Source organism: Pleurodeles waltl, chromosome 6, assembly GCF_031143425.1.
Source record: "Pleurodeles waltl isolate 20211129_DDA chromosome 6, aPleWal1.hap1.20221129, whole genome shotgun sequence".
Lineage (NCBI taxonomy): Eukaryota > Metazoa > Chordata > Amphibia > Caudata > Salamandridae > Pleurodeles > Pleurodeles waltl.
In genome coordinates, this window is record NC_090445.1 from 626,757,940 (window position 1) to 626,902,118 (window position 144,179).

A 144,179-nucleotide genomic window follows, 5' to 3' on the forward strand; every position below is an offset into this window, starting at 1 on the left:
TGTGTGTTATGCATGTGCTGGGTGTATGTGTGCCTGTGAAGGGTACAAAACACAGATGGTACAGAACTGTGCAGTGCATGTATAGTATATACATGTGGTGTTTTTATGTGTGCCTGTAGATACATGGAAGATTATGGGTTAAATTTCAGGAGACCCAGAATTATCTGTAGGAACATGAGGAGGTAGAGGTATTCCCTCAGACATATTTGTGTATTGCTGCAGTCCTGTGAACTGGGTGGGATTCACTGGAGAAAGGGAGAGTCAGCTTCTTCAGTACACTTAAAAGGGTACTCTTTGATTCAGAAAGGGCCTGGGCCCATCTCAGGAAGGAGATGTGGCTGATAAGAGAATCAACAAGAGGAGGGCTGAAGCCCTGGGATAACCTTTTGATACAAATATCAGGCGGCTGACATCTGAGTGTGAACCTCTAGTCACTCCCAAGGCCTGTGCTGTGGGGTGTAAGATGTGGAGTCATTCCTGCTGTGACAGACTGTTTCCAGAGGAAAAGCAGGGCAGAGGAGAGGGTAGTTCAAAGGGACGCAGACCTGCGACATAAACATCAAAGAATCAGACTCACATTCACATTTAGTGTCTGGAAATGGACTATAAGAAGGATAGCTCGATGCTACCAAAATGCCAAGCAGCTAGTCAGGCTGTGTGAAGAGTAGAAGCTCTACAAAGTGCCTGTGACCAGGACTGGGAGCCAATGCCTTCTAGTTTCCCAGCTGGGTGAGGGGACAACAGGCAGGGAACTTCAAGATCACCTGCTCATGGAGTCTGGAGCACCAGTGCTTGCCGGCTTGCCAAGTCCAGTGTGCTCTATGAGGAAGAGGAAAGTTTTGGGGGAGTGAGGTCCAATTGGGGATCCTTTCTATTGGATCCCTTTAGTGAGGTATGCAGAGATAGCTTCTGCACTGATTGAGTCGTTGCCCATGTGCTGGGGAAAGTCGTGACCCCTGTATGACTGAAGAGGGCCACCATGAATAGAGACATGTCCGTTGCTGCACCAATTGGGTTATCAACTGTGTGCAGGTTAGGTTGGCAAACTTGTATGCAAAGCTGGGCCACAGTGAATAGTGCTGCGGTGACAATTGGGCCGTAACCTGGGTGCAGAGCTAAGTTGGTAACCCTGTATGCAAGGGATGCTGCCGTGGCAGTTGCTGCTGTGTCGATCAGACTTGAAATGTGAACAAAGTGGAGTAAGTGATCTTAAATGCCAGAGAAGGCCACTGGAGCAAAGTAAGAAGCATGACCTTTATTGAGAGGAGAAGGCCATCAACGGGCTCAATCCCTGACTGAAGACCAGAACCAGGAGCGTAGCACTTAGCAAACATCTGAGGGGCATCAAGTACACCTGACCGCTGTTCGTCCCGGGCTGTGTGTGAGGAACTTACTGGAGACAGCCACAACAGCTTCAGTGCCTGCAAAGAGGGTGCACTTGTAAACTCAGATCACTCATATCCTGCTGGTGTGGGTAAGATCGATTCACGAGCCAGAGGAACTTACATGACATATAGCGCTTCAGTGATGGAACGTGTTTATCTTTAATAAAAAGTCAGAGTAGGTTTTCTGAGACTCGAACTACCAGTGGGTCTTAACTTAAATGTTGCCTATAGTGGATGGGGAATAACCACTACCGATATGGCAAAGGAGAGTGGTATTCAAGGACCCACCTATAAATCACTAGAGCCCTGACTTCAGGGGCCTGTGATTATTATTAACTAATGCTATATTTTGCACTGTGTTTGTATATAAATACTCTTTTTTTTAAAAGCAAGTATTTGACTGAACAAGCATTTATTGTGTGCCTGTGTTCACCCTCCTGTATCTATCGCCCCCCCCACCCCAAGAAGCTTTGGACTGCACGACTCATGCTACCACTCTGAGTAAAGTGTTAAAAGGATACTTGGCCTAGTTGCTCAGGATCCTTAATAGGTCGGGAACCTTGAAATCAAGAGTAAAAGGCTTTAACTGCCACGACAGAGACCAGTAGCTTCTGCTTGCCCCATGGCCCTCTGACACCCCGTGTCTGAGTTCTTGCATATCAACACTTTCTGATACCCACCAAACTGCCCCACCTGTGCATCACGTTCTGCTGCCTCAACCCACCCTGAGATGCTAAGTGAAGAAATCAATTCCTCCAGTGGTTCAGCCACAAGATTTAGGGCCTGATTACAACTTTGGAGGAGGGTGTTAATCCGTCCCAAATGTGACGGATATCCTACCCACCGCATTACGAGTTCCATAGGATATAATGGACTCGTAATACGGCGGGTGGTATATCCGTCACATTTGGGACAGATTAAAACCCTCCTCCAAAGTTGTAATCAGGCCCTTAGTCATCACTTCTCACTGTCTAGGTGATTGACTGACACCATCCTACTAAGTCCCTTTGCGGATTGAACTGTCCGCCTTTGTTGCGAGCCTTGCACACTGGATCTCTGTGGATCTTTATCAAGATTATAATTTGTGCCCATTACCCACCCCAATCTATAACATTTGGAAGGTTACCAAATTCTTTTGAACCTCTCTTTTTGCTGAATTTGCACTCATGGATTCACACAGGGAATTGCCAATGATTTCAGGGTCCTTTAAAAAAGGAAAAAAACCTGTTTAGATCTGTATGTCCACGGACACTGCGTTGAGGACTGCCTTCCTTTCCCCAAGCATTTCTCTCTAAAATATCTAAAATATCTTGATCTTCACAATCCTGATGAGTTCCTCAAGACTTTACTGATCCCCATTGCTTATTCTGTCTGTGGAATGTTTTGAAAAAAGACTAAATGGTAGTATCTTTGGAAGGCAAAACAAGTGTGACACTCTCCACAAATTGATTTCTGACTATGTTGCTCAATTCAGCTTTTGAGAGCGCAAAGGAGTTTTCTAAATGTTCCCATGGTCCAGATGCTTCACAATGAGGTGTACTTTGTGTTTGTCAATAAGCAGACATAAGACGACCCATTGCTACTTGGCCTGCACCTGTTACAATGCTTATATGGTTCCTGCAATTCATTGTACCCTTAAAAGACTTTCCTTTCCTATTTAGAGAGCGTTCCATGAGCTATATCTGAGACACATCATGTTTTCTCTATCCATATATAGGGTGGAATAGGCTATCCCTGAAGCTTAGATAAGTGCCCAAGTGATGGAATAAGTGGTAAATATCTCAGAGGTTGCATTACAACTGGTCTCTGATCAATTAGAGGCTCATAGAACAGGCATCTTACAAAATAGAATGGCTTAGGATGTGATCCTAACAGCAAAGGGCGGTGCTTGTCACATAGCAGGATCTACATTTTTTTACATATACACCCAATACATGGGTAGATAGATACGATTAGGGGCAGCGCACAAGGGTTGAATGCAATTCACAACACATTTAGCCTTCATGCAGGAGGAATTTGACCTTGGTTCAAATGCATTTTTGGTCAAAAGGATGGGGAATGAAGAGCTTTTAAATAGTATTTGCAGTACTGATTCTTCTGATGGTTGTTGAAGTTCTTGTACAGCTATGCATGTGCAGCATTAATCATTTTTCAGGTAATCAAGGAGTTGCCCTTGCTTATCATTCAACAAGTGCCGAAGATTATACTAGTGATGTAAGCTATAGTTAATGTGATCTTGGGATACACCATGACGGAGAATGTGATATTGAAATAAGTGAAATTATTCTGATAAACACCCTCTAGTTTGTACCTGGATGATACAAAAAGGATGGTATTGTGAATTTGTTTTGTTTGTTTGCCTTTAATTCATGCCAATGTATGTTGCATCCATTTTGTATCCTGATATTAAACTAAGCCCGACCATACTCATGTTTGTCTTGTATTCACCCTCTCTTTCGGATCACTACCTGTAAGTGAGAATTCATAAATAGAAAACTCACTATATGAGAAAATGTACATTACCGGTATCTTTTCAAGATCTTCTCAGTCTCTTTCATGAGAAAGGCCGACACTTACTGAAACTCCCTCTGTCAGGAGTTTTGGTGACTACCAAACATGTCTTTCTCACTGTCTTTATGAACTAAAAATGTATAAAAATGGGGGTTGTGGGAAGAGTTAGCACTGAATACTCATTATCTTGAGAGGTGAAGCACTATTTCACTGAGAGCTTGCTTTTTAAACTTTTCTTAATAAACATATTCAGATGTCAGATAGACATGAAGACTTTGAGCTATCTTCCACATTTGCAACACGTTTCATCTTTCAAAAATCCTTCCCTCTTTCTAGGATGGACTGTTCTATGTAAAAACAGAAATATCTGATCTGGCTCTCTGTGAGATTGTAAGAATAGGGCATTGTTTCTGCCTAATGTGATGACCATATGTGTTTTCAGCAAGCACCAAACCATGGAAGTCGTCTGTAGACTGAAGAGTGAATGACATACATTTTAAGTCAAATGTGTTAGAAATGGGGTCTTTGGTTGACAGTCAGGTTACCCCATGTTCAAGCCAGGACCCTCACTCTAGTCAGGGTAAAAGAGAATCACCCTCAGCTAACCCCTGCTTAACCCCTTGGTAGCTTGGCAGAGCAGTAGGCTTAACTTCAGAATGCTTGGTGTAAAGTATTTGTACCAACACACACAGTAACTTAATTAAAACACTACAAAATGAGACAACACCAGTTTAGAAATATAGGAAATATTTATCTAAACAAAACAAGACCAAAACGACAAATATCAGACATACACAAGTCAAGTTCTGAATTTTTAAAGATTAAACTAAAAAATAGTGCTTAGAAACACAAAATACTTCGATGAGGTGTTAACACTGCGTCGTTACGGAGTCGTTCCCAACAAGCCGACACCAGCAGCACCAGATACGGAGTCGCGTAAACCCCTGAGTACAGTACCTTTGGTGAAGAGTGAAAACAAGTCGGTGCGCGAAGTCGGGGATTGCTGCGTCTGTGCGAAAAGTTGAATCTGCGCACTTCGAGCGGCGTCGGTCCCGACGTGGTACGACGACTTCCACGGAGTCGCAGACTTCAGCGGGGCTGCAGCGGCATCAGGCCTGAGAAGGTCATTGCGTTGCAGTGAAGATCACGGAGTGGGATGCAGGCGGCGTCACCGGATTCAGCAGCGGCATCGGTCCGAAGTCGTCCGGAGTCGATTTCCTTGGACTCCTACCCGCTTTCCTTTCAAGGGCCCGGGGACTAGATAGGGCACGACTTGTCAGAGATGGAGTCTCTCCAGAGACTCCAGGTGCTGACAGAGAGAAGTCTTTGATGTCCCTGAGACTTCAAACAACAGGAGGCAAGCTCTAAATCAAGCCCTTGGAGATTTCTTCACAAGATTGAACGCACACAAAGCCCAGTCTTAGCCCTCTTACTCTGGCAGAAGCAGCAACAGCAGGATAGCTCCACAAAGCACAGTCACAGGCAGGGCAACTCTTCTTCCTTAGCTCATCAGCTCTTCTCCAGGCAGAGATTCCTCTTGTTTTCAGAAGTGTTCTAAAGTCTGTGGTTTTGGGTGCCCTTCTCATACCCAATTTCTCTGTTGAAGTAGGCCTACTTCAAAGTAAAGTCTCTTTTGAAAGTGAAATCCTGCCTTGCCCAGGCCAGGCCCCAGACACTCACCAGGGGGTCGGAGACGGCATTGTGTGCGGACAGGCACAGCCCTTTCAGGTGTAAGTTACCACCCCTCCCCTCCCTCCTAGCACAGATGGCTCATCAGGAAATGCAGACTATACCCTAGCTCCCTTTGTGTCACTGTCTAGTGTGAGGTGCAACCAGCCCAACTGTCAAACTGACCCAGACAGGGAATCCACAAACAGGCAGAGTCACAGAAATGGTATAAGCAAGAAAATGCTCACTTTCTAAAAGTGGCATTTTCAAACACACAATCTTAAAATCAACTTTACTAAAAGACGTATTTTTAAATTTTGAGCTCAGAGACCCCAAACTCCACATGTCCATCTGCTCCCAAAGGGAATCTACACTTTCATCAGATTTTAAGGTAGCCCCGACGTCAACCTATGAGAGGGACAGGCCTTGCAACAGTGAAAAACGAATTTAGCAATATTTCACTGTCATGACATATAAAACACTACTAGATGTCCTACCTACACCATACACTGCACCCTGCCCTTGGGGCTACCTAGGGCCTACCTTATGGGTGTATTACATGTAAGAAAAGGGAAGGTTTAGTCCTGGCAAGTGGGTACACTTACCAAGCCGAATTTACAGTTAAAACTGCACACACAGACACTGCAATGGCAGGTCTGAGACATGATTACAGAGCTACTTATGTGGGGGGCACAACCAGTGCTGCAAGCCCGCTAGTAGCATTTGATTTACAGGCCCTGGCACCTATAGTGCACTTTACTAAGGACTTACTGGTAAATCAAATATGGCAATCATGGATAAGCCAATCACATACAATTTGCACAGAGAGCATATGCACTTTAGCACTGGTTAGCAGTGGTAAAGTGCTCAGAGTTCAAAAGCCAACAGCAACAGGTCAGAAGAAATTAGGAGGCAGGAGGAAAAAAGATTGGGGATGACCCTGCATAAGCAAAAAAGTCCAACAAAATGTCTAAAATTTATTCAAAGGCAAACATTCCTGTTTGAATGACAGTACAATTGTGGCCAGCCATTCTGAGAACTCAGTTATGATGATCTCTTTTATACATGTCTTCCAAGAAGAAACTCTTATTTTTTCTTGTACGGTAAGAGTACAATTCTCAGCTAGAAGGCCTCATTCATAGATAGGTACAATTTGAAGAAGACTGGAGGGTGTAAATCCAACTCAAGAAACACCCCAAATCCTTGTAAGGGTGAACCACAAACGTCACTAAATTAATCTAGGCTGGAGGTATTCAGTTTTAAAGTTTTAGGTAGATATAGCACCTAAAAACACAAAGCGTCACTTGTGGTCATCTGGTAATGCAAGACCGCAATGCAGTTTGGGTCGGATATAGGGACCAAGTTAGTTCTGCTGAGAATGTTACCTTCTCAAACTCTATTGCAAAGATTTCCATTTGCGGTGGAGGGGGCCATGAGGATAAAGGAGAGTGATACAGATGTTCAACGTTGTAACTTGAAGAATGGGAAACGGCGGTGTGTGCTGTCATTGCTGCAGAGCGAAGAGCTGGTTGTTACTGCAGCTGAGCATTGATGGTCGCCACAAGCTGTTGGTGCTGTAGTTTGATGTGCAGATCTTGCATTACAAGTCATCCCTGTCACTTGCTGTAGTCAGGTTCACCATATCTTTCTAATGGTAGTCATGTCAGGGAGCAGAGTATCATCCCAAACAGGCCCACTTGCGCTCACACAGAGACTAAAAATTCAGGATTTCATCTGTCTTCATAGGAGCAGCTCTACTGATGCCAGCCAAGGGTCCAGGACCTGGGAACTCACTCCAACAGATGCCAGCAGGGCTCAAGCAGGTCCAGTTGCAGGTCCAGTGTGCAGCATGTCATCTGCCCAGTTATCAGGAGGCTTCTGCACCTTGTTGAGTACCTGTAGCTCAGACAAAAGAACAGCCAACTGACCCTTGGAGTCACTCAGGTAAGAGAGATGAGGGGAGCAGGTCCAATCTTCCTTCTCAGAAAGCAATGCAGTCCACAAGCAGTAGAGCAGTCCAATGGCAGCAGCAGGGCAGTTCTCTTGGGGCAGGGCAATCTTTAGTCTGTAATGTCTACAGGTCCAGACTTGTTCTGATTAGTGGCTCTAGAGTTCCTATATTTATACCTGGTGCAAGCCTTTCAATTGAAGGGACTTGCTATACTCACTTCCACAAGAGGGTCCCTGACCCAATATGGTGACCCAACCAAGGACAAACTCAATATCCTTAAAACAATAGGCCACCCTCGTAGACTAGAAAAAACCTTAAATTAGTGACATATTATATTATAAACCTCTCCAGCCCATATGTAAAGATTCCATAGATCCATCCTCAGAGTCATTCAGATGCTAACGGTTCTGTATCCATTGTCTTCTCAGTGAGATCTACAGATGTCATCTCCTTTTGTGTTGTACAGTGAAATGAAATCATATCGTGGATGAAAGAGAACAGTTAAAGTCCTCTAGTGGTAACTATACCACAAAAATGTATTGATTGAATCCTACTCACCTCCATGTACCCCTATTATTCTTTCTCTTTTGGAGTAGCAAGACTCCCTTAAGGGCTGCTGAGAAAGACATTGTATACCTGCATAACAGACTGTGAAGAATCTTCTTTATCTAAAGTCATTTAAACAATTGTCTCCCCCTGACATTTGGGGATATGGATTTGCCTTGATTAAGGTGGTTCCCTAGGAGGAGTGACACCAAAATGCATGTTGGAACCACAATCTTCTGGGATTAAAGCCCAAAGCTATTCTGTGTGATCTCCTACTCAGGCTAACAAACCATCCCTAGGACTAATTGGACTATGAAGTAGTGGCATTTTTATCTTTTTTTTATCATCACAAGAATTTTGCCTATGGGGTGAACTGCAGACCATAACTCAACAAAACATATATAGAACCAAATGAATTATGAATGTATGTAATATTTTATTGTGTTTGTAATATTGTTTACACTTTGGAACTTTAATAAGGAGTGAGGGATTATGGGGATGTTGCTGTATGTTGAATTTATGTGAATGTCTGAGTTTGGATGGGTAGTGAAGATTGTTTGATGTGATCCACAAGTGGTCATTGTCTCGAGGTTTTTTTTTTGTTAAGTTTGTTGCTTATGTATTATCCTGGCAGTTTATATATAATCATATTATATATATTACATCGAGTAAATTAAGTGATGGGTCTAAATAAATAGCAAATTATTTCATTTGCATATGAGCTCGAGAGGTTTATAATATAATATGTTATCAATGTAAGTTTTTTTCTAGTCCAACAGAGTGGCCTATTGTTTTAAGAATAATGGGACTTGCTATACTACCATCACATCTATTTCTAGAACATTCGTCTCTTCCACTGTCAAAGCTCCAAGAAGTCTGGGGTACAAAAGACGCAGTAGGCTTGCTGTCACTTTCCTTTGTGTGAGGCAGAGTCCTTTGAAGTGCAAGTGGAGCTGGGTGCAGGTTCTTCCAGTCATCCTGCCAGATTGGCCCATTCTTTCAAATCCTAAGTCCCCTTTATGTCACTGTCTGGAAGGAATACCCAAACCCTAACAGCCATTAACAGTCATATGGCCCAGCAGACTGGCAGAAGGCACAAATGGTTAGGACAAGGAAATGCCAACTTTCTAAAAGTGGCATTTTCAGGATTATGACAAATTTTGACTTTACCATTAAAGAGAGCTTTACAATGCAATTCATCTCAATTTAAACAATATACTTATATATGATTTTCATCCAAACTTATCACTTATGATATGTAATAAGGTAACACAATGTTCGGCAATGGGAGAGACTGACCTAACAACAGTAAAAAAAATTACTTTAGGAGTTTTTCACTGCCAGGACATGTAAAACTGAAGTACATGTGTCCTATGTTTTAAATACAATTTACCTTGCCATATGAGCCTTCAAGGCCCACTTTAGGGGTTGACGTATAAGTCTTGATAAAATGGAAGATTTAGGCCTAGTAAAACGTTTGTTTTGTCAGGTTGAAATGGCAGCTCAAAACTACACTACAGACTGCTGTACATGTACATGCAGACATGTTTTAAAAGGCCACTTTAGTGAGTGGCATAATGAGTGTTGCACCTCACTATTAGCATTTAATTTAGAGGCCCCGTGTACATGTAGTACCATTAACCAGGGACTTACTAGTGAATTTAATATGTCAATTAGGCGTAAGCCAATGTTACTATGTTTGAAGGAGAGAGCACCAGCACTTCAGCACTGGTAGCAGTAGGAAAGAGTCCTAATGCCATCAACAACAAATTCAGCACAACAGGGTGAGTAAAGGCAAGATGTGGGGGGGAAACCACACCAAGGATATCTAATCTAACAATAAGTTGATCAAATGAGTCCAAAATCTGCAAGAAGGATTTCTCCCACAAGAAAGATTTGAAAAATGAGGGACAAGTAGTACATTCTGCAGCTGAGCAAAATGCTAGAGCTTTTTCAAGGAAAGTCTGAAAGAACAAACATTGAATATTCCAAGCATAGTGCAGCAAGCAAGCCGAACTGTCCGCATGGGTTTTTGGGCTGACTGCACACACTCACTATCAGAGATATTTAAATTTAAGGAAACTAATACAAGGAATATCAGGGCAGCACAGTTCCTCTAACCGAGTGAAAAAAATCCACAGGTAATGCAATTTAAATAATCAAAGCAATGTAGTTCACGTGAAACCTTACATTTGTGAAAATAAAAAAGGCACCTGCCTTTGTTTTCCTTTTTCTCTTTGTTCCAAATAGGTTATCAGTCACATAACATGACTGAGAAATAGTTTGGTAGGCAAAGAAGGAAAAATAGAAGTTGCATAGATTCCACAAGCTCAGGACTTAGACAGCAGAGCTATACCAGAAGAGAAACCACTCAGGGTACAGAGACAAATCATGATTAGACCTTGGACAACAATTATACATACTGACAGCTCTCTATAAAGATTTTGAAGCAGTAGTCATGAAACAACAGAATCATCAGCAATTTCCATTATGTTACAAATGAATCTATTACTTTTTCAGTAACTACACCCATTTCGTCCACAAATGACAGCTTTTCACTTCCAATAACTCCACAAACAGTTGTCTAAAAAGGCAGCCTGAGAGATCAAGTATCACTGTGAAATACTGTGGAAGTTAACAAATTTTCCCTCAAATATATTTTTGGGACAGGAGAAGTGTAAGCTTTTCTAATCACAAACGAATACACCTCAGGGCAATAGCAAAATGGCGTTCAGCAAAGGCAGAAGGCGGGCAAGTTGCAACAATGTATTAGCAGATAAAGCTTCTTGGTGCACCTATTAAGGAATAAAGGTTCAGGGGAAGCACATCTTTCCTCATCTCTCACACAGAAGTAGAGTGCAAATGAGAACAGTTTTTGCTAAATGCAAAACATTTGAAGACATGCAATAACAGTATAAGTTGCTGCACTCACAAGAAAAAGCACAGTGCAAGCAGGAACAAAGCAAGTTAGCCAGTCAAAAAGTTATGTTTAAGACCTCAGGGCAAGATTTAATAGAAAATGATGCTGCATGGCGCTGCTCCAAATTTGGCAGTGTCGCATACCATCATTTTCAAAATGCAGGGATGTGCCGTATTTACTAGAAAACAGCGCACCCCTGTGTTGCCACCCTTCTGCCATAGTGCGAGGATTGCTGCATTGAGGAGACATTGTTTTTGTGCAGGAAGGAATACCTTCCTGCACAAAAACAATCTTAAAAGGCGATTTCTGTGTGTGCTACAGAAAGCAGCAGACATGGAAAGAGCAGAAAACGAGGAGAGATTAAAGCATTTCTCCTCATTGTGCCACTCTAATGCCACCCCTGGGGTGGTGTCAGATTTTGGCGCTGTCTCTGGTTTATGAAAACTCTTAAATCTGAGTCAGTGTCAAAATGCAATGGGTGTTGCTGTGGCATGCCCACAGAAATACCCATTGCACTCCCCTTCCATGCAAAGTGCTGCATGTGAAGGAGCCGTATTTACAAGGTGCTGTTAAGCCACAAAATGTGGCTTAAGGTCACCTTGTAAATACTGCGCAGGGCGTTGCACCACTGGAGCATCACAAAGTGATGCTCCGGTGGCGATAGCACCTTTTAAATCTGGCCCTTAGTCTTAAAAGCAATGCTACATAGCATCCGTCTAGGAACTACATATAATAAATAAACATAACCATTACCTTAATATTCATTAAAAATGCAGATACAGCTTCACAGCATTATTTTTCTCAATAAATTTACCCTTTATAATTACAACACAAATATAGTATCATAATACAACATGCTTCTTTATTCATCTTAAAATTAATTGGATACTACGTTTATGATTCCTTTTATGCTATTGAAAACCTTCCAGTTGCACAAGTAAGATACAGATATTTCACACCTATCAGAAGATGATTCGCTTGTTTACATTGTTGTTTACAATCCAAAGTTCCATACTTGAAAACAATTGGTTTAAAAAACATTTCATGTGCCAGTAAAAAGCTCCCATGTGCATTTTCTATGATCTTCTATGTTTACTGATTGTGCAGCCTTGTTTTTAGGGCATGGATTTACTCTAAATCCAAATTTCAGTACTGCTTGTCTGAGTGAGGGGTTTGACAGTGCATCCACATATGGGAGCCTATCCTTTCTTGTCTATGGCTTTCTCAAAAAATGTACAGACGTGTTTCCACTTAGATACCACATATCCTTTTCCTTAGGACAATATTTAGTCAACATACGCAGCCCAGTCTTGGAGATATTGATTTCTAAGTTCCTGTCCCCTAGCTTTATTGTTACTCTTTTGGGTATTTCCCCAAATGTCTTTCTAACATCTTTTGACTTTCTCAACTTACTGTATACAACATCGTTTTAGCATAGGTTGGAGATTGTTTGACATTCTTCCCTCATCAATCAGAATAACATCTTATCTCCCCAGCATAAGCTAAATAACTCCATGCTGTAAGCTGTGTTTCAGTTCTTATGGCCTGTATCATGGTTGACGGGTGGAAGGATACCAATTCTTTGCACTTTTTCCCTCCTCATAATTCCAGTCTAATTTACCACTTGGGTTTAACAATTCTACTCCATCCTGGAATTGTATGCAAGCCACAGCGCTGTCGGCTGGTAGATTTGGGCATAAGGAGGGACCACCATATTCTCTATTAAACATTTGAACATTCCTACTGAGGCCAGTGATGAAGCTTTTAGAAGTTCAACATGATCATTCCAAGTCAATTTCTAATCAGACCACATCCCTAACTATTTTTACTTTTGGACCATTTCTACTTTACTTTTTCTCACAAACCAATTATAGTTTGTATTAACTCTTACCAGTAACAGACCTTTTGTTTTATCCATATTTCCTGACAGCTTCTTCCTAATACAGTGTTTATAAAACACCTTCAATTTCCTTTGCAAACCTATTTTTACCCTGTGAATTGTAACCAAATTTTCAGCATATAAAAGACATGGTACATGTATGCCATTCATGTTTGGGCTTCTGTTAAGGTTGTGTATTTTTAACCACTTCGACCTTACTTTCTCCCAGAAACCAATTATAGTTTGTATTACCTCTTCCCAGTACCAGAATGTTTGTTTTATTCAAATTTCATGATAGCTTCTTCCTAATACAGTATTCATGAAACATCTTTAATTTCCTTTGCAAACCTATTATTGTCATGTCAATTCTAACCAAATCATCTACATATAAAAGACATGGTACATGTACACCATTCATGTTTGGGCCTAAGCTCCTGGCTTCTTTATAAGTTGTGGGTAAGTCTGATAAAAATATGGAAAAATCAGAGGAGCTAAGACACAACCCTAGCGCAGATGATTTCAAATGTTTATTTTCGGAGAAAGCATACCTTCAGTGTCTACTATCACCACACTCAGTTCTACCTATGCATTTACTGGATAATTAAAAGTAGATTCTTTGGGATTTCAAACTTAGTTAGGATTTCCCATAAAAAATAATGGCACACCAAATCAAATGCAGAACGAAAGTCTTGAAAGCAGCAAATCAGTTTCCCCCTTTGAACTAAAGACTTCCTTGCCATCACCCACAGACTAAAAACAACAATTTAGGGCCTGATTACGAGTCTGGCTGTCCTAGGACCACCAGACTTGCTGTGGCGGTTAGACGGCCGCAGTCCTTGTGGTCCAACTGCCAGATTGCGACCCTGGCAGTCGGACCGCCAAGAAACCACAGTCACCGCTGGGAACAAGGTTCCGGACGAGGTGATGGCAGTCGGAGTTGTACCCTGCCAGGGCGGAGTTGAAACCAGACCAACTTTCGGCCAGCCTTTCATTGGTTGGAACCCTGCTATGAAAAGTCTGGTTGAAAGCTAGTGGGATTGGCCACAGGGGGCCCCTGCTCTGCTCATGCAGTGGCATGGGCAGTGCAGGTCCCCCTGCCCAGCACCATCAGAATGTGCACTGTCTACTTTGCAGACAGTACACATTCCGAGGGTGTTAGTCAGCCCCCTCAGTGCTAGAGTATAGGGGGTCAGTTCCCTTAAGGGAGCTGAGTCCTATATCGTAGCACTGTTCCCACCGGACTGACCAGCTGGAATTCTCGATTACAATGTTCCACCCAGTCAGCCCGGGAGAAACTTTGTAATAGGGTGGGGGATGCCACCGGTATGATGGTGGCATCCTCCCCGCGGCATTGGCGGTCAGCTGGTCCAACCGCTAATGTTGTCAGAAGCCATTAATGTTGAATGGTCCCCTTTAAAGCCTCCTTGTTCTACTGAGATTATATTATTTAAATTAACCCATTCTTTCAACAATTGCAACAGAATATATGAAAATATTTTCCCTTTCTCTAATAAGCTAATCAATTGGTAATTTTGGGGGATTGTAGCACACTCTTTTTTGTTAACTGGGTTTAAAATAGACCACACCAACTATCTGGGAATAGGCTGAATGCTACAAATCATTGGTATATCAAATGATAGAAATCTGTCCACCAGTCTATGTTTATTTAAATTAAAACTGCTAGTAGGTTATATGAACCAACCGTTTTTGTTAGCTTTAAAGCCTTTATGGTTTCCTTAATCCTCTTGACCGATTAATATGATACAATCTATACTCCTATCATAAAGCTTCCTACACAAGGTGCTTCCTCACTTCTATCACCATATATTTTTTCAATGTACCCTGGCCATTCATCTTCGCCCACCAAGCATCTTATTTTCCCAGCGTCCTTTCTAATTCATCCTGAACTAGCTGACAACATTTCCTAAAAAGTTTTTGTTTCAATTACCTTGCGCATGTTTTCCTCGCAATGTCTCATAGTGATCCCTTTTCTTACCGTTCAGTTTGTTCTTATATCCTCTTTTTGCCCTGCGTAGGATATTTACTACCTCATGGTTGTATTTTCACTTATATTTCCTCTCCTATTTCCTTATCTTTGGTTTTAAACATCCACCTTCCCTATCCAGCTACAATTGTCTCTTTTTATGCTTATTTGTTCTCTTTTCTCCTCTTGCATATTAGATTCAATTCAACCTTTAGACACTCAACAACTTGATTTATTATACTGTCATGCCAATTAAAACAAATGTCAAGTACCTTGTTCCTCTGAGTTTCTTCTTGCTGCTGCCGGAAATTCAAATGACTTAAATGTTTATCTGTGATTCCAATAGTACGTTGCCTGGGGAATTCTAGTTGTAGGGGTATAGCCTTTTCCCTGTGTTATCTTTCCCCCATCCTTAACTCTAGATGCAATACCAAGTGGTAACTTCAGTCTATTTTTAAAGCCTTAAAGTTTTCCTCTCCACAAAAATGCCATGCAATGCAAATGTAATATTTTGGCATGCCTAATTTCCATATCTAAAGGTTTGTCTTGTTCGGAAATCACAATTAATACATCTGTTTACACTGAGGGAGATCAAATGTTATTAATAAATTAATGGCATAGAAGTAGCAAGTGGCAGCTAATAAATCTGCAGTTTTTGAAGGCCTAACAGAGAAAATAACATGAGTTGTGAAATGTGCATGTTTGAATTTTGTGAGTCATGTGGCCCTCATTTGTATTGTGCACCACATTTTGAGAGTTTTGCATTTATTTTAAATTATATTACTAAAATGTACTAAGGTAAAGAATGTTTTTTTTAAATGTAGATTAATAATTACAAATCGTACTTATATTTGAATAAATTGATTTTATTATAAATTATGCATATGCAGAAAAATAAATGCATGTTTAAATTAGTTCTAACATGTTATGAATAATGTTTGTAATTAAATCATTTGCTTTGCATACATGAATTACAAGGTGCCCAATAGGTTTATTAATGTATTAAATGTATTCATGTGTATTTAGGCTTCCTTGGCTTGATTAGTCCTGAAGAAAATTTATTTTGCTGCAGTTATGGAAAATTACTCGTTTATTCGATTCCCTCTGACCTGAATTCTTTCCCCAGGCTGCTAATGTGAATGTTGAATGCCCTATTGTGTTGTAGGCAAGAAACATGTTTTAGATGTAAAACTGTAATACTATTTGTTCTAGCTGTCAAACCGCAAAGGAAATTCACAGACCTAATGTGAAAAAATATTAGTTTAGTTTATTGTAGTTCATGAGAAAGGAACTGCAAGTAAGAAATAACTAGAGAATACAATATTTTGTTAGTCACATGTAAAGTAACCCAATGGCAATGCAGTTTTGTTGAACAGATTCTTAAAACTTACAGAATTTGGTTATGCCATCTGCACTGAAATTGACGCCCGAAATACACCCACCTGAAGGACCAATGAATGAATTGTGCATACTTCTAATTAGTGAAGAACTTTTGCTTTGTATGGTTTAGAACGCTGTTGGAGTTTGTCTATTCTTTTTTAAGCCTGCTGTCACATTCTCTTCTCTGAGTTTCCTGATGAGTTTCCTCATCTTAGTTTTAACTGCCCTACTCTGTAATGCGGTTTCAGTGCTAATAAGGCCAACTAATTCTGATCTGCTGATCTGTCCTATGTGCAGCTCGTAGTCTGCACCATCCTGATGCTGCTGTCAAATGACTTTGGAAGAAGGTAACCGTTCCTGTGGAATCATCCTGTCTGCTGGTTTATGAGGAGAGGTATAACTAAGGCCCTCATTACAACCCTGGCGGTTGGAGATAAAGTGGCGGTAATACCGCCAACAGGCTGGCGGTAAATACCGCCAAATTATGACCATGGCAGAAATAGCTCAGACAGACAGCCACTTTAACACATCGACCGCCAGGGAGGAATCAACAGGCACCATGGTGGTAACCGCCTACAGCCAGACGGAAGCCAATGTTCAGCCCACTGTATTATGACAGTCCAATCTGCCACCTTCTCTGGGGCGGTACCAACAACATCAAAAGCCTGGCGGAAACAGATCTCAGAAGTCAAAGGACTCACCTGTGGAGACTCAGGGAAGAACCACAACGCCATGGAGCCCGAGCTGCATGTCTTCCCCGTGATCTTCTACGTCCTGCTCCACCACAAACACCAACGACGGCGAAGACAACAACGGTGAGTACAGCCGCCTAGCACACAGAGGAGGGAGGGAGGAAAAGGAGCGTGACACACACACGCAACACACAACATCCCCACCCCCAACACCATACACACAAGCACTTGCAGTAACATAACATATTTACCCGGTACCCTTCAGGAATATTGGAAGGACAACTCTAATAGATCAAAGTGAGTTTAATAAGATAAATATAGTAGCAATACATGCATACAAATCAAAAAGTATATACATATTTACAAATGAAGGTACACTGCCCAGTCCTCATTGTTCGTGGGTCACAGTGCCATATTACAAAGTCCAAGGCCCCACTTGACTCCTGCAACAACACGGAGAGAACACTGCAGGGGCATCAGTTCAAAAATAGGCAGGCACCTCAGGCAGACGGGGAACGGGGGCACCTCAGCTGGCAGATGAAACAACGCCACTGGTTCTGGAAGGGGCAACTTGCCCATTACTCTGTCCTGGGGAGTGCAAGGCCACCGTCTCTCAAGTGGATGGCTTCTCCACTGGTTCTGAGGGAGCATTGTGCCCAGCAATCTTCATCCCGGGAAGGATAGGGTGAGTGGATGGCTTCTCCACTGGTTCTGGAGGGGGCATCGTGCCCAGTGATGCAGATCTTGGGGAGTACAGTGTCACAGTCTCCCAGGTGGGTGTCAATCCCACAGGATTTGCAGGGAGCAGGCCAGACAATAGCCCATGGAGGCAGGACTACAAAGTGTCCGCCAGAGGTGACGGCTGTTCAGTGGTGGTGCTGCTGCTGGTAGTTGTGGAGGGAGGCTCCAGCCCATCCCCTGTAGCCTTGGATGGCTGCCCACTGGTGCTACTGCTGGTGGTGGGGGGAAAAACCAGCCCATCCCCTGCAGCCTCAGATGGCTGCCCACTGGTGCTGCTACTACTGGTGGTGGTGCTGGTGGCGGTGCTGGTGGGGGTGCTGCTAGCGGAGCTGGTGGTGGTGGTGGGGGGAAGCTCCTGCCCATCCCCTGCAGCTTTGGACAGCTGCCCACTGGTGCTGCTGGTGGTGGTGGGCGGAAGCTCCAGCCCATGCCCTGCAGCCTCGTACGACTGACCACTGGTGCTGCTGCTGGTGCTGGTGGCGGTGCTGCTGGTGGAGCTGGTGGTGGTGGGACGCTCCTGCCCATCCCCTGAAGACTTGGACAGCTGCACCACCATGGTTGGTGGTGTGGGCTCTGACAGAGTCCCAGCACGAGGCCCCTGGTCCTTACTGCCTGCTGGTGCAGGCCCCTTGCCCTTCCTGCCAGCAGCTGTGGGTGGCTCCTTGTTCCTTTTGGCAGCAGCTGGGCATGGCTCCTTGCTCTTTGTGGCAGCAGCTGGGGATGGCTCCCTGCTCCTTTTGGCATCAGCTGGGGATGGCTCCTTGCTCCCTTTGGCAGCAGCTGGGGGTGGCTCCTTGCCCTTCCTTGAAGCACTTGGGGCAGGCACCCTTTCCATCTGGCTGCCTGGTGCCCGGGATCCTTTCCCACCTGGAGTTGCTGGGGACACTACTGTGCCCATGGACTGGGTGGCTAAGGTGCTTGCCTGGGTCTTGACTACCAAGCCTAATGTGAAGGACGGGGGAGGGGTAGGGAAGAGGTCAATGGTGGAGAAGAAAAGCTTCTTAGGGACATTGGGGCAGGGAGAGGGAGAAGGTTTGGGAATGGAGGAAGAGGGAATGGTTGTAGAAGGTGTCTGCTGTGCTTGGGTGCAGGTGCTGGTGCATGGGCTGGATGCTGTTGTGAGGTGGATGGCTGTTGTGTGTCTGAGTGCTTGCGTTTGTGTACTTTGGGTGGAGGTGCACAGACACAGTTGTAGAGGACACAGGGGATGTATGAATGGCTGTTGGGGTGGTGACTGACTGCCAGAGAGGTGTGTGTTCTGATAGGTGTGCTGGTGATGGACGTAGTGGTTTAGGATGTTGTGCATGCAAGCGTGAGTGTAGACGCAACTGGGAGGGAGGTGGAGGACGAGGAAGAGAGGGACACAGTGGAGGCAGTGGATGTTGGTAAGTCTGCATCTGTATGGTGTTTGAGTGAGTGCCTGTGGGATGAAGTGTGGTGCTTGTGTTTACCTGTGCCACTCTTGTGTGTTGTCCTGTGTGCATGTTCGTCTGCCTGTGTGCTTGGGATAGTTTGGGGTTGAGGGGAATGGGATTGGGTAGAGGAAGTTGGAGGGGGAAGGGTGGAAACAGGGCCAATGGCTGCCATCAGAGAGAAGGCCAGAGCCTGGATTGATCTCTGTTTGGCCGCCAAGCCAGTGTGAATGCCCTCCAGAAATGCATTGGACTGTTGCATTTGGGCTGCCAGCCCCTGGATGGCATTCGCAATGGTTGACTGCCCAACAGAGATGTATCGCTGGAGGTCAATAGCCTCCTCACTCAGGGCAGCAGGGCTAACTGGGGCAGGGCTTGAGGTGCCTGAGGTGAAGGAGATGCCCACCTCCCTGGGTGAGCGGGCACGGGAAACACGCTGAGGGGCTGCTGGTAGGGCGGTGCTGGTGGGGGGGTGGTGGCTGTACCTGTTGTTAGGGTAGGCACAGAGGTGTCCACCACCATCAGGTAGCTTCAATCGGAGGAGATATCTGTGTCTGAACTGTCCCCTCCAGTCTCTGCCGTGTTCCTCCCCTCCTTCCCACTGGTGCCCTCACCGACGGTGGATTCGGCCTCCAGGCCCATGTGGGATGCAGCTCTCTCCGTCGCTGGTGCCTCTGTTCCTCGTCTTCTTTGTCCAGCGGCGCAGGTCCTCCCACTGTTTGCGGCAGTGGGTGCCCCACCTGTCAAAGACCCCAGGGTCCGCACCTCCTTGGCGGTGGCACGCCAAATACTCTTTTTCTGGTGGGCGCTGACCTGGATGGAAAAGACAGTAGAAAAGGGAATTAGTCAACCGTCCGGACCGTCACACTCATGGCCTACCAGATCCCTCCCATCCCCTGACACACATACACTGACCACCATACATGCAGCACTCTGGCTAGGACACCTCTGCTCCCTCCTACATGTGGCTTACACACACAGCAATCCATACATTCATGGCCCACGCATCATGCTCATAGTGTACTTACCTATTTGTCTGGAGGACTGTAGAGTAACATGTACTGGGGTAGGACCCCATCCACCAGTTTTTCCAACTCCTCTGCAGTGAAGGCAGGGGCCCTTTCCCCAGATACATGAGCCATTGTCGCTTCCAGACACAGGTCACAGCAGCACTTGCAGTGTAGGTCCTCTACTGTTGAAGGTCAGGTAGCAAGTGAGTGAACAGCTTGAAAATGGTGGTCACATCTGCGGTGGTGCGTACCGTCACCACCAGCGAACATCGCCGTTGGCTCCTGGAACCCATAGGCCCCAATGATAACCAATGTGAAGTTGCGCAGCGGTCTTCGATGGCCCACCGCAATTGTGCACAACGCCAGCGGAATTACCTCATTTCCACTTGTCCCTCCTCACAAGTCAGGCAGCTGCCATTTCAGGGGGGCACAAGACAAGAGATTGGGACGGCAACTGATTTTCGGATTCACATACTAGTTCTGTAAAGGAAAAAATGCATCATTAGTGCAATAGATGTGTGAATATGACCCTCTGATTACCGTTTTCTTCATTGGCTTGAACCGTTGAGGCTGAATATAAGATGGCAACATACTCCGGTGTACAGACCCCTGGTGGACCTTGCGACAATGGAGGACAGACACATTATCATAACATGCAGACTTAATCGGGCCACAATCCTAGAACTGTGTGCCCAATTGGAGCCAGACATTATGTCAGCTAGCCACCAGCCCACAGGTATCCCCCCTCTACAGCAGGTCCTGTCAGTGCTCCATTTCCTGGCAAGTGGTTCCTTCCAAACTACAGTGGTCATGGCATCAGGGATGTCTCAGCTAATGTTCTCCAACGTGTTGAGCAGAGTGTTGTCTGCCCTGCTGAAACACATGTGTAGCTACATCGTATTCCCCAGGAGAAGGATTTGGCCATAGTGAAAGCTGACTTTTATGCTATGGAACATATCCCTAACATCATTGGTGCCATTGATGGTACACATGTGGCATTTGTCTCCCCACCCCCAGAGAAATGAACTCGTTTTCAGGAATAAAAAAAGCTATCACTCTATGAATGTGCAGATGGTGTGTTTGGCAGACGAGTATATCTCCCATGAGAATGGCAAGTATCCTGGCGCTGTGCATGACGTTTTTATCTTGAGTAATAGCAGCATCCCATATGTGATGGGCCAACTACAGAGGCACCGGGTGTGGCTAATAGGTGAGCCCATGGTTCCCACCCAGTATAAGTAGGTGTCTGGGTATTGGGTTTTCCCTAAGGGTCAGTGTGTGTCTAACAGTTGTCCCTAAATATTTGCAGGTAACTCTGGTTACCCCAACCTCTCATGGCTACTGAGCCCAGTGAGGAATGCTGGGACAAGGGCAGAGGAACGTTACAATGAGGCACATGGGTGAACAAGGCAGATAATTCAAAGAACCTTCGGCCTCCTGAAGGCCAGGTTCAGGTGCCTCCATCTGACTGGTGGATCCCTGTACTACTCACCCAAGAAGGTGTGCCAGATCATTGTTGCATGTTGCACAACCTAGCCTTGAGACGCCAGGTGCCTTTTCTGCAGGGTGATGAGCCTGGAGATGGTCTTGTGGCAGCGGTGGAGCCTGTGGACAGTGAGGAAGCGGAGGGAGAGGAAGAAGATGTGGACAACAGAAGTAATACAATACAGCAGTAATTCCACTGACATACAGGTAAGACACGGTAACTTCACTTTACTTTTCATTTTTCTATTGGACATTGTACATGGCAGCCTGATTTCCCTATGTCTAAGGCCACTTACTGTACCCTTTGGCATCTCTATTTTCAGATCTCTGTGGCCCACTCTGGCTCCTGGTGTGTTTACTACTGCCCACTAAAGATCATTCCAATGTAAATGTAACTGTACATATGACTTGCTATGCTTTGATAATGTTGATCTAATACATATTTGAATCACTTGACAGACTCCAGATTTGTATTTGTTTGGGGAGGTGCAATGGGCTGGGGTGATGGTGGAGAAAGTCCAGGGTACAGTCCAGTCTCTTGGTACCACATGTGCAGTGTCCAAGGGGGCATAGGAAGTGGAGTAATGGCAGTTCAAGGTGGACAGAGTGACAGAGTAGGACAGAAGGGTGACAATCAGGAGAGTCTTATTTCCTGGCAGGGGTCTTGGCAGTGTTCTCTGGCTTCTGCCTGGATCGCAGGGACCGTTTGTGGGGTGGTTCTCCTTCTGCAGGGGTTAGGGTGCTGGTGGCCTGTTGTTCCAGTGGCGAGGCCTACTGTCCACTAGCGGCAGCGGAGGTGAAGGGCTGTTCTCTGGTGTGGCTAGTGTCAGGGGCCCATTGTTGTGCCACTGCCTCCCTCATGGTGTTGGCCATGTCACCCAGCACCCCTGCAATGGTGACCAGGATGGTGTAGATGAGTTTGAGATCCTCACTGGTCCCCAGGTACTGTCCCTCCTGCAGCCGCTGGCTCTCCTGCAACTTGGCCAGTATCTGGCCTATGGTCTCTTGGGAATGGTGGTATGCTCTAGGATGTTTGTGAGTGCCTCCTGGCAAGTCGGTTCCCTCAGTCTGCCCCCCCCCCTGTCGCACAGCAGTCCTCCCAGCTTCCCTGTTGTCCTGTGTCTCTGTCCCCTGAACCGTGTGCCCACTGCCACTGACCCCAGGTCCCTGATCATCCTGTGTTTGTGGGGTTGCCTGGGGTCCCTGTAGCGGTGGACACACTGCTGATTGACGTGTCCTGGGGACAGTGGCATGGGCCCGTTGGGTGGGTGCTGTGCTGGTGTTTCCTGTGGAGGGAGGCTGTGTGGTGGTATGGGACTGTGGCAGGGTAACCGACTGTCCGGAGGTCCCTGATGGGCCAGGTTGGTCATCCTGATCCAGGCGTGCAGAGCTGCAGTCATCACTGTGGGCCTCTTCTGTGGGGGTACTGGATGTTGCTGGCAACTCCTCTCCGGTGACGTTCAGTAGGGGTCCTGTGGGATGCCAATGCAGTGTTATTTTTTCTGTGTGTGCCATCTTGTGCATGGGTATGTTCCCCACTATGGTTGTTATTCCCAAGGCAGCTTTGGCTTGTGTGAGTTGTGCTTGGTTTGGCTAAGTGATTGTCACTAGTGTGGATGCTGTGGTGATGCGTGTCCATACAGGTCTGTGATGGCTGTCCATGCATTGGTGTTGCAGGCAGGGCTTGGTATTTGGATGGGTGGGTTGTGATAGTGGGGTATATGTGAGGTGGTGGAGTGATGGGTGTGAGGGTAGGGGTGGGAGTTTGTGATGGAATACAGGTAGGGTGGGGGGATATAGTAGTAAAGATTTGACTTACCAGAGTCCAGTCCTCCTGCTACTCCTGCGAGGCCCTCAGGATTCTCCTTTCAGTGGACCTTTTGTCAATGCTCTTTTCAGTGTTGGACTTGGAACTTTTCTTTGTTCTGCAGGATTTTCTCTTGATGTACCTGCAACAGGTTCAGGAGGTATCAAATCATTTTGGCTCTGATCTGCCTCAACTCCTTCCACCTCTGGTCTGTAGTTTGCTTTGTTTGCCTTTCAGGGTCGTCTGCTTCCGGGAGAGACCTTCTCTGACCAGACTCTCCTGCTACCTCAGTTGAGGTTGTTTCACTGTCAGTCTCCTGTATGTCTCTCACAGGAGTGTTTACACTGGTTTTGTTCTGCTCAGATTCAGTCTCTGGTTCTCCTCTTCCCTTTTCTGATCGTGGAGTTTGTCCTGAAGTTGTTGGTACTCTCAACAACTCTTCTTCATTGTCCAAAGGACAGAGTACTTTCCGAGTATGGCTGGCATGAATCCAGTTTAGAACTCCAGCGCACTTCACAGTTGTAGTAGTAACCAGTACTACTTGGTACAACCCTTTCCAACTTGGCTCCAGGCAAGATTTCCTGACGTGTTTTCTGATCACAACCCAAGCTCCGGCTCTCAGGTTGTGGCTTTGATCTTGAGAGGGTTGCAGTGTGGTGGCAAACCACTTAAATGTTCAAATCATGGCATCTCTTCCCACATGTGCTTGTCCATGATAATATCTAGCCATTTGAGCCAATAAATTGTTTGGTAAAACCACTTGTCCCTCCCCGGACACCCAAATGTCGTCCTCACACTGAACAAATTTTAATTTTAGCCAAGTTTTCTTTTCCTCCTTGCCAACGTTTTTTTGGATCACTTTTAATTCTTTCCAAGTGTCATTTATATTTAGAGTAAAACTGGCACCTATTTCCTCCTCAGATAACAATTCCCATTTGTTGTTGAACGATATACAGTTCAATGCACAAAACCTTGCGACTTGATCCGCATATCCATTTCCCATTGACACAAAGGCCCTCATTACAACATTGTAGCTGCCGGGCGGCCGCCAATGCAGCCGCACTCCCGTGGAGGCCATTTGGAGATCCCCGCCGGCCCAGCGGGGATCTCGGCCTCAACACGGGAGCCGACTCCAAATGGAGCCGGCGGTGTTGCGGCTGTGCGACGGGTGCAGTTGCACCCGTAACGCTTTTCACTGTCTGCTATGCAGACAGTGAAAAGCCCCATGGGGCATGGCAGGGGGCCCATGCACTGCCAATGCCAGTGGCAGGGCCCCCCAGGGACACCGCGACTCCTCTTTCCGCCAGCCTTTTCATGGCAGTTCATACCGCCATGAAAAGGCTGGCGGGGGGGACTCATAATCCCCTGGATTACAACCGCTGAGAAAAAAAGTGTCGGGAAACCACCGGTCCCGGCGGTGCGACTGCGGCGCTTCCGCCGTGTTCGTAAGGCCTGAGTTTGTACCGCCAGCCTGTTGGCGGTACAAACTCCAAAACAGCCCTGGCGGTCTTTGACCGCCAGGGTTGTAATGAGGGCCAAAATCTTGTGACTTCTGGTGTGTACTGCATTTCACCTCAGCAATCTTTTCAGGCATTTGTAAAGTTTGTAACAGATCATGAATTCTGTCATCATTTCTAAATGGTGACCCCGAAGAGGTCAGGAAACCTCTCTGTGACCATAGCTGGCCAAAATCGCGGACTATTCCAAGTCCATAGTGGCTGTCTGCGTAAATGGTGACTTTAAGCTTTGCAGAGACATGGTGTGCTCTTGTTAGGGCTACCAACCCAGCCACTTGTGCAGAATACACTCCTCGGAAGACAGGACTCTTCGAGTATTCCAGAAATTGTGCACACAGCACATCCTGCTCTCAAGGTTTCCTTCTTATCTCTTAAACCGGATCCATTGACAAAAATAATTTGGTCATTTTCTTCCAATCGAGTATCTTGAATATCAGGTCTCGGTTTTGTGCACAAGTTGGTAACCTCCAGCCAGTCATGTTCAACTTCCTTCAATTTGTTAACCTCAATATTCTTTTTTGGAAGAAAAGTTGCTGGGTTAAGCACTGTACACCTTTTCAGCGTTACATTGGGTGACCTTAGAATAATGGTCCCGTATTGTGTCAGTCTGGCATTGGTCAGGTGTTGGGTCTTGGTTCTGGTAAGTAAAACTTCAATGGAGTGAGGGATCATAACAGTTAAAGGATGTCCCATTATAATGCTCCCACTCAGAGTGAGGTGCAATCCAACCACAGCTACTGTGCTTAAATAGCCAGGTAAAGCTGCTGCAACTGGGTTTTAAGAAGGTGAAAAATATGCTACTGACGGTTTATACCACCATGGACTTGAGTCAGAACAGACAAGGAACATGCATGAATAGTTTTGTGTAGTCAGACATTCCCAAAGACGGGGCTTTGTACGTTTTCTCTCTCAATTCACTAAAGGCTTTCATACAGGCTCGGTCTAACATTAAAGGATTGGTAACTTCTTTGTGAGTCAGCTTCTGCAATGGCCTTGAAATAATTAAAAAGCTGGGAATCCACTGATGACAATAGCTCACCATTCAAAAAAACATCCTGACATTTCTCTGTGTCACTGAGGGATTAATCTATAATATGGCAGTGACCCTTTCTCTGGAAATTTTCCTAGTTCCCTTCTTAATTAGGTGTCTCAAATACTTTACTTCTTTGTGACAGAACTGTAATTTTGCAGGGGACACTTTATGGCAATTTTTCCCAAATGATTCAACAAAGCAATAGTATCATACATGCATGCTTCTCTTGTCTTTGCAGCGACTAACAAATCATCAATGTACCTGACTAATGTTGATTGGAAACGCATTTCCAATGACTTCAGGTTCTATTTTTTCAGGATATGGTTGAAAATGGACAGTGACTCTAAAAACCCTTGAGGAATTCTACACCAACAATAAACAGAAAAGAAACTGGCTATCCTCAAGAGGAGGTACAGAAAAGTATGCTTAAGACAGGTCCACTACTGTGAACCATTCAGCATCGCAAGGGATCTGAAACAATATCACTGCTGGATTTGGCACTACGGACAACATTTAATCACAATATCATTTACTTTCCCATCATTGGTGACTTACATGGGCTGCTCAATACTTCTTTTAAGCCACCTTAGTAAAAATCACATTTGGCTTGACTGGAACCTTAACTGGCTCAACTCTTTTAATTAGACCAATGTCTTTTCCTGTAAAATCCCACACTTTCATTTTAACTGTTCCGTGTAAATCTAAAGGAAGATCTTGCATTGTGAAAACTGGAAAGAAACTGATCAAAGGGTACTCCTCATTCACTGTTCCCGTGGACAAGTCATCTTCATCATTACTGTTTGTCTGAATGGCAATTCCATAATTTGAGCAAGTAATAGAACATCTTGTTTTGCATAGCAAGATCCTCCCCAGTAAGGATACTGGACTTGAATCACAAACTAAGAATTAGTGTAATCACTTAAATTGCCAATTTTGACATGAACTGGTTCTGTAATCGAGTTTGTCAAATTGATTTGCAACTCCTAAAATCTCTACTGTTTTCCCTGAAGGAGGCAGGTTTAGAATTTTTTCTGTCCTCACTGTAGAGCGTGTAGCTCCTGTGTCAACTAAAATTGAGACTTTGTGACCCATCACCTTTCCCCTTCACATATGGACCTTTTTACTCTACTTCTAATGAAGCTGCTAACATGCACTCTTCTTCATCTGAACTATCACTCACCCAATCATCATTTATTCCATTCTTGCTGTGTGTAATGGGTATTGGTGTATTGGGTTATCACTTTGGTTAAACCTTTGACCTGTGACCTGCAGAGGAAGCATCACCTGCTGCTGCTCCACTGGGGCTTGAGGTATTTGAATTCGCTGCCTAGGTACCATTTGAACTTGTTGTAACATTTGCTTCGACTGGGGCATCTGCAAGCATGGCATTTGCAGTTGTTGCATAGGCTGAAAACCTTGTACCTGATTCACATTACTTTGGAAATTTGGATTTTGACCTCTCTTTCTCGTTCCTTTCTCATTTGAGAAAGAATTGATTTCATTTGTCTGCTGAACAACACCTTCCTGTTCTAACATCGGACAATCACGTTTCCAATGTCCGAGTCTTCAGCAAGCGTGACATGGTAACATTCTTTTCTTCCCTTGCTCATCATTCTGAACATCCACAGTATTCCAATCAGGACCACGGTCCACCACAACCTCTACTTTTCACCTAGGTCTATATCCACATGTGTCCATGCTGCTGCTGTGGAAAATATCCTTGCATTCCTGTTTTTTGCTCCTTTAATCTGCATCATCATTGCCTTTTCTTTCAACTTTCTCTGTTTCAGCTTAATCTCATCACTACAGTACTTTGCATACTGAAATAAATACTTCATCAATCGGCTTTGCTTGCTAACAAATCAAATGACTCTTAATGATCTGGCTAATTTCAGGTCTCAATCCTTCAACAAATTTAAACACAAAATGAATCATGTCTTTCGGCTCAATTGTTTCTGTGCCACTGTATTGTTTAAATACCTGCAACAATCTCTCATACTATGCATGTATTGACTCCTTCCGTTCGTGAGCTGTCCTCTCTATACTTTGCCAATCAATATTCTTGGGTGAAATTCTCATTTTCAGAAATTCAATCATCTTATAGTAATATTTCATTACGTCAGTAGACGGTGCACCTGTTGCTGGCTCTCTCTAAGGTTCTCTTGTCGGTCAATCTACACTTCTCTTGCACTTGACCCATAACTCTGCTGAAATTACCATTTCTAACAGGGTGTTCGAATCCTCCCACAGAGAGTTTCACAAACCTATCTGTTTGCAGGTACCATTCCTCTGGCTTTTCTCACAACCTGGGATAATCAGTTGTAAATGGCAAAATGTCACTTCTGCTCCAGGGACATGGACAAATTCCATCCAGGAATCTCTCTCATTGGTAAGATTTTCACTGGATCCTCAACCTGCCTTCTTGTCTCTTTTCTTCACCCATCTGCCTTTCCGCTCATCTAATACTCCCCATGTTTGACTGATGTGTATTAATTCCCTAATGTGAATTTTCATTCTCTGTACTCTCATGTTCTCAAAGTCCTTTGAGACAAATTCTAATCTGTAACTCCTCTTTAAATGTTTGTTTTTCTCAATTTCTATTTCATATTTTTTTGCCAGCTCTGCTAATTTCTGAGGTACTATTCCTGCTTTGTTGGTAGTCAGTTTGCACAAATAATGTAACTCGTCTTCTCAGAATGAGTCAATTCTGTCCAACCCCGTCATTCCCTCAATTAGGTCTTCTGCCTCTAGTCTAAGCCTAGTTAAATTTAGGTAAATTTAATGCACTTCCTCCGCTGGGATCTCCTTGGGTGCTACTCAATTTCTCCAACCATTCGGTTACCTGCTGAGATGTCAAACCTTGTAATGAAAAGGTTGTTATTACTCACATCGGGCATTTGCTGTAATGTTAAACTCTGGGTCTCTGTTGTCATTGTAAATGGGTCTGTAAATGGGCTAGGACCAAATTCCTGTCTTCCCAAATCATTTGGTAGCTCAAATCAATTAACTGACCTGTTGTTCTTAGTGAATCTCTCCCTCTCTACGTTTGGATTCTGGATTTTCTGTTCACTGCTCTTCTTATTTCCCTGGGTAAACAATGGTATGACTGGACATAAGGCAACTGGTACAGACACTGCATCTGGGCTTGGTCGGACATTTGGGTCTCTAGGGTACATTATTCCTGTACTTTGACTTGTCAAGGCGGACATTTCTGTCTGTGATCCTGTTATGGGGATGTATCTCTGGATCAGCTGTGTCTGTATTGGGGACATCAAATTCGGGGGAGACTCTATCTGGATCAACGTTGGTTTCTGATAGACGTGTCTCATGTGAGGAGCTTGTCTTGTTGGCACTAGTAAGTGTGTTTCAGTATCTATAATAGGTACATCTGGATACATTCTCAGTATATCAATCTGTGGCATAGGCCTTTGAATAGCAGAAGTAGTAGAAATACCATGGCTAACCTGTATCTGGCTCTGTGTAGATTAAATTGGTATAGGAACTGTACAGTCTATACTAGTACTTGAACCTCTCTCATGTGCTGCATATGGATGGTGCGGGACCATTTCTTAGTAACTGCAAAATAAATTCATCATCATCTGAGTCTTCATCGTAAGTTAAGACTGTTAAGTCTGTAGATCTCTGCTCTCCGTCATTCAAAGGATAGGAATCTTTCTTCTTAGTACTCTTTTTCGCCTCGTTCCCCTTCTCTTGTGTAATTGCCGGAAACAACTTAATTCCACGTAAAGTCTTAGGCCCTCATTATGACATTGGTGGTAAATCCCACTGACCGCCACCCTAACGGCCGCCAACTTATCGCCGTGGCGGCAGAAATCCGTTCACCATACTATGACACACAAACACCAATCCAACAGAATTAAGCCACACACACAAATCGGCCAGCCCAAAGGTCAGTAATAAAATGGCGGTATCAAAACCCACACCGTTACGACAACAGAACAACGCTCACCACATTATGACCCACGAGTCAACACGTGTAGGAAAGTACCATCTTGCCTGGCATGTGACCCCCATTTTTATTTGTGTGTCAGTTCGATTTTGCCTGTGTCACTGGGATCCTGCTAGCCAGGACCCCAGTGCTCATAGTTTGTGGCCTACATGTGTTCCCTGTGTGGTGCCTAACTGTATCACTGAGACACTGCTAACCAGAATCTCAGTGTTTATGCTCTCTCTGCTTTTAAAACTGTCACTGCAGGCTAGTGACTATTTTCACCAATTCTAATTGGCACACTGGAACACCCTTATAATTCCCAGTATATGGTACCTAGGTACCCAGGGTACTGGGGTTCCAGGAGATCCCTATGGGATGCAGCAGTTCTTTTGCCACCCATAGGGAGCTCAGACAATTCTTACACAGGACTGCCACTGCAGCCTGAGTGAAATAATGTCCACGTTATTTCACAGCCATTTTACACTGCACTTAAGTAACTTATAAGTCACCTATATGTCTAACCCTCACTTAGTGAAGGTTAGGTGCAAAGGTACTAAGTGTGAGGGCACCCTGGCAGTAGCACATTGTTCAGGGCCATTTCCCTGGACTTTGTGAGTGCGGGGACACCATTACACATGTGCACTACATACAGGTCAACACCTATATGTAGCTTCACTGTGGTAACTCCGAATATGGCCATGTAACATGTCTAAGATCATGGAATTGTACTCCCATGCTAAATGTGGTATTGGGGTGCCAATCCCATGCATCCCCGGGGTTCCAGCATGGACCCCGGGTACTGTCAAACTAGCTCTCTGGGCTTTTCTCTGCAGCTACCGCTGCTGCCAACCCTCAGACTGGTTTCTGCCCTCCTGGGGTCTGGGCAGCCCAGTCCCAGGAAGGCAGAACAAAGGATTTCCTCTGAGAGACGGGTGTTACCCCCTCTCCCTTTGGAAATAGGTGTTAAGGGCCTGAGAGGAGTAGCCTCTCCTGGCCCCTAGGAATGCTTTAAAGGGCACAGATGGTGCCCTCCTTGCATAAACCAGTCTGGACCAGTTCAGGGATCCCCCAGCCCCTGCTCTGGCATGAAATTGGACAAAGAAAAAGGAAGTGACCACTCCCTTGTCCATCACCACCTCAGAGGTGGTGTCCAGAGCTCATGCAGTGTGTCCCAGACCTCTGCCATCTTGAATGCAGAGGTGTGAGGGCACAATGGAGACCTCTGAGTGGCCAGTGCCAGCAGGTGATGTCAGAGACCCCTCCTGATAGGCTCTTACCTGGTTAGGTAGCCAATCCTCCTCTGAGGGCTATTTAGGGTCTCTCCTGTGGGTTCCTCCTCAGACAACGAATGCAAGAGCTCACCAGAGTTCCTCTGCACTTCCATCTTTGACTTCTGCCAAGGATCGATCACTGACTGCTCCAGGACGCCTGCAAAACCACAACAAAGTAGTAAGAAGATAACAAGCAACATTGTAGTGCCTAATCCTGCCGGCTTTCTCAACTTTTTCCTGGTGGTTAATGCTCTGAGGGCTGTCTGCTTTCACCCTGCACTGGAAGCCAAGAAGAAATCTCCTGTAGGTCAATGGAATCTTCCCGCTGCTACAGCAGGTACCAAATTTCTTCATCACTGGTCCTTTGGGTCCCCTCTCATCTTGATGAGCGTGGTCCCTGGAACACAGGAGCTGGATCCAAGTGACCCCGACAGTCCAGTGGTCCTTCTGTCCAAATTTGGTTCAGGTAAGTCCTTGCCTCCCCACGCCAGACAGTAATCCTGTGTACTGCGTGATCTGCAGCTGCTAGGGAGTCTGTGCACTTTTGCAATACTTCCTTCGTGCACAGCACAGCCAAGGTCCCCAGCACTCCGTCCTGCATTGCCCAACTCGCTGAGTTGACCTCCGGCTTCGTGGGACCCTCTTTTGTTGTGTTGAAATGACCGCCATGCTCCAATTTCTTGAACGCCTGTTCAAGTGCTTCTGCAGGTGTTGCCTGCTTCTGCATGGGCTTTCTCAGTTGCTGAGCACCCCCTCTGTCTCCTCCTCCAAGGAGCGACCTCCTGGTCCTTCCTGGGCCCTGGCAGCACCCATAATCTTCAACTGTGACTCTTGCAGCTAGCAAGGCTTGTTTGAGGTCTTTCTGCGTGAAAACAACTCTGCATCTTCCAGCACGCCGTGGGACATCTTCTTACCTAAGGAGAAGTTCCTGGCATCTTCCGTTGTTGCAGAATCTTCTGCTTCTTCCACCCAGAGGCAGCCCTTTTGCACCTTCAACCAGGGTTTAGTGGGCTCCTGCCCCCACCCTGGACACTTGCGTGACTCTTGGACTTGGTCCCCTTCCTTTGCAGGTCCTCAGGTCCAGGAATCCGTCTTCAGTGCTTTGCAGTCAGTTGTGGTCTTTGCAGAATCCCCTATCTTGACTTTACTGTCTTTCTGGGGTAGTTGGGTAACTTTACCCCTACTTTTCAGGGTCTTGGGGTGGGGTATCTTGGACACCCTTAGTGTTTTCTTACACTCCCAGTGACTCTCTACACACTACACTAGGCCTGGGGTCCATTTGTGGTTTGCATTCCACTTTTGGAGTATATGGTTTGTGTTACCCCTAGGCCTATTGTCTCCAATTGCATTCTATTGTATTCTACAGTGTTTACACTACTATTCTAAGTGTTTTATTTACCTGATTTTGGTTTGTGTGTATATTTTGTGTATATTACTTACCTCCTAAGGGAGTATATCCTCTGAGATACTTTTGGCATATTGTCACTGAAATAAAGTACCTTTATTTTTAGTAACTCTGAGTATTGTGTTTTCGTATGCTATAGTGCTATATGACATATGTGGTATAGAAGAAGCTTTGCATGTCTTCTAGTCCAGCCTAAGCTGCTCTGCTATAGCTACCTCTATCAGCCTAAGCTGCTAGAACACTACTAATCTACTAATAAGGGATAACTGGACCTGGCACAAGGTGTAAGTACCATCAGGTACCCACTATAAGCCAGGCCAGCCTCCTACACCACGGCGGACATTCAACAGCAGTAAACCATTGGCGGTACATACCACCGTGCTCACAATGGACACCCACATAGAAAACAACACCACATTGGACAATTCAAATAACACACACCTGACACCCATAGACACACCACACCCACACCACTAAAAAGCACACACCCACAGTACCCACAACCCTTTATAACTACAAAGCATTGCCACCAGAGAGACACCAAGACCACTAAGACAAATAGAGCCACACGCTACTCACACCTATACACCACTCACACACTCCACATCACACACCCCAACACATTACCCAACACACCCACCCCAACACACCTCACATAACACCCATGGCATCACAAAGACACCCCCGTTTCACAGAGGAGGAGCTAAGGGTCATGGTGGAGGAAATCGTCAGGGTTGAACCACAGCTATTTGGAGCACAGGTGCAGCAGATATCTATAGCAAGGGAGATGGAGCTATGGCAGAGAATCGTGGTCAGGGTCAACGCCGTGGGACAGCACCCAAGAACTAGGGATGACATTAGGCAGAGGTGGAATGACCTACGTGGAAGGTAAGTTGCACAGCAGCAAGACACCAGCTTGCTGTACAGAGGACTGGAGGTGGCACCTCCTCCCCCACAACTCAGCATGGGAGGCGCAAGTCTTGGTAATACTGCATCCCGAGGGCCTGGCCGGAGTCGGAGGAGGACTGGACTCTGGTAAGTCAACTCTCTACTATTTTCACCCCCCTACCTGCATGCCATCACGTACCCTCACCCTCACTCCCATCACTCCACTACATCCCACACACCCCACCATCACATCTCAATCATCCCAATGCCAAGCCTGCATAATATACCAATGCATGGACACCCCTCACATCCCTGCACGGACAATCATCACCAAAGCATGCATAGCAGAGAGAACTACCAATCCCACCATATATTAAAATACACCAGTGAAAGCTGGCAGGGTAAATCCAACCATAGTGGGGAAGCCACGGATGTACAGTATGTCAGACACAGTAACCATAACACATCATTTACACCCCCACAGGTACCCCAGCCAATGTCACCGAAAAGGAGGTGCCAGCACTATCCAGTCCCCCAACTGAAGAGGCCCACAGTGATGACAGCATCTCTGGTCATCAGGAACTGGATGACCAACCTGGCCCATCAGGGACCACTGGACAGCCGGTTAACCAGGCCCAGACACACCCCACTTCAGAGCCTCCCCCATTGGGAAAGACCACCACCGCTCCCACCCAGGCAACCCACACCTCTCTCCCCAGGACACATCAATCAGTAGTGTGTCCACCTCTACAGGGACCCCAGGCCACACCTCACACACAATACAATCAAGGACCTGGGGTCAGAGGTAGTGGGCACACTGTTCAGGGGACAGAGGTACAGGCCAATAGGGACACTGGGAGGACTTCTGTGTGCCAGGGGGAGGACAGGCCCAGGGAACCGACTCTCCAGGAAGCACCCTCCAAGATCCTGGGAGCTTATCAACATTCCCAGGACACGATGGGACAGATCCTGGACAACGTGCAGGAGAACAGGCAGCTGCAGAAAGGACAGTACCAGAGGATCAGGGAGAACTTGCAGGCCATCAACAACACGCTGATCTCCATAGCAGGGGTGCTGGCAGAGATGGCCAACATTATGAGGGAGTCAGTCTCACACCAGCGGGCCCCTGCCACTAACCAGACATCTGAACAGCCATCTACCTCCGCTGCCGCTAGTGGCCAGGAGGCCCCGCCACAGGACTCACAGGCCACCAGCACCCTTCCCCCTGCAGAAGGTAAACCACCCCGCAAACGTTCCCTGCGATCCAGGCAGCAGCCAGAGACACTTGCCAAGACCCCCGCCAGGCAATGAGACTCTCCTAATGGTCACCCTTGTGTCCCACTCTGTCACCCTCTCCACCTTGAACTGCCATTGCTCCTCTTCCTATGTTCCCATGGACACTGCACCTGTGCTACAAACAGACTGGAACAATACCCTGGGCTTTCCTCCATCATCACCCTATCCCATTGCACGTTCCCCCTATATGTTAGCACTTTAATAAACACCCTTGGATCAAAATCTATTTTGAGTATGTCATGCATTTCAAATATGTATTGCTTGAAACAGGTACAACCATTACAAATGAACTGTACATAGAAGTAGCATAGATTAATGACCTGTAGCTGGCTGTAGTGATCACACCAGCCGTATATGTCAGGTCACCAACATCTGCAAAATGAATTGCCAGAGGGAACAGTAAGTGGGCATAGAAGTGGGAAATATCAGCATGCCATTGCCACACAGATTAGAACCAAGTCATTGAAATGCAAAGTTACACTGCCCTCCGCCAGATGATGCTAATGCACATAAGGACAGGGTGACAAAACTAAAAGGGGGAGAGAGAGACAAAGGATACACATGGTCAATGGCGGCACCAACACCACCGTTGGCGTACACAACACACTCACACACAGGGAACAGCCCTACGCATTAGGCAATGCACTACCGTCACAATGCTACTCCCCAGCCCATGGATAGGGACACCTAACGCCAATTGCAGCTTACCTGAGACCCACAGAGCCCTGCTTAGCAGTGGGTGTCTACTAGCTTGGTTGGAGGACTTTCACATCAGAACCCTGCCCAACATGGGACCTACTATGCAATGTCAGGCCTGGCCTAGGGGCATCCACAGGCCCACATCCCCCACCCGGATACCACCCCACCAGGCGTAAGTATTAATGAACGGCACTGTACTCACCCCCTTGTTGCTGTTGTGATGCCCCCAAGTGCCCATCCAGCTCTGGATAGGCCACTGCCAGTATGCAGGCCATCAAGGGGGTCAGAGTTCGACGGGCACCCCTTCCTCATTGGGAGGCCATCTGCAGCTGGACCTCCGCCGTCTTCCATTCCCAGTATCTCAGGTCCTCCCACCATTTCCGACAGTGGGTGTTCCGCCAGCAGTAGACCCCCAGCGTCTGCACGTCCTTTGCGATGGCACGCCATATACCCTTCTTTTGATGGGGCTGACATGCAGGGGAAATATACACAGGGAAAGGTATTAGTCCGACCGTCCTGCCTGTTACACTTATGCCCCACCATGCCCTATCCCATCCCTATTATTACAGACATGGCCCAGCATACATGCTGCATGCTGCCCAGGGCCCATCCACTCACCCTCCCCACATGAGGCTTCACACACAGCAATCCATGCATTCACACCCCATGCATCGTACTCACAGTGTACTCACCTGTTGGTCTGGAGGCCCATACAATAGTCGGTACTGGGGTAGGACCCTATCCACCAGTCGCTTCAACCCGGCTGAGGTGAAGGCAGGGGCCCTTTCCCCAGTGACACGAGCCATGGTAGGTTCCAGACACAGGTCACAGCAGCAAATGCAGTGTAGGTCCTCTCCTGTTGAAGGTCAGGTAGCAAGTATGTGCACAGATAGAAAATGACGGTCACGTCCGCTGCAGTGCGTACCGTCATCGCTGGCGTACATCACCATTTGCCAGTGTAACCCATAAGGCCCAATATAAACCAATGAGGAATCACCCCATTTCCACTTGTCCCTCCATACAGGACAGGTGGACACCATTTCAGGGGTGGGGGTTAGGCCATAGATCCTAACTGCGTCACAGTACACAAATACACATTATGGACATATCCCACCACAATATTGTAACAATCGCAAAATGCATTGCACTGTAGTTGTTAGAATGTACAAATAATGACCAACTACTCACTCTTTTGCTCCATTGATTGCAACCTCTGCGGATGAATAGGAGATGGCGACATCCCCCAGTGTACAGACCCCAGGGTGGACTTGGCAACAATGGAGGACAGGCACATAATCATCACCTATAGACTTGACAGGGCCACCGTCACAGAGCTGTGTGCCCAATCGGAGCCTGACCTGATATCTGCTATCTGTCACCCCACTGGGATCACCCCTCTTGTGCAAATGCTATCTGTGCTCCTTTTCCTGGCAACTGGTTCTTTCCAAGTGACAGTGAGCTTGGCAGCAGGAATGTCACAGCCAGTGTTCTCAATAGTGTTGACCAGAGTGTTGTCTGCCTTGATTAAACACACGTGCAGCTACATTGTATTACCCCAGGTGGAGGAATTGGCCACAGTGAAATCTGATTTCTATGCAATGGGACATATCCCCAACATCATGAACAGGTCTTCAGAAATCAAAATCAGAAATGGTGTGCCTGGTGGACCAGTACATCTCCCATGTCAATGCTAAATATCCTGGGTCTGTACATGATGCTTTTATCCTGTGGAATAGCAGTATCCCAAATGTGATGGCCCAACTCCGGAGGCACCGGGTGTGGCTATTAGGTGAGCCCTGATTCCCACCAAGTGGATGTTGGTGAATGGGTATGTTGTGGGCCCTAAGGGTGAGTGTGTGGCTAACAGTTGTCCCTCAATATTTGCAGGTGACTCTGGTTACCCCAACCTCTCATGACTACTGACCCCTGTGAGGAATCACAGGCAAGGGCAGAGGAACGTTACAATGAGGCACATGGGTGAACAAGACAGATTACAGAAAGGACCTTCGGCCTCCTGAAGGCCAGGTTTTGTTGCCTCCATCTAACAGGCGAATACCTGTGCTACTCACCCAAGAAGGTCTGCCAGATCCTCGTGGCATGTTGTATGTTGCACAACCTTGCCTTACGCCGCCATGTGCCTATTCTGCAGGAGGAGGAGGATAGAGATGGCCGTGTGGCAGCAGTGGACCCTGTTGACAGTGAAATTGAGGAGGCAGAGGATGAGGAAAACAGAAGTGCAATTATTCGTCAATACTTCCAATGGCAGATTCCTTCCTGGCAGCTTTGCCTTGTATGAGGTGTTATTTGGTGGGCTAGGTGATTATCTCTAGTGTGCATGCTTTAGTGACAGTTGTCCATGCAGGGCTGTGAGTGGTGTCCATGCATAGGTGGTGCATGCAGAGCTTGGCTTTGGTATGAGTGGGTTGTGATGGTGGGGTGTGTGGGAGGTGGTGGAGTAATGGGAGTGAGAGTAAGGGTGGGGTATGTGGTGTCATGCAGGTAGGGGGGGTGATAGTAATAGAGAGTTGACTTACCAGAGTCAAGTCCTCCTCCTACTCCTGCCAGGCCCTCAGGATGCATGATTGCCAAGACTTGCTCCTCCCATGTTGTTAGTTGTGGGGGAGGAGGTGGGGGTCCACCGCCAGTCCTCTGTACAGCCAGTTGATGTCTTGCTGCAATGGAACACACCTTCCCCCGTAGGTCGTTCTACCTCTTTCTGATGTCATCCCTTGTTCTGGGGTGCTGTCCCATGGTGCTGGCCCTGTCTACGATCTTCCGCCATAGCTCCATCTTCCTAGCAATGGTTATTTGCTGCACCTGTGCTCCGTATAGCTGTGGCTCTACCTGAATGATTTCCTCCACCATGACCCTTAGCTCCTCTTCAGAGAACCTGGGGTGTCGTTGTGGTGCCATGGGTGAAGTGTGAGTGGTGTGGGTGAGGGTGTGTAGGATGCTGTGTTGGGGTGTGTAGTGTGGGGTGCGTGGGTGGTGTATAGGTGATGCTGGTGTGTGGCTGAGGTCTTGTCTGTGGTCTTGCTAACTCTCTTGTGGCAATTGTTTTTATTCGTAAAGGGTTGTGGGTAATTTGGGTGTGTGTTTTATAGTGGTGTGGGTATGTGGATATGGTGTGTGTATGGGTGTCAGGTTTGTGTAGTTTAAATTGAGCAATGTGGTGTAGTTTTGTTTGAGTGTGTGCATTTTGAGTGCGGCGGTATGTACCGCCAATGGTTTACCGCCAAAGAATGTCCGCCGTGGTGATTCGTGGGTCATAATGTTGTGAGCATTGTTCTGTTGGCATAACGGTGTGGGTTTTGATAGCGCCAGTTTATCACTGACCTTTGGTGTGGCAGACTTTTATGTGTGGCTGAATATTGACGGATTGCCATTTGTGTGTCATAATATGGGTAGCGGATATCCGTGGCGGTATGTTGGCGCCAGTCGGCATGGCGGTAAGTGGGATTTACCACCAATGTCATAATGAGGGCCTATCTCTTGTCAAAAAATGTCTCCACAAATTTGGCATAATACTCGAGGAGACCTAAGAAAGATCTCAATATATCCTTGTCTGTAGGAGCTGGAACCAATTTGATTGCTTGCAATACATTTTTAGGTTTGACTCTGTCTGCCATGATGCTATATTCCAAATAACCCACCTGTTGTACCAAAGTTTTGCATTATTCTCAACATAAATTCAACCTAGCCTCCGTCACTCTGTGCAACGCTTGACTGAGAATCATTTTGTGTTGCTCAACAGTAATGCCAAAAGTCAAAATGTAGTTTTGAAAGTACAAGATATTTCTCATGTCTTTGAGGACTTCATCCATTATTCTCTGGAATACACTAACTGCTGAGCAAAGGTCAAAGGGCATGCAAGTGAAATGAAACGTGCCTTGCATGGTAATAAAAGATGTGAGAGATTTGGAATCTCCATGTAACTTGATTTGGTGGTAGACATTTGTCCAGTCAAGCTTTGAAATTACCTACCATCACCAAGAATTATTTCACTGATATTGCTTAATGGTTAGGTGTCTACCACAACATTTTGATTGAGCGACCTCAAATTCATACAGAATCTGTAGCGACCATCTGATTTCTCTGTAATGACCACTAGAGACACCCAGCTGGATGGCTCCACCGGTTCAATTACTCCTCTCAATGCCATCTCATCCAACAACTCTTTCACAGCAGTACGAGTAACCAAGAGTATTCTTCTTACTTTGTGATGAATAGGCAATGCATAAGTCTTCAACACAATTTTATGGATGCACCCCTTGAGAAGACCTAATTCATCTTTAAACAATTCCCATGCTTCATCCAAAAATATCCTTAAGTAATATTTCTTCAACCACCAATACTTGTGGGGCCCCTGTCAGGTTGATAATAATATTAGGATCATATTGGTGTAGCCAACCTAATATGGGTGGCCCAGCTTCTGCCACATACACCTTTCCATTTGTCCTGCCCTCTAAACTGCGTTTATGCTTCCAAATATGCCACCAAATTGATTTTCTCCCCTTCCTGTTTGCTACCTTGCATACATACTGAGGCAAAGTGACCCTTTTGACCACATTTCCTGCAGTCCTCATTCACTGCCCCACATTTCTTATACTCTGTGGTCTGAAAATTGCTTCCACACCAATACATGTTCTGTTGTATTGTTTAGATTCCCCTAAGGAACTACCAGACCTGACCACTGCACCCACATCTGATGCACCCGTAGACACATTTGACACATCACCAGTACACCTTTCTTTCTTCTCCATTTCTCTCATGCACAACTGGGACTATTGTACTATTTTAGCCATGTCTATAGCATCCTTCAGGGATGGGTTCTTGGCAGCCTATAGTCGTTCCTGAATTGTCTTATTCTTGCCTTGAACAATTAATTGATCCCATACAAGTTTATCCGTCATCGCCCCAAACCTACATTTCATGGATAACTGTCTCAGCTTTCCTACTAAGTCATCAATTGTTTCGTTTTCTGCTTGAGGGCATATACAAAATATATATCTATTCAACACTACATTAATTTCCTTCGCAAACCCACATTCCAAGCTTTTTTTGCTTCAATATAGACATCTTCAAAAGGGTCCCCATTTGGTTCTGTGCACACAGGAAGATACTTTGACCCGCCTTACAATGTGTGTTCAACGATAAAGCTTTCTTTCTAGTAGCACTACATTTTTGCCTAACCAAAGCCTCTAAGTACATTTCAGACATCTCTATCCAGTTTTCCCACACCACATTTAATGGACCTGACTGAGATAGAAAGAGAGTTGGGGTAACAATTACACTCTGACTGCATGGTGAATTCCTTAAACTAAAATGAGTAATGACAGGTCAGAAGAACTTCCGCTACAAATTTCACCCCAAAAAAATATTAACGAGTTAAATGTAGCAGAGATCTAGTTGGTGCTATTCTGCAGAAGGTGTGTATCACCAATACACAGATGTGCACTGCTAAAAAGTCACCGCCTGAAGTGTACTGCAAGCACACAAAGCGCTGTAAGTGTAAAGTGCGCACAGAAATTAAATCAGCGTGTGCATCGCTGTTATCAAACTGAAGAATGCTTTCAGCTGTATGTATTTTATAGAAGCGTGTGAATCGCGCTGTGAATCAGTGATGCACGTCAATGTTAATGAACTAGAGAAAGTTTGCAATTGCTCGTATTTTAAAGAAGTGTGTGCACCGCTGCTGCAAATCAATGTGCACTACTTGTTAAAACTTCCCAAACCAAAATGGTGGAGATGTTTGTGACATGGGTGCATCGAGTCCTCACTCTGTGCATATGTCTCTGTCTTCTCTAGCTCCACGCCGACTCGCGTTGAGGTCCACTCAACAGACTCCTCACTTCTGCTCATGTCGTAGTGTATTTTGGACCCCAAAATGGTGGTAGACCACCAAGTAGTGCTGCTCTGCAATGCAGGACTGACTCTGCTGTGTCCGCTGTCTGTGTGTCTGCCATCCGTTCATCTCTGAAGACACCAATGCCACTAATTGTGGTGCAGTATACCGCCGGGTCCAGAGCCACCTACACCATTTCAGGGATAAGTTGGCCTTCTTGTCGCCAATTCTTCCACCATTCCAAAGTAACTGTAAGTCATACAAGGTATGTAAAACGGGGTTTATTTAGTATGTTGGGTACATCTACAACAAGAGCATAGCTATCTCTCGACCAGCTCCAGGTTAACTGATTTCGCTGGAATACTAGCTGAATAATCAAATCTAGGATGCAGGTTGCCCAACACTCTACATTCCTATACTAATTACATCATAAGACTCTTAGCCCAGCATAAGCAGAACAGTGTGGCTGTCTAGGAGCAATACACAAAGGCCAGATGCCAAATACAGCCAGTCACATGACCAGAGCCAGGTGGCAGGAACCAAGGGGCATATTTATGAGCCCCTAGCGCCATCTTGCGCCACATTTGCGGAATTTATTTAGACACAAATGTGGCTTTAAGGTGGCATTTAGCATGCAGCCCGTTTACAAAGTGCCACAATGCTTGCATTGTACCACTTTGAAACCCCTTGTGCCCCATTATGCCCGTGCCAGACATAATGTATGCAAGGGGGGTGTTCTGGCACTGGGGAGGGGATCGTAAAAATGGCTCAAAGGAATCTACGAGATTCCTTTGCATCATTCTTATAGGCATTTGTTAACACCTGCTAAGTGCAGGCATTAAAAAGAGGCTCCCATTGATTACAATGGGCCTCTGGGGTCTTTGCAGGATTCGCATCATAATTTGTGACGCTAGTCCTGCAAAGTGCCGAAGCAGCGTCACAAATTATGATGCAAGTCATCATAACTACACAATAGTGCGCTGTTTTATAAATAGGTGGTACCATGGTGGTGTTAGGGGGTGCTAAGGGTTGCAAGAAAAGTGGCACTGCATGGGGTGCCACGCCACTGTTCATTAATGACTAAGGCAAGAAAATGCCAGCTTTCTAAACGTGGCATTTTCAGAATTGCAATTTAAAATCCGACTTCATCATAAATTAGGATTCTAAATTGTGATTCCAGAGACACCAACTTTGAAGGGGTTATCTCTTCCCATTTGGAAATTAAGCTTATGAAGTGTAATAAGGCAATTCCAATGCTAATCTGTAGGAGACAGACCTTGCAATTGTGAAAAACAAACTTAAATATTTTCACCACCAGGACAAGTAAGTACATGTCCTTCTTTTTTTTAAATTGCACTCTGCCTTCTGGGCTGTTCATTGCCTACCCTAGGAGTGATGTATATGTATTAAAAAGGAAGGTTTGGACCTGACAAAAAGATAATTTTACCAGGCAGAAATAGGAGTTCTAAACTGCACACCCAGTCTCTGCAAAGGCAGGTCTGAGACAGGTTTGGTATATGCCCCTATTACTATGTTGTAGGGAAAGAGTACGAGCAGGTTAGCACTGGTTAGCAAAGGTAACGTGTGCAGAATCGTTAATCCAAGAAAAACTAAGTCAGCAACAACAGGAGGTCTTAAGGCAAAAAGTTTTGGGGAAACCACACCAAGATGGCAGGTTTAACAATAGGAAAAGGGTTCCCAGTAGTAACCCCACCACTTTTGTAGCAGTTCCCGTTTGCCCTACTGCAATCAATCCCACATTGCTCCTCTCTACCTAAAACAAAGACTTGTGAGATACCAGTAGTAGACTTGTATGAGCAAAAAATACCTCCTGGGCGAGAGGTTTTATGAAATCACACAGAACTGGGTAATGTGAAATTTCAACTAATTATAGTAATTTTGCTTAATCCCATGTTGAGGAATTATGCCAGTTTTATCAGTGTAATTAAAATGTGTCCTAGATACTGAATGAGCATCAACTAGATTCTACACTTTGCAGATCTGATCAAACAGCCTGAGATATAGGTGGTATTTTGTAGACCTGTGCTGATGTTAAGATTTTCTCGAATAATAGTTTGAATGCTTGATTGATGGATGATGGGTTGTCTCCTTTATGACTACACCAAAAATGTGTATGCTTAATAATTTGAGAACTCCACATGTCCAACAGTATACTGATTGGATAAAAGAAATTATGCAGACAGACACATTTGAGAGGTCAACAAACAAACTGCATGGTCAAATATACAGTACATCGAAAAAGTATGAAATGTACATTTAACCAGCATGGGTATAGCTCACTGGAAATCGTACATAGGCTACATGCAATCTCTTAAAATAACATTTTATGGATTATACATTCCATTAGGAAAATTAATATGACATAATATTTTAATAACTGAAGAGTGCAATAGTTATTATTGATACATACATTCCTTTACAACTGTTGCTAAGATCAGGTTTTCGTCCACTTTCTTTATCTCCTAATCCTTTTGCTTCTTCCGTTATGTTTTCTACTAAACCTTTGCTGAGGTAGTTCCCTTGTTATAGGGATTAGATTAGTGATATACATTCTTCCTTCTCATAATGCTGATCACCTATTCTCACATATACAAAATGATGAGCAAATAAAATGTAAGCCTGTATAATTACAGATGTAATGATGCCCATTGTGTAAATGTCAGTGTCTTTGGGTCTTTTTTCTGGCCCGGTCATGAATGAGTGCCGAAGAGGACGGGGAAGGATCAAGTATAGAAAGAGGCCCAAAAGCAGAATGGCAAGGATAATGCCTGGGAAAGAAAAAGAGAGAGGGGAAGGCAGAGAAAGGAGAAGATAAAGAGAGGGAGATAGGAAGAGTGTGTGAGAGTAATAGAAGGAAAGAGGAAGCAGAAAGAGTAAGATATCCAAGATGATAACAAAAGGAGAATTAATTTTGTTTGACTGTTTCAAAGACAGATTGAAAACAATGGAAGACATAGGGAATGAATAGAAGAGAGAGACAGAGAGGGGAAACATAGGTAATGGGTGACAGACAGCCCAAGGATGCAAGACAAAAAAGGGAAAAAGTAATGATCATGCAGAGAGACTTGGAAACAGCAAGAGGGATCGCACTGTGAAGGAGAGCATTAGTTAAGGTGAGAAAGTGGCAACCATTATGGGTGGACAGTTGAGCACATCGTGGGGGACTAGTAGTGTGACATATTGCACTTACAGATAGAAAGGAAGAAAAAAGGGGGGGGTTGGAGAGGCAGTCAAGAAAAGGGACAGAGATAGACATAGACAAAAAGAATAAGACAAAGAAACAAATATGTGTTACAAATCAGGAAGGATGTTAGCAAAACCAGGAAGGTGAAGTGAATATAAGATGTAGCCGTGATGAATCCTCACTTATTAGGCAGATATTTATTTAGCATCTTTCACCACATATGCAAATGAACAGACTGCCACCAACCATGTCTCATTAGAACCCACCGGTGTTGCCATGCCAGTTCCACAAATCCAAATTCTTAAGCAGCTTCCTAACCCCTACTTGCAAACATGATTTGTTGTGATGAAGGCCACTGTGCGGCTTGAAAAACTGCGATGTCCTGCTCTGTGTGCTTTTTCTGAACTGTGCTATGTTTTCCCCCAGTAAACTCTTTTATTTACCTGGAAAATCTGATAATGCAGTACAGCGTAGAGATACTTTGTGAACATGTGGGCGTGGAAATGGCGTAAGGCTTTGATGAGAGTGCAGTTGTAGATGATCAAGGTAAAACAATCTACTATTTGCATTAAAGTTTGGGGTCCAATTAGTACTCTATGTTAAACCAGTATGTGTTATAGGTTGCAGAGTAGGGTTTCAGAGTTGAATACTCCTTAGCTCCACAGCCTCCTGGAGAAAATGTGACAGTAAGTTTAAAGCTTCTGTTTACAATAGGTTATTGACCAGTGTGTATAGTTGCACGTGCTCGTGTAATGCAGCAGTACTACAGACAAATTACTTTTAACCTTAATTTTTTCAGTGAGGTTTTTTTTTTATGTAAGCTAAGATCTTGTTACCATAACGAAATATTATGTCACTTTAACAGTTCATTTTTTCAGGGTTCAGTGTTTTTTTTATTACATTCAGCCAACTCCTCTGCTGAGCATGGGTTTCGGCCTTGCACAGTGAGTAAGCATGGTGGGCCAACCTCTTCCCCACTAGTCAGGCACTGCACCCAACCCCCATAGGCAGCTAATTCACCATGAATTCCCAATCTACATTTCCTTTATTTTTTTTAATTGTTTCACCAGTACTGCGTTAACCCTGCTGTACGGGTGCTTAAGTATCAGGCCCATGGTACTGCAGTACAGTGCAAACGTCCATTGGAGGAGCTTACATTACACCGCAGTACCTTGGGGTGAAGCTTGCATGGCTGCTCCTGCAGAAGTACCATGGTCCTTCATAGGAGAGCCACCGTGGACCCTGCTGGGCACCTGGGCCACTACATTTGTTTTTTTACATTTTGACCCTGGGTTCCCTCTCGGTCCCACCCCACAAGTGTCAGGGGAAAAGTGTGCTCCAAGCCTGCCCCCTTACACTACTGTTTTATACAAATTCAGGACATATGAACAGAGTCCCCAAGTTCTTTAATCCATCTTTCTCTGGGTTGCGGCCAGTTCAATTCAATTCAATTCAAAGAAGCTTTATTGCGGCTACAAGAGCCAAAAAAGCGTGAGCAGTAATAAATACAAGTAAATGCACGTAATAAAATAGAATTGCAGGTAAATATGGTGATAAAAGGGAGTAAAACATAAATAAAAATTCAAATGGAATAAAAATGAGATAGAATAAAATGGAATAAAATTAGATGAAATGAAATGAAATGCACTGTGCAGGATGTTGGGACAGTCTTATTTGGAGTCTTTGTCCAGGAGAGTTTTCCCTCTAATAAGCCAACTAGCTCCGAGGAATTTGGCGATAGCGATCACTAGCGTTGGCCTGGTGTCTGATCTAAGGATTCGCAGAGCTAGCGCAGAGCAGCGTGCTCCCAGTAGTCTGCATGCCGGGGCCAGCCATTTCCTACGGGGGGCAGTATACGCGGGGCATGCAAAAAGGAGGTGAGGGAGATTCTCGACGGGGGCTTTGCAAGCAGGGCATGCGGTGGATTCGTTGTGTGACCAGCTGCTGGTGAAAAGTCTTAATGGGAGTGTTCCAATGCGGAGCTGGAAGTACAGTTTCCTTTCCCTTGGGACCGTGATTAGGTCCCAAAAAGATTCGTACTTGCATGACTCTTTTAGGTTGGCAAAGTCACAAGATAATGTAGTGTGGAGTGCAGCCCGAGTGTCTTCGTTGTTGGCCATTTGCCAGTAAAGTTTCTTTAGTTCGCTTTTCGAGGGAAAGACTGACGTGGCTGGTGAGTTCCAGAGATCATCGAGCCCGATAGAGTGAAGTAAATCCTTGATGGATCGTAGCCAGGGGATTCTGTGCAGGTGGTCAGCTTTTAGGATGACCTGTAGAGCTTCGGTGAAGATGTCGAGTTCCGGAGTGGTCCAGAGACGCCGCCAGTACAGCAGAGGTCGCAGGCGGGCTTTGTGACCAATGCGTTTGATGCCGAGGTCCTTGAAAAGAGGGAACAGTGGGGTGCTTAGCGGAAGGGACACAAGGTTTCTTAAGAAGTTGTTTTCAGCGATGGTTAGGTCTTGGGTTTTGGTATAACCCCAAAGTTCAGCCCCGTAGAGCGCTGAGGAAACTGCCTGGGCTTCGTATAACTGTAATGCTGGGCAAATTGGTTTTGTGTGTGAGAGGTGGAAATGTTTTAGTAGAGCCCCAGTTGTTTGTCTTAATTTAAGGGCTTGTTTTCCTATGTGTGGCTTCCAGGACATGTTGTCAGTGAGTGTTATGCCCAGGTAGCTGAAAATGCCCACCTTCTCGATTGAGGAGCCCTCTAAAGTAAATTTCCCTTTGAAGGATCTGTGGGGATTAAGGGTCATCAGTTTGGTTTTCGTTGCGTTGATTTCGAGTCCCTGGGATGAACAGAAATGCTCGAAGCACGCAAGGAGTTTCCTTAGACCACTAGGGGTCTTAGATATCAAAAGAGTGTCATCGGCAAAGAGTAAGACTGGGATTTTTTGTGAGCTGAGTGAAGGTGCGTCAGCCTGCAGTCTGAGGAGGGAGGGGACAATTTTGTTGATGTACAGGGAAAAGAGGGTCGGGGCAAGTACGCAACCTTGCCGCACACCCCTAGAGACGTGGATTCTATCGGTAAGTTGGCCCTTGTTGCCCCACCTGACTTGTGCGTAGTTGTCCTCGTGGAGTCGTATCAAAATGGCAAGGATGTGTTCCGGGATTCCCATCCGAGAGAGAGTGACCCACAGTTTGTTCCGAGGTACTAGGTCAAAGGCAGATTTGAGGTCCACGAAAGCTACATAAAGGCTGCCTTTATCAATGAACACTGTTTTCCAATATAATAATAGGAATCTGAGGGCTTGATCAGTGGTGGAAATCTTCTTTCGGAAACCGGCTTGGAGGGGGCTAAGGATATCGTGGTCAATTATCCATTCTTCTATCTTCCCTAGGAGGCAGTGGCAGAAGACTTTTTGGACACAGTCAATTAGACTAATGGGTCTATAGTTACAGGGAAGAGATCTGTCGCCCTTTTTAAAGATTGGAATAACAATGGCCGCTTTCCAAGAGTCGGGAATTGGCACCCCAGATGCTATTGCGTTAGCTAGAATGGTGAGATATCTTGACCAGGATGCTAGGTCTGTTGAGAATAGGTCTGCTGGGACGCAGTCTGAACCAGGGGCCCTGCCGCGTTTTAGAGTGCTTAGAGAATAAGTTATATCACTTTGGGAGAACAACAGGGGTGCTGCGGTGGTTGGTGCTAATGAGTGAAGTAGGAGGGGACCCGTACAAACAGAGGTGGGGCTATCATGATCAGGGGAGTACAGACTACTAAAGTGGGCTATCCAGTCTCTTGGGGCAATATTGGTTGTGATGTCCAAACCACTGGTTTCTGGGCCTCGCGCTGCCAGGGACCAGAACAGACTATAATTTCTCTCGCGCACAGCGTCGCTGAGTGCTGTCCACCATTTGCTATCTTGATCACGCTTGGCTATGCATATTGCAGATTTATAGGACTTCCTAGCTACGCGGATGGCGATTGGGTCCTTGGATTTAATGGCTTGAACTAGGCGCTTGTTTAGGGACCGGCACGTTTTGTTGAACCAGCGGTGCCTGGCTTTGGGTCGTTTGTCGTCGTGGGCTGGGGAAGCTGAGAAGTGGTCCGCGATATCCCTAAAGCAGGAGGTGTGGATTGAGCTAATATCCTGATGGGGTGTTGCAGAACCCGCCTCTAGGTCCCTTAGTGTGGATTTTAGGGTGTTGTTGGCAGCATTGATGAGTGCGGGCCGGGCCACAATATTGACCCATTTTAGGTGTCTTTTGTTGTTGGCCAGGTTAATACCCTCGGGTGCTACTGCTGCGGGGTTAGACGTGGCTGGGAGGTTACCTAGGGCTAATGTGTGGACAGAGAGAGGGTTGTGATCACTTTCGGTCCTTTCGATGATTGTCATATCGATGACTAGAGGCCATAATCTTATATCGAATAGGCAATAATCGATTCTGCTGGTGTGGTTCGTTTTGTTGTATGTGTGACTACCGTTGGTGTCTGAATTAGTTCTGCCATTTAGCGCCCTGAGTCCAAACTCCATGGTCAATGATTTAACCTGAATGGCAACCGACGTCCACCTTTTGATGGGTGGAATTGACAGGGCGGGAATAGACCAGGCTTGATCTTCCTCGCGGGTGGACCTGAGATCGTCCCAGTCAAGGGGTTCGAATGTGACGTTGAAGTCCCCAGCCACAATGGTTTTATGATGGCGGGGATAATTTTGTAAGAGGGCTACGAGGGCGCTGAGGGTTTTGGAGACTTGACCCCCCCTGACCCCTCGAGCGTAGATATTAAAGATGTTCACCACAGAGTCAGGCCCAAAGGATAGACGAAGGCCTAACAGGTCGGGAGAGGCGGTGGGTAGCTGTGATATATGGCAGCTAAGCGATGTTTTGATCCAGATGGTCAGACCCCCTGAGGGCCTGCCTCTCGTGCTGGCCACAGCGGGGATGTGGAAATTTGAGTAGCCTGTTCGGAAGAGTGGGTCGAGTGACCATGTTTCCTGTAGGAGACATATGTCATGTTCGTCAATAAATGAGGAGAAGGATGGAAGGGGAAGAATAGATTTCAGACCTGCCACGTTCCATGAGACAAGTCGTACCCCAGATTGTGACTGAGTTGTCCTGCCTAAATGCCCGGGGTTTGTGAAGTTGGCTGTCGGGGGTTGGTTTGGCAGATGTGGCTGAGGGAGCAGAGATGGGTTGATACCAATGTTTGCCCGTGAGGCTTGTGGTGGTTGGTGATGTTCCTCTGTTGGAACAGGCCTGGTCCTGATCAAGGAGATGCTTGCCGGCCTAGACAGCAGCTCTAAGTTTGGTGGGCAATATGCCTGCAAGATGGGTGGAGCATCGTTGTCATGATTGCTCGGTGAGCCGGAAATGGTCGCCGTGTCATGGGTAGGGGGGTGAATACATGGACAGACAGTGGTGGGGTAAAAGGAGGATCTGGGGGTGATAGATGTTGGAAGGTTGCAAGGTTTGCCTGCATAGATTTTAGGTGGGGCTGTGAGTCAATCATGTTTACCAAGAGGGGATAGGTTTTCTGCTGAGTGATAACTCGGGCATTCCTCGTGGAGCGTAGATGACCTGGGCTGTTTAAACTGGATGCGTGAGTGTGCAGGTGGGCTTGTTCTTGCGTCTAGGGCCACCAGATTGTTCGCCATGGTCCTGTTCTTGAGTGTCAGTTTTAGGATATCAAAGTGAGTTCCCGGGTCTGGCCGTCGTACTACGGTAATTAGGTCCTCACGTATTATGGATCGGCAGCCTCTAACATGGCGAATCCAGTGGATTGCCTTGTTTTTGATAGAGTCTACCCCTTCCTTGCGCGCCAATGTGGTTAACTTGGGAACGTTAACCATTAGAACTATATTACCTAAATGGGACTGGTCAGTGGCTGGTTGCGTAGAGTATTTTGAGGCGGTGTTGCTCATGGGTTTGAGGGTATTATGATAGATGTCTAGTGAATTTCCTGTGCCTAAATTGTGGAAGAGGGGAGTCTGGTGGGAGTTCATGGTCTTTTCTTTGGTAGGGTGAGGGCCAGCGTGGCTAGAAGCAGAGGAGTTGGGCGAGTTTGTTGTGATGCCTGATAGGATTGGATTTTGGGCAAGGTTACTGGTGGTCGTGTTATTTGCGTGGGTTAGCTGTTTTACTATTGCAAGTAATGAGTTAACCATATGCTTGAGTTCTGTGACTTCCTTCCTTAAAGCTTGTATGTATTCGATATGCTGTGGGGTTACATGAGGAGAGTGCGTGTTGGTTGCTGCTGGCCCATCTGCCAGGGTGTCTGGGTTGATGTCGTCGCGTGATTCAGGGAGGTTGGTTAGGGGATTGAAGCGGTTACTGAGCTGGATGGAATCGTTGGTGGCAAGTGGTAGGTCTTCTGCTAGGGAGGGGGCCGCATGGGTGATAACGTTCCTATTTTCACCCACCCCTGTAGAGTCAGTAACTTGTTGCCCACGTTTCACGAAAATCTCAGCGATTTTCATGGAACCTTCCTTCCTGCTAGTTGAAGTGGGCCCCTCCCCAGTTGCAATAGAAATGTTACCCTGGGGGCTAGTTAGTATTCCGTTGCATTCGCCTAGGAGAGAGTCGATTCTATCCATAACGCAGTTGCTAGCTGCGTGCTTATGCCTTTTTCGCTTGGCTTTTAGTGCTGCCCCGGCCCCTGCCTCTATTGCTTTCCTTTTGCCCATCTGGTGTTAGTGTAGGTGCAAGGTTAAATGATAAGGTGTCAGATTAAATGGAGCAGCTGACTGGGGAGACAGAGTAGGAAATAACAAAAGGGACTGAGTACAATATGGCCTTCTTGGGAGATAGATGTTAGGGGAGTGGCCCAGCCCAGCCTCTGTCAGCCGCTGACGGGCGCAGGACGGGCCCGCCCTTGGCCCGGGCTTTGCCCGGGCGCCGCCCGCGCGCGTCCCGCGCTGCGGGAGTGCGAACGAGTTTTTAAAGGGCTCCTGCCCCGCCTCCAAGAACACACAGCGCTTCCCGCGACGGCGGGAGCGCGAACGAGTTTTTAAAGGGCTCCTGCCCCGCCTCCAAGAACACACAGCGCTTCCCGCGACGGCGGGAGCGCGAACGAGTTTTTAAAGGGCTCCTGCCCCGCCTCCAAGAACACACAGCTTGCGGCCAGTTAATCAGTGACCTGTACCAGTCCCAATGTGCTGTAATGGCTAATAGGATACAAATGTCCCTTGGACAATGAGAAGGTCCTGCTTTTGAATTTGTATCACAACAGGATTCCCACAAAATCAACCTTTCCAGATACATTTATATTGTAACCCCTTCAAGACCACTGCATACATCAAATTAAACACACATTTCTCAAAAATGACTGAACTGATTTACACCAGATCAGAAAAAATGCTTTCTAAGTAAAGTTCTAACTTTTTGACTAATTTGGTGTAATTCCTAACATCAGTTTTTTTCTGTACATGCAACCGATTTTATCCCTCTTTTCCTTGCACCCCACTTAATGGATCACCCTGAAACCTTCCAAGAAGGTGCCGAAGTGGTTTAATTTTTAAAACAATTTTTATACAAGATTCCTCAAATGGAGCCAAAGTTATTAGGAAAACAAAAAATTACAACCTCACTATAACTACCCAGTGGCAACATACATATATCATCTTTACACCTGAGAGCGCTGGACACTGCCCATGATCTGGATGCCAACCAGCAGTCAAGCACTGCCAAACATCAAACACCAACTCTCCTCACCCGAAACAAACAGGACGGCACTCCATTCCATGTGATTCAGAAGATGTATTGAATCTCTGATCTCTTCCTATTTATTATGTTCTTTAATAAGTGATTGTCAAATACAATTTACACCATTAGGAAAGCCCCACAACATACATTTTACAAGCCACAGATTGAGCTACAATTGGCCACATTCCCTCTCAATAAACAGGACACACCAGCAAAACTGGAAATGCACCAGTCCAACATGTACATGACACAAGATGTCCCATGACTGCGGAGAGAGTCACCTCAGATAATGCTTCTAGGTAACATAAAACCTATTTCACTCAAATACATGGGAGATGTTTCACAAAAGTGTTTATGAGTAATGGATTTACTACTAGAGGAGTATTATTTTACATACATTGACACACCTTTGTGAATCAGCACTGAAATGTTAAACTCTATTTGTTAAAGTGCAAAAAGAGCCAAATCATTTATATAAGTACTAACTTTGTAGGAATATTCTCTGAATATTCATATTTTAGTCCTATTGTATATGTTTTGGATCCAATTTACAAAGAGCAACTCAAAAGTAGTGTTTAAGCTAGTAGAGGTCTTTTGGAATATAGGGGGTTATTCTAACTTTGGAGGAGGTGTTAATCCGTCCCAAAAGTGACGGAAAAGTGACGGATTTACCACCAGCCGTATTACGAGTCCATTATATCCTATGGAACTCGTAATACGGCTGGTGGTATATCCGTCACTTTACCGTCACTTTTGGGACGGATTAACACTCCTCCAAAGTTAGAATAACCCCCATAGTCCTTAAAGTATAAAAACCCTAGGTGTGGGCAGACGGTTCCGTACCACCCGTGGAATTGGCAGAATTTTGGCCACTCAATGGTACTCTTAACAAAGAGTTCTGGCCAAATTCCAAAAATTATTCTCCTTTAAGGCACAATATGCAAGCTGGTGAGTGAGATTTGATGTCTCCCAAGGCATTTTTCTAAAGCGGGAGGGTGCCGGCTTTTACGATCAGAGGGCTGCAGTTCAGTGCAGTGCCACTTTCCTTAAACCTGCTCCCTTATGTCTAAAGAAACTTTTTAAATGAAAAGAGACAAAGCCCTATTTCATAGGAATTTTAAGTATGCTTTTTAACAATTTAATCTTGATATAGGAGTGGCCTCATATATGTGGATAGCTCATCTTAAAACTTTTCTCAAGTTGAATATTCGTTCGGATCTCGATTCTTATAAGAATAATATATATTTTTATTTGGTAATGAATTTCTATGCTTAAAACAACCCACAGCATTATGTGTCATGGAATATGGCCCATAGGTTAGAAGCCTCTGGGCACTAATCCGTCTAACTATTGTTCCTTTAAAAGTAGTAATATCTAAATTGTATGATCACATATTTGGTGTGATACCTCTGTTGCTTAGCAGGTTGCTCTTTGCATATAAACACAGTAAAAAAGTGATAAATATAATGTAATCAGACTACCATACATTTATCACTTTTGAATGTTTTACATAACCATGGTATTCCCAAAATAACTGGCCAGTAATATGGAGTTGCTCTTATAAAGCCAAGGGTACTCTTAGCTTCTTTCAACTATACAAACAATGGTGTAAGGAAACTTAAGGGGGGTCTTCTTGCAAAGCACCTGGAGAGAACCCCTTTCTGCCTGAACTCAGTCACGCACATGCCGATAGTGCGCAGTGTACTCTGCTGAGGGGAAGCTCGGGGGCCACACGCATTGGGGGGCCTTTGTTGGCACTGTGTACAAAGGGAGCAACACATATGGTTGCTGCTAATTAGTCACTATGTATGTGTGAGAGTGTGCATTATTAATGATTTTGGTATAACTAAATATATGAGGAATTAATGTGTAAAACGGGTAACTTTTGAAAATGGTTGCCACAGTTAATTTTCTGTTCCTAACTGAGCAAAACTCTAACTAAATGTTGTGGTTATTTTCCATAATTCAATGCTTACATAAAAGTGCATTCGGTGATTTAGTAGATGTGTCCACAGCCACCCCTAGTGAGTTGCTGAATCATGTCTTACAAGGTCATATTTTAACCGAACAATGCATAAGTTAAATGTTCTATCGTTTGAGAATGTTACTAATACATGATTTTTCCTCGAGGATGGAAGTGGAGTTGATACCATAAAGTTGAGAAGAGGTGTTCGGATGGAGATGGAACAATTGAGCTACAGACAAGACGGAAGAGGAAAAGTTACTGTTGAAGAAAATGTTCTAGGTAATGTAGAATTGTTTGGTTTTAGGTTATCAATTTAGTTGTTGATTGGCTGAAGTGTAACCACCCCACTGACCAATCATAAGCTTTTTAGAGATTAGTATAACAACCTTTATCGGGACGCTAGAGAGAGATTCCATATTAGGGACCTGAGAGTTAGATGCCAGAGTTCCAGCTGATGGTTTGAGTCGTATTAACAGTGTGGGTTTAGCTGTCGTTAGGCCCAAATCTTCTGAAGACATATCTGATGGTGTCCTTTTGCTGTAGTAGTCTCATGTTATGACCGAATAGGGTAACATATGACATTGTGATGTTATATGTGTCTCTTTTGCTTTCCAGGTACCAGCAGCAACTTATGATTTGATTGCTGCACATTAATAATATTCTTTTTTATTATTAACCCGAGTTAAAGAGTTTTTTTAAATTTGTGTTACTAAATTCTTTTTACATGAAGCCCAACATGTTAATGCTAATTTGTAGTTAGTGAGGGAATTAACTTGAAATGCTCATGATTTACATTGACATCTTTTGAGTGTTGTATTAATGTATACTTTGCCGTTATTACCTCTACTGGTATCATTAATATGTGTAACTCTCTTGGAGATCATTTGTTTGGTTGTTCTAATTAAATTGAGATATGTAAGACATTCTAATCAACCATTATTAATTCTATATGCTTACCACTTGTGTTTGAGAGTTATTTTTGTAACATTAGCATTGTTCATCTATGGAAATAAATGTTATAAATCTTAATACACTGGTGTTGTTATTGACTGAGGTTTAATATCATTGATTGTGTTGATTATTGTTGATGCTTACATTACTTATTGATGACATCCCCTGAAACCTATGTTGCTTCGATCCATCATCCTCTAGCGCAGAATCCAATACTCAATGTAAATGATAGCTAGGATTCTGTGGCACTGCAGCAGTTTTTGGTAGCAGTTTATGGTTACATCATTGTTTTGATGATGTCATAATGCGGTTGATGTAAGGTTCTCTTAGTGAAAATAAAGTTTGTTGAGATTTCTTTTCTAAAATGTTGTATGGATTTAGCAAGATGAGTTGCTAGTCACCTAAAGTGACTTTTCCCGGTTCTTGGAGATCCTCTAGGTTGAAGGGTATGTTCCTAGCGGTGATGGTTGAATTGAGTGGAGTGATTTGCGCTTGCACAGCTTTAGCTAATTTGCAGATGGTTGAGGTGTATATGAATTTAAAGGAATGGAGATACTCAAGTAGATTTTTAGATGGAGTAGGAGTACTCCTATAGGCATGAGAGTAGGAAAGTGGCGTTTCTCATTTGAGTGTGGCGCTTGATGCAGGAAAAATTATCCATGTGGTTGTTGATTACAGACCTAAGGAGAGAGGTCTGGGTCTCCGGAGTATATTGACAAGTGTAGTGAGACACTTGGTATGTGTTGTAATTCGTTCCTTTAATAGACCGATCCCGCGTGATTGGTAAGTCAAGTTTGTGAGAATTGGTGTGATTGGAACTATACTGAAGATTTGATGAGTGCTAAGTGCACTAGACAATAGTCCAAGGATCAGTTGAGAAGTGAAAATTGCAGGTCCAGTTTTACTCACAATAGTGGGAACTGTGAAAAAGAGATAGGCAAAAGCTGAAGGTTACTTTGGATGGTTCTGAAGCGATTGTATTACCCTACCTGTAGTAAATGAGCGACTTTGTTTTCTTATTCTTTTTTTTTAAGTTAGCTCGCAAATGAATATTGCATTGATTTTGTGTGTGGGTTGTGAAAGAAATTGGTACAATAGGCTTTGTCAGCATTTCAGCAAGTTTGCTGAGGAGGGGTGAACTTGTTAGTGTGACGTAGTTGGTGCCATGCGGGAATTAGTTGATTGGTGAAAAGAGTTGCGCATGGATTTGTCAATCAGTCCGAAATAGAGTAACGCGATTGGAAGGTGAGGGCCGAAGAGAATTGTGGGATCGTAGTCAATTTTCATGATTGGTTTTTCTTTCTTTACATTTGATTTACTATTTGTACTTGCTTAGTTAAACTGAGTTCATTACTAATTTGTTGTGGCTATCAGGTTTAAATAAATTTCAGTTGAAAATGAAGTTTTTCAAAGCTTTGAGAAGGGTGCTGAAGGGTGATGAGTAAATTCCGGCGCTAGAAGGAGAGGTTTGTCCGCCACAGAATACTACGGTATATATTGTGTTGGAGGAGAAGGGTGCAGGAGCATGTCTTTGGTTGAAACATTGGGTCAAAATTACAAAGAAAGAAGGTTGTTTGACTTTTCTAGCACATGGAACATTCAATCGAGAATTTTGGATTATTTGAGGTCAAAGATGTACAGTTTAAAACCTTCACCGAGGCAGCACAATACGAACCTTTAGCGATGTGGGAGCTGGTAGCTAAACAGCAACAGACATTAAAATTTGAAAAGAAAATTTGGAGCGTGGAAAAGACTCTAGTGGAATCTAGATGGGATGAAGAGCAGAAAAGGTGGAGAGTAGAAACATTACAGGGAATCAGATTATTTCCTGCAAGAACGAAGGGGGATGAGGATGAAACAAAAGATGGGAAAAAAAGGAAAAAGGGTTCAACAGAGACTAAAGAACACAATTTGAAAGATTTGAAATGAGTCATGTTCAATGATGCTGATGAGATGGGTGAAGATGAGATAGTTTCTCAGATTTTAGAGACCTATCCTCCACTGAATGTGGATCAGAGGAGTGATAATAGATCGAATGGGAGAGGAATTAGTAATACAATTCCTACTGCACGATCTACTTCAGAATTATCAAGGGGTATCCTGGACAATGAGAGAGTTCAGATGCAGAGTAGTTTCAATGATTCAGTGTGAGCAACAGACAGCAGTTCCAAAAAAACATTCCTGAAATACAGCCAGAGGCTCAGATTGTGAAGATGACTACTAATTTAGTGTTGTCACAAGATCACCAGGGAATGAAAATAAGAGAGCCTGTTCAAATACAGATACCACAAATGCAGAGCATGAATGCAGGACCGATGCTGAGGGTTGGATCTTTAACTAATCCAGATGCAATTACTGTACTGTGAGAAATGGGGGCTTTGGTTGGCAGTCAGATTACCCCCTGTCCAAGCAAGGACCCTTACTCTAGTCAGGGTAAAAGAGAATCACCCTCAGCTAACCCCTGCTTACCCCGTTAGTAGCTTGGCACAAGCAGTAGGCTTAACTTCAAAGTGCTAGGTGTAAAGTATTTCTACCAACACACACAGTAACTTAATGAAATCACTCCAAAATGACACAACACAGGTTTAGAAAAATAGGAAATATTTATGTAAACAAGCCAAGACCAAGACGACAAAAATCCTCAATACACAAGTCAAGTTATCACTGAAAATGCAAAAAGAGTCTTCATGTAATTTTAAACACACACTAACACTGTTAGCATGAAAATGTACCATGGGTGCATCAAAAATAACCCCACAGGGGCGAGTGTGCGTCAAAAAGGGCTTGCGATGCGTCGATTTCACTCACGGCAAGACCTTGCATCGTTTCTCCTTTCATCAGGTCAGTGGCACGTCGTTTCTTCTCTCTACACAAGAGCGATGCGTCGATCCGATCAGCACTCTTGGGTCCGGGCAGGTCTTGCGTAGTTTTTCCATGCCCAGCGGTGCTTTGATTGGAAATCCAGCCGCACAATGATCCGAAAACCACGTAGCACAGGTTGCGATCTCACCAGCCTCCGTCAGTGATGCTGTGCATCATTTCTCCAGCCCGGAGTGCCGATCTTCGGGTCGCGTTGCAGGTGAGTGTCAATTTTCAGCACCGAAGCCGGCGGCATATCGATTTTCCAGCCACAGATCAGAGTTGCGCCAATCTTTTCCCCACGCGGAGTTCTGTGCGTGGATTTCTTCCTCCTAGGCTGTCAGCTTCTCCTTTCAGAGTCTCGGAACTGGATGGGCACCACAGGGCAGAGTAGGAGTCTCTCCAGAGACTCCAGGTGCTGGCAGAGAGACGTCTTTGCTGTCCCTGAGACTTCAAACGAAAGGAGTCAAGCTCTAAATCAAGCCCTTGGAGACCTTCACAAGATGGAAGGCACACACAGTCCAGTCTTTGCCCTCTTATTGTGGCAGAAGCAGCAACTTCAGGATAGCTCCACAAAGCGCAGCTCTTCTTCCTCAGCTCTTCAGCTCTTCTCCAGGCAGAGGTTCCTCTTGGTTTCCAGAAGTGTTCTAAAGTCTGTGGTTTTGGGTGCCCTTCTTATACCCAATTTCTTCTTTGAAGTAGGCCCACTTCAAAGTAAAGTCTCTTTTGAATGTTAAATCCTGCCTTGCCCAGGCCAGGCCCCAGACACTCACCAGGGGGGCCAGAGACGGCACTGTGTGAGGACAGGCACATCCCTTTCAGGTGTGAGTGCCCACTCTTCCCTTCCCTCCTAGCACAGATGGTTCCTCAGGAAATGCAGACTACACCCCAGGTCCCTTTGTGTCACTGTCTACTGTGAGGTGTAGCCAGCCCAACTGTCAAACTGACCCAGACAGGGAATCCACAAACAGGCAGAGTCACAGAAATGGTATAAGCAAGAAAACGCTCACTTTCTAAAAGTGGCATTTTCAAACACACAGTCCTAAAATCAACTTTACTAAAAGATGTATTTTTAAATTGTGTGCTCAGAGACCCCAAATTCCACATGTCTATCCGCTCCCAAAGGGAATCTACACATTAATCATAATTAAAGGTAGTCCCCATGTGAACCTATGAGAGGTACAGACCTTGCAACAGTGAAAAACGAATTCAGCAATAATTCACTGTCAGGACACATAAAACACATTACTATATGTCCTACCTTAACCATACACTGCACCCTGCTCTTGGGGCTACCTAGGGCCTACCTTAGGGGTGCCTTGCATGTAAGAAAAGGGAAGGTTTAAGCCTGGCAATTGGGTACACTTGGCAAGTCGAATTCACAGTTAAAACTGCACACACAGACACTGCAGTGGCAGGTCTGAGACATGATTAGAGGGCTACTAATGTGGGTGGCACAACCAGTGCTGCAGGCCCACTAGTAGCATTTGATTTACAGGCCCTGGGCACCTCTAGTGTACTTACTAATAAATCAAATATGCCAATCATCGATAAACCAATTACATATAAGTTTTATAAAGGAGCACTTGCACTTTAGCACTTGTTAGCAGTGGTAAAGTGCCCAGAGTAACAAAAACAGAGTCCAGCACAGATCAACAACCTGGGAAACAGAGGCAAAAAGTTAAGGGAGACCACGCCGGGGATGAAAAGTCTAACATGTACCTATTACAATGGGTCCGGTAACTCCATTATATGCACGCATAGACAATAGTGTAGGAGGCTGGACTGGCTTGTAGTGAGTACCAAGGGGTACTTGCACCTTGCACCAGGCCCAGTTATCCCTTATTAGTGTATAGGGTGTCTAGCAGCTTAGGCTGATAGATAATGGTAGCTTAGCAGAGCAGCTTAGGCTGAACTAGGAGACGTGTGAAGCTACTATAGTACCACTTAGTGTCATATGCACAATATCATAAGAAAACACAATCCACAGTTATACTAAAAATAAAGGTACTTTATTTTTATGACAATATGCCAAAGTATCTTAGAGTGTACCCTCAGTGAGAGGATAGGAAATATACACAAGATATATATACACAATAGCAAAAATATGCAGTATAGTCTTAGAAAACAGTGCAAACAATGTATAGTTACAATAGGATGCAATGGGGAAACATAGGGATAGGGGCAACACAAACCATAAACTCCAAAAGTGGAATGCGAACCACGAATGGACCCCAAACCTATGTGACCTTGTAGAGGGTCGCTGGGACTATTAGAAAATAGTGAGAGTTAGAAAAATAACCCTCCCCAAGACCCTGAAAAGTGAGTGCAAAGTGCACTAAAGTTCCCCTAAGGACAAAGAAGTCGTGTTAGAGGAATAATGCAGGAAAGACACAAACCAACAATGCAAAAACTGTGGATTTCCAATCTAGGGTACCTGTGGAACAAGGGGACCAAGTCCAAAAGTCACAAGCAAGTCAGAGATGGGCAGATGCCCAGGAAATGCCAGCTGCGGGTGCAAAGAAGCTTCTACTGGACAGAAGAAGCTGTGGTTTCTGCAGGAACGAAAAGGGCTAGAGACTTCCCCTTTGGTGGACGGATCCCTCTCGCTGTGGAGAGTCGTGCAGAAGAGTTTTCCCGCCGAAAGAACGCCAACAAGCCTTACTAGCTGCAAATCGTGCGGTTAGCGTTTTTGGACGCTGCTGTGGCCCTGGAAGGACCAGGAGGTCGCAAATTGGACCAGGAGAGAGAGGGGACGTCGAGCAAGACAAGAAACCCTCTCAGCAGCAGGTAGCACTCGGTGAAGTGCCAGAAACAGGCACTACGAGGATGCGTGAAACGGTGCTCACCCGAAGTCGCACAAAGGAGTCCCACGTCGCCGGAGACCAACTTAGAATGTTGTGCAATGCAGGTTAGAGTGCTGTGGACCCAGGCTTGGCTGTGCACAAAGGATTTCCGCCGGAAGTGCACAGGGGCCGGACTAGCTGCAAAAGTCGCGGTTCTCAGCAATGCAGCCCAGCGAGGTGAGGCAAGGACTTACCTCCACCAAACTTGGACTGAAGAGTCACTGGACTGTGGGGGTCACTTGGACAGAGTCGCTGGATTCGAGGGACCTCGCTCGTCGTGCTGAGAGGAGACCCAAGGGACCGGTAATGCAGCTTTTTGGTGCCTGCGGTTGCAGGGGGAAGATTCCGTCGACCCACGGGAGAATTCTTCGGAGCTTCTGGTGCAGAGAGGAGGCAGACTACCCCCACAGCATGCACAAGCAGGAAAACAGTCGAGAAGGCGGCAGGATCAGCGTTACAGAGTTGCAGTAGTCGTCTTAGCTACTTTGTTGCAGTTTTGCAGGCTTCCAGCGCGGTCAGCAGTCAATTCCTTGGCAGAAGGTGAAGAGAGAGATGCAGAGGAACTCGGATGAGCTCTTGCATTCGTTATCTAAAGTTTCCCCAGAGACAGAGACCCTAAATAGCCAGAAAAGAGGGTTTGGCTACCTAGGAGAGAGGATAGGCTAGCAACACCTGAAGGAGCCTATCACAAGGAGTCTCTGACGTCACCTGGTGGCACTGGCCACTCAGAGCAGTCCAGTGTGCCAGCAGCACCTCTGTTTCCAAGATGGCAGAGGTCTGGAGCACACTGGAGGAGCTCTGGACACCTCCCAGGGGAGGTGCAGGTCAGGGGAGTGGTCACTCCCCTTTCCTTTGTCCAGTTTCGTGCCAGAGCAGGGCTAAGGGGTCCCCTGAACCGGTGTAGACTGGCTTATGCAGAATTGGGCACATCTGTGCCCAACAAAGCATTTCCAGAGGCTGGGGGAGGCTACTCCTCCCCTGCCTTCACACCATTTTCCAAAGGGAGAGGGTGTCACACCCTCTCTCAGAGGAAGTTCTTTGTTCTGCCATCCTGGGCCAGGCCTGGCTGGACCCCAGGAGGGCAGATGCCTGTCTGAGGGGTTGGCAGCAGTAGCAGCTGCAGTGAAACCCCAGGAACGGCAGTTTGGCAGTACCAGGGTCTGTGCTACAGACCACTGGGATCATCGAATTGTGCCAACAATGCCAGGATGGCATAGAGGGGGCAATTCCATGATCTTAGACATGTTACATGGCCATATTCGGAGTTACCATTGTGAAGCTACATATAGGTATTGACCTATATGTAGTGCACTCGTGTAATGGTGTCCCCGCACTCACAAAGTTCAGGGAATTGGCTCTGAACAATGTGGGGGCACCTTGGCTAGTGCCAGGGTGCCCTCACACTAAGTAACTTTGCACCTAACCTTTACCAGGTAAAGGTTAGACATATAGGTGACTTATAAGTTACTTAAGTGCAGTGTAAAATGGCTGTGAAATAACGTGGACGTTATTTCACTCAGGCTGCAGTGGCAGGCCTGTGTAAGAATTGTCAGAGCTCCCTATGGGTGGCAAAAGAAATGCTGCAGCCCATAGGGATCTCCTGGAACCCCAATACCCTGGGTACCTTAGTACCATATACTAGGGAATTATAAGGGTGTTCCAGTAAGCCAATGTAAATTGGTAAAATTGGTCACTAGCCTGTTAGTGACAATTTGAAAGAAATGAGAGAGCATAACCACTGAGGTTCTGATTAGCAGAGCCTCAGTGAGACAGTTAGGCACTACACAGGGAATACATACATATAGGCCACAAACTTATGAGCACTGGGGTCCTGACTAGCAGGGTCCCAGTGACACATAACAAACATACTGAAAACATAGGGTTTTCACTATGAGCACTGGGCCCTGGCTAGCAGGATCCCAGTGAGACAGTGAAAACACCCTGACATACACTCACAAACAGGCCAAAAGTGGGGGTAACAAGGCTAGAAAGAGGCTACTTTCTCACACAACCCCCCCCAAACGAAGGACAATAAGGCTAACCTTGGCCAGTTGAGACTTTATTGTCTAAGTGGTGATAAGTAGAGAGTAGCTCTGCAATAGACTGGTTACTCCCTTTATCATCCACTATATGGTTACTTCCCTGTGGGGATGTAAACCACCCTGTTTGAAGTTTTTTAGCTAAGCAACAATGTGAAGATGTATTTTCAGAGTTTCTATCAGTAAGTTTTAGTTTAGAGCAGTGGGAATTGTCCACTGAACCTATTTGTAGTGATGGAAATGCCAGACAGGGATGCTGTCTCAGAAAAGCCATAGCTGGGCAAAAACTTTGTCCATATGGCTGGAAGAGAGAACAGGGATGCTGTTTCTCTTGAGTTGGAGCAGGGCAGGGATGCTGTCCTATGAGCTCCACACTAGGGCAGGGATGCTGTCCTAAGTGTTGTGAGGCAGTGCAGGGTTTCTGCACTAAAGTTTCTCTGGGAGGGTTGGAGGGATGCTCCATGTTAACTAAAATGGTGCTCTTTTTCTCACCAATGTTAGTTATCCCACAGAGAGGTACTTCTACCTCAGGGAGTCCAGCTTTGCCAGCTGATGATTCCCTTGGAACAGGTGCCACCCCAGGAGAGGTTTCTCCCACCACAGGAATGCTATCCTGAATGGTAGGGTGGTTAGGGGATACTGTGATACCCTTTTTACCTGTTGATGGAGAGGGATCCTGAGTTTTCAGGCCTTCTCTCCTTTGCTTTTTCATTTCAGTAGAAATGAGAGGGAACAATTCCTCTGGGATGCCCAGCATGGCTGCATGGGCATAAAACTCTACATCAGCCCAACCTGAGGCCTCTAGGTCATTACCTAAGAGACAGTCTACAGGTAAGCTAGGTGATACCACCACCTGCTTAGGGCCAGTAACTCCACCCCAACTAAACTGAATTATAGCTAAGGGAAGAAACTTAGTGGAGTTATGGACATCAATAATTTTATACTGTTGTCCAATGATGTGTTGATCAGGGTGCACTAGGTTTTCAGTCACCAAAGTGATACTGGCACCTGTGTCCCTGTAGGCCAAGGCCTCAACACCATTTATTGAAACTGTCTGCCTGTACTTATCCATTGTAAGGGGACAAGCAGCCAGTGTGGCAAGGCCAATGCCACTAGGTGTGACAGAAACTGTCTTGGGACTGACTACCCCAGTTTCTATGATGGACCCATAAGTGAACCCAACTACACCCTTTGCTTGACTGTTGCCAGCAGTCCCACCACTAGTACCACTACTGCTAGGGGCACTAGAGCTTGATTTATTAGTGGTGGTAGGCTCAGGGGGTTTACCTGGACAGGACTTATCCCCTGGCCTATGGCCTCTATTATTACACACAAAGCACCAAGGCTTTTTAATGTGTGTGGGTTGAGAAGAAGAGGAAGAATTAGTTTTATCCCCACCCTCTGAAGAGTGTTTAAGATTTGAAGTGGGATCTTTGGTTTTACCCTTATCCCCATGCTTATCTTGAGATTTTTCACCATCTTTCTTCTTATTGCCATCTTTGTCACCCCCTGTATGAACTTTTCTGTTCACCCTTGTTCTGACCCATTTGTCTGCCTTCTTTCCCAATTCTTGGGGAGAGGTCAGATCAGAGTCTACCAGGTACTGGTGCAACAAATCAGACACACAATTATTAAGTATATGCTCTCTCAGGATTGTGTTATACAGGCTTTCATAATCAGTAACTTTACTGCCATGTAACCACCCCTCCAAGGCCTTCACTGAATGGTCAATGAAATCAACCCAGTCTTGTGAAGACTCCTTTTTGGTCTCTCTGAACTTTATCCTGTATTGTTCAGTGGTTAAGCCATAACCACCCAGGAGTGCATTCTTAAGAACTGTAAAATTATTGGCATCACTTTCTTTCACAGTAAGGAGCCTATCCCTACCTTTTCCACTAAATGATAGCCATAGGATAGCAGCCCACTGCCTTTGAGGGACATCCTGTACAACACAGGCCCTCTCAAGTGCAGCAAACCACTTGTTAATGTCATCCCCCTCCTTATAAGGGGGAACTATCTTGTGCAGATTCCTGGAATCATGCTCTTTTGCAGGATGACTATGGGGAATACTGCTGCTGCCACCATGGGTTTCTAAACCCAACTTCTGTCTTTCCTTCTCTAGTTCAAAAGACTGTCTATCCAAATCCAGCTGTTGCTTTTTAAGCTTCAGTCTGGTTTGTTCCACCCTCAACTTATTGAGTTCCCTCTCTAACATTCTGTCATCAGGGTTGGTGGGAGGGACATTCCTAGATATAGAGGTATGATGGGAATGAACAGAAGGAGACCTGTCCCTTACAGAAGCCACCCTAACAGCTTGGCTAACAGAAACATTACTACCAGTATGGTGAGAATAAATGCTTTTGCTATGATGTGAGACAACACTATTTGTATGGTGTGGCTCATCATCATTACCAACTATGCTAGACTGTCTAGTAATGGGCAGGCTAGGAAGTTTCTTTCCTGAATCTTTTCCTGGGGGAGTCCCTGAATCAGATTGGGAACTATTAGGTACTTTTTCAACAGATGGGGGACCTATAGCCTTATCTTGTTCTCTAAGCATGTTAAGTAACAGTTCCAAGGAAGGATTCTTCCCTACACTCAAACCTCTCTCTATGCAGAGACTCCTTGCTCCTTTCCAGCTAAGGTGATCATATGCAAGTTTGGACAGATCAACATTTTGGCCTGTGCCAGACATTTTTAGAGAGAGTTAAAGTGATAGAAAAAGAGAAAAAAGTTTTCAGAACTTTTTAGAAAGACAGAAAAAAAACTTTTTAAACTTTTAAGAACTTTTTGAAAGTTTAGAAGTACTTTTCAGCACTTAGAAAAGAGTGAAAAGAGGAAATGCAAAACTTTTTGGCTATGTGTATATACACTGACCTTGTTTTGTATATTTTTCTCTTATGAAAAGTACAATGACAAGAGTGGTAAGTAGTCTCAAAGCACTTATCCCACCGCTGCACAACCAATGTAGGAGGCTGGACTGGCTTGTAGTGAGTACCAAGGAGTACTTGCACCTTGCACCAGGCCCAGTTATCCCTTATTAGTGTATAGGGTGTCTAGCAGCTTAGGCTGATAGATAATGGTAGCTTAGCAGAGCAGCTTAGGCTGAACTAGGAGACGTGTGAAGCTACTACAGTACCACTTAGTGTCATATGCACAATATCATAAGAAAACACAATACACAGTTATACTAAAAATAAAGGTACTTTATTTTTATGACAATATGCCAAAGTATCTTAGAGTGTACCCTCAGTGAGAGGATAGGAAATATACACAAGATATATATACACAATAGCAAAAATATGCAGTATAGTCTTAGAAAACAGTGCAAACAATGTATAGTTACAATAGGATGCAATGGGGAAACATAGGGATAGGGGCAACACAAACCATATACTCCAAAAGTGGAATGCGAACCACGAATGGACCCCAAACCTATGTGACCTTGTAGAGGGTCGCTGGGACTATTAGAAAATAGTGAGAGTTAGAAAAATAACCCTCCCCAAGACCCTGAAAAGTGAGTGCAAAGTGCACTAAAGTTCCCCTAAGGACAAAGAAGTCGTGTTAGAGGAATAATGCAGGAAAGACACAAACCAACAATGCAACAACTGTGGATTTCCAATCTAGGGTACCTGTGGAACAAGGGGACCAAGTCCAAAAGTCACAAGCAAGTCGGAGATGGGCAGATGCCCAGGAAAGGCCAGCTGCGGGTGCAAAGAAGCTTCTACTGGACAGAAGAAGCTGTGGTTTCTGCAGGAACGAAAAGGGCTAGAGACTTCCCCTTTGGTGGACGGATTTCTCTTGCCGTGGAGAGTCGTGCAGAAGTGTTTTCTTGCCGAAAGAACGCCAACAAGCCTTACTAGCTGCAAATCGTGCGGTTAACGTTTTTGGACGCTGCTGTGGCCCTGGAGGGACCAGGAGGTCGCAAATTGGACCAGGAGAGAGAGGGGACGTCAAGCAAAACAAGGAGCCCTCTCAGCAGCAGGTAGCACCCGGAGAAGTGCCAGAAACAGGCACTACGAGGATGCGTGAAACGGTGCTCACCCAAAGTCGCACAAAGGAGTCCCACGTCGCCGGAGACCAACTTAGAACGTCGTGCAATGCAGGTTAGAGTGCTGTGGACCCAGGCTTGGCTGTGCACAAAGGATTTCTGCCGGAAGTGCACAGGGGCCGGAGTAGCTGCAAAAGTCACGGTTCCCAGCAATGCAGCCCAGCAAGGTGAGGCAAGGACTTACCTCCACCAAACTTGGACTGAAGAGTCACTGGACTGTGGGGGTCACTTGGACAGAGTCGCTGGATTCGAGGGACCTCGCTCGTTGTGCTGAGAGGAGACCCAAGGGACCGGTAATGCAGCTTTTTGGTGCCTGCGGTTGCAGGGGGAAGATTCCGTCGACCCACGGGAGATTTCTTCGGAGCTTCTGGTGCAGAGAGGAGGCAGACTACCCCCACAGCATGCACAAGCAGGAAAACAGTCGAGAAGGCGGCAGGATCAGCGTTACAGAGTTGCAGTAGTCGTCTTAGCTACTTTGTTGCAGTTTTGCAGGCTTCCAGCGCGGTCAGCAGTCGATTCCTTGGCAGAAGGTGAAGAGAGAGATGCAGAGGAACTCGGATGAGCTCTTGCATTCGTTATCTAAAGTTTCCCCAGAGACAGAGACCCTAAATAGCCAGAAAAGAGGGTTTGGCTACCTAGGAGAGAGGATAGGCTAGCAACACCTGAAGGAGCCTATCACAAGGAGTCTCTGACGTCACCTGGTGGCACTGGCCACTCAGAGCAGTCCAGTGTGCCAGCAGCACCTCTGTTTCCAAGATGGCAGAGGTCTGGAGCACACTGGAGGAGCTCTGGACACCTCCCAGGGGAGGTGCAGGTCAGGGGAGTGGTCACTCCCCTTTCCTTTGTCCAGTTTCGCACCAGAGCAGGGCTAAGGGGTCCCCTGAACCGGTGTAGACTGGCTTATGCAGAATTGGGCACATCTGTGCCCAACAAAGCATTTCCAGAGGCTGGGGGAGGCTACTCCTCCCATGCCTTCACACCATTTTCCAAAGGGAGAGGGTGTCACACCCTCTCTCAGAGGAAGTTCTTTGTTCTGCCATCCTGGGCCAGGCCTGGCTGGACCCCAGGAGGGCAGATGCCTGTCTGAGGGGTTGGCAGCAGCAGCAGCTGCAGTGAAACCCCAGGAAGGGCAGTTTGGCAGTACCAGGGTCTGTGCTACAGACCACTGGGATCATCGAATTGTGCCAACAATGCCAGGGTGGCATAGAGGGGGCAATTCCATGATCTTAGACATGTTACATGGCCATATTCGGAGTTACCATTGTGAAGCTACATATAGGTATTGACCTATATGTAGTGCACGCGTGTAATGGTGTCCCCGCACTCACAAAGTTCAGGGAATTGGCTCTGAACAATGTGGGGGCACCTTGGCTAGTGCCAGGGTGCCCTCACACTAAGTAACTTTGCACCTAACCTTTACCAGGTAAAGGTTAGACATATAGGTGACTTATAAGTTACTTAAGTGCAGTGTAAAATGGCTGTGAAATAACGTGGACGTTATTTCACTCAGGCTGCAGTGGCAGGCCTGTGTAAGAATTGTCAGAGCTCCCTATGGGTGGCAAAAGAAATGCTGCAGCCCATAGGGATCTCCTGGAACCCCAATACCCTGGGTACCTTAGTACCATATACTAGGGAATTATAAGGGTGTTCCAGTAAGCCAATGTAAATTGGTAAAATTGGTCACTAGCCTGTTAGTGACAATTTGAAAGAAATGAGAGAGCATAACCACTGAGGTTCTGATTAGCAGAGCCTCAGTGAGACAGTTAGGCACTACACAGGGAACACATACATATAGGCCACAAACTTATGAGCACTGGGGTCCTGACTAGCAGGGTCCCAGTGACACATAACAAACATACTGAAAACATAGGGTTTTCACTATGAGCACTGGGCCCTGGCTAGCAGGAGCCCAGTGAGACAGTGAAAACACCCTGACATACACTCACAAACAGGCCAAAAGTGGGGGTAACAAGGCTAGAAAGAGGCTACTTTCTCACAAATAGTGAGCGAGTTCATTAATTAATGTGCAGAATGGAATTTTGGAAAAATCAATTCCTAGACAAGGACAAAGCTGGAATGAGACTAATTATTTAATAGATTTGTCTCTTGTTCAGAATTCGGGAACAATATTTTATAATAATCAGGGACAGAGAGTGATGGTTCCACAACAATGCATGAGTTCAGGATGTAGGTACACAAGCTAATGGAGTTTCATTAAAAGGTTTGTCTGCACAAGAAATAACAAAACGGTTAGAAGATTTAAGTAATTCAAAAACACAAGAGAGACAAAGAAGAAGAAACAATAAGCAAACTGAGATTGAACATGGAAGGAAATTAACTCTTGGAAGGGAATGTTGGAGGTGAATAGACTTGAGTCATGTAATGAAGCTCAGTTTAAATATCTATGTAAAATAATTACTAGCGGAGCAGACAGAGTCAATCAACAGTTACAAGAGGTAGCAGACGATTATGACATTGATTTGTCCAAAACAAAAGCCTTGAAAAGAAGTTACAGATTAAACATGGAAGAGGAAGATTTTATTCACATGAGATCTACATGGATGAGAACACAGCTTAGAGAATTACTCAAAAAAGTACAGGTTTGGAGAGCATAAGATAAATAGAAAAGGCAATTGGGTCAAGAAAAGATAAAGACCAAAGAAAGATGATGTGACACAGGCAGGAGAGGCATTAAAAATGCTGCCAATGAGAGAAACACCAGGAGGGAATTTTATACATGTACCTTGGAATAGGAGTGATATTTTAAGCTTTACAAATGATTACCCAAGGTTGAGAGAGAAACCGATGGAGTGGTATCAGCAAACAGACAGGTTTGTGAAACTTGTGAAAAGTCTGTGAGAAGATCTGAATGCACTTTTTGATATTGTTGTTCCAGCAGATTTGTGGATTGAATGCAAAAGGAGTATTGATTGGCCAATGAGTTAACCGCAAAGAGATTTGAAAACAGGTGCACCATCTCCTGAAGTAATGAAACATTACTATAAGGTCAATGAGTTTCTGAAAACGAGAGTTTTGGCAAACAAATGTTGATTGGCAATGCATAGATAGAACATCACAGTAAGGAAAGGAATCAGTACATGCATATTATGAAAGGTTGTTGAAGGCGTTCAAGCAATTTAGTGTTGTAGAAACAATTGAGCATTTGGTGTTCAGGTTTGTTGAAGGGTTGAAACCAGAAAGAATCACTTAATTTGCTGACAAGCAAAGCCAATTGATGAGGTGTTGCAGTATGGTAAATACTGTAGTGATGAAATTGAGTTGAAGCAGAAAAAGCTGAAAGAGAAAGTGATTGTGATGCAGATTAAGGTTGCACAGACTGGATTACAGGTAAATTTTCCACAGCTTCCACAGGGTAATGGCTTATTTCCGAGTCAAGGTCGAGGTGGAGTGCTGCTTCCGGTAGTCAATAGAAATGTGGATTTGAGTTCAGTGGTGATGCAGGATGAGCAGCAAAGGCGAAAGGTGTTACCTTGTCATATTTGCGGAGTAATTGGACATTGGAAAAGACAGTGCCCGATGTTGAATCAAGGGGGAATTGTACAGCAGACAAATAGTGTAAATTCATATCAGAGCATGAGAGGACATAGGATGGGAGGTCAAAGTCAACATTTCTAGAACAATGTGAATAATATGCAGGGTTTTCAGCCTTTACAGCCAATTCAACAGATACAGAATGCACAACATCAGGTACATTAGGTACATCAGGTACAAATGCCACAAATGCAACAAATGCAGCCACAGGCGCAGATGGTGCCTGTACAACAAATGAACAAATGCCGAGACAGGTTCAAATGATACAGAACCCTATGGATCAGCAACAGGTAATGCTTTCACAAGTGGTCACAAATCAGAGTAAGAAAAAAAGTGTAAAAACAGCTGAACAATTTCCTTTACACAGTAAGGATGAAATAAAAGCTGAATGGCCATTGGATAGTTCAGATGAGGAGGAGTATATGATGGCTGCATCAGTAGAAGTAGATCAGAGGGGTCCTTATGTGAAGGGTGAAGTACATGGTCATGAGGTTAATTTTGTCAATACAGGAGTGACACGCTCTACAGCAAGAACTATAGAAGTTCCAGATTTACCCATTTCAGAAAGGACAGTGCAAATAGTAGGAGTTGCAAATAAACATTTGGTCAATACTTTTACGAAACCAGTCCTTGTGAAAGTTGGGAATTTTAGATATTACCATAGCTTTGTTGTTTGCGATTCTAGTACTGTGTCTTTATTGGGATGAGACTTGCTGTGCATAATAAATTGTTCAATTTTGTGTTCAATGAAAGGGATTAAAATTGAGACAAACAGTGATAAGGAAGAACATTTGTCAGTTAATGTTGGGAAAAGGACGATGTCTTGGGAATTTGCTTTGTTAAATATCGATGATCAGACAGATGAAAATGAGCAGGCAAATGAGGATTACAATTTGGTAGACTTAATTAATTTCTTTCCAGTTTTTGGAAAGAAAGATCTGCCGATTAATTTGCAGGAAAGGGTAAAATCAAAAGTTTAGGACTTTTCAGGTAAAGACATTGGTTTGATTTAAAGGAGTCAAAGGAGTCAAAGTGGCAGTGAAAGAGAATGTAGTGTTTCCTCAGACTGCACAATATCTAATGACAAATGAGGCAATCGAAGGGATAAGACCTTTGATACAACAGTTTTTAGAACAGGGAGTCTTGAAAGATGTGATGAGCAGTCCATGTAATTCACCAATAATGGGTTTGAAAAAGTTGAATGGGAAAAGTTGTCTTGTTCAGGATTTCAGGAAAATAAATGACATTGTGGTGAAGTGTTGTCCAGTTGTGCCAAATCCAGCACTGATAATGTTTCAGATTCCATGTCATGCAGAATGGTTCACAGTAATTGATTTGTGCCAAGCTTTCTATTCAGTACCTCTATATGAGGACAACAGATATCTCTTTTGTTTCAAGTTCCTGACCAGAGTCTATTGCTGGTGTAGAATTCCTCAAGGGTTTTCAGAATCACCATCTATTTTCAATCATATTTTGAAAAAGAACCTGGAGTCATTGGTAATGCCTTAGCAGTCGACATTAGTACAGTACATTGAGGATTTGTTGATTGCATCAAATACAAAGGAAGGTTGTACAGAGGATATGATTGCATTGTTGATCTTTTTGGGAGACAATGGTCATAAGGTATCTCCTACTAAAACTACAGTATTGTCAACAGGAGGTGAAATATTTGGTACATTTGATCGAGAAAGGGTCAAAGAGAATTTCAAGAGAAAGATTAGCGGCAATAACGAAAATAAAAATACGGAGTTCGCAGAAAGAGTTGAGGATGTTTCTGGAAATGGTAGGATATTGTTTCCAGTGGATTCCAAACTTTTCAGCTATTTCTAAGCAACTGCAGAGATTGACACATAAGGATGTTTCAGATCCCATAACGATGGATGAGGAATGCATGAGAGCATTTACTAAACTGAGAGAGAGTTTGTGTCAAGCTCCAGCTTTAGGTATGCCTGATGATACAAAACCTTTCTTGTTGTTTTGTCATGAGCAAGATGGATGTTCTTTGCCTGTCTTGATACAAACACATGGAGGTGTCAATCATCCAGTAGCATATTTTTCAGCTACTATGGATAATGTTGCAGCAGCCTTACCAGGATACTTATGAGCAGTTGCAGCAGTTGAGCAGAGTATAACTCAAAGTGGAAACATTGTGATGGGTTATCATGTGATAGTGATGGTACCTCATTCAATAGAAATTTTATTGACTAGGTCAAAAACACAATACCTGACAAATGCAAGACTGACACAATATGAGACAGTGATTCTTGGAGCACCAACTGTAACGATCAAAAGGTGCACAGTGCTTAACCTGGCAACATTGTTAGCAAATGAGGGAGAAGATCCAAATAAAATAGATGACATTGAACATGATTGTTTGGCGGTGACAGAACTATGCACCAAACCAAGAGATGACAATAAAGATACTTGTTTGGAAGACAATGATCAAATTCTCTTTGTTGATGGTTCTTGCTTAAGAGACAACAAGGGTGCCTTGAAAGCAGGATATGCAGTGTGCACAGTCACTGGTATACTAGAAGCTTCATGGCTTAAAGGAGTAATGTCTGCACAAGTCGCAGAATTGGTGGCTCTTACTAGGGCATGCCTATTGTTAGACCAGATGAAGTAACTATCTATACTGATAGTCAGTATGGATTTGGTATTGTACACAATTGTGGGCAAATTTGGTCACAAAGGGGGTTCCTGACTTCTTCAGGTTCACCTGTGAGAAATGGAGAAAGAATACATGATTTGTTACAAGCTGTACAGAAGCCTGAGAAAATTGCCGTGGTCAAATGCATTGTACACAAGAGAGGACAAGATTATGTAACATTTGGAAATGCTTATGCAGACTAGGTTGCAAAATGATGTGCTCTGAATGGGATTTCATTCAAAGGAAATTGGGAACTGATGTCTGAAAATGATGAGGTATATGCAAATTTTACAATGCACATAGTTGAGACATCAGATGAGTTGAAAGCCATACAGAACCATGTTCCAGAAGAAGAGCGTAGGGATTGGATAAAACATCATTGCATTCAAAGGGAAGATGACATTTGGATGACAGTTGAGGAGAAAGTAATCTTACCAAACAATCTGTTGACACAAATGGCTAGATACTATTATGGTCAAACACACATAGGGAGAGTTGCAATGATCAAGAGTTTCAAACAGTTTTGGTACAATCCGAAATTCAGACAGGTGGAGGAGCTGGTTTGTCATAGGTGTGTAATTTGTCAGCAGATGAATGTTAACAAAGTAACAATTGTCAACATGGGACACATAGATATGGCGGGAGGTCCATTCAGTAGAATGCAAATGGATTTCATTGAGATGCCTGCATGTGCTGGCTTGAAATATGTGTTGATGATTGTGTGCTTTTTCAGTCACTGGATTAAGGCATATCCAACAAGGAAAAATGACAGTCTTACAGTACCTAAATTGTTTTTTCCGAGAACTAATTCCACTTTTTGGCTTTCCGGTTTCAATTGAATCAGATAGGGGAACACACTTCAATAATGAGGTGATAAAATTGCTTTTTTCTGCATTCAACATTCAGCAGAGACAACATTGTAGTTATCGCCCAGAAGCTTCAGGATTGGTAGAGCAAACAAATGGAACATTAAAAACATGATTGGCAAAAGTGTGTGCGTCGACAAATTTAAAATGGCCAGATGCTTTACCACTAGTGCTAATGTCAATGAGAAGCACTCCTGACAAGAAGTCTGGGTTGTCTCCACATGAGATTTTAATGGGGAGAGCAATATGATTACCAGCAATACCTGCAAATGCACTTGTGAATATTACAGATGACTTGGTGCTAGATTATTGTAAAAGCCTAGTTGATGTGGTTCGGTCTTTTTCTCATCAGGTGGAAGCAACAACAGTATAACAAACGCAAGGTCAAGGCCACAGCTTGAGAGCTGGGGACTGGGTGCTCATTCGGAAGCACATAAGAAAGTATTGCCTAGAACCACAGTGGAAGGGTCCCTATCAAATCGTGCTCACTACAACAACAGCTGTAAAGTGTGCTGGATTACCGAATTGGGTGCATGCCAGCCACTCGAGAAAGTGCATGATCCAACAGAAAGAGAAGAGGAACTATTGAGATTGCCAACAGTTAAAAACACTGGAAACAGAGAGAAAGAAAGTGAGCAGAACATTGAAAATGACAGTGATGTGCCTACTCCTATAGCAGACGAGAAAGAGCAAAGTACTGAAGAAGTTGAGCAATCTGTAAAAGGAGTAGAAGAGTCAGTCCAAAAAGAAAGGAAGAAGACTGATTCTGATCCAAGCAGGGTGTCCTTGAATGAGAGTGAACAGAAGGAATCACCTGAAGGAAGATCTGCTCAGAGGAGGGTGTCCTCATAAGCAGGTGGTTTGACATAACAAACTGAAGAAAGGACAGACCCGACTGGGAAAGGAATTGAGGGTAGTCCCGTCCAAGTGGATTATACTCTTCCTGAACCAGTTGCGGGAATGTCAGAAGAGAAAGGTTCAAAGGCAAGTGAAGACTCAATATTGAGAAAATTGCTGAAGAAAAAGACATTGAAAGGAGAAAATTGGCCAGAGAAAGGTTCAAAGAGTGCAAGGGTTAATGTAGTTCCACCAATTCAATAGTAAAAGGAATTGAATGAAGGAAAAAAATACTAGTGGAGAAGAAGGTGAAAGTATCAGAAGACTGAAAAGAAAAAGACTTGCAAGCAAGAGAAATGCAGGACCAGAATGGGCATACTTAAATGACTGTCAAGAAGAATTTTTGAACTATTGTCTTGACAAAGACATTGAAAATGTTTACTTTGGCACGTAAAGATTGCAAGAAAAGACATTGGGAAAATTAGATGAAAAGTAGTGCTTAAAAGGTCGTACTTTAGAGAAGACAATAATACTTACTGGAATAGACAAATAAATAACTGGCTTTGACAAGCTGCTTTACTGAAATTGACAAGGAGACTGACCAGAGTGAATTAATTATTTGAAAGAAGGAAAAAAAATGGGATGGATTTTTTGTTGTTTGTTTTGAATTTTTTTAAATGTTGGCAAGTTTTTTTAAATTTTTCTTTTTTTTAAGAATATAGAAAATATGAGTAACTTACATAACCAAAAGAGTAGAATTAGTTGTTGTAAAGTGTTAAGTATTGAATTGGTGGTAGTGAGTGCGTTAATATGTTTATTGTTGTTTGTAGGAGTGTATGTATATGAGATGAATGGAGCCAACCAGACTACGAAGATTGATAGTTCTTTAGACATAACTGATACGTCACTAATGAGAGATACATTTAGAATAGATGTCAAATACTTACATGAAGAGAAAGAGCTTCTTCCAATGTTTTCTATCGCTTCTTGCATGAGTATGTTGAGGTGATGGACGTGACACATTGGACATTGTTATGTATGTACCCAGATTCCAACTTCAGTGAAAGAAAGAACTGCATATCATAGTCTGCCTGTCACTTACGCTATAAGTTGTAGCCTTTTGCTAACACGTTTCTATAATCAAGAATATATTCAGTATTTCTATTCAAATTATGACATGGTATTGTCATTTGTACCTGTCATAGGTTATTTGAATAGAATAGCCAAAGAAAGTATTATAGTTATTATGAGAGATTTCTTTGAGCCTACTTTAACTTTTGGTACTGCTTTTACTCATAGAAATAATTTTACGTGTTTACTAACCCTTGTAGAAAATACATTTTTAGATAATACAGAAGATAGAAGAAGAGAAATAAAGGCAAAGATAGATAAGGGAATAATAAGTTTACAACCTGGAGTTGTTTATGCTTATACTGACATTACTAAACAAAGAAAACTAACAATAGATGCTGAACATGTAGGGAAACTTTGTATATATAGACCTTGGAGTAAGAATGATAGAGAGTTTGTTGGAAAGAGTGAGTATTGACATGTTTCTATGTTCAGGAGTAAGTGGTATTTTATGATGGATGGACAGGATCCACCAGTACCTGGGATTTATTATTTTGTGGGTGAAATGCATATTACCGTCTTCCTAGAGGACGGTATGGAACATGTTACTTAGGAATAGTCTTTCCAAAAATCTATCAGTTGGAAGACTTGAGTAAGATTCCTGAAACAATGAAATCTCAAATGAAACACAAGCGAGAATCAATTTCTAGCTTTGTGAGAGACATTTTTGGGGCTCTAATTTCTTCAGTGGGTGTAGTCTTGAATTCAATTAAAATTCAGAAGTTGTCTACAAAAGTGGATAACATGTTGACAAGATATTTTTGAACTATTATTCTTTTAGATACAGAACTGGCTGCTACAAGAGCTATGGCACTTCAGAACTGCCTTACGTTAGACATTCTTTTGGCAAAAAAGGGCAGAGTTTGTCAATTACTTGGTTCAAATCATTGTTGTTCATTTATATATACCTGACAATTCAGGTGAAGTTAAAGAGTTGATTAAAAATGTAATGAATACTAATAAAGAAGATTTAAAAGAACTAACAGAAACTACAGTTTAGGAAAAAGCTGGCAAAGGGATTAAAGCTGTGGGAAATTGGTTTAGCAACGTGGGAATAAAATGTTTGAAAAGAAGAAAATTGTAAAAGAATAGAAGAAATTTTGAAATACAAATGAATACATTTCATAGAGACAATTAAAGGAAAAAGAGAAATAATGCGAAAATAAGTGAGACTAAATTTTGAGAATTGATGATAATAAATGAATTTATTATAGATTAATGTGATGACATAAATAGTCATCAGATGAGGAATGGTGAGAGTGTACATTTTCTACTATGTTTATTAATGATTTTGGTATAACAAAATGTATGATGAATTAACGTGTAAAACGGGTGACTTTTGAAAATGGTTGCCACAGGTCATTTTCTGTTCCTAACTGAGTAAAACTCTAACTAAATGTTGTGGTTATTTTCAATAATTCAATGCTTACATAAAAGTGCATTCAGTGATTTAATAGATGTGTCCACAGCTACCCCTAGTGGGTTGCTGAATCACGTCTCACAAGGTCATGTTTTAACCGAACATTGCATAAGTTGAATGTTCTATTGGTTGAGAATGTTACTAATATGTTATTTTTCCTCGAGGATTTAAGTGGAGTTGAGACTGTAAATGTTTCTTCTTGAGAAGAGGTGTTTGGACAGAGATGGAACAATGGAGCTACAGATGAGATGGAAGAGGAAAAGTTAATATTGAATAAAATGTTCTAGTTAATGTAGTATTGTCGTGTTTAAGGTTATCAGTTTAGTTGTTGATTGGCTGAAGCGTAACCATCCCATGGTCTGACCAATCATAAGCTTTTTAGAGATAAGTATAACAACCTTTAGAGGGACGCTAGAGAGAGATTCCATATTAGAGACCTGAGAGTCAGATGCCAGAGTTCCAGCTGATGGTTTGAGTCATGTAAGCAGTGTGGGTTTAGCTGTCGTTAGGCCCAAATCTTCTGACATATCTGATGGTGTCCTTTTGCTGAAGTACTCTGCATTTTATGATCGAATAGGGTAATGTATGACATTGTGATGTTATATGTGTCTCATTTGCTTTCCAGGTACCAGCTGCAACTTATGATTTGATTGCTGCATATTAATAATATTCTTTTTTATAATTAACCAGAGTTAAAGTGTTTTTCTAAATTTGTGTTACTAAATTCTTTTTACATGAAGCCCAACATGTTAATGCTAATTTGTGGTTAGTGAGCAAATTAACTTGAAATGCTCATGATTTACACTGACATCTTTTGAGTGTTGTATTAATATATACTTTGCCATTATTACCTGTTCTAGTATTATTCTCTCTTGGAAATCATTTGTTTGGTTGTTCAAATTAAATTGAGATATACAAGACGGTCTAATCAACCATTATTAATTCTATATGCTTACCACTTGTGTTTGAGAGTTATTTTCGTAACATCAGCATTGTTAATCTAGGGAAATAAATTGTATAATGTTTCTTAATACACTGGTGTGGTTATTGACTGAGGTTTAATATCATTGATTGTGTTCATTATTGTTGATGCTTACATTACTCATTGATGACATCCTCTCAAACCTATGTTTCTTCAATCCATCGTCCTCGAGCCCAGAATCCACCATTCAGTGTAAATAATAGCTAGGATTCCGTGGCGCTGCAGCGTATGTATGTAAAAAAACAAAATCCATGGTAAGTCAATCCAGCTTTTCGTAAGGTAATTATCAAACTGGGGTTATTACCATGGATTTAGCAGTACATTTCTAGCATTAGTGCTAGTGAACAAAAACATAACAGCGCCCTGAAGCAACCCTAAACCAATATATTAAGCTCCACAACATTCCATGATAAATATATAAATAAATTGTTTCTTATTCACAGGGTGCATAACCCTGTTAGTGAGTGACCTATTAGAGCCACAAAACATTCAATGATTCTAGTTACACTATGCTCGTGTTTTAGAATGATTCGGAAAATTCACTTTAATGTTTACTGAATGTGTTTTATTCATAAAATTCCTCAGATTCTCAGTTGTACTGTATGAGCCTCTTCTTATTTTTGAGATCTTGGGTACTTTGAAAATCATTTGCCTTAAAATTACACAATTTGTTATTCTCCAGATATGAAAGCAAACTTCAGGTAACTCTTGTGAGAATAAAACAATTAGTAACGGAACATGGTTAATGTTATTTAGTGAATTACACCACAGACAGCATGTTACTTTTTTGTAATGTAAATATTACCAGACACTCTTGGCAGTAGATAGAGAAAGGTTATTAAATATTAACAACATGACTGCAAGAGAACCCGGCCTTGTGATTTAATAAGTAAATAGAAGGGGTAATTTTGGCTTAGAGAAAACATCTTGGTGTAAAGGGAAACTAAATTGTATGAGTGGCCCTGTGCCCACCGTCCTTTGGCAGTCATCTAGTCATGTGCACTAGTAGAAGTACAACGAGTGCACATGCAGTTTGAGTCATTGTTCGAACGATTACCTATTAGCAGAAAAGTGCAAATAATACGTGTTCCTTTGTTTACCTGGGCACTTACCTTCAGAGTGTCAAAGCACACGCAAAATCGGTCGAAATACAATTTGCACACTTTAATTTCTGTGTGTAACTCAGTTGCAAATAACACCTGACATTCTCTCCTGCTGCTTACCTTTCTCAGCATCTCAGGCAGTCTCCTTCAGTCTGATCTACAGACCTTCTAAGAACACTTCACTAAAGAAATCTCAGGCCTTATCACCTCTGCTCCATTCATCACTCTCACCCCATATTCAACCAATACCTTAACCTCTTAACTGACTCAAGCATCAATGTACTGAAAGAATCTCTTTTTATGGTGTAGCTTGACAGCATAGTTGTCACCATACAATAATGTAAGCATCATCAAAAGAAAGGGGGTTTGGCTCTGCCCACACATTGGAAGTTAAAAGTACATGATTTCAGTGGGCTGCTTTTGTGTGCTTGCTCTAAAGAGAAGCTTCCAAAGGTTCTCTGATATCCCAGCAGGCAAACTGTTCTTATGCAACATAGTGTCAGTGTCTCAGCTGGTTCCTGGCTGTGACCTAGTTCTCCACAACACTTGCAAAGATCCCAGCATGTAAGCTGCATATTTCGTCTGTGAGAAATCGGGTTGTTGGTTGACTGGGGTGTGAGTCCTGGTCAAGCAACAGCCACAATCCCTTTCAGGGTGAACCATAAAAAGTCACTAAATTAACCTGTGCTGAATCCTAGATAGCTTGACACAAAAGGCAGTCAGGCTTAACTAACAGGCAATGTGTAAAGTATTTATGCAGCACACAACTAGTAATAAAGTGAGAACACAATACAAGAAAAATCCATAACCAGCTTAGAAAAATAGAGTAAAATGCAATAAATTATTTGACACAAAGAGGACAAAAATCCAATCAGTAGAACTGGTATGAATTTGTAACATTTAAGGCAGTGCTTAATTTATAAATAAAATGTGCCGGTGCCCAAACCTCTTCTCTGAAACATGCAGTTGCTACAGTTAAATGTGCAAGCACAGAATATTGAGACAGCATAATCCTGAAGCCATATCAGGCCTCATTAATCCATTTACAGCCACTCCCTGTCCCTTCAGCTCACTCTTGCTGCATTCTGCTTTCTCCCTTTGTGACGCTTTTTTATTTTTCTCTTCCTCCGTCTTTCCCATATGTGTCTTTTGCTCACATTAAATGCTTGACGTAGAAAAATAAGTGCCTGTCCTCACAAATAAATGCTGGTGCCCAGCACCTGAAGTCATGGCTCAAATTATGCTCTGGGTTAAGTTTCAAAATAGCAAGTCCCCAGTTTTAGAAAATGGCGGCTATGCACTTTTAACACCACCATCAAGGCTTCTGGAGTAGATGGAGACAAGTTGGGGGTTCAAGACTCTCTCTGTTTGGGTTCAGGTGTGGGTTCAAAATGGTGGGAGCCTGATATGCCCCAGTGGCTCTGAACAGGAGGCCAGCAACACTATCCTTTGGAGTCACTTCTGAAGTCCTGGGTGCAGGGGAAGATCCAGGGATCCACAGCAGGGCTGGCCTCTGGAGGTTCAGGATGGGCTCCAGGCAACAAAGCAGTCCTTCTACATACAGCAGCAGAATGCACAGCAGGTCACAATAGCAGGCAGTCCTCTCAGATTCCTTCCGCAAGTCCAGTAGTGAACTGAAGAGTGGGTCTGAGAGCCCTACCTTATACCCTGCTCCTGGAAGTTTGGAGAAGTTTCCAGAAGGGCTCTTTGACATTCCAGGGGTTACCTGCATCCCCTGGCTCCTAGCTGGCAAAACTGACAATGCAGGGTTGTTAAACCTATTGTGTGGTGGCAGGGCCCAGCCTATTTAAGTTTAAGTGGGGCTGTGCTGAGCTCCGCCCCCATCAAGTCAGTTAATGGCCCATTCAGGCACTACTAATCCCACTATTGTGTGACTGTCTGGGAGGAATTGTCAAAGTTCTAACTGTCAGTTACACCCAGTAATGTAACCTAAGACAGGCTGCAGGCAAAGAGGGCTAAGGGCAGGAAAATGCCAAATTTCTAAAAGTGGAATTTTCAAGCTTGTATTGCTAATGCCAACATTACCATTAAAAAGGGTGTGAGGAATAACAAAGCAGGTGATGGAGAATGAAGGAAGGGCAGCAACTAGCCCTGCCAAGTACCACACACCAAACATTAGACTAACGCATTTCAGTGTGGTGGTCTGCATCACCTAACTGAAATGCAAAGCCATGCACCTCAGCTGAAGCTGTAGTGCTGCTATAATGCACCATACTAAAAGAAAGCAGCAGTTGTGCGCTGCTCCTAGCAGGTTTGTGGGCTGGCTGAGCTGCTCCCAGCTCTAGCTGCTACTCTGTATAAATGTAACACATTCCGAATAGGGCAACCTACACTGTGTGGCATTACATTCACTCACATCAGAAGTCAGTGCTCAATGGCTACTACCGAGACATTGTCAGACCACTGCGTGAGGTCAGGACATGAGCTGCCACATACACTTTAATAGGCAGGTTTGTCCTGCTGCCTGTGGCACATGCGAGGGGTAGTTCATGAGCACGGCTGGAGTGGGAACCCAAAGCAGCACTGGCAATTTGGTCAGATTCGCCCCCGGGAAAGGGGTGGGGGCAAGTCTGAAGTACTGTTGTTTTAGTTACTGGAGGACAATATTGTAGCACCACTGCATAACCAGACCCCAGTATCAAAACTGGCCCGGCATCTGCATAAGCAGCCCCACCCTCCCGGCCACCCAGGAAATGCACGATATGGCCAGTCTGGCCCTTTTCATGAGAAAGTTTTGGCTGCTGCTGGACAATGGCAGTAAATGTGATCTCGTGATGGAACCACACCCAGTCGGCGGCTCACTTGTGAACCTGCTGGCAATGGCACTGTGGCAGTAAATCATCCCATGACCAGACCTGAACTCACCGTTGCTGGCTGCTGAGTGAACCATGGACCAAGACGTTGGCTGCCGTGAGAGTGCTTCAGCAGCCCAGAGCACTCTGTCCAGTCCAGTGTGTGTGCAGCTCAGCCAGTATCATGTGGTACAGTGCAGCAGAAGTAGAGACAACAAGTCATTGCTGACATGGGCCTGCCAATTATTGCTACAGCACCGGCACACCTCACAAAAAGCTTAAGTGTCTGAGTTTCAGTGAGGCAGTATAGTTGCTATGCTAATAAAAGTTTGCTTTTAATGGGTGGCACAGTCATGATCAATCATCATCTGAGCTCTCAGCTGTCTGCCCTGTGTTACTGAGAACTGCATAGTTACGCAGCAGCCTGTCTAATTTCAGAGCTGCAATGTTATAGCTTCTCATTGCTCAAATGGGTGCCATTTCTGATATTTATATGTTCCCTAGTCTTCATTTCTTGATTTTGCTCACAAGAAAGTGTCACTCATAGGGGGTCATTACAACATTGGCGGTAAAAGCCGCTTACCGCCGTGCAGAAGACCGCCAATACACTGCTGCGGCCGCGGAATTCCGCTACAGCTATTATGACACACATCTCGGAATCCGCCGAAATTCAGACACCCACACAAGTCCGCCACACCAAAGGTCAGTGATAAACTGGCGAAAACAAAACCTCTACCTCCACGCCAACAGAAACACGCCCATGCTATTACGACCCATGAATCCACGTGGCGGTCTTTCAACCACGGTATTCCATTGGCGGTACACACTGCTGCGCTCAAAATACACACACATCTCCAAAACACCACCACATTGGACAATTCCAAATACACACACCTGATACACATACACACACCACTCCCACACACCCAATGTAATATAAAACACACACCCACATCACCCACAAACCTCTACGACCACAATTCACGACCGAAGGCCAGAGAGACAGAGAGCACAGCAACTGAGAACCCCACCACACACAGGCACACCACACCATTACCCATACAACATTACACTCACAATACACCACATACCACTACACATCACCACACACATCAACACTGACACCACCCCACACATCACCCACACCACCCCATGTCACGCCAAAGACACCCCCGGTTTTCTGAGGAGGAGCTCCGGGTCATGGTGGAGGAAATCCTACGGGTAGAGCCACAGCTATTTGGCTCACAGGTACAGCACACATCCATAGCCACGAAGATGGAGCTATGGCACAGAATAGTGGACAGGTTCAATGCAGTGGGACAGCATCCAAGAAATCGGGAGGACATCAGGAAGAGGTGGAACGACCTACGGGGGAAGATGCGTTCAGCGGTCTCCAGGCACAACATTGCGGTTCAGCGGACTGGCGGCGGACCCCCACCTCCTCCCCCACAACTAACAACATGGGAGGAGCAAGTCTTGACCATCATGCATCCAGAGGGCCTCGGAGGAGTTGGTGGAGGAATGGACACTGGTAAGTCAAATCTTAACTATCAGATCCCCCACCCTACCTGCATGCCATCACACACCCCCACCCTCGCCCCCTCCCCTATCACTCCAACTCCTCACTAATGTACCAATAACACAAACCACCCATCACAACACCAAGCCCTGCATGACACAACTAAGCATGGTCACCCCTCACGAAAGCATGCTCACTGCACATACCCATACGAACCCCCTAACCATCATCACACAAACCCACACACAGGAATGCTTGCACTGGTGTACACGGTGAGCCACACATTGCACACCATGACACACACACATGCAATAATCATGCTCTTATGCCCCTGCAGGATCACAAAGGCCCGTCACCACACCGGAGGGTCCAGACAACTCCACTTCACCCACAGAAGAGGCCCACAGTGACGATAGCAGATCTGCCCTACTGGATCCTGTTGACCAGCCCGGACCATCGTGGGCCTCGGGACAGTTGGTTCCCCTTGTACAGGCACAGCCCAACACTGACCTTCCACCCTCTGGTAACACCAGCACAGACCCACCCAGCGGGCCCATACCTCCGTACCCAGGACAGGTCAATCAGAGGTGTGTCCACCACTACAGGGAGCCCAGGATAACCCACCACCCCAACAACAACAGGGACCTGGTGGTAGTGGGCACACGGTCCAGGGGACGGAGGCACAGGAACACAGGGGAACTGGGAGGGCTGCTGTGCGAAAGGGGGCGGACAGGCCAAGGGAACCCACTCTCCATGCGGCCCTATCCTCCATCATAGGAGCCTACCACCACTCCCAGGAGACGATGGCGACGGTCCTGGCCAAGTTTCAGGAGACCCAGCGCCTGCAGGAGGAGCAGTATTTGGGGTTCAGGGAGGAGCTCAGGACCATCAGCTCCGCCCTGGGCACCATCGTAGGGGTGCTGAAGGACATACAGCACACCATGAGGGGCACCGTGGCACACCAAGGGGCCCCTGACACTAGCCTGGACGATGAACTGCTCACCACCTCCGCTGGCGCTAGTGGACAGGACGCCCCGCCACAGGATCACCACACCAGCACCCCACCCCCTGCAGACGGACAACCACCACGCAAGCGGTCCCTGAGATCGAGGAACAGGACAGAGCAAGATGGCAGGACCCCCGCCAGGAAACAAGACCACCCTGATTGTCCTCCCACTGTCCCACTTTGTTACCCTGTCCATACTTAAACTGCCCCAGCTCCACTTCCTATGCCCATATGGGCAGTGCACCTGTGTGACCAATGGACTGGACTCTGCCATGGACATTCTTCCACCGTCCCCCATCACCAAATTACAACCCCCTACATTTTTGAGCACTTAAATAAACACCCTTGAACCACAAAACAATCTGGAGTCAGTCTGTGATTTAGTAAATATGTATTATCAATGACAGTGTCATAATGCGTTTGCTATTGTAAAGCCAACATACCGATGTCACACATCACAAGTCCTTGAAGGATGCAAGCAAATGACAAACGTTGGTAACCACACCTGTGAAACCGTAATGGAAAGGTACAACTCAGTGACCAAATACTGGTATACAATGACAGACAGGATAGAGGTAGACGTGTGAAAGTTAATGTAATGGTAAAAATGCCAATGTTCTCACCTGTGTGTCACTGGAAATATTGCTGTATGACTGACTCCCTGTTGTCGATGTCTTCTTCCTCAGCTTCCTCCTCATCACTGTCCACAGGCTCCACAGCTGCCACAACACCGTCATCTGGACCATCCTCCTGCAGAAAAGGCACCTGGCGTTGCAAAGCAAGATTGTGAAGCATCGAGCAGGCGATGATGATCTGGCACACCTTCTTCGGTGAGTAGAATAGGGAACAACCTGTCATATGGAGGCACCTGAACCTGGCCTTCAGGAGGCCGAAGGTGCGTTCGATCACCCTCCTAGTCTGCCCATGGGCCTCATTGTAGCATTCCTCTGCCCTGGTCCTGGGATTCCTCACTGGGGTCAATAGCCAGGACAGGTTGGGGTAACCAGAGTCCCCTAATAGCCACACACGGTGCCTCTGGAGTTGACCCATCATATAAGGGATGCTGCTATTCCGCAGGATGTAGGCGTCATGCACTGAGCCAGGGAACATAGCATTTACCTGGGAGATGTACTGGTCTGCCAAACATACCATCTGTACATTCATCGAATGATAACTTTTCCGGTTCCTGTACACCTGTTCACTCCTGCGGGGGGGACCAGAGCTACATGGGTCCCATCAATGGCACCTATGATGTTGGGGATATGTCCAAGGGCATAGAAGTCACCTTTCACTGTAGGCAAATCCTCCCCCCAGCAGGGCAGCCAACACTCTGGACAACACGTTGGAAAACATAGGCTGGGACATCCCTGATGCCATGGCCACTGTTGTCTGTAAAGACCCACTAGCAAGGAAATGGAGCACTGACAGCACCTGCACGTCAGGGGGGATTCCAGTGGGATGGCGGATTGGTGACATCAGGTCTGGCTCCAACTGGGTACATAGTTCCTGGATAGTGGCACGGTCAAACCTGTAGGTGACGAGTAAATGTCGCTCCTCTATTGTGAACAGGTCCACCAGCGGTCGGTACACCGGAGGATTCCACCATCTTCTCAAATGTCCCAGCTGACGGTGCCTCGGAAGGACAACAGCAACCACAGAGTCAACAAATTCGCAGGTATGTACCCACAGATACACAGAACACGACACCAAACAGGACAGGTTGGGGTAACCAGAGTCCCCTAATAGCCACACATGGTGCCTCTGGTGTTGACCCATCATATAAGGGATGCTGCTATTCCGCAGGATGTAGGCGTCATGCACTGAACCAGAGAACATAGCATTTACATGGGAGATGTACTGGTCTGCCAAACATACCATCTGTACATTCATCGAATGATAACTTTTCCGGTTCCTGTACACCTGTTCACTCCTGCGGGGGGGACCAGAGCTACATGGGTCCCATCAATGGCACCTATGATGTTGGGGATATGTCCAAGGGCATAGAAGTCACCTTTCACTGTAGGCAAATCCTCCACCTCAGGGAAAACGATGTATCTCCTTACATGTTTCAGCAGGGCAGACAACACTCTGGACAACACGTTGGAAAACATAGGCTGGGACATCCCTGATGCCATGGCCACTGTTGTCTGAAAAGACCCACTAGCAAGGAAATGGAGCACTGACAGCACCTGCACGTCAGGGGGGATTCCAGTGGGATGGCGGATTGGTGACATCAGGTCTGGCTCCAACTGGGTACATAGTTCCTGGATAGTGGCACGGTCAAACCTGTAGGTGACGAGTAAATGTCGCTCCTCCATTGTGAACAGGTCCACCAGCGGTCGGTACACCTGAGGATTCCACCATCTTCTCAAATGTCCCAGCTGACGGTGCCTAGGAAGGACAACAGCAACCACAGAGTCAACAAATTCCCAGGTATGTACCCACAGATACACAGAACACGACACCAAACACAAAACCCTTCCTGTATGTGTGTTGAGTGTAGGCCTAGCTATGTGTGACACAGTAGTAAATTAAGCCATGTGGGCCCCTGAAATGGCGGCTCCCTGACCTCTAAACTGGGACAATGGGAATGTGAGGTCACTGCGCTGGCGTTGTACCCTGTCGCGGTCGGAGACCGCAGCGCAATGCTGCATTATTTAACATTGGTCCCTATGGGTCCCAGGAGCCAATGACGAAGTGCGCCGGCGGTGATGATACGCACCGCCGCGGACGTCACCGCTGCGGACGTGACCGCCATTTTCTATCTGTTCAATCACTCGATACCTGATCTTCGACAGAAGAGGACCTACACTGCAAGTGCTGCTGTGACCTCGGTCTGGAAGAGACAATGGCTGCTGCGTCTCGGGAAAGTGCCCCTGCCTTCACTGCTCAGGAGTTGGAGAAGCTAGTAGACGGGGTCCTCCCCCAGGACACGCTACTCTACGGTCCTCCAGACCAACAGGTAAGTACATAGGGAGCACGTTGTATGGGCTAGGCCTGGGTGGAGAGGGCTGGTTGTAAGAGGGAAGGGGGCAGAGTTCAGGGAACATGAATGCATGTGAATGCATGTGCCACATGGCAAGGGTAGGGATGGGGGCCACTCACATCGACGGTGCAGTTGGTAATGACTTCTCTTCTTCCCTTGTGCATGTCATGTAGGTCAGCGCCCACCAGAAAGACGGGCACCCACTGCCGTAAGAGATGGGAGGACATTCGCCGCTGGAGAAAGAAGACGGCGGAGGCTCAGCTGGGGATGGCCTCCCAACATGGGAGGTGTGCCCGTCGGACCATGACCCCCCTGATGTTCAGGATCCTGGCAGTGGCCTACCCACAGTTGGATGGGCGCTTGAGGGCATCACAGCAGACACAAGGGGGTGAGTACGACCTCATTCTGGGGATGTTGCGTGCAGTTGAGGGGTCTGGGTGGGGGAGGAGGGCTGTGGGTGTACCTAGGCCAGGCCGAAATACGTAGGCTAGGCCCCTCCGTAATGCAGGGCATGTGGCACTCCACCACACCTCAGTAGTGGGCCAAGTACAGGTATAGATGCCCCTGTGACATCCATGTGTGCAGATGTCCACCATAGGCATGTAGGCCATATCCCAGCAATTGCATCTGTAGAGGCCAAGAGCACGGCGTAGTTCAGGGAGCTCCTGTGTCTGTATTGTCCGCCAACGGTAGCGGTAAGCCATGCACTCAACCTGTCTTCCTTCTCTCGTTCCCTCCCCATTTTTCTGCTCTCCCTGTTCTTTTGTGCATCAGCATAATCAGGCGGAGGTACAGTGGCACCGGGGCACGAGGGATCTGCATGCCACATGGCCATGGAGGGCCACACCACGGACTCAGAATGCACCAGTGGGACGGAGGGCGAGGGGAGCTACACATTGGTCACCGGATCACCAACCAGCAACACGTACTCGTTCGCCTATGGGATCTCCCTTGTGGTGGCGGCACCATCTGTGCCCCCCACTTCTACAGGTACAGCTGCCACCTCCCCTACCAGCACCGCCCTCCCAGCAGCCCCTCAGCGTTCGCCCGGAGCCCGCTCACCCAGGAGGGTGGGCATCACCTTCGCCCCAGGCACCTCAGGCCCTGCCCCAGTCACCCCTGCTGCCCTCAGTGAGGAGGCCATTGACCTCCTCAGGTCACTCACTGTTGGGCAGTCTACCATTGTGAATGCCATCCAGGGTGTAGAAAGGGAGTTGCAACACACTAATGCATTCCTGGAGGGCATTCATTCTGGTCAGGTTGCCCAACATCGAACCCTGCAATCTCTGGCCTCAGCACTGATGGCAGTCATTGTCCGTGTCTCTAGCCTCCCCCTTCCAACTTCCTCCACCCAGACCCAATCCCCTGTACCCCAGCCTGTCCCAAGCACACCATCAGACAAGCATGCATACACCTCAACACCCAAAAGTAGCTCAGGCAAACATAGGCACCACAAAGCCCACAGGCACTCACACAAGCATCACCCACATGCAGACACAGCAACATCCACTGCCTCCACTGTGTCCCCCTCCTCGTCGTCTCCCTCCTCCCTCCCAGTCTAGTCTACACTCTCACCTGCATGCACTACATCTACAGTCACTAGGACTCGTACCAGAACACCCAGCACCACACCCCGCTCACCTGCACTCACCACCCCCACTCCCATTTACACGTCCCCTATGTCCTCTCCCAGTGTGTCTGTGACGCCCCATCCCAAAGTACACAAACGCGGGCACCCACACACCCAACATCCATCCACCTCACGACAGCCTCCAGTACCTGCACCTGCACCCAAAACACCTAAAGTGACACCTCCTACAACCACCTCCTCTTCCTCCACTCCCAGACCCCCTCCAGCTACCCATCCCAGTGTTCGTCAGAAACTGTCCCTCTGCAACGTTGACCTCTTTGCCCCCAACCCCACCCCTCCAATTCATCAGTGCAGTCGTAGCGCCTCAGCCAAAAAGACTCCAGTACCAGTGGTGCGTAATACAGGTGTGTGGAGTGCACCGGCCACCAGGGCAGGCAGTGTGACACGGAGCCAAGGCACTGCCAGTCAACCCCCTGTAAAGCATCTGAAGTTGGAAAGTGGCCGACGGGACCGGGTGAAGACTCCTGGAGGCAAACTACTCACAGGGGCCCCAGGGGGATTGCAGAGTCAGCTGTGACTCCTCCAAAGGTGGCCGGGACGCCACCGCCAGCACCGTCGTCACTGGCCAGGAGACCACCGCCGGAGTCATTGCCAAGGAGGGCACAAGTATCGTCACTGGTCAGGAGACCACCGCCAGAGTCATTGCCCAGGAGGGCACGAGTTTCGTCACTGGTCAGGAGACCACCGCCAGAGTCATTGCCCAGGAGGGCACAAGTATCGTCACTGGTCAGGAGACCACCGCCACCGCCGGAGTCATTGCCCAGGAGGGCACGAGTATCGTCACTGGTCAGGAGACCACCGCCAGAGTCATTGTCCAGGAGGGCACGAGCATCGTCACTGGTCAGGAGACCACCGCCAGAGTCAGTGCCCAGGAGGGCCCCGGCACCCACAGCCCCGCTGGCCAATGAGGGACCGTCATGCCACTCACCAATGCACAGGTCAGAGACCGCCATGACAAAGCACCACTGAACAGGGCAAGCACAGCTGAACAGGGCAAGCACCGCTGAACAGGCCAGAGACCGCCATGGCAAAGCACCGCTGAACAGGGCAAGCACCGCTGAACAGGCCAGAGACCACCATGGCAAAGCACCGCTGAACAGGCCAGAGACCGCCATGGCAAAGCACCGCTGAACAGGGCAGAGACCGCCATGGCAAAGCACCGCTGAACAGGGCAAGCACCGCTGAACAGGGCAGAGACCACCATGGCAAAGCACCGCTGAACAGGGCAGAGACCGCCATGGCAAAGCACCGCTGAACAGGCCAGAGACCGCCATGGCAAAGCACTGCTGAACAGGGCAGAGACCGCCATGGCAAAGCACCGCTGAACAGGGCAAGCACCGCTGAACAGGGCAGAGACCACCATGGCAAAGCACCGCTTAACAGCCAGAGACCGCCATGGCAAAGCACCGCTGAACAGGGCAGAGACCGCCATGGCAAAGCACCGCTGAACAGGGCAAGCACCGCTGAACAGGGCACAGACTGCCATGGCAAAGCACCGCTGAACAGGCCAGAGACCGCCATGGCAAAGCACTGCTGAACAGGGCAGAGACCGCAATGGCAAAGCACCGCTGAACAAGGCAAGTACTGCTGAACAGGCCAGAGACCGCCATGGCAAAGCACCGCTGAACAGGGCAGAGCACCGCTGCAGAAGGAAAAGACCGCCACATCAAGCATCGTTATCCCATGTGTAGCTGGGACAGTGATGGGACAGGAACTGTCACGGGGAGCCTACTCCAGTCTAGGCACCATTCCCCCTCCAGAACCAGTGGAGAGATCCATCCACTACCTCTGTCCTTCACAGGATGAAGCACTCTGGGCACCAGTCCCCCTCCAGAACCAGTGGAGGCTGTTATCCACTTGAGAGACTGTGGCTTTGCACTCCCCAGGAGATGGCAGTGGGCAACCCACCCACTGTAGAGACTTGTGAGACTGTGGCTTTGCACTCCCCAGGATATGGCAGTGGGCAACCCACCCACTGTAGAGACTTGTGAGACTGTGGCTTTGCACTCCCCAGGGTGGTCAGTGGGCAACCCACCCACTGTAGAGACTTGTGAGACTGTGGCTTTGCACTCCCCAGGATATGGCAGTGGGCAACCCACCCACTGTGGAGACTTGTGGGGCTGTGGCTTTGCACTCCCCAGGAGATGGCAGTGGGCAACCCACCCACTGTAGAGACTTGTGAGACTGTGGCTTTGCACTCCCCAGGATATGGCAGTGGGCAACCCACCCACTGTAGAGACTTGTGAGACTGTGGCTTTGCACTCCCCAGGATATGGCAGTGGGCAACCCACCCACTGTAGAGACTTGTGAGACTGTGGCTTTGCACTCCCCAGGATTGATCAGTGGGCAACCCACCCACTGTAGAGACTTGTGAGACTGTGGCTTTGCACTCCCCAGGATATGGCAGTGGGCAACCCACCCACTGTAGAGACTTGTGAGACTGTGGCTTTGCTCTCCCCAGGATATGGCAGTGGCAACCCACCCACTGTAGAGACTTGTGAGACTGTGGCTTTGCACTCCCCAGGATATGGCAGTGGGCAACCCACCCACTGTAGAGACTTGTGAGACTGTGGCTTTGCACTCCCAGGATATGGCACTGGGCAACCCACCCACTGTAGAGACTTGTGAGACTGTGGCTTTGCACTCCCCAGGATATGGCAGTGGGCAACCCACCCACTGTAGAGACTTGTGAGACTGTGGGTTTGCACTGCCCAGGATATAAAGTACAAGAGGCACTCATTATAACATGAAAAATAATAGTACTCATGAGTCAGTATACATAGGCAATGTTTTGTCATATATTTCTGAAAATTAATAGGATTATTTCCAACATAATCCCCAATTACAGTATCACTGTCCACATCCAAATAGTAGAATTAATTGATCTGTTGTTCCAAGATTGCTATGATCCAAAGTCCAAGTCCAGATTTCTCTAATCAAAGTTCAATTATATTCTTCAAAAGATGATATAGCTTTTAGCAGCCGCATCCAAATTGATAGCCAACACGTGTTTCGTCCGGGAGTTTCCCAATGACTTCATCAGGGCTAAACATATATGTAGATGCTTCCTATATCATAAGTATTCCTTACAAACGAATCCCAGAATAATTCCGTTAAGGAACTTATCTGCTGATATCAGTTATATCAATCCACCTTCCAATGAGTCAAAAAGTGAAGCGCGAGTACGCATGTGTATCGATGAAGTATCAAAACTTTTATCAGCAGATAAGTTGTGTGAACTTTGATTAGAGAAATCTGGACTTGGACTTTGGATCATAGCAATCTTGGAACAACAGATCAATTAATTCTACTATTTGGATTTGGACAGTGATACTGTAATTGGGGATTATGTTGGAAATAATCCTAATAATTTTCAGAAATATATGACAAAACATTGCCTATGTATACTGACTCATGAGTACTATTATTTTTCATGTTATAATGAGTGCCTCTTGTACTTTATATTTGCAATAGTGCGTTTAGCATCTATCAAGACCTTTTGGGTGTGGTCTTTCAAGAATGCACCATTTCGAGATTTGACATTCTTCGTTGATATTCAACTCGCTACCCAGAGCGCCTAGTTTTCTCCCAGTACAATACACCCTCCCCAGGATATGGCAGTGGGCAACCCACCCACTGTAGAGACTTGTGAGACTGTGGCTTTGCACTCCCCAGGATACATCAATGGGCATGGAGCCCCGTTGTGGATGTGGCGTGGTGCTGTAATCCGGCTGAGGTGTCCCCCCTACCCTTCCCCCTGAGGTGCCTGTTGTATTTCTCTCTGATGCCCCGCCAGTGTTCTCTCCGTTTGTGGACAGGTATCTTGTGTGGGCCTCGCTCATGCATTTTTGGCCCAGTGGTGCACGGACATTGATATGTGCATATCTGCACTACTTCTCGTAATGTATATACTTTTGAATGAGTTTATATATATCTGTATATATTTGAAACATGTATTTTGATACATTACAATGTTTGAACTGATTTCGTTTTGTCTTTGCATTCTTCCGGGGGGGTTGTGGGTTGTTACTGTGATGTTTGGAAATGCATTGGTGTGTGTGTTGTAATGTGCGAGGGTGGGGTTGGGGGTGTTGCGTGTGTGTCCCCCTGACTTTTGCCTCCCCCCTCCCCTATGTCGTAGGTGCAGTACTCATCGTTGTCTTTGCTGCCGCCGGCGCTGATCTTCGTAGATGAGTAGGAAGACAAGGGCAGGTAGGATTTGTAATTCCGGCTCCATGGTGTCCTCCTTCCTCGTGGGATGTGTTCAGGTGAGCGTTTTCCCATTGCAAAAGCTGCTTCCGCCGTGTTTTTATCCACGGTGAATCCGCCCCGGAAAAGGTGGCGGATTGGTGGGTTGTGATACTGTGGGCGGTACATTGTCTTCCGCCTGTCTGTTGGTGGTGACCACCGCGCTGCTTGTCTGTATCGCCGTGGCGGGTGGAGTGTTAAAGTGGCAGTCTTTGTTGGCTGTTTCCGCCACGGTCATAATTCTCTTTTTTTGTCCGCCGGCCTGTTTGCGGTATTACCGCACCTTTAACACCGTCCGCCAGGGTTGTAATGACCACCATAGTCTTTCAAATGTGACTCATATTTACACAGAAATCACACATAAGCAATCTGAAACCTGGGCAGCTGTAAGCAACGGCTGGAGTAGGCAGTGATCCATGAGGCATGAAGGAGCTCTGCACCTTCATGGGTGCTGCTCTTTTTCCCTGTCTCGGATGTGTAGATCGCAAGAATTACTCGCAATTTGCAGAATTGAGTCTGTTTTGTAAATTTAAGGTTGTTTGCATGTGAGGTAAACTGGAGTTGTTGAAATGTTTACTGTGGAATGCTTAAACTTGGGACCTTTACCAATGTATGTATGTAGCAATCTAATTTCGACCATTACAACCTTTACTATTTTACCCACATCACACTTTACCCTCTTGTATACGTGGGGCTCATCTGTGATAGATTGCAGCTATGTCTAACTGCTATTTCTGCAACCCTATTGTTCTGACCTCTAATAACAGGGTCACCCACAATCTGCTGATAACCCTCACAGAGTGCACAGTGGCATGTAAGCTGGAATACACAGACAAGGTTGGCTTTAGCGCTAGTGGTACCCAGAGAGACAATGTTTGTTGGTGCCCCTAATGACCACCCCCGCCACGGATTCCCTCACTACCACCCATTAACAGTGCCCCTTAAGTCTCCATAACCACTCTCTCTCAGATGCTTTTAATTCGTTTTGTGGCGCCACTCATTCCTGTGTAGGGTGTCATATGTTACATAAGACAGAGCACTACAAGATGTAGGAGTCACAGTTCATCCATACTGCTAGATAGGCTGCATAGTTTGAGTGCTTTGTAACACCATAGTTGATTTTTCTCGTGAATAACTAGAAAAAAGATTTATACCCAATTGAACCCTTTTTGCAACATTAGGATAATGAAAGAATGGGGAAAAATAATAACGTTCTAATCAATACCTTGAGAAATGCATGCAGTTCTTTGATGAAAATTAATAGTTTACTTTCTAAATTAGGATTTTAACTGCAAGTAACAAAAAGACCTCTCTGACAAAAGCAGTAATTCACTCACCTGTTTGCATTATATACACTTTGTAATCTGCATGGTATATGTTCTTTGCAGGAGTCATATTAACCCTCTGTGCTATCTTAAAACTTCCAGTAAAAAAAAACTCCAAGCTCTCTCCAGCTAGAACATCAATCACCAGAGTTATCTTGACATTTTTATTGCTGCCTGAAAATTGCTAGAGGCAAGGAATACTGCGGTAGGTGCTTTTCAAATTGGTATATACTTGCAAACATGGCACCCCCTCTTAAAGTCAGCAATCAGTGAGATGGCACCTGCCGCACCGCCCTAGAGCCGGCTCTGTGAAACAGGAAGACCATGCAGGGGAAGGCTCCACTTAGTGCTAGGGAATGCTCTGGCAATTAGGATGAAAGCAAACTCTCCCATGTTTAAAGGAATGTCATAAGACAGGGCCACTTTAGGAGGCCATAACAGTGCCAAGAGGCCTTTGAAATGGTACGCATTCTGCTGCATAAGGCACATAACATAGCGCTGTTTGAAATGCACAGGTATTCAGCAGTCAAACGAGAATTAATGCAGTTTTATGTGTATGTTGGGGCCAGGAAATGACCATTATTGTAAAAATAAAAGTATTCTCACTTCTAATTCTATGTAAATGTGGTGTAACTCTGTCTCAGACACTGCCCTGCATTACCATCATACATGTATCAGGAGCCTTTGTTAGCAGTTAGGTTGTATTTTTTGCAGGACTAGCAAAGATTTGCCACACAGCTTTGCTTAGTTCAGTCTTCTTGGCAGTCAGAGAATGGCTGTGACCACCATGGGGTGATTTTGTAGGCAGCATCATCACGGGGTGTCCATTCACTTCAGTATCCCGTTATCCAAATCAACTGAAAGGTATCTCAGTAAGGAGGTAAGTGAAAGAATGTGAGTTAAAATTACCTCATATCCTAAATTCCTATTTATTAGTGTCCATAAAAAAGATAAGGTTAAGATTTAAAACGGGTGACATTATGAGGATCAGCAATGAATCCTATACAACTAAAATTAAGGTCAACATGTTTTCGCCTGACACGGCCAATCAGGGTCCATGGCTTTCATCAGGACCTATTGTTAATTAGATTACCTGCAACCTTCAAGTAATCACCAAATGTAATTATGATTTGTGGTTCAACTATTGCCGCAACATTGGGAGGAGCAATCAAATTCTTCCCTTACAGAACTTTAGAAGATTTTGATTGCTTCTCAAAAAATTCCCATCTCTCATTGCTGGTAACATTCACTGTTGAGGGTAGACTACATGACTGAGGGTCTGTTGAGAAAGATCTCAGAGTCCCTGGAATGACATGATATGAGGGTTCACTTTGGTTATTAGTATACATGTATAGAGACACAAACACCATCTATACTATAGGAATCAGTAAACACACACAGAAGAGGTACAACCAAATCTCCATCACACAAAACTGATCCAGCATGGCTCATATGTCATAAGACAAGCTTTCCAAAGACAGATCTACTGGCTTTCCAATGTTTATTTACATTCATCTTTACTGGGGGCACAAGAGCAAACCCATCCACCCCATAGGCCAAACCCTTAAAATTATCATGACTGCCTCACCATCAACCATCACAATTAGCAAGGCCCAAGGCCCCAGTTTTCTTTGAGTGGATGGAAAACTTTACATTCCCTTTTCTATCCTCCCTACTTCACCTGTCATTGAAGGCACCCAAAAACAGAAAAAAACAAACATACCACTTCTTCAAAGATCTCCCTATAGATACTTTTCATCAACCCTTCAGGATCCTCTCACCAGTCCACATCATAAGTCAGCATTCTACTCAAGGCAAAACACAGTCCTGAAAACCCATTTGAATACCGACACACACTGAGAATCCACCAACCAGTTACCTCAGTCCTAGGGTACATGCAAGTACTAAAGGAGAACAAAGGCACCATATGCAGACAAGAAAATAAATGGTGATGGACAAACACCTCCAATCCAATGACCTCGCCTAAGCCAGAACACTGCTCAGCCTGCAGATGTCCTCTTCCAAAGCCTCCTTCTACAAGACTGCCATCAAAATAATTATTGTTTCTTTAATCCTTTCCTTTCATGCAAAGAAAGAGGAGTTGTTTTGAAATGGAGGACATATCATAGATTTGAAAAGACTCTGACTCATCATATTGGTTACATGAATATTGTCATGTTGTGAGATTTTCTTTAGTCATGCCAGTGAGCACATGGGCAAGGTACTTTCAAGTTATGTTTTTGCTTGTGAGTCTCGTAAAGAGTTGACAGTATATATATATTCATCACTTCCTGTCCTGACATAGAATTGAAGAACCCCACCAACTAAAGTATCAATGCTTTTACACTCTGGGGAATTAACTGAAATGCAGTGAAGTGGAAATGAGCTTCCCTTTTTAAAGCAAGATATGGCATTGATGAATGTGGCAATGACATTGTGAAGACTATTTGAGAGGTCTCCTCAGTTGCCACCCCCCCCCCACATGCTTCTGTTGCTCTTTGATTTTGGTACTTTGATATGCTAAATCAGAGGGTCTGTTGGCCCAAAAAAACTGTGAACCTATTCTCCAACTGGAAGTGTATTCACACATTCAACTCACTAAGATGCATGGCTCTGTAGAGCTTTCCTATCAAGATATATCTTGACTTTCTATTAAACTACTCTATTCCGATGGACCTTAATTATTTTCTAACTCCAGAAACTTTTGATGATTGTATTCCTACAGCAATTCATAATTCCATTTGATTCACATACTTTGTGTACCAGGAAGGCACATTAGCCGCTGGAACAAATTCTATTGTACCCGTAATACTTTTCAGACTCAAAGGGGTTCTACTTCAGGCACTGACATAAACACTAAGGTGCAGATTTATGAAAAATGGCGCTGCACCTAGTGCAGCGTCACTTTTCTATCGCCCCTTAGCACCCCCCTAACACCACCATGTGTACATCATATTTAATATAAGGCGCGCCATGGCAGTAGTTAGAGAACAAGCGTCATCCTTTTTTATGCTAGTTCAGCGTTTTGCAGTATTAGCATCAAAAATGTTGACACTAGTCCTGCAAAGGCCATTGAGGCCCATTGTAAACAATGGTGTGCCTCCTTTTAATGCCTACATTAAAAGTGGCAAAACAAATTATGCTTTGCGTCATTTTTTGGGCCTCTGTAAAGGGGGAATTCTCCATTTGCATACTTTATGCCTGGCGCAGGCATAATGTAGTGCAAAGGGTTACAAAGTGGCACAATGCATGCATTGAACCACTTTGTACATTTTTCACAGCGATTTTGGCCTCGTTTGGCCACATTAGTGTGAAAAAAAAAGACACTAATGTGGCGCAAGGAGGCACTATGGGCTCTTAAAACTGCCCCTAAAAGTGCACTTTTCGCACTCAGGAAACAAACATAAGTACAAAGCATGTGTGTGTGATAACACAAGTAACTTTTGAAAATATAATGAAAAAATAAATCAATGCTGGAAAATACTTTTTGGTCTCGTCTTTCTGATACATGTGGACCTGTAATCTACAACCTCGGTATCAGTGTCATACTTGTGTGCCGCATTGGAAACCCTATCTTGTGTTTGTATTTAAAGCTGTATAGTCTATAATCTTTTTTGTTATCTGTCCAATAAAGCTACCATATTGGGAGGAATAATAGGATTAAACTTGGACATAGCACACAACATACATGAAGTTTGACATTCACATCCTTTTAGAAAAACTTTTTATAGTGAACTGCTGATAATTTTGTACAATCTATTATTATAAACTTCAGTGATTCTGGGTCGTAAATGATATGTAACCCAAGTTGTGAATTGTACCCATATGATAAATCACAATCAAGTGGGAAATATATTCGTATAAGGCGTGACTACGCAGATGGTATTGAATATCATTTCCAGCAGATTGAGAATTGTGTAATCTACATTACTCTGAGCAAGTGGATTATTAATTGGGTTGGGTGGTTGACTTCAAGTCACTATTCTTGTTAGGTCCAGTAAAGGTTTCAGTAATTTAAACTTGAGCTTAACCTGTGGTAGCTATGGTACAGAGCAAACAACTCGAGCACAGTGAGAAGCAATCAGGAAGGGAGATGCAGGCCAATTTTACAGCTATAGCCCTGGAAGAGATGAAACTGATTTTTACTCCTCACTTGCCCAAGGGTATTGTGCCTAGGTTTGTGGTGGGGGCAACATTGCTAAATGGTTTGCCTCCTAAAAAGGGCATTGTGAATGTGCAGGGTGCATCAACAGCACTGGAGAGCATTACCAAGTGTGTATCAACATATGGGAGGGATGCTCACACATGAAGGACGCACTAGTTGAGAAGTTTGGTCTCACACTTGAGGAGTACTGAAAGACGTTCTAGGGCACACACAAAGACACACAACAATCCTGGGTTGACTTTGTAGCTGCCCCACTAAAATCACTAGAAGACTGTGTGAAAGTCAGTAAAGTCTTATGATGGGCTATACAGTTTGACCGTGAATGAGCCCATAGTGAGTAACTTTCATTCAGAGCGACACCAGCATCCGGTAGTTGTCTGACCCAGGAAGCTTGGTAAAGCACCTGCTGAGTGGGTGTGTACTAGGGTGTCTAATAAGTCCCAGGGGAGTGATCCCAAGAAAGGAGGATAAGCCGCCCTGTCAAGGAAAAGAGGGGAACAACCAGTACAAAAAGAAGACGTTTTCACAAGGGCCCAAAAGTCTAGACAAGAGAGGGAGCCCATGCCTTTTCCTAACCCAAGTGGGGAGGATACAAGGGAAGAAACCTTTTGACACCCCTCAAGGCTTGAGCGTCCTATGTCTGCCACAGGCCAAGAAATAAGAAGGGAGACTTACTGGTGGGCAGTCCCAAAGTATTGCTATATAGGAATTGTGATGGAAGTTGGCCCAAGGGAAACCAAGGGTTGTACAGAAACCACATAATTGTCCATGGGTGGGGTGGATGTTGAAGCCCTGGCTGCTTTACTTTCCTGGTATGGTGAAGTAGATTAAAAGGCCAAACATTGATGGGACCAAGGTAGAAGCTCTGAGGGATACAGGAGCCAGAATGACTACAGTGGACAGATTATCCTAAATGCTCACTACTAGACATAGCCAACACGGACTATGATGATTCTCAAAGTCACCCCCTGGCAACGGTCACCTTTGAGTGGGGTTAATCGCCTGAAGAAAGTAGCTGTGAGCCCTGCCCTGCCATGTCTGTGAATTGGTTGTTGGGAAATGACCTTGAAACTACTGCTTGGGCTGACGTGGGAAGGAAGACTATGCAGAAATATTAGGTTAGCCTGACTGGGTGTGTGTAGCCACAAGGGCCCAGACAGTCTGTTAAGGTAGTGCAAACAGCCAGGAACAATGGCCTATGTTCCCACAACTATGAAGGAGAGCTAGAGGCATGGGAAACCAGCTTCAAAGTGTCTCAAACGCAGAAGGAATCTGACACCTACGGAAGGATCTATGGCCACATGTACGAACACATTTTCCCATAGACACAGAATGGGTAAAACCCTTTGATACATCTGGCCCCTAAAGACTAAAGGGGGCAGAGAAGCTACCCTAGGAGACCTGTCAGAACTCTCTGAGTTGCAGGAGTACCCTTCCAGGAGGATGTCTGTGAAACACAGAGAGAATGCCCAGTCCTTGAAGGCCTTCAGTGCCAGGATGAATTCCAAGTGCAGGGGGTGCCATAGGATCTATTGGGAGGAAAGTGTTCGATAGAGTGAGGATAGTGACCCAAAGCCTGAGGCAACCTAGAGATTGGCAGTCTCCCAGCAGTACAGGGCCTTCCTCTTAAAACATGATATCCCCTTGGCTGGACATTTGAGCAAGACCAAAACCTGGGGCAGGTTAGTCAACCAATTCTACTGGCTTCAGGTGTCTGAGAATGTAAAGTAGCTATTTCATTTTTGACCACCTGTCAAGCCAGTGTCAAGACAGGAGGCTCCTCTAATTCCACTACCTATGGTTTTTAGAGGGTGGGGAATAACATTGTTGGTCCCTTGAATGCCAAAACTGCTTCAGGGAATAGGATCATCGTGGTGGTGGTGGACCATCACACTAGGTACCTTGCAGCCATATGTCTGAGGACAGTAACTATGCCAGTAATCTCTGACAGGGCACAGCCTTCAGGTCCGCTTAGTGGGATTGGTGTGGGGTGACTTACAAGTTCGCCACCCCTCTGCACCTCCACGTCAATGGTCTTGTGGAAAAAAGATTCAGCAAAGCCATAAACGCTATGATTAGGGATTGTCTGATAAACTCCACATGTCCTATTCCCATTCCCTACTCCCATGCCTTTTATTTGCCTACAAGGAGGTAACACAAAGGTAGTGAGGTTTAGCCCCTTTGAGCTTTAGTCTGGACATACTGATAGAGGCCCCTTAAGTCTTCTCTGAGAACTGGAGGGAAAACCTCTCAAGTAAAACAAACAGGATATTATACACTATGGCGGTCATTCTGACCTTGGCGGACGGCGGAGGCCGTCCGCCAAGGTACCGCCGTCAGAACACCGCACCGCGGCCGAAAGACCGCGGCGGTGATTCTGACATTTGCCCTGGGCTGGCGGGCGGCCGCCAAAAGGCCGCCCGCCAGCCCAGGGCAAATCAACCTTCCCACTAGGATGCCGGCTCAGAATTGAGCCGGCGGAGTGGGAAGGTGCGACGGGTGCAGTTGCACCCGTCGCGTATTTCAGTGTCTGCTGGGCAGACACTGAAATACTTTTTGGGGCCCTCTTACGGGGGCCCCTGCCGTGCCCATGCCGAGAGCCGCCATGAACAGGATGGCGGTAGGGGGTGTCTGAATCCCCATGGCGGCGGAGCGCGCTCCGCCGCCATGGAGGATTCAGACGGGCAGCGGAAAGTCGGCGGTAGCCCGCCGGCTTTCCGCTTCTGGCCGCGGCTGAACCGCCGCGGTCAGAATGCCCAGCGGTGCACCGCCAGCCTGTTGGCGGTGCTACCGCCGGCCTCCGCCATGGCGGTAATTACCGCCAGGGTCAGAATGACCCCCTATGTGCTTAGCCTGCGTTTCGACAGGATGTCAGCCAAATGGGGTCCGTTGAAGTCCAGTTCATTGTCCTGGGTTCAAATGCATTCCTTCATCTGACATCCACAACTCCAGTAGTGTTCTGAAGAGGGTGCCCAGGGGTGCCACATTTTTGCCTGGCAATAGCCTGTGGGTGGGTCTGACTCCTGGCCCATCTCTAACTAATAGGCATGGGAATTTGGGTTTGGTTGACTAGGATGTGAACCCTGATCAAGCAGCAACCACAATTCTCATCAGGATAAGGCACAAGCATACCTCAAATTAACCTGTTCTCACCCGCTGGTAGCTTTTCACATAGCAGTGAGGCTTAACTTGACGACAATGTGTAGAATTCTTGTGCAGCACTTTAAAGAGTAGCACAGTGAAAACACCACAGAAAAACATATAATAAAATTTTATTTCAGAAATAAAACAAGAGCAAAACAACAAAATGCAACTGGTAGAACCAGAGTGACGATTTTTTAAAGAATAAACTGTAGCAGAGCACCTAAAAACCAAAAGCTCCAAGCAGGAATACTTGGTTGTGCAATATCAGGTGAAAGTCAAAAGTTCAGGCAGACTGGGATGGAGCACGCACCGGCTACAGAGACCTGTTTAGGCCCACTGAACAAAGTACCTTAAATCCTGACTGCAGAGCGTTGCATGGATCTGAGATGAAAATGTGTCCTACAGACGATGCAATGCGTTGGTTAAAAGATGCGGTGAGGCTGCGGTGCAGAGTCCCATTGACGGGGCATGTGATGTGAAGACCAGTGTTGGGGATGCGTTGCACAGCCGAGGCAATGCATCAGTTCAGATGAGCAGTGAAGCTGCAATGCAAGCTTTGGCTTTATCGTCGAGGCTGCTGTTGATGAGGAATGTGAGGACCTGCTTCAGGAAGCGTCGTACAGTGTTGGTTCTGAAGGCGATACATCAAACCCTCAATGCAGGATGCGGCAGCAATGCGAAGCTTCTGCGCTGGGTCCAAGCCACCCAACATCGACGATGCATTGGTTGTGCTCAAGGATGTGCCGCCCAGCCGAGAAGATGCAACAGTTCTGCTTGTAGATAAGCCAGTCATCAGAGAGAATGCATCAGTTCCACTTCTTAGGCCTTCTTCCAAGGGCCCAGAACTGGGGTGGCACCGCTTGGCAGGACAGACTCACGGATGGCAGACTCCAGTTGCAGAAGCGGGGTAGTTGGAATGGTTTTATGACCCTGAGATTTCAGATCAGGAGTCCAGCCAATTAGTCCTTTGAGTTACTTCGGGTTCTGGAGTGGAGATATGTAGATCCAGTCCTTCTCATTCACAGGCAAGAGGACAGCAGGCAACAGATTAGCACAGCAAAGCAGGAGTCCAGCAGAGTGCAGTTCAGCAGATGAGCAGTCCTTCAGCTGCACAGCAGTCCTGCTTCCTGCCAGAGTATCTCCAGGTCCATAAGTGTACTAAAGTGGTGGTGTTGGATGCCCAGTTTTAATACAGAGTAGTGCCTTTGATATGGGAGAGTCTTTAAAGACATGCTTTTTAAAGTGCACTGATTTCCTACTCTCTCTGTCCTGTTTCCTGTGGGCATGCAGCCCTTTGTGTGTGGAAAGGACGCAGCCTATTCAGACGTAAGTGTCAGTGCTTCCCTCCCATACTTCCCAAGATGGCTCATCAGGATGTGGATGACCCATCAGTCACACCTAAGCTCACGTCGTGTGTGGCTGTCTAGGAGGAATACACAACACCCAACTGCCAAGTCCCACCATTCATGTGACCAGAGACAGGCTTCAGGCACCAAATGGCTAAGGCAAGAAAATGCCAACTATATAAAAGTGGCATTTTCATAATTGCAATTTAAAATCCAACTTCATCATGAGTTAGAATTTTAAATTGTGATTCCAGAGACACCAAACTTGAAGGGGTTATCTCTTCCCATTTAAAAATGACGCTTATAAAGTCTAATAAGGCAATTCCAATTCTAACCTATGGGAAAGATAGGCTTTGCAATGGTGAAGAATGAATTTCAGAATTATCACCACCCACACATGTAAGTGGATGTCCTACTTTTTAACACATTGGGTCCTGCCCTCAGGGTAATCCAGGACCTACTCTAGGGATGACTTCTGTGTATTAAAGAGGAAAGTTTGGACCTAAAAAAGGTTTATTTTGCAAGGTCAAAATGGCAGTTCTAAACTGTACACACAGGCTCTGAAATGGCAGGTCTGAGACAGGTTTGAAGGGCTACTTGAGATGGTGGCACAATCAGTCCAGCAGGCCCACTACTAGCATTTATTTTACTGGCCCTGGGCGCATGTAGTGCCCTCACTAGGGATATATTAAGTAAATTAAATATGCAAGTTGGCAATATGCCAATATTACTATGCATTAGCGAAAGAACACAATTAGTTCAATTGTCCAATTTGCACTGTCAAATACTGTTTGTCTAACTTGTACTGTCAAATATTGTTGAAGATGTGATAAACATTGTTTTATTTTTTTTTTATTTTTTTTATTTATGTATGTATAATTTGTACTGTCAGATACTGTTGAAGATGATATAAATATTGTTTTTTTTGGAATATTTGGTGTTTAGGGATTGCATCTCTTTTTGTGTTTGTTTCATATTTTTCAAAAGTGTGTACATATTTATTCCATTTATAGGAGTGGTCCACATATTTTTCTATTTGTAAGTTTTTATACTGGTTAAGATTCCTTACCAGGACACATATTTGGCAACAATATGTTTATGTGTATGAGCACCCGCTTTATACTTTTACAGTATAGGAGTATGCGGCCAATTTAAGCTTTTTGTTGCCAGGTTTATATTAATCTTCGGCTTTCAATTTTATACTGGGGAGGTTCGATGAAATATGGCATGCTGAGCCTTTCTCTATGGGAGCTATTAATTACTATAGGATAGAGTGGTAGTGTCTATCAACTAGTTAGACACCATAAAGCAATTTCCTAGCGCAGAAACTGCCGTGAAACCACATTCCTCAGCATTCCTGATACAAGCACGCACTGTGAGAAGCTTTTTGCTCACTGAGTCGGACAGGACACATTTAGTGACAGAAAAGCGTGTGTGTAGGTATGTAGAAGTTTTGCTCTCTGTTTGTATATTTAACTATTATGAAGAGGACATGGCAAGGGTAGTGCCACTGAGTCATTGCTGTTTTAGGTACTTCAAGGGGTTTACACCCAGTGGTTGCCAAGTGCAATGTATTCTGTTTGCAAATGATTTGACTGATAATGGTTGTTGTGCAACGCGTCCTGCATTGAAAGCATGATGGGTGAAAATGGAAGGAGGGATGTACTAGTCAACAATTCTTGGTTTCTATGTTTTAGAAAAAAATGTTTTAGGTCTGGATTCAAGGAATCCATTGTGGCTGAATATTGAGTGAGTGTGTATACGTTTTATCCTTTTTAAATCATGATTTATAGCCTTGTCAGCTTTGGTCCAAAGCTGGCGAGTTGCAGCTAGTTGACTTGATGAATGCTGGTAACCAATATTGACATTTTCCGCATCACTTTAGTTGTGTCTGTAAAATTGAGGATATGAATAATTTACCTTTGTGGTATTAATGGTGGCACTGTTACATTATATGTGCATTTAGAAAAGATATGACGGAGGGGCCGAGTTACATGTTAATATGATGGTGGGCAGTCATTATGATTGTCATGTTTTTTTTAAGTAGTCTCTTAGTTGTTTTCTGCAGATGCCGACAATGATACCAACAGCCAAATTGACTATGGCATAGCGTTTGTACTATTGTTTTGTGTATTCTCTCACATTTTTCTGACAGAGTGATATGTATCAGTGAAGCGGCGGTCCTTAAGAATACAAATCAACTCATAGCAGGCTAATTATTTGTAGGAGAAACATGTTGACCCTTTTGATCATGATGAGGGTAAAATATATTCTGCTTTTTTATTCTTAAAATGCTCCTCAGGGACATGTATTAAAATGCAATTACTGAGAGGCATTTTCAAAGAAATTTTTTCACTGTTCCCTTACTTTTGCACTACACCCTGTTTATTCTCACCAACACCATCCAGCTCACATTGGTGTAATCCCTGCAACAGTAGGCTCCTCTCTGGTCTTTTTGAGAGAGGTGTAGCCCATTGCACCACCACACTGGTCAGCGGTAACAGGAGAAACACGATGATGAAGCATGCTACCTAATGGTGGGTGAGGGTTTTGTCCCTTAATGGCTATATTCCAAGAGAACTCCAGTTGCTTAAACACTACTTTTAAATTGTGTACTAGATAGGCCTCTGTCTATCTAATGTATGTATCTTTATGTATGTTCTGAGCTTTCTGGGGTGATGGTGGTTGGGTTTTTAAATACCCATTATTTGGCCTTTTGTGTGTTTGATTGCCAATTTACAAAGACCTGTAAGAGTACATAAAAGAGTACCACCAATGTTCTTCTTCAAAATGCCTTTGTGAATAAGCCCAGTGTTGTGCCACATAATAAAGACATTGACCTTTCCTTAACAGAGACCTTATTAAGTGGCCACTAAACCCTTTATTTGATATAATCATACCTGAAAACAATGCTAAAATCTAGTAAATGATAAAATAAAAAAAATATGGGAAGGGATTCCAGTCCTTCCAAAAACATAAGGCAAAGCATTACGTGTGCCACTGAGGTTTGCAACATTTAAACTACTCTTAAAAAGTCTGCATATCCATTGAAAAACAGTTAGCAACTGAGTGATGGTGCTCACTCAAACTCGTAAACCTTCTGAAATTCACAGTTTTTGTTTGCATATTAAGCACATTAAAGAACATAGGGGGTCATTATGACCCTGGCGGTCGGTGATAATGTGGCGATAGTACCTCCAACAGACTGGCGGTACATACCGCCACATTATGACATTGGCAGTGGCAGCCGTGGGGCCGGAGATAACAATCTCCAGCCCGGCGGCTGCTATTGTACCACTGGCGGCATTATGACCCTGCCTACCTCCATGGTTTTTGTGGCATTCGCAACAGCATGAAAACCATGGCGGTAGGCCCTACCAGTGACAGGAAAATCCTTCCCTGTCACTTTTAGGAGGCTCACCCACCCCCAAACACTACCCAGACACCCCCGCCCCTCTCCATCTGCGCTCCCCCCTTCTGATCACCCACCCCCCCATTCACGCTCACTCGCAGATACGCACCACGCTTACACACACTGACTCACACAGGCATACACACATTCATTCAGGCATGCATCCATTCATTCTCGCACACATCCATTCATTCTCGCACAGATCCATACTCACATTCACACTGACACACAGACACTCATTCACACTTCCATTCATACATGCATTCTCACACATGCATACACCCATGCAAACAACACTACACACACAGTCACATTCATGCATACACTAACACATTCATGCACACAACCCCACACACACACACACACAATGCCCCGAACCCCCACTCCCTTCCCCTGTCAGAAACCCAACTTACCTGCATCCAGGGGGTCTTCTGGGAGGGAACGGGACGGGTGCTGCTACCGCCAGCAGCGCCCACCAACAGAACACCGCCAGGCCATATTATTCGTCATAATACGGCAGGCGGTGATCTACTAGCGTGGCCCTGCTGTTGGTAGTAGCGCCACCATAACACCATCCGCCAGTATGGCCACAGCCAGATTTCCGCCCTTCTTGTGGTGGAAATCCAGCTGTGGTCATTATTTGGGGGATGGATGTTAGCTGCGGCGATGGTCTTTTGGCAGCTGTCGCCGTGGCGATAGGCGGCATTTACCGCCAATGTTGAAATGAGGGCAATAATGCCCCTCCTGGGTACTGTTGGCTATCATATAATGGTGGAGAGTCCTATTCTTTTGTGCACACTCATGGCATGATGATGCCCACAGTTTTATAATGCTCAGGCAAGAATAAATTATTTTTGGCATTCAGCGGGCATCTATGGAATGAAATGCTGATACCTGGGTATGTATAGCAGAATCTATCTTGGTGTAACAGTGTGAGTACTTGATGAAAATGTCAAATTAATACTTGAGCACCAACTACTAATAAAATTATGAGCATGTTTTTAATGAAAATGATATACGTTTGTTTGATAAATAATTTATTTTTTTCTCAAAATGAAAAACTCATCTTTGATAATAAAAGTGTAAAAATCTTCATAAACTTTTAAACTGCTTTTTGGGGACAAAATTATTTCACTTACAAATATCAATTTAAATCTTGTATTATCGATACTTCTGTCTGGAACCCTGGTAGTGAAATTGGTGTAAATCGTCTAATGCCTGAACCAATGAGGGGTGCTTAAAATGATGGATCAAGCTCATCCATGAGCCCCGAAATTCGATCTAGCATCATTGATCCATCAGGCGCTAGTGTAACATACTTATACTCTATTTGCTCTAAGTTAGTGTGAATTTGTTTTACACCAATTCAGCACAAACCTAACTCCATATTTATATTTTGGCGCTAGACATGTCTAGTGCCAAAATTTGGGAGTTAAGGTCATTTTGGGATGTGTGAGCCTACCTTGCGTCAATGAGATGCAAGGTAGGAGTTGCCACCCAAAAAATTACTCTAATGGCCTAGCGCCTTATTTATCCTCCTGTGCTAAAATGGTGCACGCGAGGGAGACGGGCTTAAATAATGGTGCTAACCATGCTTAGCGCCATTATTTAACACCTTGGTCAGGGCAGGCGTAAGGGGAACAGTGGACCCATTTCCATGGTGGTACACCATGGAAAGAGTCTACAGGTGCCCTCCCCAGGACCCAGCGACACCCCCACCGACAACAGAGGTACAGTGGAGGATGGGGGACCCCATCCCAGGTATGTACAGGTAAGTATTTTGTTTTATTTTTTAACGTGCCATTGGGGCCTGGGTGCAATGGCCATGCCCAGGGGACCCTTGTCCCCTGTGCTGGCCATTGGGGTGGTGGGAATGAATCCTGTCTTTTATAAAATAGGAGTCATGTGGTATGGTAGGTTTTGCGTCAAGAAATGACGCTAGGTTGGTTAGAGTCATCTTTTTTTATTCCAACCGGCCTAATGTTTTTTGGTGCAAAACCCCCTTCTCCCATACCGCCACCCCCAACCAGCTAACGTCAATTTTTTGATGCTAGCCCACCCTTTGTGCTGGATTGCGCCATTTTGTAAATATGGTGTCCGGCTGGCTTCCTGGAATGGCGCAAGTCGGCGGGATACTTTTTGACGCAAAACTGCGTTAGCACATTTTTCCGTCAAAATGTATACATCAGGGCCTAAATTGGATGTTTAGTAGTCTTTAAATCAGTGATGTAGATCAGCGGAGTAGGAGTAGTGGTTTCAGTCAGATTACCAAGAAGCTTTGCGTTAAAAAATTCAAAACCCCCTTTGACCCGTTTGCCTTCTACCTTGGCAGTTTTCTGATCCAAAAAAATAGGATTGATAAGCACCAGTATTTGCAGGGCTTCTCCCTGCACTGGACGACCTTGACCCTGGTGCATAGCACATAATTGACAAAATATGACAGTGCCATAGATTTATCTTCTCACCTTTAACCTACAAGTCTGAAGAGGTTTCTCGCTAGATTGTTTGAAGACATTCATTAACTCATTTGAGTTTTATAAAGCAAATCAGAAAATATTAGAAAGTTTGACCTGCCGAAACGTATTGAGTCAAACTTGTATAGGTAAAACCTGCAAATGTATAATTCCGACCCCTCATATTCGAGCTTCAGGGGTTTGTTGAACCTCAATACTACAGCCATGGTAAAATGCATCAAAAGCACATAAATGATGAGCGAAATAGAGATATGTATTACGCTTCTGTAACGTTTTTTGATATGATGGCCGACATGCCTATATGAAGCAAGGCCACACTGTAACCCCGAAGTACTGAAATTAATTGATTAGTATACATGCATAATTAATGAGTACATTCTGTACATTGCGTTCTGGGGGAAGATGTAAAAAATTGTTCCATATATGCAAACATTTGTTGGCTCCCATTGCAGAGGGTTTAAAGGGGGTAATCTGAGCATTGCCTTTAATCTTTTAAGTGCGATGACAGGTGAATGATAGCCACCCTATGCTCATGATGTAAATGAGTGATGCCTAAGAACAGATTGTTTGGGTTCATCGGAAGTTTAGATGTGCACTATTCATTAGTGAATTGACCTTCAGACACTGTGGGATAGATTATCAATCCGGCGAATGGCTCGAGTCTGCATTCGTTCCACACCCTGGTGATTGTGCTTGACTCAGACCATGGCCATGTGCCTGCTTAGAAACAATCTATTTCTATTTGCAGTGGAAGCATATGGATATGGATTCATGAAGTCGTGCTGGTCCGTTTATCCACGAAGGTGGCTTCTGTCGTTCATGAGTGGGTTCTGAAGAACTCAACTGAGAAGATCTCATTGACTGAACCCACTCTTGTGGTTTCTTCCAGGGTCCACCTTTGTAAGACTGCAGAACTACTGATGGTGTGCATTTCGTCTGGACTCTAATTATCTACAATTGGCGCTCCTCGGCTTCCTAGAGGAATTCTGTCTGTGGCTACACCCTGTTCACATCTTCCTGTGGACCCCAAAACCCTCAATGCCACCTTCCAAAAGACACCCTCCTGGGTAGTGGATACTTAACATGCCGCTGGAAGGTCTTTTTTATCCACGAATCTGTAATAGCAACATGTCCTGGGATTGCAGATATGGGTGGAAATGTGTTTTTTACTTCCATAGCACTTTGTAGTACAGCCACGTGGCATGCAGTAAGGAACTGCATTAAGGCTTTATGCAAAGAGGTGAGCCCATCCCTATATAGAAAAAACTCCTCAAGAAATTGAAAGCATCGCAGGGAGATACCACAGCTACGGAGGTATTTTATAAGTGATAGAATACAGCTTATTTTGAAGTCTCACAGTTCCATAATGAACATGCTTCCCTCACACCTTTATAGATTTTTCGATTGAGTTCTTCCAATTTTAAATATGAAAAGGAAATTTGACAGAATGTATGCAGTCCACCGAATTTCCACAAAAATAAAATTTGCATATAACAGATGCACATTGGTCCCACTAAACCACTGCGCCCTTCCGAACCAGGCCTTACACCACGCAATGTAAAATAATTTGCTTCACATGTTGGCTTGGTCAACATGTACGCACTCTTAGCTTGGACAGAGGACTTTCAGCATAAAGAGTGACCCACCCAAAATGAGCCATGGTAGGTGCAATTACTGCACAACAGACTGCCCTGTGAAAACAGGGGGCATCCATTGGAGCAGCTTTCAAAGCGGTAGGTTTCCCGGCCACAATTCTGTCTCAGAAACAAAGTCATTATGCCATCAATAGCAATACTTATAGTACCAATGATACCTTCATGGTAATAGACGTGGGCTTTCATAATGCTGCACGTGAAAGCCCGAAAGGGGACATAAAAATACCCAAGAGAAGGGCAGTATAACCACTTTCCAAATTATAGTTACGGTTCCCTTTCATCTACTCAAATTCACAATTGTAGTATTATAACAGTCCATTTCTTGTGATCAGGGTACTCGAAAGCACTGATGTACTTCTTCACCGCATTGCAAACTTCAAGGAACAGCTCCTTAGGAACACCTCGGCCCATTCGCAGAGAGGCTCGTCAGATCCTAGAGTAGTCTCGCGGTTGCAATTAGGAAAATGACAAAGAGGCAAAATTAGGGCAAAACAAATACTTTGCGGTCCATCACTCCTATTTTCTTTTGCTATGGTTCTCATAACCAAAACTCATTTCAGGCGGAATTTCACCAACTTTTCATGGTGTACACTTGCTATGACCAAGCTGACAAAATATTTACTACGTTTCTACTTCTATTTACTTGCAATAATTATTAATGAGTATTTTTCCAATGATTAGCAGGCGCTTGTATTTCCATTGTTATTTGGTCTCGTGCAATTAGTAGAGACGTCAGGTCATCCACCACTGGGTTATAACAGCTTGCCTAATAAAGTTCCTTCCAAGTTGTGCTGAAATGCTATCTGTTAGCCCTGCTTGTTTAGTTAGGATCCTCCCTCAACAGTTATTTTCTCCCCCATGACTGTGATTGTGTTTGCGCACTAGATTTGTTTACTTTTCATTTACGCCGATTTATAATGCATTTAATGAAAACGCTGTGTTATGTAAAAGCATCCGTTTTGAATGTTGAATTATACTAGTGCTAAACTTTACTCATGCTTCTGACGTATTCACCCTCTATTTCATTTGAGCACTGACAAGTGTGGGTTTGCTAATGACTCAGCATCTGAGAAATGTATTTAGATTTCAAGACATGAAGACAGATTTGTCTCCCAAAGGTTGGTGTCTGGGACCATGAACTACCTACTGTTGACCTGAGAAGGAAAGAGAGTTGGACCGGATTCCACAGGACGACCCAGGAGAGATTTCTCCAGGGAAACTGTGGTGGAGTGCGGCCCAAAACTCGACCTGCAAATCAAGACGGACAGCATTAGCAGAGCTGAAACACAAGTTTAAATCTAAACTCGCTTATTTCTTAATGTGTTTTTTGACTGATGTAGATGCCCATCAGTCATCAGAGTAAGAAACAACAGGGTTAGACTGCTAGAGTGAGGAGATGGGTGAAGTCCCAGATAAAAACTTCAGGACATCATCAGACTGCAGACTAAGAAGTGTAAAGAAGAAAAACAAGTCATCAGCCTTTTCCACCCATGCACCCAGGGTCAGGAACAACATCCCATACTCAAAAGGACCACCCAATGCTTCTCCAGTTTAGGAAAGAGTTGAAGATTCACCTCTTTAAAGGACACTACATTACAGTGCATTAACTGTCTGCTACCCACATTACAATGCATTAACGTCCACTACCCAGCTACTTCTACGAACGCTGGTTGACTTGTTGCTTGTCTTTTACCAGGTACAGTCAAGAACCAACCACAGGTCCTATAACGATGAATGTGCATGCAAAACATCTCACTGATTAGTCTCCCTCCGCTCTTCTGCTACCCGTAACAGGCTAACCTGATATCAGTCAAGTGCATGGGGGTTTGTGGGTGTGAAAGAAATACACTTTCCTACCCTCCCTCCACAAGCTCAGTTAGTTACATTAACTGATGGCTCCCTCTTTGCCCATTTCCATCCCTTCCTCAACAGGATGAGCTATGGCACAAAACTGGCAGACACTTTCTTGTATTCCTGTGCGTAAAAGTACAATAAAGACTGGGACCAAGAAGTCGAAGATAAAGGAAGTACCCCAAGCAAAAGTGACTCCTGCCCGTGCTCAGGGGTGTAGCTTGGCCAGTAAGATTGGAAGGGCTTCAGATTATCCAACAGTCACACTCACATATAATGCTAAAATACATTATGCGACAAGCAGGGTGCATGAGAGAAACAGTGGAAAGGGAGAGGAGTGTGGATTGGTAGGAGTACTAAGTGAGAGAAAACATAATATTTTGTAAAAAAAACTAATTTTTGACACCTCACAATACCTGATTGAAAACCCCTGCACCCAACTTTTTTTATCAGAAAATACACTTATTAGGGGCGTATAAACCACCCCCCAAAAAACCCTTGGAAACTACTCCCCTGCCCATGCTATCACCAGTATGAAAAAAGTACAGTATTTAAACTAGTGGTGAGGACACACTAGTGAGGAAAGAAAGACGAGCTTTCCAGAAAGAGGTATCCTTGATTAAGAGCAACTAATTAATTTGTGGGAATAGATAGAGTATCTTAAAAGTGTGACAGATACAGAACAGTGGGCAGTGTTTCTTAATTGGTATGAGAAATCTAATAAGCACTTACATGGGACACAGGTCTATGGGATGAAGTAGATTCGTGAGAATCTTCAAATTACTGAAACACCAGAGAAACACCAGAGAAAGTAACAATAAAAACTTCTAGAAGTTTTGAATTTCCCCTTGTCAGTGGGAGATGCACCCATTGCAGCACCTAGAAATAGTGTCGGCAGCCCAGCTGGGTGGGAGGGACAGTGGGAAACAATGCACAAGCAGGTGCCGCAAGCACAGCAATTGGAACTAAATTGGAAAATAAAGGGGCATATTTATACCCTGTTTGCACCGAAAGTGCATCAAAAAGTTTGCCTCACATTCGGTGCAAACCGTGCACCATATTTATAAAATGACGCCCGAGCCCGCGAACGCCAAAAGTCCACCATGTGCGTCATTTTCTGGATGCGGGAAACCTCCTTGCATTAATGACATGCAAGGTCGGTGTTCCTGTCCAAAAAATGACTTACACACCAGTGCGCCATATTTTTGCTACCACGCAAAAATCCCGCACAGCCGGGAGGCGGAGTCAGAAAATGGCGCACAGCCCGATTTGCATAAAAAAATAACACCTGGGTCAGGGCAGGCGTTAAAATGGGGCAAACACACCACTACTTAAGGAAAACACACAGAAGCAACAACAGAGCTCCAAAAGAAAGACATGGGGTGATTTTCATCCAGCATGCACGCCGACGCAGAGCACAGGACCAACTACAGCAGCTTCTACAACACCAGCAGGGACCCCAAAGGCAACGCAGAAGGCAGGAGAGGATATTCCGCACCAGGACAACCCTTCTGGGACTCCCGCAACAAGACATAATCGAGAGGAACAGACTCAACTGGAAAGCCATTCAGCAGCTGCTGCACAACATTGAACCACAGTTGGCACCCAGCTTGCAGACACCCCACACCATTCCACCAGAATCCAAGCTGCTAGCTGTACTCCACATGTTGGCAAGTGGCTCATTTCAAAGCACTGGTGCCCTGGTTGCCGGGATCTCACAGCCCTCATTATCTGCCTTCCTACCCAAGGTATTGGATGCCATCATCTCCCTCATACCCCGCCACATCAGCTTCCCCAACACACAGCTGGAGCAGCCGGAGACCAAACGGAACTTTTACAAAATCAATGGCTTCCCACACGCGCTTGGTGCCATTGACTGCACACATGTACGCATTGTGCCACCTGCTGCAACCGAACATCTATACCGGAACAGGAAGCACACACACTCCATCAATGTGCAGGCCATTATCGATCACCGGGAATTGATCAACAACATTGTGGCAAAGTATCCTGGGAGTGTATATGATTCATTCATCTTCCGCCACTGCACCATCAATCAACACTTCCAGGATGGACGAAATGGAAATGGCCTACTTGTTGGTAAGTACAGAAACCTACTTATATACACACTGCACAGCAACCCTGTGGGGCACACAACACATACACTGAGGTTGTGACACTGCTAGGCATGTGTGATATCCTCATCCAATGGGATACACACCTATGGACAAATGACAGTACCAAATAACAACAGATGCCACTCCACAGACACAAGGGAACAATTTAAAACAACACAATGACAATGACATGGCCTTAACTGCCAGTACAACTTGGAAGATTAATCTTTCAATATCACCTCAATAACACTCAATCAAACACCCTTCAGAGCAATAAGTACTATGTAAGGGGTGTGTAATGTGTTTTGCTGCAGGTCAAACAACATGAGACACATGGCATGATGGTGATTCTAATGAAGGTGACATGGAATCATTGAGGCAGTACCAATATCTCACATCACTCCTGCTCTGACATTGCCCACTACCAATAAGCAAGTGGACTGTGCTAAAACACATATTGATGTGACAATATTGAAAGTGCACATTCCGACACATACGGTTTGAGAAAATTACACATATACACAACAGATGTACAGGCATATGGACCTTCTGACTCTGTAAATGACAACCTCACAACCAAGTTAGCCAGCTGAACTGGAACAGGTTCAGTAGTATAGGTACACGTTTGAACCTGAGCCGACTCAGCAAGGGCAGAGAAATAAGTCTGCAGAGAACTTGTCACACATGGGATATTTGTGCATAGTCAATTGTCAACACGTCAGTGCTGACAGCTTATGGAGATGTGTTGTACATTGTCACCTTGCCAAATCTAAGAGCCTCACTGGTGTTTAACTAATTCTATTGCATATGTTAAATTGGATGGGATGTCCAGGCCATATAGATGCAACCATGTTACCACTACTGTGGAATTGATTCTGTGTATGGAAGTATCATTTCACCCCCAGTTAAGTCACATGACGCCTCTTTCACATGACATAATGCAAGGGAGTACACAATGTACTGCAACTCTACAAAAATACCGCTGACATCCGGTCAATCAGCCAAACACCAGTTCAGATAATGAAACAACCCAATGCTGATGTTACATCCTAGAAGCCTAGGATTCCACACAATAACACAAACACCGATGAGTCACAGACAACATAAGAGAACCACTGCCATGCAAAGTAATAATCATGGTGCAAGCAACATCAACATTTTCTCACTCATTTTCTTTTTCAGCTGATCAGGGCTATGGTGTCCAGCCATGGATCATGACCCCATTAGCAAACCGAAGCACAGCATCAGAGCATGCCTATAATGAGGCACATCGGAGGACACACACAATAGTTGAGACCTTTGGCATCCTGAAGTCAAGATTCAGGTGCCTCGACATCACCAGAGGCAGCCTCCTATACTCACCAGAAATGGTCTGCAAGATCATTTTGACCTGTGCCATCCTGCACAACATATGTGTAAGGAGGAACATTCCCCTATAAGAACCCTATCCCCATGTGTGTTCTCAGTGTTCTGAATTCCTCTTCGGCTTTCCTTCAATTCAGCTGTGAAGGATACTTTGTAAATGCAGGAAATGGCTCCACAGACTCATGACTAGACCTGCACGTAACTGTGACAACATAGACCCCAATAATGACACAGGCTACACATGGCCCCACACACTTGAACTGGACACCTTTGTGCAATTAACCACTGGAAATATGTGCACACGTGCTGCTTGGTCTGCTGGTCCTCCACTGCCACAGGAGAAACATAGGTCATTTATATGACTCAATCTGTGACGTGACATTACATTTATGGATTGGTTTTGGGACTCGGTGTGATGGCCTAGTCTTGGAACTTTGCCATGATCAACCATCTTCTATATATCCTGTGCAGGGTTTGTCATTGGAGATGCTTATGTCCCAAAAAACCTGGGAAGTTCACACAGCATTTGTTGCTACGTGTATGACAGACACATTTCCTTTCTCATTTCCACACTGAAAAGCATCTGATGGTTGGCCACATTGAGAACACATAGATACAAGCACATTTAAGAAAACGCATCTTGTGATGTTCACACAGTGGACAACTACATTAGTAAGAGCCAATTCACACACATTGACACACAGTCAATGAGTTACTGTATTGACGCACAACATGCCCAAACTGGATAATACCAATTTGTATTCCACACGTTGGGCCATCTATTGCACCAGTGAAGAGTGCAAATCCGGTACAACAACTAGAGGATCATGGTCCGCAGTAGTATGATCTGTCGCATGTGCCCTTTCACCGTAATGCACAATGTAGAAGCAAACAGCGTATCTCTGTATAGTCACATCTGTCATGTACTATAAAAATTGCGAAATTATCCAAACCCAGTAAAAGACAGAAATGTTGATCCATGCGCGTAAAAAAAGATGCACATGCGTAAAGAAATGCTGCATATGCGTAAAAAAATGCCTCTCACTGCCATGATATATCCATTGGCCCTGAGCGGTAATTCCCACACTGTACCCCATGAAATTGGTTAAGTATAAAAATTAATTGAAAATATGGATGCAGGGTAATTTGTAAGCATGTGCGTAAAAAAAAAATAACGCACAGACTGTAAGCGTTATAAAAGCACTGCAGCTGGGGCAGGAAGTGATGAAATAGGATATCCTGTTTACAGAATTGGTATAGTTGGTGTACTTTCACTTTCACTTTGCAGTCTGTGATTTTTCTTGACTGTGTGGCTCTGTTTGGACTTGTCTCTCTGTGCATATTGTGAATTTGTCTCCTGTGTGGTCTTAATATTGTCTTTTGGTGTTTCCTAAGTGTCTGTGTTATCCTGTGTAAGTGTATTTTTGTCATTTCTGGTGTCTAATTTTGTCTTTGTACTGCTGGGAGTCTGTTGTGGGTAGTGTTAGTTTGGGGATAGTTGGGCTATTTTACTGTGAATTAGTTTTCATTTCCCTCTCCTACTTTCCCTTCATTATCCTCTGTACCCCTTTATTACTTCTTTTTTTTCAAGCATGTTGGGTAGGCCACGTCTTGGTAGGATGGGAGAGGAGGAGCTGGGGGGATTTATTTGGCTGGTGTGCCACTTCCTCACATTAATGATTGAAGCAGGTGGCTGTGTGATATAGGGGTATCACACAGAGGCAAGGAGGATCTGGTGGGCAAAGGTCCTGTATCATCTAAAGAGAATATACAACACACAGCGCAACGACCACCAGCTAAAACAACGTTGGGCTGACCTGGTTGCCAGAGAGCAAGACCTGCCGGACCACCCACGGATTGTGATTGGTGGCCTTGTTGGTGAGTACAATTCAGAGTAATGTGCACATTTAAATTCTCTGTAGTGACAGTAGCAGATTTGTTCATATGCTGCAGGCAATGTTTTTGGACATGTAAAATGCAAGGTAAACATACAGTTGCTGTGAGTTATACAATAATTCCTACACATTACCGTCATTTAATGACGCAACAGCTGCACTAACTTACAAAACACAACAGGAGCCTGTAAATTAGTGCTGCCTTCACGTCAATCGATGAAGCAAATGTGGCTCTAACATATGTTTTATGCATGGTCTGTGAGTGTACCAGAAAAGACATGTTTTTAATCCAGAGATTTTCAAGAAATAATGTGTCCCCTAATTATTTCCGATACATGTCTGAACTGGATTCTGACACATACGTAACTAGTTATATCTGATCTTAGGCAATATCTTAGGCTGATAGTTGGACTTGGTTGTGCCGCTATTAAATTAGGGATGGATGCCAAAAGTAATGCACACGGGTTCATATCAAAATGTTTGGTGCAACTTACCATAGCTGTGGCACATAAAATGAAGCAAATTATACAAATTGAGGGGTTACAACTATCCATGGCCCTATGTACATTGTACCTGTGTGTTTTACATTGGTTTTAGTCACAATAACTGGCGCCGAGCTAATGCATTTGCTATCTGTGTTACTCTATTGCCATGTACTTCTCATAAGTTATGGGATCATCATGGGATACCTGACGTTGGGGAATGCATGATCACAATGGATTAAGTGCATGATGTCATGCAAGGGACCACTGACCAATTCCATCATACATATAAAGTTGACTAATACTTAGCTAGTTTAGTTTGGCACACCCATGCTGATCAAGTGCAGCATATGTTTACTAACTAACCTTCCAGTATGGAGGCTATCACTGACATGGGTGTATGCTAAGATCAGTAGACCAGCATTCCTGTGACTGCTGTCATTCCGAAGGTACATACAAATTGAAAACTACATCATCATGATTGACACACTGGTACATTTGCCAAACCATGTATTAATAATATCACAGTATCAGTTTGCTATATATCCGCTGATCAACCTAAGTGGCAAATGTAAGATGATGAATGTGGCTCATCTGTGATTTCCGAAACCCATATTGGGTAAACAGGGCAATGGGAGACACATTTCAGGTGCAATGACTACACCTGTGCCCATGCAGTCTGTCATGGATGAATACAATATACACTGTCAACATATATCTCCTTGTTGTATCCAAATATGAAAACTGGTCAATCCATGGCTAGCCTCAAACTGTCACCAAATAATGCACAGGGTCCCTGCCGTTATGGTGTCATAGGGGGCATATGTGTCTCAGGGTACCCTTTTAATGTAGCATATGTAACCTAGAGACAACACAGGCCCTACATGTAAGGGACCAGAGAAAGCATGATAAATCATACCCTTAATTCAACCAACAGGTGCGTCGCACAGTAAAGGATTGTCCTTTGATGTACCTGAGTGTCTGGTATTGCAGTCCTCCAGGAAAGTGGCTTTGAATGTCTCTCATTTATACACATGATGAGAGGAGTAAACTCCATAAATGAGTCTGCAAACAAATGATGGAGTATGTTTGCCACCACATGATAGTTAGGGCCACTGCATGTGTGCAGATATGTGTGTATCACTCACTGGAGTGCCCGGGTCTGTACATGTTTGCAGTGGTATGTCGGTTGCAGTATCATCATGCCTGAGAGGATGGACTTTCTGATTTAATCCTACACACAGTAATTGTATTTGGAAGTGTTGTACAGTGCACAGACATTGAGCACATTTCTCCCTTACTTGCTTTATAGATGGACCTGCCCCCTACACAATCGGAGAGGTGGCTCGATTTGCCGACCTAGACATCTCCAGTAAGTGTTGATATTTCTGTTCTGTGTTGTGTTTGCTGCTGTTGTGTGATTGGCTCCTTTGTGTTGGACACATAGCAAGGTATGATGCGCTGTTAAATAATCGGATATGTTACTTGAGTGGAGTATCATTTTTTTTCCATCTTTGAGTTGGACAATCATTAGCGTATAGTCATATTTTGGGATTGTAGTGCAGCCCTGTAGGCACAGCCATGTGAATAGGGTGACTTTTGTTGATAAAACTTATATCAAGAAATTTATCAGAGGACCATATTTATGATTTAGTCAGCAAGTCAGACCCTGAATCTCACAGAATAGGGATGCCAAAGTTTTACCCACAGACTTGAGCCTCCCGGTTCACTAATGAACATGTTTGACTGTATGTTTGACTTCCTAGCAGCATGTAGCTCCACATGTTGTGTTACATGTATGTGGCACTTGAGTACAATGTCATAGGTGTGCATGCAGCTCATGGCCAGATGTGTGCTTGCATCTATCTGCTTGTTGTAAGTCATGTATTACTGGTATGAAATGATGTTGACAATTGTCTGCATTTCCAAACATAAATGTGGATGGGATTGTCCAAGGTTTGGGTGTATCCTAGTTGGACATCCTCGTTACCTGCGGTGGACTGCCCAAACCCATGTACAGCTGTCCAAACCTTCCTGGGTGTACTAGATGTTGGATAGTAATTGTTGCTTGTCCACCCTCCCCCCTCTCAGGCACAGGCATAGGGTTATGAAATGTGTACCTAGGACTGATGATCTAAGTTTAGTACTCAGATATGTAAATCTGTAAATCACTTGTCCAAAACTAGGATACCCACTCATGATTAGCAACTGCATTCTATCCTGGCAATTCCATTTACAAATCACAGATCTTGTGGCCCTTGATTGTCATCCAGAAGTTAGTCATTAGTTGGCCTGTCACATGAGGAGGACTTGCAGCATTTTTTACATGACAAATGGCTGAACAATGATGCATAGGTCATTTAAGTTGTTACACATCTTTTAGAGCATTGCTGTGCTGTTTGATAGGACATGTGTAGGCTGTGTTGGCATGTACTTCCTCTGGGACAATCAGTGATCTGTATGATGATATGGCCTGTTTCTGGTACATTAGATGTATTGTCTGATTTACTTCTGGATCCATATCACACAATGAAGTAACTAATGTTTGGTTTCATATTTTTTTAACAGCAGCCAATATGAATCCCATCCAGATTCGGGAGTTTCAGTGCCCGGCAAAGCGTTACCGTCACATTCTGAATGTGGAGTCTGGGTTCCGCAACATGCGGCGTTATCGCCATAAAAGAGCCTCCGGAGTGTGGAGGGCATTTGCCCAAGGACAAGGACAAAGAGCCTCCGAAGTGTGGGGGGACCCTTCCGTGTCCACCACAGCCACCACCACCAGCACCACCACAACCACCCAGATAGCACCAACCATAGCAGGCACCTTTGCTGGACCATCAACCTTCACTGCTCCAGGACTTATCACAGCACCACCTGCACCTCCTCCTACACGCATGGCACCGACAAGGGGACATACATCTTCAACTGGTATCCAGACCACCCCTGCTGCAGTCATTGACCCAGCAGATTTTCAGTGGATGCAACGTGACATTGACCGTGTGTTGAGGAAAATGAACAGGCTGCAGCAGGAGGTGGCAAAAGTGAATAGGAGGGTGCGTGCCATAAAGAAGACTCTGCGGAGGGCGAACTTGTAAACATTTTACCCTTAGCCATGATTCCCTCCCCTCCCTCCTCTTTCCTGGTTCTTTTCATTAGTGGGTTTAGGGGGTTTAGTGTTAGGTTAGAATAGGCTGTTAGTTAAGTTAGTAGTAGTGGATGGGGGTATGATACTTTTAATATCTGTTTTTTATTATGTGTGTGAGTAGGTGGGTGGGGGATGATGTTGGGGTTAAAGAAAAAAATACAAAAAAATATATATTTGTTCAGTATAAGATAGTATGTGTTTAGGTTAGTATATGATGTCCTCCATGTGTCCCGTCTTATAAGGGGGGTTGATGTTTAGATCGTTTTGTTTAATGTGATAAGTAAGTTTATCTTAGGTTAGCTAGGGCCAATTGTGGGTAATGTGTAGTTAGGATAGGTTAGGTTAGGTAAAGTGTTTCCCCAGGTTTTAATTTCCTTTTTTACTGTTAAATAAATATTTAGGTAATCCTTTACAGTATGTGTCACATGCTTGGGGATCAGGGTCTTGGCATGGGTGAACAGTGTCTCTTTAGTATTTGCATTTGTGTCCCATCCTGCACCCAAATCCCAATTGAGCTGTTACATTGGCAGCTACACCAGAGCTACCTTGCTAAGAATCTGCTATCCATTGCACCCACCACTCAGGGTTACTATGGATCCCAAAGTGTTGTTAATTGTTGATGTATGTTTTCTATCTCACATACTTTGCGACCAGATTTGGTATTGAGGACACTGTGTTAAGTCTGCCTGCAGCCTGATGTTCAAGTGAAGCCTTATAAGGTGAGTGGTAGTATGATCTCATGTAATATGGTATACATAACTCACACCTAACATTTGTTACATTGTTTAGCCAGGTTACATATTTGTACGTACACTCATACACATCCATTCATGCTGTATGGTGTGTGTTAAGAGAGATTTGGGTCAAATGTCATATGCGTAAATATTGGCTTGAAGAAAAAGTTGAAGGCAATAATTTTTGGCTTAGACATCCCTTGAGGAAGCGTAATTTTGTCCAAAACAGCATTATACTGTATAGTTTCTATTTCCCTCATAATTAACCCTCAAGAAGGGCAGATGAAGGTACAATCCAGACCACAGTGCATAGTTATCAGCGAACATTCTTTCAGGTCAGTTGTATTGACATTCTATAATCATTGACCTGAGGTAAACATCACTGATCTCCATCACGGTGTCACATTACACAGAGACAAAGTTGTTGTGTAGGTGCTATTTATTTTAAAGTGCTATTTGTACATTGTCCATGATTATGAGTCCATTAGTGTGACACCTTCCATTGTGATCCTACGCAAGTGCAAAAGGACATGTCATTGAACATACTGGGGTGAAGTGTCAGACAGTGCAGAGGGACAGGATTTGCCAATGAGTTAGTGAGAGACAATCACAGGGCAGGGTGACAAGATAAACAGTGGGCTGGAGAACAGTGCTTGTGAGCAGCTGTTGCAAGACTGGCATGTTACAAAGCACAGGACCTTGGTTATAGCTGGCCATGTGGCAGGGACTAGTGCTACCAGGTACTCTTACGGGTGAAGGTGATCTGTTCCACATCGTCATCTTCAGATGTGTGTGGTGTCTCCTCTTCCCTTGGGGATGGTGGTTGTGAAGGGGCAACACACACCTCAGTGTTTGAAGACGTGGAGTCAGACATCCCGGTAGCTGCCAACTGTGGGGCTATTAAGGGCAGTACTGCAGCAAGAAGGAGCTGCTGGTTCTTAAGTAGAGCAGCCACATCACTGTGGTAGGCAGCCAGGTCGGCCCTGAGGGGGTCAATATTGCATTTGTGCACGCGTTGACAGGATTGTTGTTGAAGGTGTTGTGTCAACTCCCTTACAGCTGTGTTGATTTCCTTCACACTTTTTTCGAGTTCATGCAAGATTGATGTTCGCCCTTGCATGGCTGCTGCCTGTTCTGCTGTTGACATCATGCACAAATGCACCCCCTCTAGGCTGGCTGCCATATTTTCCATCCCCACTCGCACCTCCTTGGCCAGCTCCCGCTATAGTCCAACTACAGTTCTCTCAAAGCTGGTGCCAGTGTCGTCAGACTCCTCAGCTGGGTAGGAGCTGGCAGGTCGTACGATTGGGGTGGTGGGTGGGTCCTCTGTGATGGTTGCAACTTCTGTGCTCCTCCTTGCGACTGAAGGTGGGGTCTGGAGGGTCCCAAGGACATCTTGGAGGGTCTGCTGGCTGATGTTTGTCAGCTCGTCATCCATGTCATCAGGGAAGTCCAGGACAGGCATATCCCCAGGAGAGCCATTGAGCTCTGCAATGAGACATGGTACAATTAGTGTATCTGTGTTGTGGGTTTTGTAATGTGACGTGCCTGCCTTCCTATTTGTTGCACATTGTGATCTTGGTTCCGGTTCATTACTCCTGTCTTTCATATTAGCATTCTTCCATGGCCTATGCCCCACCTGCATGTCACATGTATTGTGGTCAGTTTCAGGACTTGTCAGCATCACATCCTCTTGGTTCTGGCCAAATTGTGAATTGCCACCTTCTTGTCCTACTCAACCCTCCTTCTACTTCCATTCTCATGGTGAGGCCTTGCACTGGCTGTGGTTGTTCTGATGGCATTAGCACCACACTTCACAATCTGTAACTGACCCAATCTCAGATATTTCACATCTAGCTATATGTTGCTGAGACCTAGCATATACTTTGAATAGCATTGGCATGACACACTACATATGTCAGCATTGGTAGTGTGTAATGTTGATGTTGGGGAATGTGTGCTACATTGGATTGCACTGATGGTCCTAACAGTGTTCCATTTCCTCTTCTGACTGTGAGGGTAAATTTCACTAGCCGGGGACATATGTCCTCCCCCTCAATGCCGTTGTCTGAGCAGTATGACATTTAGGATGTTGCATGGTGTCATTGGAGCTTTTGTGACCCAGGCACAGGGTGGACCCTGACATTTGCAGCATGGGTATGACATTGGTGCTGTGTACCTCATAATGTTTATGACAATGGCACATGTTTGTAGCAATTATGGACAATCACATTTGACAGGATTGGAACATTTTTATTGATTACAGGGGATTCATAAAGTTGTCATCCTGAACCCTCTAATTTGGGTGTGTTTGATCCATGGGGACGTTGCTGCCATGATCTGCTTGACCTGCACACACAGCAGAGGAGGTAGTGGCAACTGTTGTCAATGTTAAATTCCACTTGCAGACATGGCGTGAGACTGTTAACTGAGCCCTAGTTCATGTAGGGAGAATATCAGCTGACGTGTGACAGCAGGCCAGTTTTACGTTGTACCCTACCCTCCTGGACTGGCTTTACCTTTCCAACATCCTTGGCATGGCAGCATACCCCCATGCAAAGGTTGTTGGTGTAGTGTAGTACTGTACCCCAGGTTACCTCTGAACGGGCCATGCCCCAGTGCCGTGCCCTTTTACCCATTTTACTCCCTGTATATCATAACTTCCATGCATTGTGTAGTAGTTATGTCCCCCCATCCTCCCCCTGCTTGCAGTTAACATTTGTGCATTTTAATTCCGCATGCGACTTACCCTGCATCTGTGTTGTCTCCTGGTAGTCTGCGCTGTCCTGTCCTTGAATCCCTGTGACGATCCCCTCAGGGATGACAGCTGCCACCATTTCCTCCCTGTGGTCCAGGGCCTCCTGCGGTGCTGGACTCCCACCTCCATTCTGCAGTGCTGCCTTCCTGTTCCTGGCCAGCTTTTCCTTGGTCCTGCGCTTGCAGTCATGTCAGCGTTTCTTGCACTCGATGACTGTTCTCCGTACTTCTGCCACACAGTTTATCTTGTCAACAATTTGTTGCCATATTGCCTCTCTCCTACTGATTGGCAACTTTGAGGTGACAAACAGTTGGTGCTGGTGTTATGTCACCTCTTTCACTAGAATTTCCTGCTCCTCTGCACTGAAGCAACACTTTCTTTTCTTCTTCTCCCTGTCCTGGGTCTTCTGTGGGTCCTCCTGGCTGGTTCCTGGTCTGTCATCATCTTCCTGGGGTCTCTGCAAGCATCTGGGATCCATTTTCGCTCCTTAGCACATTTTGCTGTGTTTGCGTCACTTTTTGACGCAATTTCATCAAAAATAGGCCCATATCCAGTTTGCGACACCGTAAACCAGCTCACAGTCATTTTCGCCGTGATACCGTCATTTTTCTTTACAACGTGACGCATTCGTTTGAGTAAAAAAAAATGACTCACACCAGTGGTTTGCACTGCCATGCGTCAAGGTATAAATTTAATGCCCAAGCGGCGCAAATAAATGGCGTTAGCTGGCTGTAAAAGTTTTGGCGCCAAACTGCGTCAAAAACTATAAATATGGCCCAAAGTGTTAGGGGACACAGAGCTGTGCAAAGGACAAGAGGCTGATTCCACCATTTATCCTTCTTCTTCCCAGCCCAGTATTTGTTTATCCTCGTGAGGTGTCAGACAGACCAGGAGAACAGTCCAACTGTTACTCAGGAGAGTCTGAGACTCGCTACAGGCTGTTATCCTTGTCACAGAAGGTAAAATAACCAAGACAATCTCCAGAACATACCCTCTAATGACACTGAAGACAAAGGTATTTGACCACTTCCTCACATCCTTTTCCTAAAAGTCTGCCCTCACCCCGCAAGAAGAAGTACTGCTCATGTCCCCAGTCGCCAGCTGACTTAATCAACATCAGGAAACAGTCTCCACTATTCATCAGACACCCATAAAGTTCTGTTAGAAGTTTTAAATTGTGTTTTAGGTGTAACAGTCAAACTGGGTGGATGTGAATCAGTTGTTGCCATTAGTAGTGCTGAATGAGGTGAGAGACTGGTTGGTGGAAAAAAGTGATTGCCCATGATAGAGTCCAGTGAATGAGGCTACCTTAGCAGCAGTGAAGGGTTGATTGGAGAATGCTTTCTTAGACATTTTCCAGCGTGTATCAACTGCACAAAGATCTTCAATTCCAAACAACACAAGGGAAAATCACCAGCAGATTATTTAAACAGATTTAAGAATGCATTGAATGATATGTCACCCTACAGACTCTTCAAGTGAAGAGTTGATTGGAGAATGCTATCTTAGAAGTTTGTCCATCAAGGTCGACTGGACAAAGATCTCCAATTCCAAACAACATAAGGGAACATCACCAACAGATTATTTAGACAGATTTATGAATGCATTTGAACGATACTCATGTATACGCCACCCTACAGACTCTGCAAAAAAGGCTATAAGAGAGACATGTTTTAGAGGGATTGTTTTCAAATGTTCAGAATAAAGAGCACACATTTTGCATTGGATGGCATTTTATGAATTTAGCTAAACTGGTTACAATGGCCAACCATTGTGTGGCAATTCAAGAATAAAACAATCAAATTAATCAAATTAACCAAAATTAATGTCCTTACAAATGCAACAGGTTCAGACGACCATAAAAGGAAGGTAAAAAGGGAGAGGTGCCCCCAGAGGGGATTAGGGTGGAGTGTAGACAAGTGATCTGAAAAGGCAAAAAATTAACAGAATTCTTCTAGAGGCAGTGATTTAATTGTGGTTACTTGGGACCTTGGAAAATAAATTGTCCAAAAGTAACTTCAGTTATGCCCTCTCAACTCAGCTCTCTCAAAATATGCAGATTTTTCAAAAACAATATGCTGTTCATTAGGACAGTCTAAGAGGCACCAAGTGTGCTGTAAACATTCTCATCCCATGAATCAACCTGGCTTCTATATCAAGTGTTTGATCAATAGTAAACTCATTACATTCCTAGTTAATATTGGTGCCATCTGTTTTCCCCTTATAAATTCTGAATTCATCTCATCACCTTTCTTGGGCTTGCCCAACTACTCAGTCGGCATCTCAAACCACATACTTCCTTATAATTAGTGGTGTGTAAAGTTCGTGCAGTTTGCTTTCATGTGATTATATGAAATTATGGTATGATTTAGTGAGATTACACATAATTACCTAAAATGCAAATCTATCACTTTGTGCTATATTTTTGAGCAAAATGCACCATTCCATCCATTTTTGGAGAAGATGATGCATTTAAACAAAAGCACAGCTGCTAGAAATTGGGTCTCTAATTGGCAGATGTATACACCCTGTCCAAGTAGGGACTACAATCCTAGTCAGGGTAAGTCAGATACACATCGTAAATTAGCCTGTGTTAACCCTGTGGTAGCTTGGCACAGAGCAGTCAGACTAAACCTAGGAGGCAATGTGTAAAGTATTTTTGCAACACTTAAATTATAGTAAAACATTGAAAATACCACAAAAAACTCCACACCAGTTTAGAAAAATAGAGCATTGTTGTATCTTATTAACACAAGACCAAAATGACAAACATCCAATAGGTAGATGAAGATTTATGCAATTTAAAACATTTAGGTGAAAATAATGTTTAAAAGCTCAAAGTGACAATGGTGGTTATCTGGTCACATTGGACCGTGACAAAGTCACAAGTTCAGGCCAACTGTGATGGAATATGGGCCAGCTACAGGGACCCACTTGGGCCCGCTGATCACAGTACCTTAATTCCTTGTGCACAGTCCACCTGGAGATGCTTTGTGGTGGTTCCGATGACAACCACAGAAGGCAGAGCACCTTAGGGTCACGTTCAAGGGTCCAGGAATGGAGTGGCACCACTAGGCAGGGTAGTCTATGCTGTAACAGGTGAGTTGCAGGCAGTCTTTGATGTCCCTGAAACTGCAAGAAAACAGGTGACAAACCAACAAGCCCTTGAAGAATCTTGAGTTCAAGGATGTAGAGAACAGGTCCAGTCCTTCTCACAGCAGGCAAGAAGCAGCAGTCAGCAGGCCAACACATCAAAGCAAGTAGCAAAGTGGCAGTCCCTTCTACAGCAAAGCACACAGCAAGCAGTAGGCCAACACCAAAATGCAGTTGCAGAGTGACATTCCCTTCTGGAAGCACGGCAGCCCCTCTTCTTGGCAGAATGCCCTTGGTTCCAGTAGAGTTCTGATTTGGTGGGGTTTGTGGTCCAGTACTTATACCCAAATGTGCCTTTAATGTGGTCCCTGCCCTTCCTTCTTTCCCTGGCTCCAGACACTCTACCAATGGATTTGCAGCACTTTGTGTGAGGAGTGGCACAGCCCTATTCAAGTGTAAGTGAGGCAGTCCTAAGATCTGACTCCCCCATCAAGCTCGTTATTCACACCTAAGCTCCCATTGTGTGTGTATGTCTAGAAGGATTGTCTAGAAGGATTGCACAAAGCTGGGGTGTCATCCACCCCAGATGCGTATTCAGAGACAGACAGAAGCACAGAATGGTTAAAGTAAGAAAATGCTAACTTTCTATAATAGCATCTTCAGACTTACAATTTAAAGCCCTGCTTCACAGTGAATGGTGATTTTAAGTTGTGAGTCAAGAGACACCAAAGTTCACATTTCTATCTTTTCCCAATTTGAAATTACACTTCAAATTGTTTTAAAGCAATCCCAATGCTTTCCAATAGTGAAAACCTTTTTTTAAATACACAGCACTCTGCCTTTGGGGCTAATTAGAGCCTAACTTTGGAGTGACCTACATCAATCAATCAATCAGGATTTATAAAGCGTGACTAATCATCTGATAGGGTATCCAGGTGCTTGCAGGGCCCAGAAGCTTATTCGAACAGCCAGGTCTTGAGGGCCAATGGAATTCCGGAAGTAAGGTGATGATCCAGAGGTGTGTGGGGAGTCTGTTCCACGGTTTTGCTGTGATGTGTGAGAAGGATCATTCCCCTCTTCTGCTTTGGTAGATGGGAGTATGGGCAGTGAAAGGGAGGCAGAGCATAGTCTTCTTAATGGTTGGTGGAAGTTCAGGCGGTGGTTATGGTACGCGGGTGCTTGGTTGTGTAGAGCCTTGTGTGTGTGGGTCAGCAGCTTGAATTGGCATCTCTTCTGAATGGAGAGTCAGTGGATTTGCTTGAGGTGTGGTGTTATGTTGGTTCATCGGGGAAGACTGAGGATAAGTCTGACTGTGGTGTTCTGTATGGTCGGAAGACATGTAATAAAAAGGATGGTTTGGGCCGGGCAAGTGGGTACACTTGTCAGGTCGAAATTGCAGTTTAAAACTGTACACACAAGCTCCGGAGTGGCAGACCTGAGACATGTTTAAAAGCTACTGTAGTGGACAGCACAATCAGTGCTGCAGGACCGCTAGTAGCATTCAATTTACAAGCCATGGGCATATATAGTGCTCTTTATTAGGGACTTATACATGAATGAAAATGCCAATTGTGGATAGGCGAATGTCACCATATTTTAAGGAGAGAGCACAAGCACTTTAGCACTGGTTAGTAGTGGAAAAGTGCACAGAGTCCTAAAGCCAACAAAAACAAGGTCATAAAACAAGTAGGGGGGAGGCAAAAAGTTTTGGGGTTACCCTGCAGAAAGGGCCATTGCAAACAACTACAAACACCAGCTGCTTTTGATCTGTTTTTCCCTTGCGTTAGTGGTAAATTGTTACTGTAAATCAACAAAAATTGTGCCATATTTAGTGTGAACTGATTGTAATTTTGCAAAGTGGTGTAATGACATCATTTGATGATTTTCACGTAACAAGCTTAATACAAAGTTCCAGAAAGTATTAGTGAATTACGCTGCCATAAGTTACATATTGACAGGCCTCCTACAACATTACTGATCCTGTTTCCATTACTTAAGACAAATTAGTGAAATACATGCCTTTTTGTTGAGTCCTACATTGTCTGCAAATATGTTAGGAGACCTTCTCTGAAAGTCTAAATGCATAGTCATCTCCACAGGTGGCTGAGTTTCCTTAAATGTTTCACAAGTCTATGGGAATGGTGGTTTAACAGTGCTTTGCAAGCCAAACTATCAAAATGTATTGATTGATTCTCAAGGGTCTAAAAATATAACTAATTTGCTTGAATAAGTTCCTACTGTTTTGTAGTCTACCCACTCCAATGATGTCAGTCATATTGCATCCATTGACGCTGTTAAAGATAAAGTGAATCCAATAAAATAGTTATCTGCTATCTCACAATATCGATTACACCCTGAATCTATTGACGGAATTAAACCTGTTATTGCTGTTTTTATAGAACAAGGGAGTTAAGTACATACTTTCAGTATTTGTTACAAACCAGTTTTCCCCATCAAAAAGACAGGAGCAACCACGGTGTACCACTTTGTGCAGGACCTTTAGGCGATAACAGTGTGGTTATGCTCTACTTCCCTTTAGTGCCCAACCATTCTTTCTCTCATCCTAGCCATTACTCAAAAGTTCGCCGTGGTGGTTCTATGCGCGTCCATATTTTCTATCCATATTAACCTTTTGGCTGCGAGCGTTGGCCACTGGCCGGCGCCCACACTCCCTCGCTGGTGCGGGTCACGACCAGTGGCCGACACCAGGGAGGGGGTTAAAAATCCTCCAGTGCAATGCACCGGATGAATTTTTATTTATTTTTTCCCCGTAGGAGACGCAGAAGAACTTCCGCGTCTCCATCCCGCCCCCCTCCCGCCCCCTTGTGACGTCAGCGCGCCGCGAGGCACGCTGACGTCACAGTTTTTCCCCACTGGAGAAGAAGAGAAGCAGGTAAGCGTTCTCTTGTTCTCCGGTAGGGGAAGAAAAAGGCCAAAACGGCCTCCCCAGATGCCAGGGAGGCATCGATGGAAAGGGGAGGGTCTCCCCTTTCCATCAATGCCTCCCTGGCACCGTTTCCTGGCCATGGATCGCTCCTAGGCACCAGGGATCTTCTTTGGGGGGGTCAGCCCCCTTGTAAAACGGCGGCCCCCCCTGGGGGCAATATTTATTTATTTCCACTGTTTTGGGGGGCGATCGTGCCCACCACATTATAAAAAATGTAACAAAAATTTTTTAAAAAATGAAAACAAAATGGCGGGGTCGGCCCTCAGAACACGGGCCGACCCCTGGGGCTAAAAAAAAACGTGTAGTTTTGCCTGGGGGGGCCGATCGCCCCCCCCAGGATAAAAACAGGAAAAAAATAACAAATTGTTGATGGTCAGCCCTTAGGGTGACCATCTATGGGGCCATTTTTTTTTTATATATGTGTGCTTTGCCAAGGGCAAGCACACATGTATGAAAAATAAAAGTTTGTGAAATGAGTGTCTTGTTTTCTCTCTCTCTCACATATATATATATATATTTTTTTTTTTTCAGGTCGAGCATTGCAGCGCCCATGCGCTGCTTTTCTGACTTCGTGTGGATCTGGGCTTCTAACAATGCCCATCACTACCACTCGTTCATGGGCTTGCCCTTCAAAAATCCTTTGATTACATTGGAAAATGGTTTACCTTTGTCCCTCCTTGGGGAGGTTTTGTTACTGCCTTGGCCATCGCCCCTGGTACATGGCTAATTGCACTTTTGCTGTTACGTTTAACTGTGAGCAAACTTCTTTTCCTTTTGTGTGTCTCTTCACCTGATGCTCATGGTGGCCGTGGCGCTGTGAATCGGCTCACTTTCGATTATCAATTTATGTGGCAAGAAAAGTTGGGTTAGGAGTTTATAACGCTAATAGCTCTAACTCGAGCAGATGCGAGACCCATTGCATTGTAAATGCTTGTTTTTCTTTTGTGTGTTGTTTAATAATGGGGAACAATTTCACCGCTCTCCATGAGGACCGTGATCAAGACTCCTTGGTGAGTTGAAACACGTTGGTGGTTATTGACTGCAATAAAATACACGTTTATTTGTACCTCGTGGAGTGCGGTGAAATTTTTCGGCATTACATAATTTCTAGATTGGTCTTCTCTGTCACTGGGCACCGGCTGTGGAGTGTGCCGCCCAGCAACCCTTCAACTACTTTGTTTCTAAACATATATATATATATATATATATATATATATATTATTATATATATATATATATATATATGCAACACAAATTGGTTAAAAGATTGTTGCGCAGCGCACTCCACTGCCGGTGCTCAGTGACGGAGGAGAGCAACCTCGAAAATATTTTGTGAAGAAGAATCTCACCGCACTCCACGAGGTTCAAATTGACATGTTTTATTGCAAGTATAAACAATGAAAGAAAAGAGGGACTCATTTACTGTGATCAAGACTCCTTGAGAGTCGAAACGCGTACGTGGCTGTTGCTTGCAATAAAAGATGCCAATTTGAACCTCGTGGAGTGCGGTGAGATTCTTGTTCACACATTATTTATATATATATGCATGCATGCATGTCTTTTCTGTAGTGGCAGTTGCCATAAAATAGCGCAGATGGTTTATTGTCCTGCTGCAAAGGAGATATATGTATATGTATTTAGCTGAGTGGATTAGTAAAGGCAAGCGTTACCTGCGCTTTAAAACAAATGTTATGCCAGGGGGACTATGGAGATATGAGTGGCACTTTTGCTGTGTAGTACTGAGGGAATTAGAAGAGGAGGTAATGGGAGGCAGAGCACCAAAAATGACTATTGCACAGGGTGTGTGGTAAGGTCAAGTAATACATTCTTTTTTTGTTTTTTTCAGTGTTTTCAGAGAATCTGCAGAATTGGAGAAGAAGCGAAGGTAAGGTGACGACATTTCCTATTGTACACAACAAACATACCCACAAGCAATTTTGTGACTATCTGCCTTCTACGTAGGCTAGTAATTTAGAGGGACAGTTTAGCCAGTTGCAGGGATGGCGTCTCGTTGGATGACTGCTGATCAAGCCCTAACTCGGGTTATGGAGGACAGTTCTGATGTAGGCTCAGAGACTGAGACAGCAGACACTGAGACAGCAGCATCTGAGGGAGAGGACAATGGGGCAGATTCTGGGAGTGATTTTTCAGTCGGCGGAGTCCCATCCGACGACACCTCTTCCAGTGAGTCTGAAGGAGCACAATGGCGACATCCGTGCTGTCCGTTCGCAAGCACATTCTGGGCAGCGGGACCACATTGGGTTATCCGTACCCAGAGAGCACGTGCTTGCTGCCGCAAGCACAGAGAGAGTGCTCTCTTGGCAGCCCCCCTGTTTGGTTCAGCCCCAAATTCCACCTTTTACTGGTGATGCTAGATGTAAAGTCGATACAGCTAACTTTTTGCCAGTCGACTAAATCTATCTATTTTTGGATGTTGACTTCCTTCAGAAAGTTGTGCAGCAAACAAATTTGCGGGCAGACCAATTTCTGAGGGAGCGCGGAGGCACTCTTGGGCCCCGTTCTAGGGCACGCCCGTAGACTCCCACTTCGCTGGTGGAGTTGAAGATATTTTTAGGCCTTACGCTCAAAATGGGCTTAGTGCAGAAACCCACCTTGCAGTCCTACTGGACGACTAGCACGGTTTGGGTAACTCCCATCTTCGCACCATACATGAGCAGAGATCATTTTTTGCTACTGCAGCGCATGCTGCATTTCAAGGATAATTCTGCTGCATTGCCCCGGGACCATCCAGATCATGACAGGTTGTTCAAAATTCTGCCTGTCGTGGAACATTTGTCTGCCAGGTTTCCAGAGATCTATACTCCTGGAAAGAATATAGCAGTCGATGAGTCCTTGATCCTGTACAAAGGACGGCTGCTTTTCAGACAGTACATTGCGAGCAAAAGAGCTCGCTATGGCATAAAGCTGTGCATGCTGTGTGAGAGCTCTACTGGCTGTGTGTACAGCTTGAGAGTGTATACAGGGAAGGATTCTACCCTAAACCCTGTAGGTTGCCCTCCCGTGTTAGGGGTCACAGGTAAGATTGTTTGGGAACTTGTCCAGCCACTTCTTCACAAAGGTTATAACCTTTATGTGGACAATATCTATACAGGAGTAGAGCTGTTCAGTGAGCTCTACAAAGCTGGCACTGTGGCCTGCGGTACAGTTCGTTGTAACCGCAAAGGATTCCCGCGGGAGCTTGTTTGCAAGAAGCTCCAGAAATCCCAGAGTACTGCATTGCGTTCTAATGAACTGCTCACAGTCAAGTTCCTAGATAGGCGTGATGTATACGTGCTCACTACAATTCATGATGAGAGTACTTCTCCCATCACGGTTTGGGGTCAGATGGCCGAAGTCCACAAGCCCATCTGTATACTTGATTACAATAAATACATGGGCGGAGTGGACAAGAACGACCAGGTTCTTCAACCATACAATGCGTGTCGTAAAACTCGCACTTGGTACAAGAAACTGTTTACCCACCTGATTCAGATGGCAACATATACTGTAATGCGTATGTTGTTTACCGTCAGACAACCACAGGAAGACTCATGACCTTCCTTGACTTCCAGTTGTCTGTAATTGAAAGCCTCACTGTTGTTACAGAAGAAGCAGCAGCCTCCACCTCATATGTTCTGGAGGATGTGGCAAGGCTGCAGGAGCGACACTTTGCTGATCGCATTCCTAAAACACCCAAAAAGGATCGTCCATGTCGTCGCTGTAAAGTGTGCTCGAAGCATGGAAAGCGGCAGGAGAGTCGGTATTACAGTCCCCAGTGTCCATTGCAACCAGGCCTCTGTATCCCTACTTGCTTTATGTTGTATCATACTAAAGCAAAGTTCTGGGAAATCAACTGAGGTTGAGCTGCCGTTCGATAATCCTTTCAGTGGCAGTGCATGGATACCGAATGTCCATGGGCCACTGCTTCGTTAGGCAAGGAGCCACAGAATTTCACTTCATCATGGACTTCCTTTTGGACTGCTTGACAGCTAAATCCACCGTCCGAGCGTGGTCGGTGTTCTGTTCAATTAACATGCATTATATTCCCCCTACTGCATATACTAGTGGACAGAACATATGCCACATTGCCACGGAGTACCCTTTCTTCACCTGCATGTCTACCTTACTTTCAACAGTAGATATGCTCTCTCAGTTCAAGGAATCACTTTGTACGGCATACTTGGAAACCCCCAACTTGCTTCCACAAACTAGTATAGGTTCACTTGGCTATTATACAGGTGATGAGAACAGAGACATGAATGGGTAAGGAAAGCTTATGGTAGGAGTGCCTTCACAGGGTTAATGCACAGGTAGAAGGCAGATAGTAAAGGTAGTACAGATGTACATCATCTACACCTATGGATTCAAACCCATTGGTGCCATCCCAGCACTGAACGAGAATGACTTGTATAGGTCAGTGTTTGACCTGCTTTTCATGTTCATCCTCCATCAGAACTTAGTAGATGTTCAGTTTGCTGTATAAGTGCATTATAGTCACATCACTGCACATAATGTTGGCTGGGACATATGCTACGTTCTCATGGACTCCCCTATGTACCAAACACTACCCTTTTTCATAGCCTATGACCTTCTCTTTAGGGAACATCATGAGAAATCCCAAGCATGTCTCCCTTAGTTTCAAAGGTAGATATTCTCACTCAGTTTGAGGAATCGCTTTGTACGGCATACTCGGACACCCCCAACTTGCATCCACAAACTGGAATCCACAAACTGGAAGGAGTTGGATTTAGCACAGAGAGTGCGTTAAAGGCGCATGAAAAACATGTATTCCTGAGCCTCCGGTGGCTGTCACAGGAGTCATTAGTAAAGGTTTGTTACGCATGCATTTGGTAATGTTAAGGAAGAAGGAGGCAGTTACTTGACAGGTGGTAAAATGTAGTCAAACTTATTCCGTTCCTTTCTGTGGCGTGTGAATGTGATGGGCCCTTGTCTGGCAGTGGTAAGTTAATGTGAGTGCAGTGATTGGTTGGATTGGGCCCGTGGCTGGTGATATGAAAGGGTTGTTTGTTGTGCGTGAATGGCGTGTGAATGGACCATAAAGAGGTTGGTGCCTGGACGCGGCTTTATGGCCCACCTTCAGAAGGCTTGGTTTCAATATTCAGATACTTTGATAAGTAATCATGCTTTGAAACCATAATTTCTGGAGGTGTTAAAACCAACCAGTGTGAGTGGTGGGTTAACTTTAACAAACTAGTACCAGGGGAGTCCAAGGGTGCAGGACTTGCGTGGCTCTCACCAGTTTTCCTTCACCCAGAATCCCCTTGAAATCACAAAATGTGCTTAAAAAAAACACATTTTCCTTGCATTCCAATGAGCAGAAGTCCAGGGATCTGCAGGGATCCTCAAAATTCCTACCACCCAGTGTTTCCCCACTTGTCCTGATAAAAACACAACCCCGCTTGTGTGCCTGCGCCTAGTGCCTGCTTCAGGAATGAATCACTCCAGGGTTAACAGTAGCCCTCATGCAAGGACTACCATTGACCCTTGTGTGATCCATTCCTGTCGCGGGCGCCAAGCCTACCCAAACAAGTGAGGTATAATTTTTATCGGGAGACTTGGGGGAACGCTGGGTGGAAGGAAATTTGTGGCTCCTCTCAGATTCCAGAACTTTCTGTCACCGAAATGTGAGGAAAATGTGTTTTTTTAGCCAAATTTTGAGGTTTGCAAAGGATTCTGGGTAACAGAACCTGGTCAGACCCACAAGTCACCCCATCGTGGATTCCCCTAGGTCTCTAGTTTTCATAAATGCACAGGTTTGGTAGGTTTCCCTAGGTGATGGCTGAGCTAGAGGCCAAAATCTACAGGCAGGCACTTTGCAAAAGACAGCTGTGTTTTCTGTCAAAAAATGGGATGTATCCACGTTATGTTTTGGGGCATTTCCTGTCGCAGCCGCTAGGCCTACCCACACAAGTGAGGTATCATTTTTATCAGGAGTCTTGGGGGAACGCTGGGTGGAAGGAAATGTGTGGCTCATCTCAGATTCCAGAACTTTCTGTCACCGAAATGTGAGGAAAATTTGTTTTTTTAGCCACTTTTTGAGGTTTGCAAAGGATTCTGGGTAACAGAACCTGGTCAGAGCCCCACAAGTCACCCCATCTTGGATTCCCCTAGGTCTCTAGCTTTCAAAAATGCACAGGTTTGGTAGGTTTCCCTAGGTGCCGGTTGAGCTAGAGGCCAAAATCTACAGACAGGCACTTTCCAAAAAACAGCTGTGTTTTCTGTCAAAAAATTGGATGTGTCCACATTGTGTTTTGGGGCATTTCCTGTCGCGGGCTCTAGGCCTACCCACACAAGTGAGGTATTGTTTTTATCGGGAGACCTGGGGGAACATAGAATAGCAAAACAAGTGTTATTGCCCCTTATCTTTCTCTGCATTTTTTCCTTCCAAATATAAGAGAGTGTGTAAAAAAGACATCTGTTTAAGAAATGCCCTGCAATTCACATGCTAGTATGGGCACCCCGGAATTCAGAGATGTGCAAAAAAACACTGCTCCTCAAAACCTTATCTTGATCCCATTTTGGAAATGCAAAGGTTTTCTTGATTCCTATTTTTCACTCTTCTTATTTCAGCAAATGAATTGCTGTATAACCAGTATAGAATGAAAACCAACAGCAGGGTGCAGCTAATTTATTGGCTCTGGGTACCTAGGGTTCTTGATGAACCTACAAGCCCTTTATATCCCCTCAACCAGAAGAGTCCAGCAGACATAACGGTATATTGCTTTAAAAAATCTGACATCGCAAGACAAAGTTACAGAGTAAAACATAAAGAAAAATGGCTGTTGTTTTCAGCTCAATTTCAATATTTTTTTATTTCAGCTGTTATTTTCTGTAGGAAAACCTTGTAGGATCTACACAAATACCCCTTGCTGAATTCAGAATTTTGTCTAGTTTTCAGAAATGTTTAGCTTTCCGGGATCCAGCATTGGTTTCACACCCATTCCTGTCACTAACTGGAAGGAGGCTGAAAGCACCAAAAATAGTAAAAATGGGGTATGTCCCAGTAAAATGCCAAATTTGTGTTGAAAAATGTGGTTTTCTGATTCAAGTCTGCCCGTTCCTGAAAGGTGGGAAGATGGTGATTTCAGCACCAGAAACCCTTTGTTCCTGTCATTTTCAGGGAAAAAACCACAAGCCTTCTTCAGCAGCCCTTTCTTCCCATTTTTTTAAAAAAAACTAAATTTTCACTGTATTTTGGCTAATTTCTTGGTCTCCTCCAGGGGAAACCACAATCTCTGGGTACGCAAATTTGGCGTGGATAGCTTATGTGCACAAAAAGTTATGAAGGCCTAAGCGCAAACTACCCCAAATAGCCAAAAAAGGGCTCGGCAATGGGGGGGGGAAATGGCCCAGCAGCTAAGGGGTTAATGAAGAAAGACAGTACCTCTTTTGCTTTCAAGGCTACCTAATTTGGCCAAGTTCCCTTCTATTTTCTCCCAAGCCCTGAAATGAAATCTTAGCAGTGGGTCTTTCCCAAAAAATTGAGGGTTCAATATTTTGATGATTTACTTGCCTCTGGCACTTCAAAGCAATACAAGTATCTGCTCATTAAATAAGCTAATGAGGGACATAGGGATTCCTAATACTATTTTGTCTCTCCAGTTTATGGTTTTGAGGTCATGATGTCGCTGTTGGAAAAAGCCGCATATTTGCTGATTGGATTTAAAGAAATTCTTAAGTTGCTCCCCCCTGTGTCCGTCTCACAGAATTGCACCTTTTTTTAAATAATTTCCGGAACCTTAGCCAAAGGCTTAACCTATGCTTTGCTGCTATGATTCAACCACATGAAGTGTTTGTTGAGAAAGGTATCCCTAAACCCTTGCATTAGTCTGAAAAGTCAGACAAGCTACTGTAGAGGTAGAGCAGGCTTTAACTTCTGCACCTGCACTAGTGCTTCCATTACTGTGATAAACCCTTTACATTGTATTGTCCTCAATGTAACAGATTTGTTCTTTATATATGTTGGCACAGAACAACAAGGATCAGACAAAGACCACTGCCTTTTATGCCATTGCTCTTGATCCCATAGCTACTGGGCTTCATTCTTGCATATGCTCTGTCACAGCAGCAGGCAACCTCGACAGACATCATTAAAAAAACATATTACCTTTGTTCACTCTCCTGCACTGAATCCAGCTTTGTTAATGCAGTTAGCAGGACCTAAGCAGCACAAGTGCTTTGGTGGCAGCATATTGTTGAGTGATCAGTAGAAGTGAAAAGGTCCTGTTTAACCTGTGTCCCTGGAGTGAAGCCTACAGGCTTACTCATGTAAAGTTACGCTGCTGTGAGCTTACATCTCCCTTGTCTTACATTGGTTTGGTGTACACTGCTGTGAAGCATGTGTGTGTTATGCATGTGCTGGGTGTATGTGTGCCTGTGAAGGGTACAAAACACAGATGGTACAGAACTGTGCAGTGCATGTATAGTATATACATGTGGTGTTTGTATGTGTGCCTGTAGATACATGGAAGATTATGGGTTAAATTTCAGGAGACCCAGAATTATCTGTAGGAACATGAGGAGGTAGAGGTATTCCCTCAGACATATTTGTGTATTGCTGCAGTCCTGTGAACTGGGTGGGATTCACTGGAGAAAGGGAGAGTCAGCTTCTTCAGTACACTTAAAAGGGTACTCTTTGATTCAGAAAGGGCCTGGGCCCATCTCAGGAAGGAGATGTGGCTGATAAGAGAATCAACAAGAGGAGGGCTGAAGCCCTGGGATAACCTTTTGATACAAATATCAGGCGGCTGACATCTGAGTGTGAACCTCTAGTCACTCCCAAGGCCTGTGCTGTGGGGTGTAAGATGTGGAGTCATTCCTGCTGTGACAGACTGTTTCCAGAGGAAAAGCAGGGCAGAGGAGAGGGTAGTTCAAAGGGACGCAGACCTGCGACATAAACATCAAAGAATCAGACTCACATTCACATTTAGTGTCTGGAAATGGACTATAAGAAGGATAGCTCGATGCTACCAAAATGCCAAGCAGCTAGTCAGGCTGTGTGAAGAGTAGAAGCTCTACAAAGTGCCTGTGACCAGGACTGGGAGCCAATGCCTTCTAGTTTCCCAGCTGGGTGAGGGGACAACAGGCAGGGAACTTCAAGATCACCTGCTCATGGAGTCTGGAGCACCAGTGCTTGCCGGCTTGCCAAGTCCAGTGTGCTCTATGAGGAAGAGGAAAGTTTTGGGGGAGTGAGGTCCAATTGGGGATCCTTTCTATTGGATCCCTTTAGTGAGGTATGCAGAGATAGCTTCTGCACTGATTGAGTCGTTGCCCATGTGCTGGGGAAAGTCGTGACCCCTCTATGACTGAAGAGGGCCACCATGAATAGAGACATGTCCGTTGCTGCACCAATTGGGTTATCAACTGTGTGCAGGTTAGGTTGGCAAACTTGTATGCAAAGCTGGGCCACAGTGAATAGTGCTGCGGTGACAATTGGGCCGTAACCTGGGTGCAGAGCTAAGTTGGTAACCCTGTATGCAAGGGATGCTGCCAGTGGAGTAAGTGATCTTAAATGCCAGAGAAGGCCACTGGAGCAAAGTAAGAAGCATGACCTTTATTGAGAGGAGAAGGCCATCAACGGGCTCAATCCCTGACTGAAGACCAGAACCAGGAGCGTAGCACTTAGCAAACATCTGAGGGGCATCAAGTACACCTGACCGCTGTTCGTCCCGGGCTGTGTGTGAGGAACTTACTGGAGACAGCCACAACAGCTTCAGTGCCTGCAAAGAGGGTGCACTTGTAAACTCAGATCACTCATATCCTGCTGGTGTGGGTAAGATCGATTCACGAGCCAGAGGAACTTACATGACATATAGCGCTTCAGTGATGGAACGTGTTTATCTTTAATAAAAAGTCAGAGTAGGTTTTCTGAGACTCGAACTACCAGTGGGTCTTAACTTAAATGTTGCCTATAGTGGATGGGGAATAACCACTACCGATATGGCAAAGGAGAGTGGTATTCAAGGACCCACCTATAAATCACTAGAGCCCTGACTTCAGGGGCCTGTGATTATTATTAACTAATGCTATATTTTGCACTGTGTTTGTATATAAATACTCTTTTTTTTAAAAGCAAGTATTTGACTGAACAAGCATTTATTGTGTGCCTGTGTTCACCCTCCTGTATCTATCGCCCCCCCCACCCCAAGAAGCTTTGGACTGCACGACTCATGCTACCACTCTGAGTAAAGTGTTAAAAGGATACTTGGCCTAGTTGCTCAGGATCCTTAATAGGTCGGGAACCTTGAAATCAAGAGTAAAAGGCTTTAACTGCCACGACAGAGACCAGTAGCTTCTGCTTGCCCCATGGCTCTCTGACACCCCGTGTCTGAGTTCTTGCATATCAACACTTTCTGATACCCACCAAACTGCCCCACCTGTGCATCACGTTCTGCTGCCTCAACCCACCCTGAGATGCTAAGTGAAGAAATCAATTCCTCCAGTGGTTCAGCCACAAGATTTAGGGCCTGATTACAACTTTGGAGGAGGGTGTTAATCCGTCCCAAATGTGACGGATATCCTACCCACCGCATTACGAGTTCCATAGGATATAATGGACTCGTAATACGGCGGGTGGTATATCCGTCACATTTGGGACAGATTAAAACCCTCCTCCAAAGTTGTAATCAGGCCCTTAGTCATCACTTCTCACTGTCTAGGTGATTGACTGACACCATCCTACTAAGTCCCTTTGCGGATTGAACTGTCCGCCTTTGTTGCGAGCCTTGCACACTGGATCTCTGTGGATCTTTATCAAGATTATAATTTGTGCCCATTACCCACCCCAATCTATAACATTTGGAAGGTTACCAAATTCTTTTGAACCTCTCTTTTTGCTGAATTTGCACTCATGGATTCACACAGGGAATTGCCAATGATTTCAGGGTCCTTTAAAAAAGGAAAAAAACCTGTTTAGATCTGTATGTCCACGGACACTGCGTTGAGGACTGCCTTCCTTTCCCCAAGCATTTCTCTCTAAAATATCTAAAATATCTTGATCTTCACAATCCTGATGAGTTCCTCAAGACTTTACTGATCCCCATTGCTTATTCTGTCTGTGGAATGTTTTGAAAAAAGACTAAATGGTAGTATCTTTGGAAGGCAAAACAAGTGTGACACTCTCCACAAATTGATTTCTGACTATGTTGCTCAATTCAGCTTTTGAGAGCGCAAAGGAGTTTTCTAAATGTTCCCATGGTCCAGATGCTTCACAATGAGGTGTACTTTGTGTTTGTCAATAAGCAGACATAAGACGACCCATTGCTGCTTGGCCTGCACCTGTTACAATGCTTATATGGTTCCTGCAATTCATTGTACCCTTAAAAGACTTTCCTTTCCTATTTAGAGAGCGTTCCATGAGCTATATCTGAGACACATCATGTTTTCTCTATCCATATATAGGGTGGAATAGGCTATCCCTGAAGCTTAGATAAGTGCCCAAGTGATGGAATAAGTGGTAAATATCTCAGAGGTTGCATTACAACTGGTCTCTGATCAATTAGAGGCTCATAGAACAGGCATCTTACAAAATAGAATGGCTTAGGATGTGATCCTAACAGCAAAGGGCGGTGCTTGTCACATAGCAGGATCTACATTTTTTTACATATACACCCAATACATGGGTAGATAGATACGATTAGGGGCAGCGCACAAGGGTTGAATGCAATTCACAACACATTTAGCCTTCATGCAGGAGGAATTTGACCTTGGTTCAAATGCATTTTTGGTCAAAAGGATGGGGAATGAAGAGCTTTTAAATAGTATTTGCAGTACTGATTCTTCTGATGGTTGTTGAAGTTCTTGTACAGCTATGCATGTGCAGCATTAATCATTTTTCAGGTAATCAAGGAGTTGCCCTTGCTTATCATTCAACAAGTGCCGAAGATTATACTAGTGATGTAAGCTATAGTTAATGTGATCTTGGGATACACCATGACGGAGAATGTGATATTGAAATAAGTGAAATTATTCTGATAAACACCCTCTAGTTTGTACCTGGATGATACAAAAAGGATGGTATTGTGAATTTGTTTTGTTTGTTTGCCTTTAATTCATGCCAATGTATGTTGCATCCATTTTGTATCCTGATATTAAACTAAGCCCGACCATACTCATGTTTGTCTTGTATTCACCCTCTCTTTCGGATCACTACCTGTAAGTGAGAATTCATAAATAGAAAACTCACTATATGAGAAAATGTACATTACCGGTATCTTTTCAAGATCTTCTCAGTCTCTTTCATGAGAAAGGCCGACACTTACTGAAACTCCCTCTGTCAGGAGTTTTGGTGACTACCAAACATGTCTTTCTCACTGTCTTTATGAACTAAAAATGTATAAAAATGGGGGTTGTGGGAAGAGTTAGCACTGAATACTCATTATCTTGAGAGGTGAAGCACTATTTCACTGAGAGCTTGCTTTTTAAACTTTTCTTAATAAACATATTCAGATGTCAGATAGACATGAAGACTTTGAGCTATCTTCCACATTTGCAACACGTTTCATCTTTCAAAAATCCTTCCCTCTTTCTAGGATGGACTGTTCTATGTAAAAACAGAAATATCTGATCTGGCTCTCTGTGAGATTGTAAGAATAGGGCATTGTTTCTGCCTAATGTGATGACCATATGTGTTTTCAGCAAGCACCAAACCAT